The following is a 144,179-nucleotide window of genomic DNA, read 5'->3' as shown; positions in this document are numbered from 1 at the left end:
AAAAACTGTGTAATTTTATTACTAATTACACACACAAGCCAAATAAATAGACCACTGTTGCTGCATTGAATAGAAAATTCACACATTGCTGCTTACAGCAATGTGCTGGGGTTGCTTTCTGTATCAATAATTAAGGGATTTCTTTCTATGTGAAGTTGTTTGTCTTTTCTTGGATGCCAAAGTAGTTGTGTGGAATAGAATATACACACAATCTCATTGACTGGGGGAGTTATTTTCAGTGTCTGTTTCATTCAGTTACTCAAGAACTCAGCTATTTCTTGTTAAGAATAAAAGGGCTTTAGTTTAGCTGAATGTATTTAAAATACTTGATTCAGTGGTTCCAGAAGAATCACTGGTAACACCAATAAACGATTTCAAAGCTCAAAGACCCCAGATCTGTCCACCGTGGACTGGAGTCACAAGGGCATGCACGTGTGTAAATATAACACCAAGGTGCCTCTTTTGGCCACAAAACATTCATGCAGCTACTGGTTAAACCTGCAGAAGTTTCCCTCAGCTCATAGATTTCCTGAGACTTGAAGAAGTCTGCTGCCCCTCTCTCTGAAAGACACAGGGCACAAATGGAAAAACAAGAGATTCTCTCAAGCTTGTCAAGTGTTTTTGTGGTCTGTTACTCAACTACAGTTTATCGATCTTTATTTCATAAGTTTGCATGAATATTGCTATTTAGATCAGTATTCAATAAGCATCGAATAAGCATTATGATTTTGTTGCAGAATTTTCCCAGTAGTTTATACTGATTTCATCTCAGAAAATTACTTTTAGCATGCAGAAATGTTGATTGTTTTCAGAAAGGATTGTCAGTGTATTGGGAAAACCCATGCATTTATGAGAGAGTCTGTGGTGAATTAGAGAAATACATCATTTTGTTAGATGTTCAGTTCTTTAAGTAAAATCTCTGAGCATATTTTTAAATGAAAAGTATTAATTTAATAGTAAAACTTGCTGTAACTATGATGGTCTCTTGATAGAAATGAGTCTGGCTCTGTAGGGAGAAGTCATGGCTTCCAGATATGCATGACAAGTCATGCTACCAGAAAAAGTAGCAAAAACCTTTGTTTTTATATATATTTTTTTTCCGGACATACCCATTCCCCATAGAGAACTACATAATCTCATATTACAAATCTTAATAAGGAAAATATGAAAAGTATCAAAAGGCAGCTAAAGGAAGCAAGATTTTTTCTCATGTTCTCTGATCTGTGGTAAAAAAATTTTGAATATGGTTTGTTAGAGTTGGCAAAAGATGACGCCTCATTTGTTTTGTTTATTTCAGCAAACTTTGCAAGATTTGGCTTTCATCAAACTTCAGATTATCTTGAAAATCTAGTATTGCAGCATGGTTTAGCCTGATTGTACTGCTTTTGTGATGATTTTTGCTAGTTTGGTATCCCGGACTGAACTGCTATGAAATTCAATATGTTTCACACTCTTAAAAGAATTGATGTAGATGTAAAAGATTTAAAAAGCCTGTGATTGCTGGGCAGCTGATTCTGTTGAATCCTTGCCTTCATCAAAACCCTTTTCTTTATTTAAGTCAAATTCAGCTTTGAACCCTTTCCAGTGAAAGTTTTAGTCAGTGACATGTGGCAAGGTCAGTGATAAAAAACACAGAGCAGTCCTCAGAGGGACCAGAGCTTGGATTCATTTTTTTTCTCAAGTGAAGATGATTGTAAATTCTTCTGAGTTTTTTGCCATACAAAGGTTAAAGACTCAGGAGCTTCTTATGAGACTGTGAAGCCTCTACCCTCCTGGTCACAGTTCAAACAGTGCAGCCTGGAAGTGATAATTTTTAGTGGAGATGAGCTCACAGTGTTGCTTCAGATGACTGTATTGCAGAAAGGACCTTCTTCAGTGTCTCAGAAGAGATCAAAGACTAGCAGTCAAATACAAGAAGTTTGAAAACTTTGTTTACAAAAGTTTGACTTTTGTATTTGGAGAGGTGGGATTCACAGACAGAAAGGGTTTATTATTATGAATTAGTAGTTGTCAATGTTGCTCGTATGGAAGAGGTAGGAAGGGGAAAGTGTTGGAGTACCTTGAAGGTACTCCCCAATATGCTTTCTAAACCTGCTTCAGCATTTGCTTTTGCTGAAGATTAAGCTGTTGGGTTTTTTTGCTATAGATTAAGCTATAGGGAACCTTAACAATGAGAACAGTCATATGCTTTTAAATATATGGACTAAATTTGTATGATAGGTAGAATATATTTAGTCTTAAAAATAATTACTTCATATCTTTAAAAAAAAAGAAAAAAATCCCCCAAAAATAACAACAAAAAATCTTACTTTGGCATCATTGAAACTATGCCTTCCCCAATGGCATGGTCCTGCTTCTGTTTGTGACAACACTCCCACTGATTTTGTTGGCCTGGAATAAGACTTTTTATCCTTGACATGTTTGCTCAAAATGGTATTTTGCTTTGATATTGAAATCCTCCCCTAATATAGAAATCAGATGGATACCATGTAAGTTAAATATCTTCAAAGCAGTGCTGGAAAAAGAGAAGAGTGGGATATCTTATATGAGCCAATAATCAGTTACCAAATATACTGCAAACAGGTTCAGTTTATTACCAAATAAAGAAGTTTCCTTATGACACTTTTTCTGTATATTCAAATCACAGATAATGGATATTCTGTAGGGTAAAAAACCCAGTGCTCAGGTGAATCAAAACTATTAAGAACACGTTTCTCAAAAGTCAGAATAATGATAGCATGGGTATAAAGTAGCAAAGTGTACATTAACACTCATATATTGCTCATATTTTTCTGAGACTGAATGTAGTCTGATATCTCAAGTAGTGGTGAGGAAGCAATAGAAAATTCTGGCTGAAGAGCTATTTTGGTGAATATAAATCTAATAAATGACTAAATTACTTCAAGGAATTTGTGCTTTGTTGGGCCAAGCACTATTATCCATCAAAAAGCCCTGCCAAGTTTAGGTTGTATTTTGTGAATCAAGGACCATTTTTTATTTCATTTACATTCTTGCAAGCTATGATTTCAGCCAGAAGAAATGATCATACTGGGGTTGTACAGATATAAAGGTGAAGTTTTGACCTAAAGAGTAAAATATTTAAGTTCAATTTAAAAATGCCCCTGATGACCAGTACCTAATTCTGATACTGAGTGTCTCAGGCTCTCTCAACAGCTTTTATGATTATATTACTTAGCTTTAAGGAATAAAATTATTGTAAGTACTGCAGGATGTAGACATTAACAGATGTGACTCTTCTTTAATACAGATGTGCAAAAAAACCAGAAAGTTTACTGGACTAACTTTTTAAATGTAAACTGTAAACAGGGACAGTTTTTGTCTTCAATTTCACTTTGGATTTGCTGACTGAAATAAATATTACATGATTCTGAGGTCTTTCAAGCATAAAAAAAGATGCGCTACTAAAAACTTTTCAGGATCTTACAAGAATTAAATTAAATAGTCATAGAATCATAGAATGCTTAAGTTGGAAGGGACCTCTAGAGGTCCTCTAATCCAAACCACCTGCACACGCAGGGTCACCTACAGCACATGGCACAGGACTGCGTCCAAGCGGGTTTTGAAGATCTCCAGAGAAGGAGACTCCACAACCTCTCTGGGCAGCCTGTTCCAGTGCTCTGTCACTCTCACTGTTAAGAAATTTTTCCTCAAGTTCCTGTGGAACTTCTGGTGCTTCAGTTTGTGGCCATTACCTCTAGTTCTGCCGTGGCCACCAGCGAAAAGAGGCCAGCACCATCCTCCTCAGTGCCTCCCTTGAGGTACTTATAGACACTGATCAGATCCCCTCTCAGCCTTCTCTTCTCCAGGCTGAACAGGCCCAGCTCCCTCAGCCTCTCCTCATAGGGCAGATGTTCCAGGCCCCTGATCATCCTTGTGGCCCTGCGCTGGACTCTCCCCAGCAGCTCCACATCCCTCTTGTACTGTGGAGCCCAGAACTGGACACAATACTCCAGATGTGGCCTCATCAGGGCTGAGTAGAGGGGCAGGATCACCTCCCTCGACCTGCTGGAGACGCTCTTCTTAATGCACCCCAGGATCCCATTGGCCTTCTTGGCCAGGAGGGCACACTGCTGCCTCATGGTCAACTTGTTGTCCACCATGACGCCCAGGTCCCTCTCTGCAGAGCTGCTCTCCAGAAGGTCGGTCCCCAGCCTGTCCTGGTGTCTGGGGTTATTCCTCCCCAGGTGCAGAACCTTGCACTTGCCCTTGTTGAATTGCATGAGGTTTTTCACTGCCCAGTTGTCCAGTCTGTCCAGGTCCCTCTGGATGGCAGCACAGCCCTCTGGGGTATCAGCTACTCCTCCCAGTTTGGTATCATCAGCAAACTTGCTGAGGGAGCACTCTGTGCCTTCACCCAGGGCATGTAGTAGTTTCTTCCTTTGGAAAAACATGGAGCAAGAAACAGGTCTCGCTACATAAATGCTACTATAAATGCACTGTATATGTGCCCAAGAATGACTATAAGTTCTCAAAATATTGCACGCACAAAGATATTTTGATAAATGAAAAACTGTAGGAAGTGATTTTTTTCACGGGATATGTGATTTTTTCTTTAATCATGTATCACATCTAAGCAAATTCATCCACAAATGTATACTATCAAAGGGAAAATGAATAGATGCTGAAAACTGAGGTATGTTTTAAATCTTGCATTCCATTTCATTCCAGTGGTTTTATTTTCTAAGAGACATGTTCGTGCAACTGGTTGGAGTAGAGAGTTTAGGCTGAAAAGACACCTCTTGAATCCCTCGTGACTGAGGTAAGGAAAAGCAGGACACACTTTAAAAACATACTGAATAGATTAACCATATGATTTGGTGCATTTCATTCATTTTTACAGAGAGAAAACACAGAACGCCTTTTACAATCCAACACTCAGATCAGGTATTTGGAGACCTTACGTGTAGGAAATACCAAGACACGAGAGAATAATGATTATGTGAGCTGGGTAGAATAATCTAAACATGCCAATTCACTATAGTACACCTGGTATTTAGACTTATTATTCATTTCCCTTCCCTGATCTTTAATATAATAACTGCTTGCCAAGATATTGTCCTCTGTACCTGTTTTGTGCATTTAGCAATGCTACAGTAGGATGGTGACTCTTTCAACAAAATCTTCTATTGTTTTTAAAATCCCAAAAAAGGTATAAAGTTCTGAAAGGTATTTTGTAATGCCTTTAGAATGTTGAAACATTAAAAATAATTCTTCTTAATGTGGTCAAAAGCTCATGTTTGGTTAATTTATGATCCAAGTATGAATGTTATGAATGACCTTTGGCTTTCACAAAGTCCTAGGGAAAGAGTATGGTGAGTGGAAAGACAGCAATATGACTGGACAGCAAGTTCCTAAAGTACGATTATCTTGAAACTCAAAGGGGGCCAAGCACTATGTTGAGCAGAAAATGGGTGCTTTATACTCTGAGTATCTTCTTATACTCTGCCCCATTCCTATTATTTATGACTCTTGTTATATTGGTTGTTGCATCTTATGTAAAATTTTGCTGCAAACTGGTCTTGAATCTATCTTCCAGTGCGTTTTCTCAATTAAAATACTCAGTATAAATAAATTATGTATACAGAAGAATAGCATAAAGCTATATAGGAAAGGCCAAAATGAAATAGTGAAGCTACCCCTTGTCGAATTCTAGACAGGTTCTCCTTCAAACCTGGATGTAAACCCCATGATTCACAGCTTGGTCAGTGGGGTCAGCTGGTGGTAGCCAGTGATCTAAAAGAGTGGTAATTAAAAGGTACAGAAAGAATCATCCTAGGAAAACCTGTATGTCAACCGCACTGCCGCTGCCTTCTCCCCTTGCTATGGGAAAGAGAAGGTGCTGAAGATGTGGTTTCCTCATTGCTCTGTGATCAAAGGCATCCTGTCCGTCTTCCCTAAGCCTGTCTTGATGTTTTAGATTTACTATTTTGGATTAAGAATGCCAAGTGATAAGGTTTTTGGAAAAGTCTGCATAGTTTTTGATGAATGCCAAAAAATATTTGAAAAAAACTTTCTAAAATTAATCCCAATACTAACACCAGCTACTACCTCTTGGAAGCCAAACCCCATCCAGCATCATGGGGCTCTCTGTGAATTAAAGGTTTGGAAGAACAACACACTGGTCAAGGTGGTGCTAAAACTGCAATCTGAATTTAGTCTGTGGCTTTCAATTGAGTCCCTGAACCCTGGGAACATTATTTTCCTTATAAAAGTGACGGAAAATGGGAAGGGGAAGGCCAAGGGAGGTGTGTGGGGGGTTGCTATAGTTTAACTTATCTTGAGGAGATGTTGCACCCCCAAGCAGTTAGAGGCCCAACACAACAGCATGCATTGGAGATTTGCTAGGAATTCAGAAAGAACTTCCTCCTGAACATCGTAGGCAGAAGTCTATTTGGGGCAACACATTTAGCACTATTGTCATTTCAACTGTTTAGTAACCTGCTACACTGCAAGGAAATTTTTATTTTTTTCCTAATACATACAGGCATCCTTATTATTATTATGTTCAAAAGGATCTGTTAAAATTACCAATAGCTGGGGCATTCAAGGAAGGAATTAGGTGGAAAAGGAGCTGCAGTCCTATCTTTAGATTATGCCTACTTTAAGTTTTGAATTCTGGTGATTCTTTCAAATCTTCTGATTTAATAACATGATTTGAATAATTTGTAATGTGCTATAATAAGTGCCATTTTTATACTACCTCTGAAGAGTCTGCAATTTTCCTGAGCAAAGACATCAAATATATTTTTGGATTAACACCTAATTTTAGCTTGTTGACAAATAACTCAGTGATTGCATTTGATACTAAAAATTCAGACTGTTTTGATTATTTAAATAATGAAGTTAGGCAAGTATTAGATTCTGTCTGCAGATGTTAGCAAAATGTTCCCATTGTTGTCTTCTAAATTTCTCTCTTCTCTATGATCTGAATAGGACTTAAACAGTGGGAGTAGCAGTTAGTTTGGAATATTTTACCCTCATAAAACCAAGACTTCTAGATTTTTTTTTAGTAAAAATTCAATAATCTAGTGAACTAAACCTCCTTCTCCTTACAAAAATGTCAAGTTACATAAAAACGTTGATCAAGGTTCCAGTGTTTGTTGTTCAACAAAGCATCAAACCATACATTTCGTAGACCTCCCCTGATAATTTATAATCAGTATCAGATTTAGCTGAAATACCATTCATTTTTGTTTAAAGAAATGCATGAGCTGCTTGCTAAAAAGTTGTGGGTGGTTTGTAAATTTCTTTATTTAAACAAATCCATGAAATGATTGCTCAACCAATGAATATTGCTGGAAGTCTCACAATGCACTTCATGCAGACCCCTTCTGTGTGAGGGGTTCTCTTTAGGTGACAGTGCTCGGGGAAGTACCATAAGAGAAGCAGAAGGCTCCCCTACTCATCTCTAATGCTTGTGGCTGCAGACGCTGCTGGGTGAGAGGCCTTAAAATGGTATGAGACACAGTGTGGCAGTTGTGTGTTTTTTTATGTAAGACTGTTTATTTTCAAAGCCTAAGGAAAGGAGGTACAGATTTCCTGTATTCCATAAATACAGCTAGGTCACTGGATAGTATAACATTGTGGTTGTCAAAGAGGAAATTCCACATAAGTTTATGTGATTATTAGGTTCTGTCTGTCAGCTTGTTTCCATCATCTCCTGAAAGGCTGTAAGGAGCAAAGTGAAAGGTTAAAGAGAAATTAGGGCTCAGTTCTGGGAGATGCTGAGTGCTTCACAAGTTGTCCTACCTGCAAATAAGCTGCTGGAAGATAAAGTTCAGGTTTGTAGCAGGCACTTTGCATCTCAGAAGATCATGCATGTTCCAGTCAAGAACCTTTTACTACTCTCCTTGCAGTCTTCGTGAAATGAAGTTAAGAGACAGTGTCACTATCAGTCAAATAGTTCATCAGGGGAGGTCCATCAAGAAATAGATGAAAGATCTCTATTAAACACAAAGGGGCTGAAAGAAATTGTTTTGGTGATTCAACATGAAGTGCTCTTTCCTCTAAACAAATCAAAGTCAATATCCCAGCAGAACATTTCAGGATAAGGATCTACAAGCAGGACTGCATTCTAAATAACTCTATCAGTAAATACTCTTGTCAATGGGAATGGATGAAGACCTTGTGGCCATTTTTGAAAGTAAATGAGTATTAGCTCCAATACATTCCTTGAAAGCTAATCTAGGTTAATGTCATTCTGTGTTCATAAACTCTCTCTCCAGTTTTCTTTGGAATAGACACAGCATTCCTCATGTCTGACCATAACTGGTGCTGCAGTATTTAGCTTGTTAGATTTTTTTCGATAGCTGCTTTCATGACACTACTTTTTGATCATGTTGAGATATTGGGGGAAAGCCAGGGGGAGTTCCACCATTAAAAAATAGTGTGGGTGTTTATAACAAAATCAAATTTTTTGTAGTGTTTAGCATTATGTTTTTCTCAAAATCATAAACTAACCATCATACGTTACGAAGGGTGTAAGCAGTGCAATTATGTTCCAATGAAATATGTAGATAAACGTTGTCTATAAGTAATGAATTTGAATTGACCAAATGCTCAGTGCCTAGACCCTATTCGTATTGCTAACATTTCTGATAATGTCAACATTGCAATTCATTTAAGCTCAGAATGTTTCAGCAAAGCTGCATTGCCACCAATACTATTTTCAGGGTATGCTGAAGAATGAAAGGGTTTCTGCCACTTCTTTTAGCTTCAAAATACCAAGTTAAGTCTTCTCAGCCACTCTGATGGAAGATCTATATCAATAGGCTCACTATTATTTCTCAGAAATGCAGTGATTTTACCAGGATGATAGCACCATCAGTATAGGTGAAAATGAAAAAGGTTAATCAACTTTAGAATTTTTTTTTTTTTCATATTAAGGGGTGTATCCCATTCCTTGCTTATATTGATCTTAGGCTCAGTGTATGGGGGGATAAACATCAAAATGTTGGGTTATAGACTCTCATTTAGTCCATTAAGCTCTGTACTTTGTATTTTGTTAATGGTACCAAAAATCTTTCAAAGACCAGAAAATGCAGGATGGGCCAATGGTTAAGATGAGAATAACTTGACATTTTACAAGTGAATAATTGGAAATATTAAAAAAAAAAACTCAAAACAAAGAATTGTAAACAAGGGATTTTAAGAACTACATTCTAAACAACAGCCTAAATTCAGAGAAGACCCAGTAGCTGAGGAATTGACTACTATATGCTATTAAACATAGAAAACAATTTCTGCTTGTTTGTTTTGGTTTCATAACATTAGCCCTAAACAGCCTAATGATTTACTAAACACAAATGAAAAGTAAGATGTTGACCAAATATGAAAGGCCAAAACCAATGGTAAAAAAGTCTTTGCTTTCAAGCCGAAAATAGCCTTTACTGAAAATACATTTAAATTATATACTAAATGAACATTGAGCTGGGTTTTCACTTCAAAAATTTATCTCTACAGAGAATGTTGTGCTTAGGAAAGTGAATTGAAATAAATGTGCTATGGTTGCCATTAAATGCTCCTGTTTGCCAAGAGTTACCACATGAGGCATTTGAGATCACAACTGTTTCCCCTACAATTAGAATAGGATATATATTTGTGGTAATTTTGAGGTAGCCAATAAGAAGATTCTTTGTGTGTGACTTCCACAGTACTTGGATGCATAAACCATAAGTAACAAAACAAAATAAGAACTGCATTTGAAATTGGATTGAAATTAAAAATATCACCAGAAAAGAAGTAGTAAGTACAGTTAGACGATGTCTAACAAAGAGATGGAGAGAAAGCAGCTTTCTTCCTTTAGAAATCAGTTTGTCCAAACAATGCAAAACCATGACACAAATTATGAACAACATTTGTGTAAAAGTTGTGCTTCCTGTAACCCCATGAAGTCAACTATCCAGGCACCCTATGCAATGTGATAAAAATCCTCTCATTTGTAGAAGTGTGTTGGGTAAATCTTGTTATGAAATACTCAGGGTCTATAATGTAGATCTCTTCCTACACCTCCAATAGTGAAGAGACTCTGTCCCCTCATATTTAACCATGTTATTTGTAAGCTGACAGCAAAGATGTGCATTTTTAGGAGCTGCATGCATCAAGAGAGAAATCTCTTCTGTCTGCATACATTTCTAAATATTGCTTTAGGCAAAGGGTTCCTCTTTCCAGGTTAGAGTCTCATAAGGAAATGAAAAACAGCTCACGTTGTAATGAGAACAGATTTCTGATGTTTTCATCTGCTGGTGTCCCAGAAATACCAAGAAATCAACTGCTTTAAAGTAATTACCAAAAAAAAAAAAAAAAATCATAGAGTAAAAGGTTAGTCCAAGGCGTGAGTAAAAGTTCATTTTATCTCAAACAATTTAATAGTTCTTTAGTCTTTCTTTCTATCTCACATGCTTTAATACTGCCTTCAGATCATACACCAAGATTTTTTCCCCATCAGTACAAAACATAACAGATGTGTTGTGACAAGTTCCCTATCTGAGTCATTGTTATTACAGATACGGGAAATCCTTTTCATTTGCATTTTTGCTCTGACTTGAACCTAAGTATCAAATGAAAAATATAAAGAAAAAACAACTTGATCACCACAAAATTTGTATTATGGTTCTGAACATTTCCTTTTTTTTTTTTTTTTTAAATAAATACAGCCATTTCCTTCCATTGCACAAAAAGGGGTCATTTGGGTAAATGGCTAGACTAACTCTCTATACTTAGTTGGATGCTCTGCTAAATTTGGCCCTTTACAGGCTGTGACACAATAAAATAATAAATATGATGTTAGTCACATTGGATGCTATTATTATTACTGTCAGGTATGTTTTGAAGAGTCATCATGTTTCTGCTGGGGTATAAGAAGGTGAGGAGTTACAGCTGAATGGAGTATTAATACTTCCAGTGATGCACTTTGGTTAGTGATGCTGTGTTGTACTGACTCATTCAGTCATATTTCTAAGCTCTCACTACAGGATTTTTAAAAAGTGTGTGTCATTTCAGGGAGGCTTTATGGCTGGAATAACTTTGAAAGAACTCTGGCAGTTTCACTTGCCTACCTTTTGAAATGTTGGTTCTGTCTAGTTCAGTTATTTTGGGTTAGAACTGGTGAACAAACTTTATGAAGGACAAATACCAAGCTATGACTACATCCTAGTGATTTCTTTTTAATATTTCAGAGATAACCTCCAGAGTTTCTTACCCTAGCTGGTTAATGAATATTATATGAACATAAAAGAAAATAGCCTGCAAGCCATATGGGGTAAGTTTCATGATTCATGTTATTTGGCAAGTCTCTGCTGGATGTAAGACCTCCAGCTCTTGTTCAAACCAATAACAAAAGTATAACTCCCATAAAATATCAGATTTATTTTCACCAATAGATTTATTAGTCTTGCATGTTAAAGTTTCTATTTTTCTGCCAGTGGGACAAAATACATAGGAATGAAATAATCACTCCCCTACTTTTAGTGTGAAGGAATATAATGTATATGTTCAACAAAGTGGCACCCTACCTCTTTACAGGACTGCTGAATTATTTTACAGTTTTCATTGCCTTTAGTAAAATTAACCACATGAGTATCGCTAATACTGTATAGTTTTAAGGAAAGAGTCTCACTCATACATACTGTTAATCATGATTTGTACTACTTTTAGAAAGTTCAACATGAAGAGGAAATCTTTGTTTTTAAAGTCCAGCTTTATTCTTAAAAATATCTGTAAAGACAACATTGTGTGATCTGAATCTGCATATCAATACTTTGCTCATGATGTTTTTTCGGTGTATTTGTCATCATTCCTGAGGCAAACTGGATATAGCTAAATTTTCTTCTGGGGATTGGCAGCAGGCCATATTCTACATCAGACTCCTTGCATACATTAAATTTACAGTAGACCAAGTATATGTAATCGTGTCTTTGAATACATTTGAAATAGCATGAAATTATCCTCCTCTACAGTGTTGTTGAACGACACATATTTTTAGATGTCACATTTTTGTGATACCAAACTTTTGATCTAAGTGTCTCTGTCTTTAAATTGCACTGTAAAACACCTCCATGCTATTTGGCACATCTATGTCTTTTAAGCATTTTTTTTTGCTGGAAATTTCAGACAAGGTACAAGAAACATTAAAAATGAAGGTAGTTTCTCAGAGTTGTAAACAAAATCATATATGAATATATCTGCTCTTAGAATAACATATGGACCCTGCCTGATTTTCCAGACTACAGTAGCAGCTATGAGCTCTCCAATGAGGCAAATCCATGCAACAAAAATATAAAAGGATACAAAGTGCTCCACTGATTATTCAAGATAATATTGTATTGGTTTATTCATTTCTGTGGGCATGACTCAGAAATTTAACAAAAAAAAAATTCAAAATCTTGACCTGAGCTAATGCATAGCTTAATGGTGGAAAAGACACATTTTTAAAAAAAAAAAACGTGACTGCTAAGTATGTGCTTCCTAGGAAAACAGTTTGGGGATGTGAGTAGAATATGAGAGTATGTTAAAAGCATGGACAGGCCTCTTAAGTACTTATCTAGATCAGTGCAATGATGTACAAGAAGATTATAGTTAAAGAAATACTTAGTGCTCTGTAACAGCATCTTAATTTTCTCTCTCTATATTTTTTTTTAAATCAAGTAATGTCTTGAATGTGAATGATCAAGACTTGGCACTTAGCCCGGACAGTGGGCTGCAAAGTTCAAAATACTTCTGGGACTTGGTAAAGACTGTTTACAATAGCATGAGATTTCTCTCTCTGGACAGTTTACTGCATCAGAGACCCATGCTATCAAGGGAACCTCACACGCGTGCCTGAAGTTTCCATATTTTCTTGCTGTAGTCAGAGACAAATGATTATAAGTTTCCACTGCAGTCCCACTAAAGCAGAATGTTGTGCATACTTTTTGGCTAGACGTTTCAGAGATCTGCTTTCTGGCAGGGAGCCCTCAGTAGAATGTGTAGGAGCAAAACAATCTTCTAATGGGTTGCATTCCAACTTAATGTTGTATTCTTTGCATTTTGTGGACATCTAAGAAAATTGCTCTACCAGCTGATCATCTTTCATAAAGTGGGTTTTGAATTACGTTTTACATAGCCTTTGTAAAATGGTAGTTTGAAGAGAATTCAAATATACCTTCCAAAAGTTAAATGTTATAATCAAAACCTTTAATAAATTGTATTATTATCTATTTTCTTCTTTTAGACTTAATTTAAACCATTACTACCACTGTTTATTCATCAAAAATAGCTAACTGCAAGCCTATCTTTTTATTTTCAAGGAAGTCTGATTTTATACAAAGATGATAAACGTACATCTGGGCCTTCGCTTATGAGTAATTTAATGTAACCAGAATGACTGCTGCCCTGAGAGACAGTCTGAGAAAGACATTGTGTCAAAACTTGTGGTTTGCCTTATGAAGAATACATTACCTTCATGTTTAAATCCAAAGCCGCATTTTCAGTCCTTTTCTGTTTGTGTTTTCTGCCTGGTACGATAGGATTTCTGTTAAGTGTCTTAAAGCAGTATGGTTAGGTTGGTGTGAGGCTAAGCTCAGTATTTGCAGACTCTGCAATTGTACTTGGTGTAACCTGACAAATGTATTTGGAATTGTCACCTCCCTTCCCTTCTTTTGCTCTTCAAGGAAAATTTCTGGCTTCAGTCACGCTCTTTACTTTGTCGCACATTATCATGAGCTCAGGGAAGATTCTCCTTCCTCTTCTTCTGGTCCTTTGTAAGTGCTCAGCCTGGCTCGTGCAGCCTCTGTGGAGGATACTGAGCTTCCTTTTGGATACTCTGGGCTCTTACTGCTGTAATGCTAGTGGTTATGTTGTTAAATGTTGTTGACCTTCATGGGCAAAGAATGTCAGCCCAGCCAGGTTTGTAGAAGAAGGTAGGATATTTATTACACCAACTGGTATACCTGGGTGAAACAAACAGACTTGCAAGCAGAAAACAAGGCTCTTCAGTTTAGAGATAAGTTTATCCATCTTTTCCAGCTTGCTGTCAAAAGAGATTTTCTTTTTACTTGAAAATGTTATGATCCGGGAGCTGGAGCACTTGTGAAGATTTCACAGGCAACACACTTGGGATCTTGTTGTTAATGAGCTGCCTTAAAATCACACTGAACTCAAGTCAAGTTAGGTAGAAGGTGAATAAAAGCAGTTTTTTATAATGTATAAAACAAAATGCGGTTGTGAATTTCAGTAAAACCTTTGTTTATTCAGAGGTGAATAAAGGTAAACAGAGGAGAAAACACATGAATAAAGTAAAACTGCATTTGCTTATATGACATTATTATTTAATTATTCCTTCCTCCTTCACTGCCTTCATTGCAAGACATTAGACTTGCTGTCTTTTTGCATGCTTTACTTGAGGGAGCATTCTCAACAGAGACTATCTTCAGATAGAGCATGCTCCAACTATTGATTTTAAATCTCTGTTAAATTAGCTAGAGAGATATAAGGTTTTCCTGATACTTCCTTTCTACTTCTCAGATTAACTTATTCCAAAATAATCATCTCATTCCTGTAGCTAGGATAAGCACTGTCTCATTTCCTGGTTGGTGATGCAAATGTGTGGAGATGAGGTGCCATATCCTTGGCTTGGAGCTCCTGCATTTAGTGGAAATTAAGTCTCACCTGCTTGTCCCCGCCATTAGTGATTTACTGTGCACCTCTCAACTTACATTTAGCTAGCGACCCAGTATTAAATTTAGCTGCACATTTAGTGCATTAATGAATGCACTTAACACAAACATCTGAATACTATGAATATGTATAGATTATTATTGGCTTTTGATCAAAATATTGTGGGTGACCCACAACTTTCTTCTTTAACATAATATGGCACTTTGTAAAATAGCTGTCAAACCAGACTTTGACTGTTTTTCTTAGATCTGTTTTAGTCCAAAGATTTGGCAACAGAAAGTCAGCTTACAAAATTTATAGAATTGATCAGAGTGATCATAAATTATTGATGATTGAATCCTGATAAAATGTCATCTGCAAAGTTACAGTAAAACCCTCAGAGAATGAAATCAGCTTGCCACTGTTGCCAAGTCATAATCTTCAAAACCCGCTTGGACGCAGTCCTGTGCCACATGCTCTAGGTGACCCTGCGTATGCAGGGGGGTTGGACTAGATGATCTCTAGAGGTCCCTTCCAACCCTAAGCATTCTATGATTCTATGACTCTGGCCAATATATTTCCCGCAACTTCCTCACTGGCTGATCTTTTTGGTCCAATCCGTTGGTCAAACATGGAAACCATCATGAGGTGACTTTTATAATGTGGTGAAGGAAGAAAAACAAACAAACAATCAAAACAAGAACCCCAAGTAAAGCAGAATGCACAAGGCTGCAGGGAAAGGAAAATGACCTACTTCTTTTATTCTTTCCCTAAGCCATAGGACGTATAAATGTTAAAGAAAAGATCCTACATTACTTAAGTGCCTGGCCCCTCCTAATTTTTAAGTTGTAAGGCCACTTTTAAGTTCTTGAATTATTCTTGATCCCACATATGCTAGTCTGTGCAACACAGAGCAGATTGGCAGGTACATGTGCAGTGAAAGAATTGTCACTGGCAATTACTTCAATGTGACAGGGGGATTTAATTTCAATTTCATTCATCTATTGGATGAATAATATATTTGTATGAAATGGGAATACTTTCTGTGTATTGCAACTATAAAGACCCTTTCCCCTTTCCAAGCCCTAAACACCACTGCTTGGTAAACAAAGTTATTTCTAATCACAGTTCAGCCTCCAATGTCTGTCTAATACTGCTGAATATAGTCAGACCCAGCTCAGCCTGAAATATCCCAACCCAGTTCAGCCTGAAATTTCCCCAGACTGGGTGATTTCAAACCTGATTTTTTGTCAGGCTTATCCGTAATTTTATTCTCACATACCTGAATTTTAAACATTTTGTAGCGTAGCAAACTAGCCATGTATCTTGAGAGCTACTTAACAGGCTATTCCAGAAAATACAAATTACACTGTTCATTTGTTCTGTGTTAAGTAGTGTAAAACTTTAATTAGAGACTAAGACACTGTCTTAGACACTTTAAATACTTGCTGATTACATATAGTCCTTGTAAATGTTTTTGTAAATAGAAGTTTATTAGGTAGTTCTATGCATGTCATGGCAGGCATTCTTGTCAGTTAATATGGCAGAAGTAGGAGGGACAGAACAGGGTGTCCTTGTTCCAAATGACAATAACAGCTCAGATTTGAGGACTGTGGACGTCATTCTGAGAAGTCCTGAGAATTGTTCTAACCAAAAATGTATCTCGAATCCATGGCTAATCATCACTTATTACCATGGAGTCAGTTGCAAGCAGCAATTACTCCTAAAGTTTTTGCTTTTGCTCAAGTGAAAAGTCCAGTGTCACCATAACAAGTTAGTACAGCTGCGTATCCATAAATAGATGCTAATTACTTGCTCTGTGGCTTGATTTAACTGAAGAATGTGATCTCATTGGACCCCAACAGTAGTGTCTATGCTAAAACTTCTTTCTTTAAAGGTAACAAAAGCTCTCAGTGGAACTAGGCATTTTAGGGGCTGAAATGCTTCAACAGTGTAGGCCGTAATGCAATAGAAATATTTGTTTTGCCTTCTTTTTCTTACCAGTTGCATTTTGGACCTTATAGTTGTAGGTTTCACTAATGCATTGACTGCATCCACATGTGTGGGCATTTTGGAGAGTTCAAATTGTTTTACACAGCTGTCATTTAAAAATCATTTAAAATGTTAGTTTCCCGCAGAGGACTGCATCTTAAAAACAGATTTAAAACAAGAAAAATAATATCACCTCATAGCAATAATTCATGTTTTAAAATACAACCCATTTCTAGTCATCGAGCACACAAGAAAATTATAATCTTTAACTGTTTTAACTAGTCATTCCTTCCTGCCTTCTTTCCTTCCTTTCTCATACTTTGGAAACCAACTAGCATTCCTCCTAAAAAAATTACCTAAAAACTGTTCCTGGCTAGCTGTTGTGTGCGGCGAGGTTTTGATACTAGGAGTATGTTAATGGCCAAATTATAAACCCTTGAGAATTAGAATTCAGAAGACAAACATTAACAGACCCTTAACTGCAGTAGCACAAACCAAGATGCTATAAATTATGGAGTGGCGGTGTTAAAAGCGTTGGCTTCCTGGTATCTGGCACCCAAAACCTTCTCATTTGGGTATATATTGGCCTGCACAGAGGTTGCCACTTGCCTCTTGGCCAAAATTCATCTGGCAGGGCTGTTTGCTTAGAGTTCAGGCCAATTGACGGCTCAGGCCTGCAACCGAATATTTTGTTGTTAAGCCATGAGAAATATTTACCCTTCTCTGTTTTCTTTTTCTTTCCTACCTTCAGTCACTCCCCTACCTAGGGCTTCTATGTGAGATGACATTTGCAAAGTTTTGCAGCTATGCATATGAACAATTCTGGCAAATTATTCTAATGAGCTGATCTTCATTGTTACACTGTGCAGGCACTCGGGATAGCTGCAGGGATGTCTCGTGGATGTCAGGCTCGTGTTTGTGGGTCTGCCTTGTGGCAGGCTGTTCTTCACATGAGCACGTGCTTGATGCCACTGTTAAAAAGAAGCTCTGAACACAGGCTTCTTGTTGAGCTGAAAGCAGCAGCAGGAACAGTCTATTGCCCCCTTGCAGACCGGTAACTACAGTGTGTTGGTGCCTTGTAGAACTGTGCCATGCCCTAGGAAGTTCAGGTTCTGGCTGCGGGAGCAGCACAAGCTTCTGGATTGAGTCAGCCAAGCACCTGGCTTTTAGCATGTGTTTTCTGAAATAGAAAACTGGGGGCCCATGTTCTATTCATAGCTCTGCCTCAAGTGAACTTATGAAAGCTCATGAGAAGCTCACTTGTAAGATGGAGGAAAAAGGCCATGGGCTCTGGCCCATATACAGATCTACAGTGAGTAGCTGACCCAGTCAGAAAACCTTTAGGTAGGGAATGCTAGAAGAGTCATAAACAATTGTTATTGAACTTATTTATTCCTTACGTTGTACCCAAAGTGCAAGAAAGCAGTTGCGAAATGTTTTGCTTCTTTCTGGTGAAGGAATTGAGTCAAATGAATGTTATTTCTAGAGGACCTCCGTTTTCTAAAGAAACGTCTCATGTCTTCCAAGGTGGGGTTGGCAGGTGCTGTTGTGCCTCCTGAGAGCTGGATCTGCCACCAGAGCAGAGATCCTGTCTACGAGGGTAAGATGCTCCCTACATAAGGATTAAGGATGCTTTAATAGGAGTTCCAGCAGTTCCCCAGGGACAAGAGTTAAATGGGGTTTGTTATGTGTAAAGTGTGAAGTGTTGCAGTGTATCAGCACATCCTTCTTTGGCTCTGTCTTCTGTTGCCCTGTTGGTTGCTGGTTGTGACTCTGAAGCCCCCTGTAAAAAAGAAACCGAGTGTGGCCAATGCAAAATGATGTCTCTTTTCAGAAGACTTCAGAGGAGTCTTAAGTCTCAAGGGAGTCTTAAGGGAGAAAAAGCTTTTTACTCTGCATCTGACTACAGACCCTCACACACTCCTTTTTGTTTACAAGTATGCTGGGAATAGCAAAATGGCTTGGAGTACCTGCTTTTTCAGAGATCGGGATTTACTGTTTCACTGCACTATTAAGGTACCGATTTAACTAGCTTAAGGGACCATGACTATCTCAGTGAAAACTAGACCAGGTTACACTGTGCTTGCTTGGCTTTATACATGCTCAGACAGTTGCACATTTCCCACCTGGAAGAATAAGAATGTTTACCTTAGAATTAACACAGAAAATGGCTATACATAGTCAAATGATATGCTGAATGATTATTCTGCAGAGTACTATTTTTTATTTGACAGAGAGGTATGAGGTATAAATTATCCTATAATTAACAAATCTTAATAATCAAGAACACTAAACCCTGGGTCATTCGTGGTTTAAACGCAGGATACCACTCTGGTAAGACATGTTGCTTGCCCAAAATAGAGGAGAATTTGTTTGGGATCTACTGTTTTGTACATAAAAAACTTCTTCCAGCTAAAGTTTTATTTTCTTATTTACAAAATCATCTGTCGCTCTGCTACTAGGCATAGTCAGATGTGTTATGTCAGATAAGAGTGCTTTAAAGCATAGAAAATGATTAAAAGGTCAGTTACTGGGAGGGCAACAATTTGCAAGCATTGAGCTGTCCAGGACAGTATCCTTTTAAGCGGCTTGCATGTAGTCTACTGGAGCAGATCTGGACTGCACCAATATAAACAGTAGTTTGATAAAAAGCCTTTTTCCAGGAATAGTCTGTCTCCTTAATTCCAAGTCTAGTAATGGCCACAGGGAATTAAGTGAGATAAGCAGTTGCAAGCTAGACAGCCCCATGGGAAGCTATTAGCAGTCGCGGGCCACATCTATTTCCTGCCTCCAACACATGTTAAATTGCTTCCTACTGGTTTCAGGGTTAGTGGGATGCAGAAGTAAATCCTTTGTCTTTCATTAGGAGAAACTTTAAATCTGTATATAGCTATACTGTGGAAATATATGCAATAGCCATACGAGTAAGGAAAATCAGCTCCTACTCTGTTGTAGTATGTGGTATTCCTAGTATGTGGACAGGAAACATGCAGTAAGAGAGGAGAAGTATTAACATTTATTGCTGATCCTTGTACATGATATATTCATGCGTATATTTATGGGGCAAGTAACTAGTGCTACTTGATGAAGTAAAGCAAAACAAATTTGGACTGCCTCTAAGGAAAACATTACTTAATTGTAGCGGTGTATTAGATTATGGACTAGCTTCCCAAGGGGAGATTATTGTTTCAGGCAGCCAAAGACAGCTTGCATAAAGGCTTGGAAAATGTAGTGTAGGAACAATAATGTCTTGGCAGAAGATGGAGCATATTGCTTAATATGACTTCCTGCTCTCTAATATCTATGCTTTATTAATTTTCAGTCAGGTTCTAAAACTGCATGCTAGCATCCTAAATGGCAAAGGCCTCTACATTTGATATCAGTCTAATTCCATTTTAGAACTGAACTCAAATCAGGAAAACTAGCAATAGAGCAGGGTGCATCTTTTTCAGGCGAACTAAAAGCCAAAGTTATGTTTTAATTTGAAAAATGGATCAGGTTCTTCTCTAACATGGCTACAATTTGCAAACATTAAACAAGTCAAAAGTGAGTTTGGGATGAATTTGGAGTGGAACTTGGGACAATTTATGAATTTAGTTGGAAAATATGCAAAACTCGGATATAGCCTGATTTAACATTACTGGCTGAATTTCATTTCAAGCCTTTTATTTGCTGAAAGGTCAAGCCAAGGAGGTAAAAATACACATGATCCACAACTTGAACATACCTACAAAATCTTGAAAAGAAAACTTACCATATTTGTTTAGATGTAGCCAATACTTAGTCCATTTTTACGTAAACAGTGACACAGTTACTTTTTCCCAGTAATTACAAACATAGCAATAAAAATATAATAAAAAAGCAAATATCCAAAGAACTGAAATACAACCCAAAACCCAAGCAGAGGTCATAAAAGCCATTACAGTTTGGTTATTTTTAATTCTTATAAGATTTTCATTCACCTCCTTATTCCTGGTAATATAAATGTAAAAAGAACTAACCAAAATAACTGTCACTGGTTAAAACTGAAAATTTCAGAAATCTCAGAAAGGTCTTGTTTCCATAAAATTTACAGATCAAATTTTAGAAAAACAGAATTATTCAGTGCTGATTATTGTTACAGGACTGCAAAGTATTCTGGAAATTTCAGCAGTGAGCTAAAAATATGTCTTCTTCCAAAGGGTTACATTCTAATTTAAGATTTTAATTGAAGGAAAGTCTAGAGAAAAAAATAAGGGTAGGGATAAGACAGAAGACATTTACGAGAAAAACATGTTTGTCTCATTCCTCGTGATGGACTGGGTATATAAGATGATTTCCTTTTAACTCTTCAGGCATTACATAGGCATAATTATAGAATGGTTTTTCATTATTGCTCAGCTAAAGCTATGTAAAAAAAAAACAATTAAAATCTGTGGAAATGTCTTCACTGGAGGATAGGTGCATTTCAAACTACAGAAATTTTTTGTTTATCTTCATTCATTTGTATCGAGATACATAAAATGGACTAATTGGATGACTACACTATTGCTATAAAAAACAGGCATTTTACTATGAATATCAAAACCATTTTGGTATAAAGCGGTCAACATATGAAAGGAGTAGACATCCTCTAGGGAAAACAAGAAAAAAATGAGTAAACAGAATTCTTTTCTAGTATTCTTCCTTAATTTACACTTGGAAATAATGAACAGGCCATGTCAAAATGGAACTTTTAACATGCATTTCATGTTGTTGACAATTCTTGTGTAACATAGAGACTAAAATTTCAGGAAATCTCAAGTTAAGACGCTGCTTCCTTTTTTGATCCATAATATTTCTGCCAATTTGCTCACATTCAAGTAACAGCTATTCAAAATAAAAGTGAGTGAAAGCAAAATACAAAAAGGATCTTTGAACAGAAGGCAGGAACATACGCAGCTATGGAGAGAACAGTTGAAAAGCTAAGCAGAACCTTATTGGAATAAGAATGAAAACAAATGCTTTCAACAACTTTTCCTGGGCAGGGCTGTCTTTTATGCACAGATTTCTTTAATTTCCCCTTTGCTGCTGGATTTCCTTTTACGGCAGCTTACCTAATAATAATAAGACAAATACTAGCCTTTAAGAAAATATCATCACCTGCTTCTGTATGGCTGTATATGAATTCTCAAAATCCAACTCTGCCCTTCAGTTGCATGCAAGTAAGTGATGCATTACTTTTCTTTGCTCAGCTGCTCTAGGAAACTGGTTTATCAGCTCTGCCCTTCTTCTTACATGCACCCTAGAGTCCTGGCGTCAATCTACTAGCCTTGCAGCTACACTGATGAGCTAGAAATCAACTCGACTTTCAGTCTGTGATGCTAGTTTTAAACAAAATTAATCATTGCTCCTGATATGGCAAACCATAATCAAAGACTTGGAGCACTAGATAACCTGTTTCTGTTTAAATATTAATAACGATTGGCTGATGTGGTGGCTGGCAGCCAGGACTGCCTCTCCTTTGGTTTTGGGCAGGGAGGTTTGAGCCGTGGCATTAGGGGAGTCCAAGAGAATGTGCATTAAACATTTAGACAGCATGTGAAGCATGGAAGTTCACCAGGCAGTAAAACTGTCTTTCTGCATGGGAATAACTCTGCTGCAAGTGCTTTGTCATGGCTCCTTCAGATCTTCAAAAGTCTCACTACTGATAATAGTGTACTTCCAAATTTAATCCAAATCAGGATTAAAGGGAGCCTAAATACTGAAAAGATTGACGAAATATTTCTGAACCCTGGAGGCAAAAACCACCATTTGGAATAGATGAGGGTATGAGTCACTGGCAGAGAGTTTTCAGAATGGATTCACCAAGTTCATACATGGAATACTGCAGCCCAGCTGTTGTCTTTACTGGACCTATTTTGTTAGCATATCTATGAAAATCAGCACCATGGATGCTAATAATTATGATGATCTCTAATTTTAGAGCACTAACAATGTTTTAAAATCTTCATAGATGTGTTTAGGAAAAACTTACAACCATCAGAAATTCATATCAACGAGCTTATTTTCTACTGGCTGGATCAGACATTTTATTACATTAGACGGTACTCAGAAAGCAAAACATTTTTCTTTAATCGTGGGGCTTAAGCACCTAGATACCTCTAAGCCTCACTTACAGCTAGCCACGTCTTTGGGTACTCTGCTGAACAGTGGTGCTTAAGTACTTTACTGAAGTAGGCTTTCAGGTTCAATCCATATTTGGGTTCATACCTTGTGGTCATTGCAAAAGTAATTAAAGGAGGAATCTGAATTAGGAGAATATGATGGTTTAGGGATGAGATTTTGAACTGCAAATTAAAATACTTTGACAGCACTGTGGAACTCTCAGAAATCTGGATTTCAAAGCAATCTATTTAAGCTTAAAAATACATTTTATTAAGATATTTAAAATAAACATCCCTAGAGCTTAGGCTGCATATAGAAATTATATTTAAAATGCATACATATTTATGTGTATGATTTGTGTTTGGAAGGAGAGCAGGCATTAGGAAGAGTATGTACTTACAGCCAAAAATCAAGTCTGTTAGAGCAATCATTTGGTCCACCAGAAATGCTCTCTGGCAAACAGGGCTACTTTGTACCTTGGGCAAGGAAGTGGCCATATTGAAAAAAGCAGCAACTACTGAACAGTCTCTTCTCTGTTAGTCGCTTTTGCCTAAATAAGACAAATACCCAACAACATCTGCAACAGGCTTTGGAGAAAACCAACAGGGACATAGTCCAAACCTGATATAAAAAGGGACAGTCCATTTCTAACATGTTACTGCTAGATGAGCAGGATAGACTGACAGATGTAGTGATTACTTTGCAATATTGAGTATCTTAAACTCTGATCAATTACATGTTGGAAGCAAATAGGTGGCCTATTAAGGTATTGCATAGGAAGCGACCAGCGAGTAAGCATATGTGGAGTGTGACAGTTATTTATGCACTGTGGCAAGGAAGCTGCCGCCTCCCACGTTAGGTCCAGTTCCTGCTCTGCATGGCCCCAGTGTGAGACGAAGAGTTTACACTCAAGCAAGAAGATCAGGGATGACCAGCGAATGCAGACGGAGCAGAAAAATGTGGTGAGTCCGTGTGCAGAATGGCAACATGGCAAAAGCAGCAATCATGTCCAGCAGCTAGGCCCCTGTCTTTTTAAAGGACAGTTTGAAGGAGTGTTAAAGAGAGTTTGAACTTTGATGGATGGTTTAGGGTGTTCCTCTAAAGCTCAAGAGGATAAAACATGAAGATGCTTGCTTAAAAGTTTGAACAACTGCCCAGTGGAAGATGGCATCTGAGGCTCAGCTGAGGTAGGAATGGAGAGTCTGTGATAAATGAGAGTCAGGGAGGAGAGAGACCATCAGAAGGCCTCCATGTGAAAGCAGGTGACTAATGTTTGATGCCTAGAAAGGAGGGAATCCATGGAAAAATAAAATTGCCTTTTCTTACTATTAACAATTAAGGAAGCAAATCAGAAAAATTAACAGTAACTCTGTTAAATCCAATCTCTGAACTGTCCTTTAGCATATACAATCACAGTGCAATTAGTCCATGAAACATCAGGCAGAAACACATTATCCCCCAAATACTCTCTCCTTAGGAGCACTAATGTCTCAAATGACCTTGCTACTTGTACAAATCCTGGTGACAGACTGTGCTTCCAGACCTACCTGAGAGCTCTTCAAATACCCCTCCATCTTCCAGTTACTGCTCAGACCTATTCTTGAATGTTTTGATGGCTGAAAGTGTCTAAAAAGGGAGTTATTTTTAAAAAATGAATCCGGAAAGAGAGAAGACTAAATGTTTAAATCTTTCCCTAATCAATTCCCGCATCTTTCAAATAGTTAACAGGCACGAAAGAAGCATTTTTCAAACCTGACCTTTTCAGATATATTTATAATGCCAGTGTTATGAAAAGTGTAGGGTTTGGAAAGCCATGTGAAAAGAAAAACCCCTACGCTATAGCTGCTGTGCTGTAGCACCGACTCCGTAACGCAGCAGTATGTTCCTCCTGCAGAGCAGCCAGCTAGGCACCTTGCTGCCAGCTCTCTGTGACCTCCCCGGGTGACACGGCAGTCGTCAAAGAGTTCAGAGCCCTCCAGGCTAATAAGGAGCCACAGAGCACACAGGGAGGGCAGATCCACAGAATTCACCTGCGGAGGAAAATGGGGGAGTTTCGGGGCCCTCCAGCTTGCAGAGCAGAGCTACTAAACTGACTCTTTGTTTGGTCTTGACGTGGTGCCTACTAACCTAGCAGTTCGGCCTAGAGGAATGTTTTTGCTATCACATGCATAAAAGCATCCAACCAAAAATATAATGAATGCCTGTAATTTATATATAATTCACACATTTGTATATATATGAAGGTATATCCTATTTTTGTGACCAATTCACAGGCATGAATGCTTACATGTGTGCATGCATATATATAGTTTCCATTTTCTGTTTATGAAAAAGGCACTGTGGGAAAATTTTATTAACAGATACTAAAATGTGAGCTTCTCACCTGCTTTACATAACTGTTTCAGTACATTTGTACTCAATGAGACATTCAGAATATAGGAATCTAAATATCTCTTCACTGTATTTTACCTTAATATGTTGAGCTCTCAAGGCTAGTATTCCCTTTCTTATTTGAAAATCTAATTTTGCCTACTGATTTGGTTCAGTTTAGTGTCACAAAATTATGTGACAATTATCAGAAGCTCTGAAACTTAGGATTTCTCTACTTCTAGCATCCATTAAAAATTGCCTTGTTTCCATCAGTTTCCCTAAGTTTAAATTTGAGTCATTCAGCTGCAGGAAGCAGAAGGGAAACTGGTAGCAGCCTGATCAAGATTTTCTGAACAATTTCCTCTGTGATTCAGAGTGAATATGAGCAATAATTGAGAGCCAGCACCAAGGTAAACAAGGGCCACTCCTGAAATTTAAGATACAGAAGATGATGTTAGGATGCTGGATGTTATGGGATTGTTTCTGTTAATTCCCATATTTGACCTTAGGGCTTGTTCTTCTCACTGACTTAGAAATGAGGACTAAAAGCTTAAGCTGTCATTCAAAGCTCATTGATAACGGCATAAGTAGTCTGGGTATAACCACGTTAGACAGAAAGCAACATTTTCATTTGTGAGCCAGTGTGACTGCTAAGCTTCTTTGAACAATGTAGACCCCAAATCCCAGGCCATGAGAAAGGGATGACAGTTGGTAATATAAAATCATCATTTAACAATCAGGCAATGCAGCAGAGAAAAGAGCATCATGCTTTGCAATAATGGGAGAAGACATTTCTCATACTCACCCATACTGGCTGATGGGCACAGGTTTTCTTGGCTACACAATCCATATAACTTACAGATCCCATCTCACGGTGTAAATTCTAGAACCTTTATAATTTTCAATTGCAAAATATGGGATTCCATAATATTATTAGAAGTTGCAATATTCTGACTTAAGAGTGTTTGACTTTTCTTAAACTTAACAGCAAGTGAAAAATTGTGGAATGTTTTTGCCCCATAATGCCCCATAATCATGCAGCATTCTTCCATTTTTGCAGGTGTGAAGGAAGTCACATAAATCAAAATTAATAAGTCAGACTCTGTTCTCTAGAATGGAAGGCCTAACTCAAGCTGCAAAAACCCTGAGTTGCAAATAGAGCAGATGAATTGCAGGAAACACATGATGGGTCTGAAAGAGTGTGACAAACTAGGCAGAGTGACCATTGGCAGTGATGGAGAGGAGACATCCAGAGACCTCGGCATTGTGAAGGATAAAAGGCTGACAAATAAGGTGAGAAACAAAGAATTGCTATCTTTTATAGCTGAAAAAAGTAGATAGGCTTTAATGTTCTCCTAGTCTTACATGGAAGCAACAAGTTCCCTTGCAACCATTGTCCAGTCAAAGAGAGGAAATAAAAAAAAACCTCAGTCTGTCCCTTGTGGCTTTAAAGGAATGCAAGGAATGTTTAGTCATAGCAGAGTGTTCAATCCTTATTTGCCCTATAAATTCCAGTTCTGGTCATTACATTTAGTCTACCAAAATTGCTTAAATATTTTCAATTGGATAAAATTATTCTTTATTTCCTTCTCTTAAATTAAATAATTTCTCTGTTGTAGGGAGCATACTTGGAGGATTTTGTTTTGTGCCAAAATGGCTGTATTTGATGTGAAAGTGAATTACTTTGCTTCAAAACACTTTTAAATCTTTGTGGATGACAGGTGGACACAAGCATGATAATAATAGTAAAATAGACCAATTTAAAACATTAATGTTGATTGTATTTTAAGTTCTCAAAACATCTAGTCTCCGATTCGGCTGCCCTTTTATTATCTAACAGTTTCTGAGGAACCTATTATATCTTTGGTTCCAATATTTGGCTGTTTTTTTCATTAGGTTCATTGCTGCTACTGCCTCTCAATCATATACAGTAACCTCAGGATTTTTCTGTGGTTTTCCTTCCTTCCTTCCTCTTGTGCAGTTTCAGAGCCAGATTGCCAGCTGTTTCCATGATTGCCATACCTCAGGGATCAATATGAAGCTTCGTGCTCCGACTCTGCTGGAATGGCATTTATAAATTGCCATGTGTAATCTGGAAAATGCGCACGCTGATACAGTCTCTTTAGTGACACAAAACCCTGTCTGAATCCCAAGGAGACCTTATTCAAGTAGGGATGTGCAGGTGGTTTGGAAGGAATCCTAAATCACCCCAATGGTCATCTCTTAGTCAGCTGCCCTACAATCAGCTAGTTTTTAGTTAAATTTTGGCACAAATGGGATTAGAACACATTCTCATGGCAGTCCGCCAGTTCACTCCTAACTTTTGCATTATTGATTTTGCAATGTAAAAATTTGTCAACATTTTGTGAATTTTTTTTTGATGTTTATTTTTGAAGTAGGTATTGGAACATCCAGAAACCTCTTTTTGGTATCCTGTTGGTGTTGTATTAACTGTTCCATTCATTAGTGTCAGAATAGCTATTTTAGATATACCAAGTAGACCTCTACCACCCAAATTAATAAGAAATATCTCAGTAAATTAGCAGACTACCATTGTATCTATTCAGTAGGTTTTCTAGGCATGAATTTCACAGCTATGTGAAAGCTGAAATATTTAGGAGAACTGAAATATAGTTAGGTATACCAATTTTGGATTCACTTGCCATGTTTTAGAAAGTGAATAAGTAGGTCCAAACCCTTCTTCCTCCTATGTCCTGGTTTCTCTACAAGGCTGCATCCCACCTTCATCTTCTCTCTCTCTTGCTTGCTGTCCTATTCCCTCCTGCCTTCATCCTTCTCAGTTTCCATTTGCTTTTTCCATTTTGATTCTTATCTCCCCCATCACTGCAGCCCAGCCCTGGGCCATCAGCTGTCACTGCCCTCGGTGCTGCAGCAGTGTCAAGTCCAGGCCCACCATGGCTAGGAGTGCCCAATGCTGGGGCTGTCCCCAGTGCCTCCAGCCTGCCCAGCTGCCTCAAGATGAGGAGATGGGTCCACCAGCAGGGCTTATTGCTGCCTTGGTTCCCCCAGAAAGCAGCTGGAAGCCACAGAGGATAAGACTTGCTCAGCCCGGGGCTAGTGTATGGTCTGTGGGGGCAGAGCCTTGCAGAAATACGTGCAAATCAGTAGACCTCTATTAACCATAAAGAGGCTGTGAATTCTTAAATGTTTGTTATTTGGGCAAGTTACTGTGGATTTTGCAAAGATAGCAACAGGATTGTGTGCACCAAAGCACAGGGACACTTTAGCATCCTAAAGGGCAAAGAAATTTATCGCTGTGGACATAACAACATCTTCCCCCTGCCTCCTTTTTTTTTCCATGCCTGCCCTCAGAAATTGCTGAGCTGTTTTGACTGAAAATTTCCCAAATCGCTCAACCTGCTGAAGATAACTACATGGAAAAATTCAGTTCAAAAAGCTGAAAATTGGCAAGATCGTAATGAATTGCAACCAACTGGACAGGGTCAAAGCAACTTTAAGAAAATAGGTGGTGCTCCCTGCCACACCTATAATTCGTGCAGCTTATTTTTCTTAGGCTAAATTCATCCATTGACAAATTTATGAGCTGCTGAGTGTTGTGTTGTGTCTAGGATTCAGAATGCTTTGAATTAATACATGAAAGCCTCTTTTACAGTGAGCATTAGACATATTGGAAATGTTGGTTAAAACACCCTTTCCAGAAATTGTTTAAAACAGTATAGCCCCATAAACACTGGTTGACCAAGCTTAGACCTTCCTAATTCCTTTTTATTGAAAGCGTCTCAAATATTTAGCTATTGTAACTTTATAACATACCTATGATGTTTGGTAGTAGAGAAAATTATTTTTTTCTCTACTGGAAAAAAAAGCAGCGTTTTGGGGCCTGAAACTGTAGCTTTTCTGAGAATTATTTATGCTTGGGTGATTCATTTCAGTCACAAAATCAGTAGTATGGAAATTAATGCTGCTTGGCTGCCTTGATTTCCTCTCTTATTGCTGGGCACTATGACTCTAGTCTTCCCTGTCTTCTCTCACGTATGGACTCCTCGCCCCCTGAAAGCTTCTCGTACGATCCCTTTTTTTTCTGAGAATCAGCGTAGTTTGAATTTTGGTAGACTGATCGTCCCCATCTTCTGTGAATACCATTACACGTCTCTCTAGAATAGGTGGAGGAGAAAATTCTTGCTTAAGGCCAATCAGCCCAAATGAATTATGCCCACACTGCTGAGAGGATGCATGTATGAACAGGTTGGCCACAGCTATATTGTGAGACTCTTTAGGCAGCAGGACATTTATCTGTTCCAAAATGACACAGAGTCCCCAAATTCTATCCTAATCTGTCTCAAGCTCATTCCAAAACTGAACATATGCCCAACAGCTGTTTTTTTCCACAGGATCTGGCATCTGTGTACTAAAGTCTGGTACAGAAGGAGAAATGCTAAGGGATTGTTGTGCCATGAACTGATTTTAAAAGGCACATAGAAAATAAGAATGGTCACGGGTTCGTGTTTTTAGCCACAAGATTTGCACTTTTGTACATCCTTCTCTGCATAGTGATTCACCCAAATTTTGCAGTTTCTCATTTGCCTCAATTCACTCTGCTTAAAAAAAAAAAAAAAAAAACCTTGTGCTGCTGGTGGCATCCAGAATCTGGCCCATTATGCCTAAATGACTGAGACCTGTAAACACTGAAAGCAGAAGCGACTGCTGAGTGAAAGGCTAAGAAAGCAGTGTGAGAAGGTGTTATGGTCTTCCACAAACACGGAGCAACAGAAGAGGCAATGGAAGGGATTAGTTTGTGCAGCGGAGCAGTTTTGCCTGAGGTTTGCCAGATGTTGGAACAGCAGCAGAGGACAAAGAGCAACATTCAGTGCTTGCTGGGTTACTTAGAGTATCCTCCAGGATTTGCTGTCTCCTGTCATACTTTGTGGACTGGCGAGAGCAAATCTCATGACTAATGTATTCAGTACTATCCTCAATATACCTTAAAGTAGTGTACGCTTTTTTTGCTATTATTTAAGCATAAAATCCTTCCTCTAGGGAATAGTGTAATGTTTGTTTTTCCTAGGAAGAAAGCTATTGGTCATTGTTGCGGAAGTGCTTTAATGCAGTAATCTGTGTACAAAAAAACTGAATATCCCCAAAGTCTTGACTTTGGTGGTCTTAGTGCTATGTCTGTCCTCAACAAATTTGACAAATTATATTTTCATTGCCTTCATTAGGAGTATGTCATACGCATCAATATGTACCATAGCATGGATTTGAGCAAGACCTTCAGAAAACTTGTTTGAATGGGCCAAACTCTTCTCGGTGGTGTCGTGACAGGACGAGAGGTAGCAGGTGTAAGTTGAAACACAGGAAGTTCCACCTCCATGTGAGGAAGAACTTCTTTCCTGTGAGGGTGACAGAGCCCTGGAACAGGCTGCCCAGAGAGGTTGTGGAGTCTCCTTCTCTGGAGATCTTTCAAATCCGCCTGGATACCACCCTGTGCCACGTGCTCTAGGTGTCCCTGCTGGAGCAGGGTGGGGGTTGGACTAGGTGATCTCTAGAGGTCCCTTCCAACCTCAACCATTCTGTGATTCTATGAATGCACAGCTGACAAAAATGAATAAAGACCTGGGCTCCTGGTGAAAAAAATAACGATTACCTTTTCAGATGAGCTCAGAAATACTGCTTTAGACAAGTTCTCTTTCACTATAAATAGAAATAAGCTTGCTACAGTATCTTGAGATTATGAGGCTACTTCACAAAACAGAAATTCCAGAAAGCCAAATCCACAAATGAACACGTGCTTCGCTCTTCAGTTGTCATTCAAGTTGTGCCTTTAAAAGTGGATTGGTAAACACCACCGGGAAAAAAAAGGACAATGTGCTTTTGCACATCTGTTGCATAAAACAGATTAAAGCAGGTGAATCTCTTAACTATCCTTAAAAGGCCAAAACTAACTCTGCTTTCAACTGGAAGTATTCGTAATGAACTGAGTGATATTCAGAAGAATTTCTATTTGTATCTTAGGAATGCATAACTGGAAATATCATGAACAATTCCTTGACAGTTCGTTTTCCGTTTAGAAAATATGTTAATAATTTGTAATCTTTTAAACCTGTCTCTTTATAAAATATTTCTGGATGCTTCAAGCAGAAATGCATTCAGGAACCAATTATTTGTTCTGCCCTATTGGTCATGCAGACTGGTTTTCCTGTCGTCATTTTATTCATGAGTTCTGTGTTGCTGACTCTTTTATTATTTTAGTCCAAAATTTTTGAAGCACCTGCTTGGATAAAGACAAAGAGTTTAAAAACTTTTCATGTGGATATCAGCATTCATTTCCTGCCTGGAAATGACTTCCTTTTACGTATTTATTCTCTAATGTCTCTAGCCATTATGAATTCATTATAAATAAAATTAAAAGCACCAGGTAGGTCTGCCATGTATTTTCATTAAGAAGGAAGATGTAGATAGTCATTTTTCTAAATTGGGCAAATTTCCAACATTTCTCTTAAATTCTGTCTTCTAGCTCACCTAATAGCTCACCTGCAACCTTATCTCATTCTTTTGCCAGAAGAATGGAGGGATGTCTCTGCACCGAGCTCTGACTTCCTTGAGATCCAGCCTATCCACGCTGGGACTAATTAGAAGCCTGTTCTCAAATGCCTGATATATACTTCATGTGCAGAACTTAGCCTGCAAACCATTTCCCAGCAGCAATATAGCTACTTCAGTTTTGGTTCAGCCTCATTATCTGACACAGAAAAGGATCTTATTCTAATTCTCAAAGAATTGTGCTCAGAGAGAAGGCATGCTGCAATACCCGATACACGTAAAGTATATAACTTGTACTGCATCATGGTGTGACCTTCTTTTTTCATATCCATGATCAGAAATGGTTTCAAATACGATTTAAAAATCCCGACTTGACTTGCTTCATTAGCCCTCAGAAGCACATGAAGTAACTGCAGTTTTTCCAGGCAGAAGGATTGTAGGGATGTTATTGTTACACTCATCATTTAGAAATTACTACTTCTAACTGACTAATGAGGGCATTTCCAGAGTCCTCACCAAGGACTTGCCAAATGAAAATGTGTTATTTTTAATTTCTCCTTCTGTCAAATCAAAGACTATTTCCAGAAAAACTACTAGTGTTCATTTCCCCTCTGACATCAGTCTTTGACTATTTTTAGCTATGTTATCAGCATTCTCTCCCCTCATCTAAGTAAAAGCAAATGGAAATGACGTAACCATGAAATGCACACAGCTATCTCCTCTTCACAATAGCCTTCACTAAAAACAAGCAAATATTCCTTTTCATTATCTCCTCAGGTAGGCTCACAGAAAGGGAGGGCAAAAGGGAGGCAGCTGGCTAATATGACTGTGGCAGCAATTCCATGTAAATCTTTTTTTAACATTATCTAGCTTAAGAATAAGATGATTTAGGGGAACTACAATGTATTCTAGTTCAAGTTATGACAGACTATCATGATACTGATATTGTGCCGCTATCTTCAGTGAAAGTGATATCAGCTGGTAATTTTATACTGGTTCTGGCAGAAGTATACTGGGACAATGTGATCGCCAACGATGCCCCACCAATTTCTGTGCATAAAGAAATTCTCAAACAGCAAAACAAAGGACCAACATATTGATCCTGGTCTTTAAAATCTTAGGATCTTTAAAACTTTTAAAAGCTCATGTGTGTCCTAGAATATAAGGTAGCTTGGGAGTAGGAGAAGGACAAGATCAGTCATAATGGCAGGAGGAAGTTTGACTACAGATTTGCAGAAAGCAAAAGCAAGCACAAAACTGGGAATGGAAAAGCTGTGACTAAGAGGACAACTAATGGACACAGGAATCCTAAACATCTTAGCTCCATTTTAGACTAAATATATCTCTGGAATGGTGGGAAAACTGTTGCAGATTTAAGCACATGGATGTGGTCATCAGTTTCAGTCAGTGTTCTCTCTCTCGTTTCAGTGTCTTGTGCAAAGTTGCAAAATAAAATGTCTGGGAAGCTAAATGTGTCTGGTAAGCCTGCTCACAAAGGTTTGCAGACTGTATCTGTACTCCAAACTTATGCTCAGACGTCCCTGTCAGGGGCCTGTAGGTAGATGTTCTTCAAGCTCTGCAGGGTTTAATGATCCTGTGAATAGCTGTCAGATACCTGTATGATTTAAAAGAGCTTGGCCAAATTCTTGAATTACAATACCCCGAACAACCTGAGGCCATTTGCTGATAAATAATATAGCTGAAATATAGCTGAAGGGAGAAGCAGTTTTGTGGTCAGTAACAGCACTGGATTAACAAGTAGGCATATGCTAAAGTAAAATGGTGAGACAGACAGCCTTACCAAAAAAAGTGTTCCTTCTGAACAAAGTCAGGGACAACCATTTTCCTTACATGAACTGTAAGATAACCTAGAAGTCCATCCTTTCTGAACTTAGTTTTTTCAGCCTCAATCTAGATCTGACTCAGTGGCTGAGTCAGGCTGTGGCTGGCAGGCATTTACTGCAGTTCACAGTGAGTAGAAGGTCAGCTTCAGTACTCTAGACCCCTGAGAAATTCTGACATATGTAAATCTACATCTACAGTTTAATGCACTAGAATATAAAATGGTCCCCAGACAGAGTCAGGCAGAAAACCGTCTGTCTTTTCCATTTTCCATGCAGTCAGGCACAGGAGAGCTTTGTATTACGCAGTGAATGATCTGGCAGGAGTTGTAGATATGACTCCTACTGTAATGCATCTTGGTCTATGCAGCTGAGCCAAACTGAGCTTCATCTGTCCTAATCTTCAGTAGCATTTCAGTAAATGGTGTTTTTCAATAGTTACTGAGACTGTGCCAGCTATTCTGATGCAGATTGACTCAAGTCACATGTAAAAGGCACATTGGTTGGATCCACTCTGGATTTCTATGGCATGGAACAGTTCCACTCATGGCTAAATCTGACTGTAGCTATTTGTCTGGCCCTACAAGGGAATGTGAAACCCTCTCATACACATAACTAAAGGCTACATTTTATGCTTTGTGTCTCAAAAGTAGGAAGCTTCCTTGGGAGTGGAATTAAAGGATAGAGGGAATCTGGTTTGGATCAGAAGAAAGAAAAAATAGAGGGATTTTTTTAAATTGTCATTTTTTGGAACTTTTGAGGGTTTTGTTACAGGGATATCTATTTCTAGGTAATAAATCTAATTTTCAAAATGAAATCCTGTGGTTTGATTGATCTTGATTAAATAATAATGAATAGTAAAGGATGTATGATGTTGTATTTATCATACCTGTGGCATTCAAAGCATTGTTTGGAAGTCTGAGCAGTCTGTTCATGGACAGAGAATATATATGCCCAGATGTGTTCCTAATGAAGTGGTGCATAACCTACATTTTGTGTTTTGACCATAATCAGCAAAATAATGTTCAAATATCTGGACAAGTAATTCTGATTTTTTTCTAGGTGTGGTATTATGTTTTTATCATCTGGCTGTATATGGTGAAGGTCTTTTTCCTCTGGCCTTTTGCTGATGCATTGAACTTTTCTATAGGGTCAGTTGAATAAAATATATTGTTCTTGATTTCACAGGTACTGTAAAATCCCAGCCATTCTTCTGACTTCGCTGGAAATGAGCAAAAATTGTTGGTATTGCCAGGAAATACATTGTTGGTGTGCTAAATCTGATCTCTAGTAACCTCTCTAAGGATTAGCTAGTCTTTTTATAAGTGTATAATATGTCAGTGTTTCTCTTGTCTTAGGAAGGCGTTTGAAGATCAGTTAGCATTAAGCAGAAGCAATTGTTTTGCTGAAGCAGTTTTGGAAAAGTTATGCCATATTAGAGTTGTTGCAAGTATATTTCTTGTTGCTTAAAATCTAGATGTCCCAAGACAATTTCATCACATGAATAAACTGGACTTGCAGAAGGAGGAGCATCTGTGTATGAACGAATTTTTTTTAGCACTTTTTTAATTGAAGACTTGTGCCATCAGATTTTGAAATTTCTTGGGTGGTGTGAGACATGCAACACACTTCATTTTACATCCTACTCTTGAAAGTCATCTGTTATCTGCAGGTAAGAAACTATGACTTTTTGTTTGTTTGTTTTCTGCATACTGTTTATGTAAATGTAAGCACTTTTGAAAGGTTAGATTTAATGTTTCAGTCTCTTTGTTTGCAGAATTGCCATAGCTGATCACAAGAAGAATGCAACAATTTTTTTTTTCCTGTTCAGGATTTCTTTTTTATTGTAGCTTTCTGCTGTCTAATAATAAAATACCATTTAAGACTTAAAGGACTTAAGGTTTTGTTTTTGTACACACACATTTATAGAACAAGTAAGGTAACATACCACATCAAAAGAACAGATGCTATGTCTTTACATTGCTAAAATAAAAGCCACATCATGGTGTAACACCTAGCTTTGAAAACCAATCCCTTGATAACAGTCAGAAAAACTTTATGCGGGAACTAGCAAAGAAGCTGCATAATCTTTGACCTTTTTGTGGTGTGTGACAATTATAGAGTATATTGCCAAAGAAGCTCCACTGTAGCATAGGCTTTCAAATTATCGCTCTACATCTGCATCCTGTCAGGCAAGAATACTAGGCTTTAATCTAAAAGATAATTAGATGATACAAGTTAACAGGTGGTCTTGCAATCAAATCTAATAATCCATGCATTTTAGAGAACATGAAATGGGGCCTATTAAGTGATCTTAATAGTAATACTATTGGATACAGCTCATACAAAACAGCTGAAAGATGTTCACAAAAATTTGTCTGTGTTGTCCAAGGCTGAATGTTTATTTATTCATTCAGTGGACTAGTTCTTGTCTTTAGTTCTTTGCTAAGTCTGCTAGACCACACTGTTTCCCACTCACTGATCCCTGCAAGGACGTTATTGTGAAGGCACTTGAATAGAAATAAGCTACTCGCTGCCTGTTTTGCAGGTGGGACACAGGACTCTGACACGTAACTGCCATGATGATATGTATTATATAAAAAATATCTAATAGGACCAATTAATAAAATAAATAGAAGTCACTCATCTATTCTTAAACCAGCAGCACAATTTTGGAAGTAGCTTCTGTGGTAAGAGCCCAAGCCAACATCTTAAGCATAATGTTAAGGCAGAAGTTGCCATAAGACACCAAATAAGCTGAAATATGTCTTACATTCTCTGTCTTGATTGCATGCATAAACCTGCTGACGAACTAGAAGGAGAACCTGTAGATCTTGTAGCATCTTTGCAGGGTGTTTCTGAACTAAGAGAGACAACACAATGTAAAGCTGAGCTGGCCTTATCCTGTTAGCTAATGCTTGCTCCTTATATGTCCTTACTTGGGAGAAAGGCATTAAGGAGTTTTGAGCTTCTTCAGGCAAAAGGTTAGAATTTGACACTCCTTGTTGCCCAAAAATAAAAAGGAAAAATAAAAGAGAAAAAGAGATTTATTATGTTTTGAATTGGCTACTGGGAGTATTATTGCCGTTTTTGCTGTTTTTCTTTTTCTTTTTTTTTTCCAATCAAGGTCCAAGGGAATTTTATTTTTTTGTGGCTCACCACAAAAAGTAATATTTTTTATTTTCTTTACTGAGTGGGAACACAAAAGTAATTCACTTTTAGAAAGTTTTTGGTCAAAAATAGATATGTCTCAAACCTTTTTCTCTTCATGGTATGTGAAGTCTGGTCAAAGTATAATATTTTTGCCTACTGTTAGTTAGATTAAATTTCCCAGGGCAGACAGAGTGTTAGATGCCAGAAAACGAATATCCTCCTACTACTTCATAAACAATATCACACCTAGCTGAGAAAGACAGAGTTTTATAGGCATCCTGCTTTCAATGGCGTGTCCTTATTTCCCCCCGTTGTATTGCTTTCAGTATTCCTATTACTGAAAAGTTACATGGGCGTGTAGGGTGATCATCACAGAATCACGGAATGGTTGAGGTTGGAAGGGATCTTTAGAGATCATCTAGTCCAACACCCCTCCTCCAGCAGGGACATCTAGAGCACGTGGAACAGGGTGGCATCCAGGTGGGTTTTGAAGATCTCCAGAGAGGGATACCACATAACCCCTCTGGGCAGCCTGTTCCAGGGCTTTGTTACCCTCACAATCATATTGTAATGCAGATATGGGCCTTGTGCGTATGCATTAGAATATCGGACATACAAGGAGGAGAGAGAAAGAATTAATGTAAGATAAAAAGCAACTCAGAGGTTTGACCTTGGGAGCAAACTAAGCAGCTACCTCTAATGACAGAATGATCCAGCCTTTGCCTGGGTTGAGAAAGGAAAAAATGCAGACTTCCTGGGTCTTTTGACGTCTTTCTTTCAAAGACCAGCTGAAACTGCAGTTCCTCAGTGTCATAGCAGTGCCCTGCTGCTTTTGCCCAGCACAGAAGGCAGCTTGAAGAGGTGGGATCTCATCAACTCTGTCCTTGGGGTTGGTCCCCAAAGGACATGGGTAGCCCTGCAGCTAGTTTAAGAGGAAACACACACAGAATGTATATTTCTTTGTGCACAGTAACATTCAGAAGATGTGGTAAGAAACTGTATCTAACATCTCTCTTATGTTGACTTATGTCTGAATAGCAGTATCTGACCCAGTACTGTACAAATTGCTGATACTTCTATATTAGCAACTGGCATTTCCACAATAATCCTTGTGTTTGAAAATATTTTTTCTTGTCCTTTTACAAATAATTGCTACTTTATGGAGAGCCTGATGTAGTCATATTATCAAATATGCGGGACCTTACGAAGTTAAAGACTGCAATTCATTTCTGAAATATTTTTTGTGAATTTACTGAATGTGATGAACTTCCGCCCTTGCCATGTCTAGCAGATGAAGAAATTGCAAGGCAAGAGGGACGGCTGTGGCTCTAAGCTTCCATTGATCAAATAAACAAAAGAACTACCCTAGCTAATCCTCACTTGAGTTGCTGCATGTGTTTTAGAAACAAGCAGATAAACATTTGCAGCAGTGGTAAATCCGCTCGAACCTTACGTAATCGGTTAGGTACTTCCCTCATTGCTTCATGAAGCAACCCTATTTCTATCTTCTGATCTTCAAGAATTAATCTCATTTCTAATGTAATGTTTCAAGTCAGTGAATAGCTCCTATATCATTATTAGCTATCCTGAAGGACCTGCAATAGCAATTTTACTTGAAATGCAGATAATCACACTAAGTCCCTGTTTCATAAGATACCCCAGTTTTCCTCCTGGAGTTTTCGTCTGTTTCTCTTTGCCATTTTTTAATTGTTTCCCTGTCCTTTAATTTTCTTGTAACTCTTTTTGGAGAGGGAAATTACTCATTTATCTCATTTCATGCATAAATCTCGTATAGTCTTGTTTGAGATGTTCTTAGAAATTTTTAAATAGACAAAAATCATAGAATCATAGAATCATAGAATGCTTAGGGTTGGAAGGGACCTCTAGAGGTCATCTAGTCCAACCCCCCTGCACACGCAGGGTCACCTAGAGCACGTGGCACAGGACTGCGTCCAAGCGGGTTTTGAAATCTCCAGAGAAGGAGACTCCACAACCTCTCTGGGCAGCCTGTTCCAGTGCTCTGTCACCCTCACTGTTAAGAAATTTTTCCTTAAGTTCCTATGGAATTTTTGATGTTTCAGTTTCCGGCCATTTCCTCTAGTCCTATCAGTGGCCACCACTGAAAAGAGACCATCCCCGTCCTCTGCACTCCCTCCCTTGAGGTATTTATATACACTGATTAGATCCCCTCTCAGCCTTCTCTTCTCCAGGCTGAACAGGCCCAGCTCCCTCAGCCTCTCCTCATAGGGCAGATGTTCCAGGCCCCTGATCATCCTTGTGGCCCTGCGCCAAAATAAAACAGCAGACCCTGCAGCTCCCCACAAAACAGCCAGAATAACAAGCTACAGCAAAAAAGAGCAACAGAGAAGACATTTATGAACATTAAGTCTTAGCATCAGAGCTTTCCTATGCCATTAGAGCTAAGGAAATTGTGCAAAGGACTTGCAAGTTCTTTGTATACAACATTATGCAGTCATCTCAGTCTTTTTTTTCTCTGAGAGAATTTCTTACTAAAATGTAGCAGCTGTAGCCTCAGGGCTCACCTGTTAAAACATGCCCATACAGGTAGAAGAATGATGCTCAAGCAATTATTCAATTAAAGCAAAAAGAGGATCAAATGCAGATTTCCACATGCAGATGAATAGGCAAAGCTCTGAGTTATTTCTCTTGGTGACATGAAATAGTATCTGAGCAATATCTCAGACTGGGCTCAGACATCTATCTTTTCTGCACATTAACCATTTGTGATTTTCTAATTATGGAACAGATGACATTTTAGGGTGTTAATAAACAAATGTAAGGCCACTAATTAGTCTAAGAAACTCAGTTTCTAGTTCTGTTTTTTTTTTTTTTTTTTTTTTTAACCATTATATCTAACTGTTCATGTCTTGCATGCAGACTGTAAAATGAACATAAAAGTTCTTATGGCTGGTCTATAAAACTCTTTTGCTACATATAGATGAACATCAAAAGAATAAGGGCATGCTTTCATGTAAATTTTGCCTGTTTATTTTGATCGGATGCTGATAGAACTTGGCAAAAAAGCAGATGCATTGGAGCTGACCTTGCCATGTACTTCAGCAGAATTCTAGAAGCAAAATATTTAATTTAAAGCAGTTTTGAACTGAATTAGATCTTGACTTCACTAGAGCTGCTCTGATGTAAATCCATCTCTGCTAGCCTGACCACTCTGTGGCAGGGGGGTAGATTAGCACAGGGTGCATGGCACTAATCCTCTAGGGTATTAATCAGAATTCTTGTGTTCCCAGTAACGACAGAGCTTCTCTGACAGTATTTTGGGAAGGAATACATTGAGTTACTCCGTTTCATATAGATCAAAGAATCCTCCATTTAATCTGTTGGATGTGATGTCACAGGCAGCTGGGACTCAGCTCAAAGCTTTTATCAGCTTCGTCCTTAACCGTGACTGTTTTATTCTCCAGTGCTTTGCACCATGCAGGGGCGAGCACTTCTTCCTGGCTTAAGGAAACCCAGCCTGGCTCACCTCTCAGCTCCTGCAGCTGAGCAGCATCACCTTAACTGCAAAATGACTTTCTGAACCCATGGGAGGAATGAGATACAAGTACAAGCTGCTTTTCCTTGACTTGCTTGGGATGTGCCAAAGTGGCATAATTTTAAGATATATTATGTAGGTTCCTCCTATTCCCAACATATCAGTCCACTGAATGGGCCCTTTTCTCTAGAATGCTGTGATGGATATTGTTGTTTAGTGCAACTGAAAAGGAGCACAGATGTTCTGCATTTGATTGAAAGCTTTTTCCAGCAAGTCACAGAAAGTTTTGTGCTGAGCTGAATTCCAGGCTTAATAAACAAGTTAAATAAAACCTCCTAGAAGCTCCTTCCTATCTTGATGCACTCTCACTTGTCTCCAAGTATTTTCCCTAAACACACTCTGCTCAAAACAAAACAAAAACAAAATTATGGTTTTGTTTATAAGAGCTGTCTGAGCTTGGAATTGCTCAGCAGTCAGTGAAAGCACATTAGCTGTGATCTTTGAGGTAGTGGCACCTGCAAAAAACAATACTATTTGTGTGACTATTGCTTATTGAAAGCTTTGGCACATGAGAAATTTATGGCTAGGAACAGTAGGCAGCTGTCTGCTTGTTTGCATAGACTGATTCCACAGTAAATATGAAAGACTTTGCTCATCAGTGAGAGAGAGAGAAATAACAAAAATTACCTCATGTTTATCCTTCAGTGTCACATGGGGAAAAAGGGTCGAGAATGTTACCATGCTTTATCTGTTCTGGGGTAACTTGTTTTTGTGTCAGTGCACTGAGATAAGAAGTCTATCAAAATTGTGGCCAATAACCTTTTATTTTTGAACAGTTCGGAATAGTAATTGCACAACAAGGTTTCTGGCTTTTGGTCTTCTTTTATTTATGTCAGTTCACTTGGAATTTTGCCTTCCTCTTCACAAACCAAGTTGCCATTAAGTACCTCTGTGTCATAAATGAAAGCCTCAATAACCCCTGCCTGCTTGAAGGAGATATTTCCTTTTAAAAAGATACACGTATTCTCTAGACTTCGTGCAAATTGGTATGCCCCTCCAGCAGGAAATGCCAGCATTTATTTCCTTGATTTCAGTCCCCATGAAATTGAATAAGTAACCATTTTTAAAATTATTTTTGCTTGTGATGAGACATTCCATAATGGGTATGCAAAAATAATCTCATCTAATAACCACATTTCATCATATTTTTCTTTTATTGAAATTAAATATTTCAATATTGCAGAATTACAGTGTATTGGTTTGGTTTGCTGAACTGACCAGAAAAAAGGGTCTTCTGTATGGAATGATGGTTTCCTAGTGAGGTAAATTTCCTTCTGGGTACAAAAATAATCTCCTGAGAATGGGGATGTTCCTATACTGCCTTCTGAGATGGCTTTTCTTCCTAAATGAAATCTCCCATGATGCATTAATCCACTATGTCAAACAATTAGGCAAAGCCTGAGTCAGAGGCCTGTTTTATTAGGTATCTAATAAGGTGTCTGAACCTGAACTTTCAGGGACAGGGTCATGATATGCTGGAGTCACACCCTCAAACTTTTTAAGTTTCCCTTCTGTTTTTTTTTTTTTTTTTCAGTTAATGTTATCTATAAATTTAAAAATATTTCCTAAGGGATTTTTCCTCTGATTTTTTTGTTGTTTTTGTTTTGGTTGTTATAATATAATTTAAGGACTGCATATAATTTAAGGACTGTCAGTGAAGATGACTATTTGGCTGCGTTTTTTGCTTACCAGATGTTTGTGCTGTTAAAATTCTCACTGAGTTTGGCATTCCTTAATAATATATTGTGACAACTGTTTCAGCAGAATTGTTTCACTGCAAAAAGGGCATTGTCAGCCGTGACCTGTCCAGGATAGCCTGCTCTTTCAGTCCTGTGACATACTTCAGTATGTATCCTGTTAGCATGGGCATATGGTGCAGGGATTATCATGGATTCTTCCCCCAGGATTTGCCTCTCCCTTTTGCTGTGTCCACACGTCTGTGCCCATATTTCACTGAACTCTGTAGTTATTTTACTGATGTGCAGCACTGTTTTATTTCCTGCAGTTGTGATGGTTGCATATTATGTGAAGCTCAAAGTTGGTAACTTTCTGTTACCAGAGCACAGGCTATTAATGAACAGCTCTGCAGTAACTGTCAGATTTATTAGATTCTGCTATGCACATTTATAATATGGTTAAGACATACAAGCATATTTGGGATTTAGAAACCACACAGATGCAGAACATTTTACAGAAAGTATTTGAGGCAGTTTAGAATTACGGCTAAAATGTTCTAACACGTGGAAAAAGACAGATTGTCTAATTTTGAACAACATTTATAAATAAAGTCATGCAGAATTGAGTTACATACACTGAAGAAAATCTTAGCAGTGGTCTCTGAAGGACTAGTCACAACTGAAATCTGATTAAATCTGTGAGGGCTTTTATATGAGAGTGTACTAGGGAACTTGTCAACTAATGTCCATTGTATTAAGCATTAGTTCAGTGATGAAAGGTTTTTTTTTTTTAAGACTCTCTCAGCTGTGTGGTATGATTAAGAATCATAATTATTTTGTCATAAAGCAATCCAAGGGGAAGACTTTTATACAGAAGCATACAGATAGGGATATGGTGGCCCACAGGCTAATCCCTTTTTTACCATTTCATTTTTGGAGACTAGGTTATTTTCTCATGCTTCTTTCATTGCTTAAAAAGCCTTATTAGGTATTTTTATTGCCAATGTCAAATATTCTAGTTAGTAAATCTGATGTCTTCTTTTATGGTAAAGAAGTAGAGCATATTGCACTGCAAGAAAAAGTATAGTGATGAGGAGTTGGAGAAACTGCCGTGTAAGCCTACTTTAAAACACAAACAAAACATTATCCAAATATTGAAGCCAAAGGAGAAATTAAACAGATGACAGAGCTCAATTCAGCTATCACAAGAGGAGGAAATGCTCTTTCAGATGGCTGGTTTAACAATCAGATGGAGAATTTAGCTGGGCTTTGTTTTTCTAATTATTAAACTAAGAAGCTCAAAATATCAGGTCATTGTCACAAATAGAGCCGGGCAGGCTTTTTAACTGAAAAATGTATTTAACAAACATAGCCTTGGTATGATGTGAGTGACCCTGTTGACTGCTCTGTTGCCTTCTGGTGGATTTCAGAAAGGGAGGCAGCAGTAAGGAACCAGTAGAAGCTGTCTGGGGCTCTCACTCTTTCAGACCTAGTCATCAGCACCAAAGAAAGAATTGAAAAGGGCCATTTCAAAACCTCGTCAGGGCAACCTGAGGCCACAAACACAGATGGAGAGATGAAAGTAGCAATGGGTCAAACCTCTCCAATGAAGAACTTTGTTCCAAAGGAAGCCCTGGAGAAAAGCTGCTAAAAGTGTGATGAATAGCAGAGTAAGTGAAATCTGCAGGAACTGAGAAGGTACGAGTCAGTTATTCCAGTGGATGACCTGTAAAATGGGGAAGTGGATTTAAAGGGCAAAGGCCTATAAAGTTGCCAGAGTCTGACAAACTTTGCTCTGGAAAAAGGCACCATAAATCTTCAGCGTGTCTTTATGCACATACAACTGGCGCACTTGCACCAAGGGCTGTCCTGCTACCGGCCCTTTGCCTGGTCAAGTCCATTTAGCAAGCTCCAAATGACCTCTTTAATTTGCAGCAGAGAAGCTGGACAAGAGTCCCGTTTGCAGAGTGTTGTCTTTTGTGGCTGTGGTCATGATCCTACCTGCTGTCTAGCCAGACCGCTTGCCTGACTCCTCAGCCAACATCACGCAGTTGTTTGGTCCTTTAGTGCAATAGTTAAGATATTGTAAGGTGAACTCCCATATCTTGAGACTCGTAGGATTTGCCAGGTTTAACACCAGGGAAACAATCGACTAGCAGACACTACATGTAATTAATGTAGAAAAGAAATCCTAGCTTCCAGTCTGCTGCCTCACTAACTTTTTGAAGTGCAGCTGGACCATTTGATTATCTCCTCTGCTCTTCTATATAAAATAGACTGTGGCATGCTTCCTAGTCACAAGAAAAGCAACACAGTCACCTGCTTCATAAAGGTGCACATTTCTGTACATAGAAGTGAATATTTGTATTTATTATAAACCCACCCTATAATAACTGTGGATATGGAGCTAATTGATTTTCTTGAAGCACACCTTGACAGTTTATGTCACATTTTATAGTGAACCTTGAGAATACACAGGCTGAGAAAAGACTGGCTTAAAAAAAAAAAGGGGGGGACAATTTCTTGTGAGATTTGAGGCATGAAAAATGAGGTTTTTAAATTTTTAAATCTCTTTTGAATAGAAAAAAAGCAGAGGGGAAATGAAAACAAAAGAAACCCAGCTTGTGGAGACAATCAGTGGGAAGTATGTGATTTTAATTTCAATAATGTTTGTTTATGTATATCCAGAAAACTGCATTTCTTTTGCCCAAAGGAGAGAGGGAGAGAGAAAAAAAAAACAAAGTTATCATAAAACTTGAAAGTGGCTGCCCTAGAAAAAAAAGTATTAATTTTGAAGAATATTTGAGTTGTCATAATATTGTGACATTCTTTTTCAATTTGAATGTGGTGACGCTTTAGGCCATGGATGGATTGCTCCACAAGTTGCTGGGACCTGAATCTGAGCCTGTCCTGGAAGGACTCAGCGGCAGTACAGAGGAGATGTCGGGGGATGTAGCCTGTGTGTGTTCTTTAACCTCTGCTGTGCAAAATGCAGAATCTGAGCTGAGCCTGTCAAGGATGATGAGCCTAAGATAAGCTCTCGGAGTCCACAGAGAAGCAGGTAAGTAAGGCTTACTGCTTCTACTCCTGCTCTGGTGAGAGGACAATATCCTCCACCAGCAGAACAGGCAGCTGGAAGAACTGCTGGAGGAGCAGATTTATCAGACGTGCTCTGATTTTAGAGGATATCTGACTGGCTTTTACAGCCCCACGTGCTGTTGCAGTATTTGGAGACCATTTTAGATAATGAAATTCTGGACAGACCTTTGAATTTTTTCCCTTTTCTAAAGAAATGCAGACTATGATTTGTGAGAGCTCCACACAGATCTTTCAAAATCCTATTCTATTTGGGAATTTATCTTCAAAAGATGAAGAATGTCGTAATCTCTAAGCTGAAGAGTAAGGTAATAACTGTTAAATAAAACAGGTATTCTGGAGAGTCTGTGTGGAGGCTCTGAGGGCACCACCAGGCCTCCTTGTCCCTGCCCAGGCCCTGTCCCTGCATTTCAACCCAGCCTGGAGCTGTCATGCCCCTTGATGACCAGCTCCGTCCTTGCCAGGACCTTGCACTGCCTGGCTTTGGTCGTCCTTGATGCTGGTCCTAACCCCAAAGTTGGCCTAGGAATTGATTTCCCAGCTTGACCTTGTCACCTTGTCATGGACCTGCTGGTGATCACCCATCCTGAGCCTAACCCTGACCTGTGGCTTGACTTCCTGGCAGGACCTTGTCCCCACTACCTCACCATCAGTTGTCTTATGGTCTGGACTCTCTATTGGTCCTGGCACCACCTCAGGGCCTGCTCTGCTCACCTTCCTCAGGTGTGATGGGACTGCCCTGGCTGCCCTGTAATCCCCTTGCCTCCTTGCGTGCCTTTCTTTCGGGACTGTCTGGCTCTTGCTGCTCCCTGACAGCCCCATTGAACTGGGAGGAAAATACTTGTAGTTTAGAATTGGGAGGTTTCTTTCCCATGGTAAGGATTGTTCTGCTGCTCACCGTTGTTCAGCATTGTCATCCTGGAAAGCACTTTTGCAGGAATACCAGTTACCACAGCCACAGTACCACCGTCCCGACAGCAAAGGTTGTGAACCCCCTGCGGGCCCCTTCCCCACCTCACAGTCTGGGGCTAAGTTCTTATAACAACCTGATCTACACAATAACCTGAGAGCTCTCTTTTGCAATGCTACCCTCATGACCCCACAGTCTTGGGCAGAAAAAAATCCCAGACATGGTCCTAGAAATCCCTGTGCTATGTTGTGGCCTTTGCCATCCCTTACTACCTTCATTTCCATCCTGGAAGGAAAGTAATTCCCATTCTGCTAACCCAGTGTCAGTCTTTGGGAGCTCAGAGCTTCTTGCTTGCAGGCCTCTTTACAGTGCTGAATGTAAAACATAACGAACATGTATTTTCTGTGTAAGAACATTATTTCAGATGACTGTCTGGCAGAGAAAATGTTTCTGGATTGGAAAAAACAGACTAGCTCATAAATGCTGCCAAAAGCACTGAATCTTTTTTGAGGGCAGAGACTTTGGATGCTTCAGCTGGCAGAAAAATCACTGAGGGATATTTTTCAAAATATAAAATACTGTCCTTTTGAAAATGACCAGTTCTTTAGAAGAATGTAAAGTATATTCACAGGATACTGGAGACCAGCCACCTGACACTGCTAGAGTAGGAACAGTTCTTCCAGATCAAAACTGGATTTTGTCTTTTAATAGTACTAGTAAAATGAACCAAAGGAAACTTGCATTAGAGCAGAGGTTTATTTTTAGGTAACACAGTGGCTGAAAATAGAATTTCCTATACATAGGAACCACATTTTGTCTCTGGTGTGGGTGTTTGTGTCTGGGCCGGCTTGAATTTCACTGCTGTTGACAGCTGAATTATCAATTCTGTGCTGATGGCAAGCTACCCTTGCACTACTTTCGAAGCCAGATGATGAACGAGTGGAATGAAGAACCCAAGTCATAGACATATGCTCAGAGAAAATGAATTTCTCTGTTATGGGCTCCAGTTTTGCAGGCATCCTCTTGAACTGCATTTGCAATGCAGTGTCCTCGCTCACTGTTACCACTTGGGGTTTTAGGGTAGTTGTTGAATTAATTATACAAATGTCTGCTTTTTTTTCCCCTTTGTTCTGTATTTTTGTTCATGCTCTTCCTTTCATTGCACATCTTTGTGAGAAATGTTCAAATAGACTAGGGTGAAAGAGGAGGGGCAGCAGAGGCCATTAGCTTAGTGGACCAGAACAGTGAAGATCACGTTAAGTATTGTCTGCCTGCTTCTGTCAAGCTGACCTATAAATTATCATTACACAACTTTGTAACATGAGCTATAAAAATAAGTATTGAGAAATGAATAGGTCAGAGAATGAGAGTGAGTTCATTCTGTTGTGATTTCAAAACCACAATGGTTTCCCCCTTTCCTCTTCTCCCCCCCAGAAAAAGAAATTACGTCATTTAACCTAATTTTGGCCGTCAGTTTTTCCATAATTTACTTGTAGATTCAGTAGCTCAGAACTCACTCCTATTTATTTTTAACTGATTTTATTATTTTTCCTTTTCTATTTAATATTAATTGAAATTCAGCAATTTACATTATATTAGATTCTAGGTGGGTTTTTTCAAATTGTAATGATATGGATTTCTTTTCAGAATATGCCTTTGAAAGATGCTGCCTTGACAGCTTTCTGAACTGTAGTATAACCAAATAGAAGCTCTAGTATATACATATTAGCATCAGTACTGCTATACTGGCATTAACAGTTTCTCACTATCTGGATCTACTGCTACTTAGAAAGTGGTGTATTCAGAACTCACATGTAAAGTATTACTTGTTAGAAGTGCTAACTATTGAAAAATTTGATATGTAAAGTAATGATACTTAAGAAGATGGAAATAAGAAAAATTACTGAATTCATGAATGGAAAAAGAAAAAAAGTTTCTCAGATTTGGAGATCTGAAGGACTGTAGAAGGGTCTCTTCTAGAAACCAAAGTATGTGGGTTAGCCCTTCTGATACATTCAGAGCACTAAAAATATGGAGTGTTCAATACATTTTTTAGTACAGCCTTTGAAAATGAAAATACAGCAAGACAAAGCATACTTCTTATGCAGGTGTAGACAACATCTTCACTTAAAGCTAGGTGGTGCAGTCTTAGAGATCCCTAAGCTACTTCCAGCTATCGAGTTTACACATGAAATGATGCAGTTTAAGTCTTGGCACTGTACGGGCATATCCTGCATGGTTACTGTGGGTACAACTGTAGTGATTCTGCTTTTCAATTCAGCTCCTATGGCACTAGTCGAGAAATTGAAATCCCCAGGTTCAAGGTTACAAAACTGGGAGGAGAGGAAGAGGTATCATTGCCTAGAAAAAGTGATTCTGAACCAAAAAGAATCCAGATTATTTCATCCATGTCTTAAATGCATCTGATAGCTGCTGAAATGGAAGACTTCATCTCAGTATGACATGTATAAATGACATGCAGCAATTCTAGTATTTACATTTTCCTTGATGCTGGGTCATGCTGTGAGTTAGGAACATGAATATGCATATCAAAGACAGACCTAACATAGTACATCCGTGGGCAGGTCCTAGGATGATTTAGCTATACTAAGTCACAGTTTAGTATGGTCATCAACTGCAGACTTCTACCTTAGGAGGAAGTTTTCTAAAATGATGTTCATGTCAGAAACTTGCTCCAGCAGAAGCTCAATTCTTCGCTCTTGTGGATGAGTTGCATACTAACAAAGCTGGAGAATGATGTTTCCTTTTGCTTTACTCCTGCTTTCCTTTACTGTTTCTGGTCTCTTGATTCCTGCCTGCATAGTTACAGTTATCCAGGCTTGGATGGATCTCTCTGGGTCAGATATTTCAAATCAAGTCCATTTGTATCAACCATGAAGGTGTAGCTCAGGTCCAGAATAGTGTCACATTTATTGCCTTGATGCCCCATCTTAGAGAGCCACTGGCTCCTTCCATGCTCAGGACAATGTTGACCAGCAGAGACAACCTGGGTGACCAGGACACCCAAGGCCAGATTCAGGTCTGAAGATGCCTGTACAATGTCCTTGGCCAGCTGGGCTTCAGCAGGGCCAGTGGAGGCTCAGTTCCCTAGGACTGCAGAGGCCAGGTAATTTGGTGACTCTCTTTATGCCCTCAGGAAACAGCAGGAAGAGACAGGCTCCTCCAGAGTGTGATTATAGGACTAAATCTCTAATGCTCTGACTCATCTTAGGAGCCTATCGGTCTCCATTTACTATTTTGGGAGTCTGGCAATATACTTACCCCAGCTAAATCTCTTTACTGAATGACTAAGGAGCCACGTTCCCAACTGGCACTCTGAGTCATCTTGCCAGGGCCAAGCACCTAACTTTTTAGTTCTTGAAACATCTGAGTTGGAGATGTCTTGCGCCAATCTCCGATAAAATCAGGAATCAAACCCAGGAATCCTAGTTCACAGATTTTTTTTTCCTGTAACCATTAGAAAACACATTGTACTTTTCTACCTCTAGGTATTTTATTTTCCATTATTTCAGCTGTACTTCTGACATTGAGACATATAACTGCCTGAAAGACTGAACTTTCAGTCACACAGCAGAAATCCTGACATTAATAGAACCAAATAGAGATTGTCATTCTTTTTTTTTTCTTCTCTCTCTCTTTCTCTTTTTTTTATTTCATAAGCTTTAGATTTTAATGAATTAAGAAAAGGTGTTATTATTTCTTTGATTTTGTGTTTTGGCATCTGTAAGCTATTCACTTGCTGCAGTCCTCAAAGAATTTTCTTTGTTTATCAAATCAGATCCAGATTTTTTAAAGGCCACCTCAAATGTGCACATCCCTGAACAGTTATATCATCATTCTGGCCAATACGTTTTTTTTTTAGAGACAATTATAAAGTGCACATTTGTTATAATGGAACGTCTGGATTCAGTGAAAGGCTGTTTTCCACTTGAGATACTTAGACACTTTGAGCCATTTCAGGAAGGCCATGTGTTATACTGGGAGCTGTGCTAGGGACTCTGCCTTCAGGTTGTTTGCTGGAGAATCGCAGGGCAAAAGGAGGACACTTATATGGTTACAACTCTGAAGTGACATAGCGCACTGATTTCTCCTGTCAACTTTTTATGATTTCTTTCTTTGTGTTTAGCCCTTCTACGGTAACTGGAAGATACAGATCTTTTCTAGCCTTGGCTAGACTGAGAAATGGTGGTTTCATCTGGAAATGAGCTCTCATTAGAGAAGCAATCCTTCAGGATGTTTATACTTATTTTTTCTTTTCCCAATCCTGATCTTCGTTTGGTGAGGCATTGGTTTCTTAGGAAGCTTCTGGACTATTACTTACAATGTTGTCTTGGGACTTTTTGTGGTCAACCTACAGGCATCATCTTCACTGCCTCTGTTGGATCCTATTTTTCCAGCTTTTGCCAGGGAGCTCAGTGATTGACCTCAGAGATTAGTTAGATGAAGTGGTTCAGGTGCCACAAGAAAAGTAGTTTGCAAGCTGTTTTCTTTTTGTGGAATACCAAACTCATTGTTTCTGCCAGATAACGCTCTAGCTTTCTCTAGCTACCCAGGCTTCCTGTCCCTGACAGTCTTCATGTGTGCCCTTGATGTTTATGGATGTTTCTCAGTTTAACCACTACCTTCTGTTACAACTGTTAATGGATGTAAGTCTTGCAGACATGACTAGTAATGGGCTACAGTATGGAGGAGATGAGAGAGAGGTTCTCCTGTAATGTAAACCTGTCATCCTGGTGTTGCTGCTTCCGTGGGAGAAAAAGATTTTAAAAAGCACCTGCTGTGCAGATGCTCTTGTATGTTGACACATTTAACAATAACTCGGTTTGTTCCTCTTCCATTCTTCATGGTATGATATTGCAAGCTTGTATCTAGTTTAATACCCTTCTTTAGTTTGTGGTTGCCTGCTTAGTTTTTAGAATTGTTTTCAATTTCCCCATGAATTCCAAATGACAACTTGACTGTGTGCTGCTATGTGCCTGGCTCACAGGAGACGCTCATGGTTTGATTTATGCAAACTCTCATTATATGCCTGTCCTTTGGTGTCTTCAGCTCTTGCTCTAAGAAGAAATGACGATAGATGGGATAGACCCAAAGGGAGAGGAACAGAGGAGTGCTTTATCTAACAGTACGTGACCGGTGCTAACTGTAACCTAAAAACCACCCAGAATTGTAGCAATATATTTAGGGTTAGTTTCTGTGTGTATTTTCCAACAGCATCATTTAATTCCTCTTTTGGCAGAAAAGACATTTGACAAGGCAAGGCCTTCTTTCAGTGATTAGAGAGAAAATGGTGAATTATTTGGAAGAAATCTTAGGGTGCAAGATGTACTAGCCTTGGAAGCAACTTCTGGAGAACTGGCCAAGGCTACAGTGCCTTGGCCCAGCTGAGAACTGCAGCGAGGTGTGAGGTCCTTCTGCTTTCACTGTACGTGTGTGTGTAATGTGTACACGGGCAAAATCCAAACTGTCACTGTCTGGAAGCACGGTATATAAGAGGTAAGGTTTCGTACGTATTTCCAAAGAATTCAATTTGAAGAGATGTTAAGGGGTCCATAATATGTTTTTCCGGGCAGTTCAGGTACTGCACAGAAATGAAAAAGCCAACCTAAAACCTCAGAGGAAAAACGAAGGCTTCTTGAGGCTCAGTCTCCTCTTAGCTGGCTCCCTTTCCAGTTGTCCTGGGCTGTTTGCACTGGAACCGTATGCGCTTGTCACTGCTCTGTCGGTGTTTTTTCAGATTTCCTCTGCCCCGTGCAGCTCGCTTGCTTCTCCTTGCCCCCACTGCTGAGGGGCTTTGGGTTTCATGGGGCTGCCCACCCAAGCTGCTCTACTTACTTGCACTGCACTTGTTACGGTGGGAATCATCATCTGCAGAGCAGCCGTTTCTCAAGGAAAAGAGAAACTAGTCAGTCTGATACCTTCCTGGAATGATTTTGGTGGTGTGTTTGCAGAAAGCTAGCCAAAGTCAAGCCTTGTAAAACCATCCTAATTCAGGCCCTGAATAGTGTTAAATAGATATGTTTATTAATATTGAAAATGAGGATGTTAGTTTGAGGACATCTGGTATATGTGTTAGTATCTGTGCATTTTTTCTTGTACTGTCTGTGAATGTAATTAGAAAGCTAATAAATATCTGTACTGAACTGAAGCATTTGTTCATTTTAAGAAAACCCATGTAAACCTTTTCAGTCATTTTGTAGCTGCAATAATGGCTTTTATGCTTGACTTTCAGCACTCAAGTTTAATGAAAAGAAACATTATTAGATAAGGCATATAAATTTAAATGATTATATGGTTAATTGACTGGAACGCACACGCTATATCACTCTCTTCTCTCAGGAAACAGACTTCTACAATAAAAGGCTCTTCCTCTGGGTTTTCAATATGCCGCTTTGGTACACCATTCCCTTGGTGTGTATGGATACTATGGGCCATATGCACTTTGTGCTCTTCTGTTTGGAACACTAATCCCTGTCTTCTTTTTTCCTGTTTTTCTTCTTTTTTTCTTATATGTGATATTTTCATTGTGAATTGATCACCTTTTCTTTCATCACTCCGATTCCTTTTACCAACTCTAAAAAATTAAAAATAAAAGGGTTACAATTCAGCTTCCATATATCTAACCATAGGTTTTATCAGCTAACATGTGAGAGGTCTGGGAAAAAAATAAAGTCTTTTTCCTGATAATTAAAGATGCACTTTCTGTAACTAATGCCAATTATTACTTAAATAACTTTGAAAAAAAAAAGAAGCAAGGTTAACTTTGCCATGAATATTAAAATTCTGCCAATGTATTTAAGGAGGTCAAATGACCTGACAATGTGCCTGAACCCTCATCTGGTAAAACAATAAAAAGGCACAAGAATTCCTGTATAGCTTTCCAGTTTAGCTAAGGGGTCTCTTAAAAAGTGTTGTGTATGACGGTGAAAAAGTGTAAGCATATAAAAAGGCAACAGTTAAATGTTTTTCTTTGTGCCTTCTAAAATGAACAGCTGTGTTATATTACTTCATATTGTCCTCAATTATATTTTTTCTTGGCATGGATAAATTTCAGTTTAACTGAAGGCTGATTAAAGAGATTTTCCATCTTCTGCTTCTCCTAGCTACAGTTTTTATACTGTCATGCTGTTCTGTCAGTTCTTAAGGATAGAGACATTCTGTGAAGAAGCGCTGTGATATTTAAGGAATTGATTAAGAAAAAGGCAACCTAGCTAGTTTTGAAAATGCCCTGTGTAAAGATAATGATAACATTTTTGAGACCTTCACAAGAGGCCTTATCCTGTGAGGTCAGTGCAAGACTCTCCACTGACATCAGTTGGCAGAGGGTGAGGGCTCATTCATGTGCCACTTCTAGGTGTGTTTTCTGCATTCTTTCATTCTGCTCTGTTTTCATGCTAAGATTTGTTAAAGCTGACAGAGAAAATGCTTGCATTTTTTTTTTTAATTCTACGTGGGAGATAAATCTGGTACTTATCAGCATTTTTTTTCAGTGAATTTTACCAGTTGTTTAAAGATCAGTTAAACTATATTTGTGCTGAGAAGACACACACGTACAGGGGCAACTGTGTAGGAGCAGTTTTGCTCAAAGACCCTCAAAACCCAGAAACTTCTAATGTAAAATTTGTCATGGGACTTCAAAGTTTCTGTTTCAGTTTATCTGTGCAGAAAATTTCTATCTTCAGAGTACCCTCCCCTTGCCCTAAGGAGTTAGTATTAACCCTAATTTGTACTGTTTGATTTGATTGTTGCCAAGCTGGTCCCACAAAAACACAAAAAAAGAGTGAAAAAATGCACTTAAAGATTTTTAATTCATAGAAAAGGAAAAAATCTTGTATAACCTCAGTGCAAATCAGTGTTCTGCCCTTTTTTTTCAATTGGAATTGCTGACAGCTGGCCAAAGCCACTTATTTTAGCATTCTATTCTGGAGCAGTATTGGATTTAAGTAAGGAAAAACCCAGTGGCTGACAGTTACTTGAACGGGAGGATGGTTGGGTTGTTTCTCTGGAGGACAAGTAGGACAAGAAATGGTGGCAGTGGAGAAAGGAGGCTAAAGGAGGGGGCAATGGTACCCCTCCATCCCACATCTCCCCTCACCCCCTCCAGGGGAGGAGATGTGGGACAATTGGGCCACTGGACTGGCATCCAGAGAGGATGAGCCAGCCTTCCCCTGCTAAATTTGCAAACACCTCAGCAGTTCAGTCATCAGGAAAGTAACAGCGTCAGGAGTGACAGAAGGAGGAATTGAGACATGCCGAGTCTGTTCCCGTAACTGTGATAGGACCATAGTGAGCAAAGGTTGGTCTTCTGGCGAACAACAGCAGCTTTTTTCATACTGAGAAGTTGTTGTGCATCCCTATAAATATATATATATATATGTCCCTATAAATATATATATATATATTTACCCTATCAATTCTTCATCAGAGTACAGTAATGAAATGCTCATTTGCAGATACAGCAAAACTCATTCCAGTTTTGCTCAATTATTGTCTGTCTCCTCTTTAGCAGATGGCTGGACGATGACATCTGCAGTAATAAAAATATTCAAAACAGAAACTGCCAACTGACTTGGAAAATTGACTAATTTCTATTTTTACAATGTGGTACATGAAGGCATTATTTATGAAGCCAGTAGTGGCTAGATTTGGTAGTGCGAACATTTAGTGTTAAGATGAAGTACTACTAGATTGCTCCATCCCTTGTCTTCTGGAAAGAGAGGGAAGCTCACAGTATTTCCAGAAAAGTCAGGAAAAATCTGGCCAGGGGCAGCCATAGACCGCCTCTGGAGGTCACTCAAAAGAGCAGAGCTAGGCATAATGCTCAGTCTGGTAGTAGCAAGAGACTTTCTTGCACAAAGGCAACTTTAATAGACAAGCATTGCCTCCATGTTCACAGAGAGGCTGATTGCATTGAAGGAACTCAGGCCTTTGAAAGAGTATGGCCTTCAGTAGTATCCAGAGGGCTCCCCTTGTTCCTTGGTGCTTTTGTTCTAGCTGTGGGGCATGGTAGCATAGTGCCAAATGTAAGCATAGTGCCAAATGTAAGCACTTTCATCTACTCCATGTCTAATATTCTCCATTATACGGAAAGGTACACCAAGCAAGGTATGGCCTGAGAGAACTTATTCCATAAAATTCTCCAGTTTCCCTTCATCTCATTTAAGTTTTTAGCATCCATAGCATCTTGTGGCATGTACTTCCATACCCTAGTGGCTCGTTGGGCAAAGAAGTACCTCCTGTTGATAGTTTAGAACCTGCTACCTGTTAGCTACATTTTATGGTCTGTTATTCATTATTTAAGAAGAGAGAATGACCAGTTAATCCCAGCTCACATTTCATTTGCTTCTTGTGATTTTGTAAAGCTTTGTCATATTTCTACCCCATGTGTGTCTTTTCAAGGCACAAGAACTTTTGCTGCTCGGCTGACCCTTGCAGGATAACCCTTCCAGGCCATGATGCCTCTGTCTTTATTGATGCCCCTCTCTAACCATTTTCCAACTCCATTGAGCTGGTTAGCATCATTTTGAGCTGGAGGACTCAGGGCTGCATGTCATGTTCAAGATGCAGGATGGATTTATGCCATGACAAAACTCTGTGCTTTATTCTGATCTCTCTTCCCTACCTGATAGTTCCTAAGTTTTAATTAGCTTTTTCAAATGATGCAGAGGAGTAGACTGATATTTTCTCAGTTCTTAGCACTGTTGTAACTTTTGGTCATTTCTTAGACTGGAATTGGTCAGCCCAGAGACTCATTTCATGTATTTAGACTTTTTAGACACTTATGATGAACTCTTAGCTATTTTGTGTCCACCACCTGCTACTTTCTTCTGAGATTCTCTGTTTCAAGGATTTGAAAAATATGAAGACCTATATCTCAAAAAAGTTCCATTTATTAGATGATCTTTTCTTCTAATGCTTTGCTTCAGAAGCTATTCAAACTAGTAAATTCCACAATGATCTTATAGTCAAACTGTGAATAACTTTCAGAAAACTTAGTATATTTTTAAAGTCAGTTCAATAACATTTTTATACAGGTCCTAAAAATGGTAGGAGATAATCCTGTAAGCAAGTTGTCTCTATGTTCCAGAATGGAATCACTCAAACAGGTATAAGGTAGTGTACATGCTGCTGTATCCTCTACATGAGCAGATCTGAGGTGAAAAGATTTGTTTATAAGCTTTAAAGGATTGGATGGAATGCTGCTGAGAAAGAAATTTCCCCCAAACATAGCTGGGCCTGGCACAGAGCCACGTTGAACATCTGGTTACACAAATGTTAGAATTTCTAGTTTTCAAGTAATTTTTACTCTGTAGGAGTAATTTTATTCATTATTTTGCCTTTATTTTAGTTTTGTGGAAGTGAAGCATTAGAATGTAGGCACAAAAGCTTCTTCTCTTTCCCATGTGTCTAAGACCACCTCAAAATGGTTATATTTTGTAAAATTCAGTTTAACCCTTGATACTAATTTTTCCTTTCTCAATTGCCATGCATTTTTACATGATTAATTACAGCAGATTGCATTCATTAGCTGCAGTCATTCCCTAAAATGAAAGGAACTAAACAGGCAATTTCTTATTCATTATAGGATGCTGATTACAGAGTTTTTCAGTATCATACTGGATAATGCATGATCTTTTTCGTTCTTATATTAAATCAAGGATGCATGCATCAACTAGATTGATGCATGCTTCCTATACTACCTCTGAGGGGAGCCATTATCCAACAGTTCTGATTAATGCCAAGGAAACTGTATATCCTTATAATCTTGCAACATTTCATGGGCCTGATTCTACTCTTGCTTAACTGCTGTTAATCAGAAATAGGTCTGCAGAAGATCATGGCGCATTTCAACAAAACATCTGTGAAGTAACATGAAAGTCTTTACAGTATTTCTGTGGCTCTCAGTATGGTAAAAGGATGGAAAATGAAAAATGAATCTTCAGAGAGGAAATAGCATTTTTAAAAATTTATTTTTGGTTGCAAGAGATTTGGCAAAGGTTATTTAGGAGAGAAGACACTCTCTGCTGCTCTGACATTTGATCATTGTATAACTATATAATTTTAAAATATTGTAAGTGATATCAGCATCTCTTTTAATTGTACTTTTTCCATTTATCTGAATTTGAGGACACACTGTGTGACTTGAAATTTAATTTTCATCTGAAACCATAAATGACAAGGATCATTTTTAAGACCATAATTTCAGTTGGAAAGATGGAGAGATATGAGGAGGTGGAAGAGGAGAGATGAAACAATTCAATGAACAGATGGGGAAAGAAAATAGAAGCATTTTTGGTAAGTTATGCCTGTTGTTGGCAAAGACACTATCTAATGACTTCATGCATTTTGCATTACTCTCTAGCCCACTGGAGTTTGGTTCAGAAGTGTTTTTAATTGCTGAATTGTACAGATATTCTTTTAGAAATATATATATATATTTTGATGAGTCCAGCTGGAATAGGACAGAGAAGATGTCATTCTTAGTAGTTAATTATAGAGGTCTGTAAGGTTTTTAATAAAATACATGGGGTGGACAAATGGTGTAGTTCAAGGTTTTGCACAAGTCCCAAACCGTATTGTGGGCGAGAGCTTTGTGAAAGCTTTTCCTGTGCTTCGAATAGGTTATGTTCCTTGGGACATTTAGTTTAGACACACACTCAACATGTTTCACTGGATGCAATGATGACTAAGCTGCTTAAAAGATAAAAGATGTCCTTGAAACCGGATAACTTTACATTTTGGAAGTACACTAGTGTTTTTCATGGTAATCTCTACTTTCTCTCTTTTGTTGATATTTTTGTCTTATGTCTCCTGCAATTGAGTAGAAAGCTAAATTTGAACAAACTTTTAGGCAAATACTCTTTAACTAATTCTAAAATAAGTCAAAGAAAGCTGTCTCATCTTTGCAGGGTAGATTCCAATGACTCTTATGAGCCTCCATGACAGTGTGACATTGCCAAGAAGTGTTTTCTGAGATGCCACTGTCATCTTTAGTTTATGCTAAAATTAAGAAAAAAATCAGGGTGAGGAAAAAAATCTGAATGGAGTAGCTGGTGCTTCTTTTCTTTTTTCTTTTTTTTATTACCTGCAGTGTATTTCTTCTTTTAATGCAGTCAAGAGGGCAAAGGTAATGGTGCCATGTCCCTCCCTCCACCTTATTTCAGGTGCACAGTGAAGACCCTTAGCAGACTTGAGGTTGTAGCTCTTGTCTTCTAATCAGAGACTCCTAGCAAGGGTGCAAGTTGTGTTTTTTTTTGAGGAACAGAGGCACTTCTGGATTGGACTTTGAACTGAAGCTGCTAGATCATTTCACAGAGATTTCCAAAAAAATAAAATTCCCAAAACTCAATCATATGATAACTTCTGGCTGAACTCCTGCCCAATTTGAAGTGGATTCAAACCATATTTTAAATAAACTAAATCTCCGTAGGTTCTGGCTTTCAAATGAAACAGTTGTTATTTTTGTTTTGTTTTTGCTATTAAATGAACAAAGCTCCCTGGGATCTGCTTAAATCTCCTTGCATTGATTCACTCTAAAGTGAATGACTTAGACAAATGACCTGAGTTACTGATTTCATGGACGGAGAGAGTGAGTAAGAAGTGCTCTCTGTCCCTTGGCTGTCATACACCATTTTACCATATCCCCATTAACATCCTAGCAAACACGTTGATTATTACTCTGGATTCTCCATTTAATAAACTGTATGAAACTCTCTCTGGAAAAACAAATGAGTGGTTTGGCTTATCTGTTATTATCTTGGCACAATAAGCATCTTTTTTTTTTCAATCAGCTGATTTAAAGAGAAGTTTGCCATTTTGAAATGAAGGACAAGTTTCATTTGAATTGCATTGAACGGCCTCCTGCTTACAACTATACAGCTCTTCACTGACAGCTCATGCACTCAGAATTTGGGCAAGATTTGCATGGCCCCATACCAAAATAACATATTACAGTAGTTTTCTTGAATGCTTAAAAGGCATGGCGATGACCTAAGAACAGCTTTTGATCCAAACCTAAAGATCTGTTCCAATATATTCCAGTCAATCCTTATCTTGGGATTTAGGACTAAAGGCAGGCGTTCAAAATCTGCTTTTATTTATGAACATAAGGCAGGAGTCCTGCAGAGTTTAGAGCAGAATAATTTACCAGGCTATAGGGATAAATATGCCAGGCCATTGGGTTCTGGTGGAATCCTGATGGTTTTCTCAGATGGCTGCCTTTATGCCCCCAAATGCATATGTTTTGTTACAGCTGCCAAGAGTCATGACAAAGGGAGAAGATAAAAATATCAAGAGACCTTGATATTTAACCTTAATAAAATAGGTATATGTCAATGTCAAATTGCAGCCAAAATACATTGGCGTTTACCAGAGTTCGGAGATTAAGACAGTAGACTTCAGATGGCAAATAATTTTTTTCTGGAGTGATGAAGATTTTACTGTAATTGCAAGTAACATGCTTGCAAGTTGCCTAACAAAGCTTTTATTATTCGTTTCCCATTTTTTTTCATAGCATGGAAACTGATTGAGATGCTCTTTCAATTCTTAAATGTTGGGGTAGTTAATGGTTTGACCTGAATTCCGAGTGGGACAGGTGGTATGGATTTATTCTGTTCTTATTGAAGAGTGGTTCCGGCAGCTGCTGAAGTAGGAAGCAAACAAATGAAGCTTGAAATGTAGGAATAATGTAAACCCAAATTTAGAACCATTACACTTTTCGTTTCTTTTCTTTGCTAATGCAAAGGTAGATCTTGCCAACTTCTCAAAACTATTACTCAAATGCATGAAAACACACATTTACAAATTCAGGTCATAAATTGTAAACACCCAAACCCATGAATCCAAAGAACTTTGTCAAGTGTTGCCTAATGAAGGACTGCTACATTTTTAGAAGAGTAACAGGAGGAGACCAAGATCTACAGCAGGCTGAAGGGACTTTTCTTGAGCAAGCCAAGTAGTTTTATGTTGAATTGGGCAGATGTAAACTATATTGCATATTGCTGCGCTCCACCTACTGGCACAATACTTATTGCTTGAGCATATGTACACAAAGGGACTTCTATTAAACTAACCTGCTAAAAGTGATACAAAGCTTCAGGTATTGTTTCCTCTCTCTCATTCTGTCTTGTTCTTTATCTTCATTCTCTTTTATCTGATCATTAAAATAAAGGAGGAGAAATGAAATAGCAAGAGAAAATAGGAAGAGGAAGAAAGGAATGAAGGTGACAAGGGGAAAACGCACTAAATGTTAAACCAAAACTTAAAAAATATTTGATTTCAATACTTTCTTTTTTTTTTTTATTTCTCATTGAGATGTTAAAAAATGTAGAGTAAACATGAAGTTTTTTTTTTTTTTTTGAATCATACTTGCCATTTTTCACCCAGCACTGCTGCCAACTTTCTGACTATGTAGCACAACCAGCTTTTCAGCTACTCCTACAATGGTGCATTCAGAAAAAGATACATGTGCTAATGGCACCTGCACAGCCGCTCATTTATGGCAGCAAAGGATCAAGTGAACATGCCAATCAGATTATATATGCAAGCTGAATAACTTGGTGCCTAGCTACCTGCCTGTGTGGGGTGGTATGGCTAATGTGAAGGTACTGGCATGACATGGAGACACATATGTCCTCCAAGGTCAATGCATTTTCTCCACAGCAAGGAGCTGTTGGTGAATTAGTAATGAATAAATTCTTACTCAGTATAGCATAAAATAGTTATCTTCTGAAATGCAGTTTATCAGCACATAAATTTCAGTAATATAATTTTGGAGGAGAAAAAAATACTCAAAACCCAGCATTTAGCTGACATTTAACACTCAATGTACATATATAGACATCTGCCTCCATTACAGAAATATTTTATATGTATTAATGTGTGTATATATGTGTGTGTGGCAACCATTTTTTTCATGAACTCAGATTATAAAGAGAATGTTCATTTCTGATACTGAAAATATTAAGGCCTAGGGGACACTGGCTAGACACATTATTAGAACCATGAAATAATGCCTGCCACCAGTTTTTTTTTAATGAAGAACATCTGTAAATAACTTTATTTTTGATTCCAAAGAAGAATTCAAATAGTTTTTAATCCAGTTGAACTTTTGAGGGATTAGTTATGTTCTCATTACTTTTTTTTCACTGACAAAGGACTTTCAGGGGCAATTTTATCATTAAAACAGTTCACCCAGCAGAATATTCTATTTCTTAAATGAAAACACAAAACTTCTACTTCACTGCAACTTCAGCTTTGAATTGCTTGATTTTATTGAATGTACAGGTTTTTTCTAGTAAAAATAATTTACATATCTTAGGGCTTCCGGATAACATATTTTCTCACTTTTTTTCACACTCATCTGAACAAAAATTTTGCTGGGATTTCTGATTGATTCACTATTACCTTTCAGAATTTGCCTCATGGTTCTTACATCAGTCTTTTTTTGGCTGCGGAAAAATTTAAGTAAAATTAGGAAATGAGTTTAAGATGCACACAGAAAGAACAACAAAGTAGGTATGTGTTTTCATTCAGACTTTAGAGAAACAGCTTACTCTTTGACTAAAGGTTTTTTTTTTATTTGCAGAACTGTATTCTTTACTGAAGATTATATCTTTGTATTGACTGACTGTAAGCAAAGGAAAAGTGGCATTGCAGCAGTGCATGTGAAAGACGAGTATCAGCTGACAGCACATTGAGTTTTGTTGTGTGGCTAGCCCCCCGTGTTCTCAGTTCTGTGTCATGCAAATAGGTAATATAGGAATATTTACTCAGGGCTTCTTTGTTCAATCTGTGCCATTTTCATGCAGGAGGTCTGAATAAGTGATTATTATAGTTCTTTTCGGATTAACATCCAGAAATTGTAGTTGCCAGCTCTTAAGTATTATTTATAGTCTTACAGTGGGTTTCTAATTCACTCAACATTAAAATAAGTACATAAACCAGCCTTGATATTTTTATATGTAGGGCTATGTTGTTATGTGATGGAAAACAGAATAGCCCACCAAAGTCAAAACGGAGTTACAATGTTTTACATGAGCTGAAGATCTAGCTTGAATTTTTTCTACAGTATTCAATATAAAAATCACTATTTATATTACTCCTTGATAGATTGATCCTGGTAGCTTGATCCTGTTTTTGGTGTAGCTTGCAGACTCAAAGATCATCTCTGTAATTTTCCAGGGTGTCAATTCTGCATGGTCCCTCTCTTCTTCACTCAGACAGAGGCTTCTAATAACAGTTCTGCTTGACTCACCTGCATCTCTCGTGCTATATTACTCACATGCAGTCCTATAGAAAGCGTTTTTCCATGCACAGATATTGCCCAATATCTCTAGGCAGTATGAGGAGAGAGAATTTGTCCCCACACCAAACCTTGGATCTTGAAAACTTTTCTTCTTCTGCTCTCCTGTTTGTTCCTATCTATGGCTATCTATGGCAGGACAACTAGGATCTGCTGTTAGGGCAGAGTAGTCCTCAAACATCAGTGAAAAGTCAGAGATGAGGGGGACATAAAGAGGAATATATATGTGTATATATATATATTTTTGTATTTAAGACTAAAGAAGATGCCCACAGTGGCACTGGAGCTTCACTGTGGGCTTAGGGATGCCCTGATTCCTTTATAGCTCTGCCCAGGTGAAAAACAAGTGTGGGAGCCATGTTCTGGTGGGACAGTTACGTGCTGCGCCCTCCTGAGCATGAGGGATGCTTGTCATAGCATTTTTGAACTGTATGTGAGAGCATGAAAATTGTTGGGCACAGTAGTGCAGGATCTATCTCCCCTTCCTGGGGATCATCCACACTGGTGAGCATATAGAAAAAGAGGTTTCCTGCCTGCATTTTCAGCCAGAGCACGGTACTGCATGCAGAAAGGACCGGACGCTGTGTGCATTGTCAGAGAATTTGGCCTCAGGGGAGCTAATAGGGATGCTGTGACAGGACACTGCAGACACAATGACCTATATTTCCAATCAGGATTAATAATTGTTCAGGCCATCAAACATAAATAGCTGGTGTTTAGACAAATGAATTTTATATCAAGCTTTCAGTCGTATGTATTCATGCACTGCCACATCAATTGAAAGTAGGATGAGAGCCATCAAAGGAGCACTAGGTTATGGGCCATCTGACTTGATAGGTCCTGGGAAAAGTATAGGTTTCAGTGCTGAGTACACAGATCAGTGGGGCTAAGCCTGCCTGGGAAAGGAGTGACCAGAATGTGTTTGTTGCTCATTAGTATGGCATGAGAGGAGTCCGTGTAAAGTGTGTGCACACACACACACACAGCCACACACGTTCCCATCTCTGCTTTGGCTGTGACTTTTTCACTGGCATGTTTAACGGCTGAATTAACAACACTCCTTCAGAATATCTGATTCCGTGGCTATCACTGAACCAGCAGTACCTAGATGCAGAATTTTGTTTCTGTGGGGATGACAGATGCCATGAGGAGAGCAATTGCAGATCCGCAGGCATTGCAGAGGCAACGGAGAGCTCCCAGGCTCCCGAGCACTCCTGAGCTCTGACATTAATTTTCCTTTCCATGCTTCTGAGTCACAAAGATTCTTTCTCTCTGTGATTAGGTGGGAAGCACACTAACACTTTTACAGGTGGCACCTCTTATTTCATTTTGTTCATATTCATACTGTCTGTAGAAGAACAGTTGCCAAAGGCTACCACACATTTACCTCAATAAAAAGAATTGGAGGCAAAATCTGGGTATAAGATATCCTAAAATGTTTATGTTCAGAGATGTGTCCAAACAGAAACCCAGCATCCAGGTCATTCATGCAAATGAGTTAAACTCAGAGTAAGGCCTGGAGACAAGAAAATAAAGTTTCAACTGATCTCTCTACTTGGTACTTTGAGGTCAACCTTTGGTTCCCAGATGCATCTCTAGACATTCTGAAAGAAGGGATTTTCAAAGATGTTTGCAAAGATGTGTTTGCAAACAAGCATCTCGTGTCACAATAGCATAGCAGTGCCCTAGCTCACAGGTACAAAACTAGCTGGTGGATACGCATGTGAAGTTATCAGAGTTGTGTGTACAACAAATAACGAATGTGAATATTTGGCTTAAACATGTACCTCACGTCTACCATGTAGAATGCTATGGAATTCAACTCCAGAACATTTCAGTACTTCTTTAAATGACACAAAACTTACCATTTTTATTAGTCTCAGTTCTAAATTAATTTACAACTGGTTGTGATGAGGCTTTCAAACTTATGTTTTTTAGACTAAAATGAGCAGCATCAAAAGTGGATTGCCCCTCTGTGCTCTGTCCTGTTTCATACAAACTGTACGAGAGCTAAAAGGGATGCAACCGAGATCACCAGTGCTGAACACTTCCCAACATGTGGCCACCACGTGTGAGCCATCAGCACCCACCTGCCTTGCAGGGGAAGCAGAAAGTAGTGCTGCATACTATTCCTTTGACTTAATAGCATACGAGCTGAGGGTTCTTCTGGTAAATGCATAGTTGAGATGACCATCTTATTAGCCCCGACAGAAATGCCACTGCAGACAACCAGATATGGCATCAGGTTATTCACCAAGGAGTTACCATACTGAAATGTCTAGTGTTTGTTTTTCACTTATGGTTGTATATACTCACTAATGGCTAAAAGAAGGCTACATTTCTTATTGATCTTTAAATGTCTAGATGATTTTGTTGTTGTTGTTCAAGGAACATTAACAACAGTTTAAAAGTTCTCTTTCAACCATTTGAATTAAGAAGTTTTTGTTTCTTTCATTTTTGCAATTTTGAAATCTTAGCAAACTTAGACACAAAATGATTAAAGAGAGATCAGCATTGTAAAAAGATGTTACAAAATTATTGAAATGAAATGTTTCAGCTGACCTCAGCTCACACATTTTTTCAGATTTTCAATTTGTGGAAATTGTTGAGATTTTTGACTTTCATCCTGATCAGAGAGGAAAAAACTGCTAGCAGTTAGAACTGTCTGCAGTAGCAAAAGGCTTTGTCCCATTCTGCTTCAGTCCCATTTAGTTGGCCTCTGCTACAAAGTTATTTGCTAAAGGCCACTTATTCCTGTAATCTGTAATGGCCATGGAAGAGATGGAATGAAACAATGGAAGTGGCAAAGTATTTCCTGAGTGTGAAGATCAAAGCAGTTCATAATTTCTGCTGCCCTTTACTTTCTGCTCTGCTCACTCCCCACATTGGCATTATTTCTTCGTTTTTTATTGGGCAGAGAAAAGAAAAGCACCTTGTTAATACAGAAGACTTAGTCACACTCATAGTCTTAACTAAGGACTGGTTAAAGTTCCTGCAGGTTTCAAAACTTAAGGATTCAGAGGTAGGTTTCAAAAACATAAGGATATTTTTAAATACAATTAAAAATCTTAATATATTTCCCAAATCCAGAATACAGAAAATGCTTTTTTGGCTACTTGGGAATAATGGAGGAAATTCTGACCACAATGTCTCTTGAAGCTATCCCTAGAGACAAACTGGAATTTTTATTGCTGCATAGCCTTTTTAGTGGCACCACTTTTTAGCACTTTTAGTTCTAAAAGTAAAGACTAAATATATGAGCAAAAGTTTCTGAAGCAGTTAGAAGCAGCTTGTTTATAAACTACAGGCCACTTGGGCTCTTGCAAATCTTTTCATAGCTAAGGTTTCCAGGATGTTGTTCAATCCTGTGCTAGGCAATATATTATCAAGTAATTTTTCACCTTGCGGCTAAAGTCAGCCTGCCATTCCGTGCTACGTAGAATTCAACCATGTTTCTGTGTAAGGGCCTCTGGCAGTGACTGCAGTCACATAAGTGTAACGACAGAGGTGGAACTGGTCCAAACGAAAGTTGCGGTCAGCCAAAAACACATCGTAGCTCAGACACCACAAACTTAGTTCATCAGCAAAGGAATTCAGATAAGATAAGATTCATTTAGTAACAATTTGCTTCTGTTGATGTGTAAATGCCTGACTCAGATATTACTTTGTAGGACCTCCAAATTGAGGTTCAACCATAATGTACCGGAAAAATCAGATTCAGCATCCCCCTCGCTCTTCCACGGAAGGGTCTAGGAAAATTCTCAGTTTTCCATTAGATTATTTCACTGAAGATGACTTATGAAGCCGTTAGTATCTGTAGTGTCAGCGTATCCACAGCAGAGCTCCTCACGCACCGTTCCCTGCCCGGTCCTGAACGCGGTTTGTAGGATTCTCCAGTCTAGTAGGATAGCTAAAAGAGAATGAGGAATGGTGAAAGGCCACCATAAGTAACCTGCGAGGTCATGGCTCATCTAAGGAGAGGGATCAGGTCTCCTTGGTCGCAACCCAGATGTTATACCACATAACATCTCTAAACAACTAGCCGTGTGTGCATACTTTTCAGTTGTTGCTCCTGAAATAAAGTCTTTTCTGCATTATCTAATCATACAGTTATGGTTATAGATTCTAAGACTTGCAAGACTCATGAAATTCTACTGTCATTGAAATGTCTCCTTAAAGTCTATGGGTTTATCTGCTGAAAAAAATGATTTAAAATATAGCTATCTGGTTTTGATCACAGATACAGAAATAATAGAAAACAAAAAAATATAAAATATATAAATATATATTTTATATATACACAACATATATATATAATATATATATATATATATGGTTAGTTAATGCCATTAAATCTACAAACATTGACATTTCTGACTGGGAGTAAAATATTAACTGCTAACCCCTCCCTCTTCCTGCTCCTCATAAATCTGAATTGAAAGGATATTACTATATCTTGTAAGTGAGCATGCCTAGACTGTAAGAAGAAATGGGACATAAACTTCATATTGAGAGTTCTCTTCATAAAATATCCCGTTCCCATATTAAAGCCTAAAATGTCCATCAAAAAAAACATATCAGCCGATTCCACCTTTACTTCAACAAGTACGCTATCAGGTTATCAGTATCTAAACATGCTATTTCAGACTTTGGATGAGCATTTTGCAAACACCAAACGATCCCAATAAAAAGGGCACTTACTTCCAGGGAAGTCAGAGATGACTAACCTCCATTTCAGAATTGCATGTGCTTGCCTTATCATTAACACACTAACTGCAAGCTAATTTCCTATGGAAAGCATACCTGTGTTCCTCACCAGTTATTATTATCTGCAGGGCTGTTTCTGCAATCCTGACCTCTCTGAAAGCAAACCCATGTCCAGTTTACTGTAGCAGTCACCATTTTGGCTAGTGGATCATGTGTTATGAGGGGGATAAATCTGGTGGCTTGCCAGTAATTTCAGCCCTGGTTTGGCATATATATTTAGGCTTTAATGCTTTGAGTTACCCTTTCCAAATGGCAGTTTCTGGGTGGTATTTTAAAGTGATGTTGCCTATTTCTGTTTTCTTGGACACACCGCTACGACATGTCTGTTTTATTGGAGCCGCCTTTATGAATACTGCACACTTACCGATCTTTTCTTATGACCTCTTCTTCCCAGAAGTGGAAATGACAACAAATGAGCTCACACCCGAGGACACGAGAACCTTCAGGTATCTCGGATCAGAGCCAGGCCTGGAGGGAAGTGAACGGGAGCAGCGTCCGGGAGGGAAGAGAGAACCCTTGACCTCTCTAAAGTCTAGCCTTGTGGCTGGTTTATTGTTAAAAGCTTCAGCAGCTGCACTGGGCTGCACAGCTCAGTGCTTTTTCAGGAAAACGTTCTGTTTCTCTTGTGTTTGCTCCTGGGACAGCACAGGGGACACTGCCACCCACCCACCTGCTGGACCATCTGTAGCGCAGTGCCCACGGCAGGGAGCAGCAACATCTTTTAAAGAAAACCCTGGATATATTCAGCATTTCACAGCAACAGGTTTTTTTCTCCTATAAAAACTACAATGAAACTAAAATAAGTTTAGAAACTAAACGATAAAGAAACCTCCATCTTCTAGTCAGGTCAGCATTAAATAACAGGATATTTTCATGTTTGGGGTCACTGAAATCTGAGCAGCTACATTCTAGCAGTAAATTGATAATCCGCATTTAGACTTTCAAAAAGTACAAATAAATGCTATTTGCTAAGACTGGATGCTGTCCCTGGTCCAGCTCATGTGCCTTTTTATGCTTCAATTTGCAAGTACTTGCAGCTAGAGAAATGGGAAAGAAATCCTACATATTTCGATGAAAATTCACCACATTTCCAGCAAAATATATGTAGGATCCGGCAATTGGAAATCCTCAAGAAACCCTGGGGAAGATCTTTTCCCCATTTCTGTTGCCACTGACGAGCAACTCAGTATTCCTTTACAAAGTTCATTCCTCACTCTGCCAAGAGACTGCTGGCAGGCATTTTTTACATGAAACAGACAGTCTGTAATTAAACACTTGTAGATGGCTGAACTTAGTGAGTTATGAATGCTTTGGGACATATAAACAATCCTACACAAGAATTGCTTCAATAAGTTGAGTCAACAAAGTGAATGGGTTCTAAGTGCAACTTAATAAAATCTGTAGGACAACATAGCTACGCTTCGCTCACATTAAACTGGTGTTATGAGAACACTGTGCTTTCATGACTTTTTTTTAATTGGGGAAGTCAGCAAGAAAGAAACGTTCTTCATGTTTCACTCAAGGTAAAAAAGAATGAATGCACCCCACAGCACAGCTAAGGCAAGAGAACAAACAAGAAACCTGTAGAAAATACCAATAATTCCCCTGGAGACAAGAACTGAATATTTCTTTTTTTTTTTTTTTTCTCCCCCCAAATAATATCATCCCTCATTCCTTGAAGCTCTTGAGAGATCATTTCACTCCCACTCTTCAGTTCAGTAAATGTTGTAACAACTTGGATCAGTAGGTTTATGGTAAGGCTGACAAGCTGTTAACTTTTTGACTGTAATTTTAACTCATGCAACAGATAAAACATGCAGGGAATTTTTACATTGGTTGAGAGATAGAGTGAAGCATTTGTGCGTTCAGTATCATGTTAACATGGCTAAGCTGCTTTTGCAAGCTGATGCTCTCTTCGCATTGGGAAGGAAGATCTACACACACTTTGTGATTCTGGACCATTTTTTTCTGTCAGTCCTTAGTGTATTTAGCACGGAACTGCACTGCACAAGAGAAAGCCCCAAACTGATTCTGAGTGGCTTTTCCTAAGCCCAAAATCTGACAGGACACTATAGGCATAAATGTAAGCATAAAACACCTCATGTGCTCTCCCTAGGAAAGCAGCATAGCTCCAGCTCAATAACACGCGCCAACTCATGTGGGAGCAAACTTAAAACGGTTTGGGAAATGTTGAATATTTGGTTTTGACTGAAAACAAAATATTTTGACATTTCTGAACTGATTTTTTTTTCCTAAACATTCTGGTCTCCGAAAATGCCAAATTGGGATAAAAATAGCTTAAAGAAAATCAGCTCTTTCCCTGCAAGGAAATTTCATCTGTCAACTAGTTGTACCATCCAAAACAAGTCAAGGGCAGAAATAAGGAGAAAACACATGTCCTAAGTAGGTGCTCAGCTGTCTATTGCTGAGCCCAAGGAGCAGAGTTCAAATGGGAATCATTTGGATTAAATGGCCTGCCTTTTCCTTATGGCCTAATTTTATAGCAGTAGCCATGACTATCAAAACAACCAAAACAAAGAAAAACATGAAGTTGAATTTAGACCGGGTACCTTCTGTCTGCCTGAGAGGGAGACATCCAAACCAAATCTGTATTCCCAAACACACCCTGAATTCTCAGGACATATATCTGGGGATCTAACGCGTATTCATTTCTGCTCCCTGTAGTTATACCAAGTAACTTTTGACAAACCATCTCTAGGTTTCCATATTGCTCTAAAGGGTTTAGGTTTTACTGCAACCTGAAGTTAGACAGTTAAAAAGAGAGACAAAGTGGCTTTAGGCCACCCTCTATGTCCTTATGATCTTGGCATTGCCAGTGGTTGATGAATTATTTTGTGGCTAAGCCCAGCAGGTCATACTTCTCTGGTTTCCGACCTCCCTTCCCTCAGTTTCTGGCAGTGGTTTGGTCAGAAGGAGCCTGGATTGCCCTGTCAGCCCTGTGGCAGTGGGCTCCACTGGGGCTCTCCCTCCATCACACTCACATTGCTAATGACAGTACTGTGTCCTACGTGTGTTTCTCTGTCCGAAGCTCTGCTCAGTGACCATGGCAGAGGACTTAAGCATGGATGTTCCCCGTGGGTCTCACCCATGGCCTGCTCTCATTCCTTCCTCCTGGTCCTCTCTATCTGGTAGACTCTGTTCTCTTTCAGGTTTGCTTCATGTTCTCTTTGCTGGCCCTAGATTCTCTCTACCTCCATCCTTCAACTGTATTGAGCCACTTAGTATTTCAGATGGGATAGAAAAGCAAAGTGTCTCAGACTATGACATTCTTGTTTTACAGTAGGGTTAGTGTCTGGACTGGGGAAATAATTTAGGTGCAAAATTTTTGTTAACAATCCTTATTTTTTGAAAAGTAGGCTGTTTCTTGGCAGCAGCATCTGTGAGAAATGGGATCCTCCCAAACATTTGGGAAAAATCTGTATTGCCAGCTCCCACACATCACATTATTTTTTCTTTTGTGTTGTGTAGTCTCTGAAGCCAATGACTAAACATGAAGGAAGATGTAAAAACTAATGGAGTCAACTATAAACCTTGCTCCTGTGCTCACTGCCCTGGGTGTGAGGGCCACAGTGGCCAGAAGGCCAGAAAGGGGGCTCATGTGTGTCTCCCTAAGGGGTGGCAGAAGCCCTGGGTTTCCCCAGTACAGGGCCCATGGGCTCTCATGATATCACATGGGTATGTAATAGCTTTGTCTTGCTAGACTAGCCCCATTTGTGAAAAGCTGAGGGAAGAGGATTTACTACATGTGCGAAGAGTGGTGTTTCAGGTAACAAATCTCTCCATCAGGGCTGAGAATGTTTCCAACAGGGAGCAAAATGCCAGATGAAAAGAGCTGTATCCCTGCCATCAGTTATGTTCACCCTGTAGGACAACAGAGTGCTCTCCTAAATTAACCTTTAAAGAAAAGGCAAAATAGCATTGTTTTGGACATTCCGTTAGGTGATGTTTTCTTCTGTTCCACTCATAAGTTCCTTCTTTATCTCCAGGCAGCAAACGGAAGTAAGCAACGGATTTCTGAAGGCTGAAACAGCAGGTGGACAGTGTGTATGAGAGAGAGAGATTGATGGGTTCAGCCATAGCACAGCCTGTTTTCCCTGTTCCAGCTTAAAAACAGCTCAGAAAAAAAAAATGAAGAGCAAAGAAATTCAAAGTGCATGAGGTGCTAGGGAGTGCGAAGACCCATTTTTCATTGAATCTGCCTTCTTACAAAAACCTTGATGCAAAAATGTCAAATGAGATATTTAAACGAAGGGCACGCTCTTTTCAGCTCTCCTGGGAAATAGAAAGAAAAGGAACTTGAACTTCTTGCTTGGAAGTGTATCTTCTATGAGGGATCAGAGAAAATTCTAAGGGACAAATTGAAGCCATGAAGGATGATTTGTGGTTGTGACTTTTCAGTGGAAAGGAGAAAAGGATGTTTTCAATTTCAAGTTCATGGAAAAATCTGATAAAAGAAGGAAGAGAGTGGTAAACATGAACATGAATATGACTCAGGGGATTTAAAATATAATGCAAAGCCTAAAAATGTGGCTAGTGACAAGCAGGCAGTCAAACTATAAATATAAGTAGTCACGAGAATCTGGCCTGATATAAATTGCCTTAGGAATTTGAGGGGGAAAAGTACATTACATACGAGATGCTGAACCCACGTCCTAAATAAATGTTAGATACACTCACTAGGTTGCATATTTCCATTACTATTTTTATAAATTTCCTAGTCAGAAGAGTCTGTTCTGGACATCAAATCTGACCTCCTTCATAACTTAGACCATGGAGCGTCCTCCAGTAATTCTTGCAGTAAACCAGCAAAGCCATGGTTGAGTTAGAGCTTATCTTATACCAGGCCAGGCCTGCTTGCATTGAAGACGCTGGCTGACAGTTATCAGATCTCTGACCGTTTGTGTTTGGTGTTAAAAACCATCATCTTATTTCCAGGTTGAACTCTGCAGCTTTCAGCTGCCAGCCATGGAACTTTCATACGCCTTTTAAATTTAGTTGATCCTTAGTCTTGGTTATAGTACATATTGACCTGTCTTTTTGATGCATTGACATTGTCCCTTTACATTGGATCCAAGGAGTAAAAGTGCCAGTGGTGACTGAGTTACAGGAGGAGACAAATTCCTCTGTTCATGCTTGGCACTCACAATATCTGGCTCAATAGACAGATAAAAGAGGCAGCAGCAGAAGATGCTATAAACAAGGGAACGAATGGAAATATTCTTGGAATACTTGGAAGTATTCCCCCTATTTAACAGAGACCACCAGGCAAATCAGTAGCATCTCTGGAACAAGAAATACCTTTCCTATATGTTTACTGTATATGGAACATGGTTGGTTTTAATTTTTTAAAATCAGGAAATTTTATGCCTTTGCAAAGCTCTGCTATACACTTGTGCATATTTGCATACACTAAGGGCATATTTTCAGAAAACAAATTTTACAAACAGGTAGAGGAAGTTTCATATGATCTAAGGTTTTGTTATGAAAGCTGCTTCAACTTTGGGACTAACTACATAGAAGATATGATTATAGTTTCAGCCACTCATATTTCAGATTTGCTATCAGGATTTTCCCTCTGAACAGCACTATATTTCTCCTGTCTATATTGCAAATCTAAAAACCTGTGCCTTTTTTTTTCCCCAGGATTCTGCTAGAAAGACAAATCACATCTGAAAGGATTATTTTGGTCTTGGTCTGTAGAAATGTCTGTTTTTAGTATATGATAGTTACCATGAGCCATTAGTGCGTCTGGCTCAAGAGCACGCCAGACACTATGTCCGGACGGATGCCTAATGGCACGCAGTCACTGTTCCTGACAGACTTGTATACAGCAACAAAGGAAAAAAGTGAAGTGCTGAATTCCTGTAAATGGTTAGAGAGAAAAATTAAAAATAGTATGCTAAGGCGACATAAGGTGTATATTAAAAACATTATCATCTTCACTGTGGAGTAGCAAATATTCTCTGGAGCTATGAGGCAGATTCTGTGAAGCAGCTTACACTCTTTGAAGGAAAGTATCTTTGAAGTTTCTCATCACTAAAGAGGATTTCCGCTCTATGGATTTCGTTATTGGGAGATGCCTCCTCAGGAGCTTTGCATTATTTACCCCTTATAAGATCTTCCCCTCAGCAGGTTTCCTATTGTCAGATTTTTCAGAGCGCCACAGGGGAAGAGGAGCCGTTCTCTGCTGCAGGTAACCTGCCCACATTCTGCACCAGTACAGCCCTTCTGAACTGAGGGCAAATTGCACTTACGGAGGATATGAAATGAAAGAACTGTTTCGGACAAATATGGTGATAAAATATTTAATATACATTTGTTTTTTATTCATTTATATCTCTCCTTTCTCATCTTCTCTCAGTCCTGTTTCCATTTTTCAGATAGCTGGAGAGCTTATAAACTCATTGTTTGCCTTCTTTGGTGCTTTGGTTGAATTGCTACAGAAAAGAAGATATAGGAGAAGAATAACCCCTTTAGCATCCCTAGCTTACTGACCTTTTATTTTGGCCACAGTAGAGGTGAAATATTGTCATGTTTCTGTAAAGTATTATCTGCTTGCTTGCCAGTTGTACGTAGTTTCTCCTTACGTAGTCACTTAGTCCAAAGGAAAACATAAGAAAACTATTCAGAGACTACAGCTAAATTTTAAAAAGTCAAATTTCATGGGAATCACATAGGATTTCTTTCAACAAAATATTTTTGTGTCAAGATTACAGCTTTTAGAGCAGTGATTTTTTTCATATCTAGCATCAGCAGCCCTCAGAGTTACACTGGTAGTGTCCAAGTCCCTCTCCTCTGTCCAGGTGAGCTCAGCACTAGGAAGCACAGGCCATAATGCGTCTCATTTGGTTCATTCTGCATGGGAATCCTAGCAAGCAGTGGGTCATTTGCTTTCCACTTTCTAGCCAGATGGTGCATGTGGGCAAGCAAAAGATATTGCATCAAAACCTTGTCCAGATTTCTCCTTTTTTTTTCTTTCTCCACTCACATGGCTCTCAACATGTGCTGCAGCTCAGCAGAAGGGAGATGGGGCTGTCAGAAATAAGCCATCACTGTTTATTATGAATTAATCTCCTTTGCTATTTAGCAAATCACTTCTTATGACCTGATCTTGATTTCTTCACGTTTTCAACATTTATGAGTATTTGCCTGGATAATTTGCCAGGAGAATTTCCAATACGCTGTTGTTCATCCTGATGGCTCACAAGTCATCTCTTGTGTTCTTTAGTTTCATGAGAGATCATTTATGGTGTCTGAATAAAATAGCAGATTTAGTCTGGATAGGAATTTTCAAATGAGTAAACATGTGAGGTAAAATTCAAGGAACTTGCAGGATTAAGAAACATTTTTGGGAACTGCGTAGTTATTTTAATACTCACAAATCTCAGTGTGACACCATAAGTAAAAGCAAATGGTGCAGCAGCCTTTTATTAATGGAAATATTAACAAATAGGAACAAGGAAGAATTTTTCTATTGTAATTGTCTAAGTTCTAGCCAAAGTATTATTTTTTCGCTGCCACCCTGGATACTTCTGGGATGAGTGTGCTGAAGAACAGACGTGTGGTTTACAATCAAACAATATATAATAAAGAAAGGGAATGGGCTTCTAAGCTCTCTGAAGAAATAGTGCTGGTTCCTTCTTGGACTTTCTTTGTGGGATTGTGATTTTTTTTTTTTTTGGGCTGTCTCACAGCCTCAGAGTTGTGGAATGGACAAAAGTTTTGACTTCACCATTTTTCAGGCAGAGTTAGAATCAAATCAACTACATTTCTTACAATTGGTTGCTTCTTTCCCTGGTTTATTTTCCACTAGGAAGGCCAGAAGTCCTTAGCTTTTTTAACCATGAATACCTTTTCACTGCAGTGCTCATGTCCCCACAAATACTAATGATGTTCCTTGTGCTCTGTCTTCTTTGTGATGCAAATACCACTATATATTTTACCTGGTTTTTATTTGTAATTTAAATTACAGAGCCTAAATAATTCCGCTTATAACAGAAAGCTAGATTTTACAAATCAAAGTTTCTTCAAAGACATTTCAATTACTCTTTGCTATTTACTCTGTGAAACTTCCATCTGCTTGTTACAGGATCTTTTAAATATGCTTACTATATTTCTGCTATGTTCCTCATGAAAACAAATAAACTTCTTTATGAGCCATTTATAAGGATCATATAAAAATAAATGGATTACGTTGCTGGTATATTTTTATAGCTCTTTTATAAAAGTTTTCTGTGTTCTTTAAACCCCCTGCATTTCTTTCAGCTAAGCTGCAGAGAAGGCTGGCCGCTTCTGCATATAAGCAGTGGTAGTGCCAGAATACGCCCGTGAGGCTATGGTATTCGTAGCATCCCTTTTAACTTGGAAGTTAAAAGGGAAGTTGTTAGGTCCTCGCTGGAATACTTCTTTTCTGCACTTGACCTTCAGATTAGGTTTGCCCGAAGCAGTAAAACATTACTCTGTATTAGTATTAGTCCATATTTGGGGTCCTTCAGCCAGCTGCTGACCGTTCCTCCTGTGCAGCATGGTTCAAGGTCCAGGGCGGCCATGGGGGTGTCCGCTGGAGGTTTAAATATATCCTGAGGCCTGACTGTCATTGGTAGCTGTCCTTGAAGATGCTTGTAAGAAGCAGATAAATCCCTGTGTGGGAGCAGGTAGAGGGACCGTCAGCGACCTCTAACCCAAGCACAGGTGACACAGCATGGGGAATGCATGTAAATACCAAGCTAGCCCTCCTACGTGAACTGAGGCTCTGGGATGGCTGGAGGTGCCAAGGGCTCTTCGGAAGGGGGACTTTGGCTGTGCGAAACTCTAGTTATGTGAATCCTTCTGTGATGGGCTCCTTTCTTCCAGAGCAACCAGACCCCTTGGGACGGGATACCCCTGGTAGTTCTGCGTCCCGAAGGAAGCTTATCAGTGACTCTTCAAATGGACGCGCTCTGTTTCTAAGCCGAAAGAAGTCATAAAGGCGTCTTCATGGCCATTCAGGCCTTCAGAGAAAGGCAATGGGTTCCCACAGAGATGTGAATACCCTGGCGTCAAATCTGGGCTTACTTTTTCTTTCTGATTACATTTATTTTGTTATAGTGATGAAGCATTCAGAAAATCCCGAAGTTAGTAAACAGCAAGAATTATTATTTTAAAAATATTTCATGGAAAATGTATTATTTGATGTGGAAATAGTTGTACTGTGGACCCATGACTCTTTTTAAAAGGCTTTGAAAGATACTAAAACGCTGAAATTCTTGGAATAAATTCGACCTTGATATTACATAATTTCCATTTCATTTAAAAAAAAAAAAAAGAAGAAAAAAAAAATCCAGTCTCCCCTAGCTACCAAATTTAAGCGCTGGGTACGTCAGATGACATCACTAGGGAGACATAAGATGCAATGCAAGTGGCTCTGGCTGCGGCCGGCGCTCGGCAGGGAACCGGGCTGCGCTGCCGTATATGGCTGGCGATCCCACGGCTGCAGCGCGTCACAGCCCCGGCCTGCGGCCCACACAGCTCCCTGCTCCGGCAGCAGCGCAGCCTCCTGCGCCCGCCGCCTTCCCCAGGAATGTCAGGAATGCCCTCGGCATCCACCCGGGGAAGCTGCTGGCTACAGGCGTGCAGCAGCACTGGGACGTGGTGCTCCCATAGAGAAACGCCGGTCCCTTCGAAGCCCCTGGACTGTTGCTTAGTTATCTGAGGAGAGGAACATTTGTTTTCAATGATACTAAATCCTGTTTAATGAGAAATCTGCTTCCTTAATATCTGCCTGTATTGTTTGTTACTTGTATACAAGCTGACGTTGTCCTTTCCTCCCCAAAGTGTCTGATATTTAGTTCTTAAATAACTTTAATATATTTGAAGCTAACAATAGTGCCAATGAAGAATTATTCCTTTTTAGGATCATCTCTGGGAACGGTAGATGAGAATAATAATAAAGTGACCGAAGAACAATTTTGGTACTGGATTGCTGTTAAAAGACATCGAGGGAATGGGTGATATACGTATAAGGACAGCATTGGACAGTCAGTGGTGAGGAGGAGCGGGCCTTGCCTTCCGTGGCATTAATGACACGTGTCACCCTCAGCAAGGCCCGGGATGCTGCGAGCTCTTGTCCCCTTGCAAGTTCATGCATTGCAGCAGGCACCATACAAACTGTGGCGCACATGAGCCGTCCGGGACTCTCAGTGAGAACCGGATACATTGTTGGCTGAAAAATGGCTTTTGGTCAGTAGCAGCACATGGCAATATAATATACATAAACACATGCACATGTATGTATACGGAGATTATTTTGCTTTTGGCAAGAGAGCTCTACTTTAGCATCTTGTCCCAATTTTTGTGCCACAAGCGATTTGAGGAAATTGATTCTCAGTGCTGGTATGAAGCCATATAACTCATTTTTCATTGTCTCCAGATTTGTTTCTCACCAAGTTAAAAACTGACGAAACTGTCTTTCCTCTGAGACAGCACGACATAAATGTTTGAAATTTTACTAACTAACTGGATTGTGGCGTAGTGACACGCTTCTTTATTGTTAGCCTCAAATATATTTGTACAAATATATTGTTTGACAGATTGAAAAGATGTATTAGGGAAATGTTATTTTTCTTTACTAAAATAAATGTCAGCCTGCATAACCTTTCCCCTCTCTCTTTCCACTGGTGGAGATCCACGTGTTTCATCATTTGTTAACAGACTGGTGAAGAGTTAACACAACATTCTTTCATAGTGGAAGAGCCCCACGTGTTTTTCATTTACGGGTTTGGAAACTCGCAGAAAGGTTACTGCTGGCATGTTATTAAAAAGACTGATATGTCTTTGAAGTACAGCCTCTGTCATTGTCTTTTACCAAATAACAATACAAATCCTCATTAAACACTTCTCGTTATTTATTTATTTTTCTTTTAATAGGCTTCTCTTTTAGAGCAGCAAAAAGGAATGCAAGGTAACAATTTGAAAAGGTATCACAAAATACCACACGCTGCTTTGTAGGAACTGTATGGTAACTATAAGGGAACATGCTAACTCTGCAGGAGACAAAAGTAACTGGGCAGTAAATCATGTCATCACTCTTGAGGCATGATCTCTTGATAATCTATCTATCTCTTGATAAATGCAGAAGCATAGTATTGCAAAAAAATCTTGCAACATATTTCCTTTTTATTGAATAAAGTGAAATAGGAACAAGAATTACTGTTCTGTTTTGCATCTTCTTGCGATAGCAAATTACTAGGTTATATGTTCACTCTTGCAAATCTAGCCATCTGCTTAACATTTGGAAATAGAAAGACATGTTTATTCTGTCTTTGTATGTATATGCACTGACATGCCAATATATCAAATATAATATCCTTCTCACATTCTTTCTTAATCTGCTGCTCATGGGCGTTGTTAAGATACAGGATATAGATTCTATATATTGGTAAGGGGGTGTCTGTCTGCTTGATCATATTTAAAGGCGTGTGCGGAGGAAAAGAGAGCACAGCTGCATCCACGTGTGTGCTAGCAGTGTGCTGGTGCAAGGTCCCAGGATCTTTGTGGGCTTCCTTGGGAACATGTCCGTTCTGCCAACTCTCCCCCAAAATACTGGCTTGGCTGCTGTGACAACCCAGCAGAAAGGAGGTAGGAGTGTGAGCTCCAGGGGCACAGCTTCAGGACTGCTCCATTTCTCACTGACCTCGAGGAGCAAGGCAAGTGTCATTACAGGAACCATAAAACCTGCTGCAGAGCACTGCTTTCACACTCGCTGTAGGGCAAACCACACCTACATGCTTGTGCATGTAGCAGCAAAATGAATACATGAAGGAAGCACCATGTAGGCTGGAAAGGACCTGAGGAGGTCTTGTAGTTCAGAGGCCTGCTCAAAGAAGGTCTCTGCTTTGTCCTTTCTGGCAGCATCAGCAAAACATCTCCCCTTAAACCTACAGACCGAAACCACAGGCCTACAGAGCGCTTCCATGTCACACTGCTTATAGAAAGAATACTAAACAGTAAATCTTTTCTGCATAGTCAGGGGGTCCTGAAAACACAAGAACATTATTAAAGTGTTATAATAATGATGAGGTGTATAACAGCTGAGAGATTGCTACTGCTCTTATGATGCTTCTGAGCATGATTTAATAAAAATGATGGCTTGTGCCTGGGAAAAGGGACAGAAGCCAACTGTAAAAATCTAGAAGCTGTTCCTGGTTGTTAGAGGGCAAACCAGGAGGCAGAGCACATAACTGCGCACTGGATGAAACACAAGTTCTGACAACTTTAATAAAACAAGGGCTGCTTCAGTCCATTCTTCAACACAGACTGTTTTTATACCAGCTGACAGCACTAAAATAATCTACATTGAATTTGGATAGCACAGTAATGTTTTCTATTGTTTAGAAATGTTTGAGATGCTCTAATAATGGGAAAACTTCAGATGATCTTAGGCAGTGGCATGGAATAGTAGTTTGTTATAGGACTTTTATAGATTTGGCTGCTTCTCTTTGTGTAGTAAAAGACAAAAACAAAAAGATCTGGAACGCATATCTGTATAATGGATATTGCCTTTAACTTCTGGGTACAACTATGGGAAAATAATAAAAAGCTGTACAACATCTGCTCTTATACCAGGTATTGCTCCAGAAATTGTCAGAGTTACCCAGTTTAGTTGAAAACATAGTCATACTTTTTCCTTCTACCTGCTCAAAGACTCAAAATATGAATAGAATTTCAGGAATAGAGGGAAGCCAAGAAAGTTTTGTCCTGAATTTTCCATACATTTGTCCTTTACTTCTTGGAAATTCAGGTGATCTCACTATAAATGTATGGTAAACAGCATCTAATAAAAACACTTTCAGAACTCCATATGGTTTCAATAATAATATTTCGTTTATATAACATCCACTGACTATTATTCAATGGAGGATAATTACTATACTGAAATAATATTAAAATGTTATTTTTGAGGATTAAGAAATAGAAATGTATTTTTTAAAATTAGAGTCAGCTATTCTGAGTAATTCTGGAAGAGCTGTGGACCCCATTCATTCCTTATATTTACTGCATGCTGAAGGGCAGAAATACAAGCAGCAGTCCCCTGGTCATCCGAACTCGGAAGCAACATTTTGCCAATCTGACTGTACAAGGAAATCCCCAAACCAGATGCTACTTTGGTTTGACTTATTTTGTTTTATTTTATTATACAACAAACTATGCACAGCAAGAACCATCTGCTGTTGTTAGTGACTGTGCTGCCTGGCACAGCGACAGAGCAGAGCAGGGTCCTGCATGTTGCCTATCTCCTGGTTTATCTCTATTTCCTTTCCTAATTTTCATCACCAAATGATACACTGTGTGTTGCCCACCTAACAAATTTTTGCAGCACCTTTGTCCTACTAGAAGTTTCAACACGGGATGTGAAATAAAAAAGCAGAACTGAGCTCTTCTAGAAGTTTGTAATGCAAGAAAAAAATCCTTTGCTGTGGTTTGTTGAAGCCTGTTTTCTTTCATGCTTTATAATAATCCATGGCATTTAATGATGTCTTCAATAAATATCACTAACATTTTCTTCCTTTTAGATGTCAGTGATTAATGTTCTCTATGTATTCAAAGAATTCATTTTATGCCACAACCACAACTACGGCTTCCTGCAAAAACAACTTCTAGTTAATCCCTCTACTAATACTCTAGTATTTAGGCAACTACCAAAAGTTGTTTATTGTCTTGCAAGCAATAAAGTGAGTGTTTTCATCAATTAATGGACCTATTTAGATACTTTTCTTTAGAAGTTTATTCCTTTCCTTTAGTCAGGAAGGGAAAAAGAGACTCTTAAATACACCCCAGCAATAGAAGCTGAAAACAGTTTCTTCGGATGACATTTTTAGGTACAACGAGCCAGCACGCAAGGGCAGGGCAGCCAGCGCTCACTGAAGGCCTTGCTGTTGTTTTCTCTGCTAGTGAGCAGTGGTCCCCAGGGTTGACCAAGGCAAGGACAACTTGTAGGGCCATTTCCAGAACAAATGATATTGCACTAATGTGATACTCAAACGTGGTGTGATTCGTCACGTTAGGCAGGTGATGTGTTTAGGAGCACAAAGTGTCACTCTTATTCATTGAATCCTTGACCTTCTCAGCCAGCCTTTCTATAGAGATTATGTCACAGGCTAAAGGCGTCTTCCCACCTGACATCACTACTTCTGTGGCTCTTGCAGAGGGAATTTCTTTGCAGTAAGTGTGCTCCCCTTTGTTCCAGTAAATCCTGCAAAGGCAGGAATGAGCCCTCCCCGGCCTGGTTTCCTAGATGCATAAGTGCAGAGGGAGGAATTTAAACACAAAACAGACCTGTTGACAATTCATCAGGGAAATATTTTATATACACAGTTAGGATTCCTTTACCAAGCTTGTGCATTAGGCTATTCAGTTTGTGATGTGCAGCACTCACTTCCCAAATATTACACAACTCACTTCCCTGATCCCTTTCTTCTCTTGGGATGAAACAGAAGAGTGAATCCCACTCATTTCTCAACCCATGGCAGTGTTGAGAAACCCATAAGCCCTTGACTAACCAAGCAGCCTCTGACTTCATGTGAATTACCATATTAGATAACAAAAGTATCTAATATGTGTTAGAAAGGTTTCTTCAGTCTCCAAGAAAGAATAGGGTCCCCAAACATACTCTATGGCTATTCATAATAAGACTGTGCAAAATGTGTAAACAGGCGCAAAGCCAGTCTGGGGCTCTGACCTGTTGGGTAGGAGACTCTTGGCCAGAGGAAACCTCTGCTGGCTTTGGTGCACCAAAGAGGGTATGTGCAGTGCCCATCCCCAACCTCAGCTGCACCAGCTCGTAATCCTTAAATTGTATTTCTTTGGGCTGCTGCTGGCAATGCAGCTGATTTCAAGGAACAGCTACCCATATTTCAGGCTTACAATTTCAGAAAGTTCCAACAACAGTATTTTAGAGGAATGATGAGGCTCAAAGAGAAGAGCAAAAGAGTTAACAAATTTTCCATGCACTGCCATCAGGCTCCACAGGGTGTAGGAGGAGAGGAGAATGACTCTCTAAAGGACGGAGGTGGCACCTGCTCCTTTCTTTGCCTGCCTCCAGCTCATACTCTACAAATAAGACCATGGAAAATGTTAGAAATGTTTCAATTGATTCTGATCTTCCTTGCAAATCAGGGATTTACTTCACTGACATAAAAAAAAAGCTGAGCATTATTCAAGCTCTTCAATCATAACCAGTGCACTACATTTATATCAGCCTGAGCAGTCTCTCACAAGTTTAATTTTTTAATTCAGCAGCATTCAAATTTTTCATTCCTTTGGAGGACTTCTTTGTTTCCCAAAAACTTCTGCAAGGACATTTGGGAAGGCACAGGGTAGAAGGAACTAGTATTGAAACACAAATTAAAACAACTCAAAGGACTTTCTCCAGCTTCTGCTCATTTCTGTGATTTATGACTTAAAATAAAAATGAGTAGCTGAAAATATGTTACAACAAAACACGGTGACATTGTATATTCCCAGTCTTTGTTGTTTTGCTTGGAGGCTGGGTACAGGGAATTTTATCTATAAATCAAGCTCTTGGAAATCCACTTGCTGAAATCATTGTCAGACTCAAACATTTACGTGATGATTTTTGTAAGCAGTTCCTTGAATACGTTGTCATCAGCTGGATTCTCAAGAAAACGTCCTAGGCGCTTTCTATTCCACTTGGAAAAATATGAATCAGCACAAGCAGGGTACACCTGACAAAACAGCAACCCGGGCAGGCTGGCACAGGAGACCCTTCACGGCGCTGCCCAGTATTCCAAACTCCCACAGTGCACTCGTGTTCTGGTGGTGCATCCCACAGCCAACACCTGGGCACCTCCTTACACCTCTCCTCTGCCTCCCCTTGACCCTGGTGCTCCCATCTGCTCCCTTTCCCCATGCGTCACCTAAGCTTCATCTTAACCACCTGTTTTCTCCCAGCAGCACAAATCCGCATGGCAGATCTGAATCCTCCTCTGTCATCCTCTCCTCACCTTGTCCTCACGCTTCTCCCTCCATCCTGCTGCTGCTGTTCCCACCTCCTTCCCTGCTGCTCAGTCTCCTGTGGTTCAGGGTACTCAGAGAGACACCTGTATCCTGGCCACAGGTTTTCCTAAGCACACAGGCAGGTCAGGGGGGTAGCGGGGTCTTGGTACTGCCTATCAGTTTGGTGAGGACCAAGAAGATTGTAAAGATCTTTTGAAAAAAGAGGTGTTATGTGAATGTAAATCATTAAGCACTGTTGATCAGTAATAATAATAATAATCTCAATTTTTCTCACTGTACATGTTTCCAAAGAGGGAACAGCTACTAGCTTCTCTTTGACTCTTCATATTTATGTATAACTCCTCCATTTAACACCTTGTTCCTAAAAACCAAAACCAAAAACCAAAAATGACCGTTTCAGAAAAAAAAAAAATCAATGCCCATCTTTAGCCGCTTCTTTATTTTTAGATTATAGGCATACAAAGTTAAAAAGCTTGGAAAATTGATATACTTGAGGCGCAGACAGCTGTATCACAGTTAGTCCCATGGTGTTCCCAGTGAATGTTTCTGAATGTTATTCCTTTGGCACTTAAAAGCTTTCTGATTTCCAGCCTCAAATCATGCTTTATTCTTTATGTTATATGTTTCCTTGCTCACTGATGCTTATTTAGGCTGCACTTCAAGAAAACAAAAAGAGCTTTACGTGCCCTTTCTATATTTGTTTCACTCAGTTCAATAAATTGAGCAATTTTGATCCAGTTCTCTGGATTTCCTTGAACATGGGAGACATGGACTGTACACAATTTTCATTGTGGATGAAGTATTGTGTATAAAAGCATTAATATATTCCTATATCTACTGCAAATGCCTCTACTAGTACCTCCCAAAATCACCTAGACATTTGACTTTTTCCTGAAAATTTACAGTCATCAAGTGATTGATTACTGCAAATAACATTTTCTCCCCGTTATTTGCCTGGACTTTATTCCAACACACTTGATTATGCTTTTCAGCACAGGCCACAGCACTTCAGCTCAGCTCTATCTATTTTTAACTGGTAGGCCTTGTATGGGAAAGCTGAGGGCTGCTTACTGTCTATTAGTCATGAGCCCCCTGTGGATTTTATTAATAAATTGTTTGTTGTTGCCATCAAAAACAAATCACTGCCGCTATAAATCACTAATTCCTCTCACCACTTCTTGACTGTCAGTAGCCTAAGTAGTAATTCTGCCTGTAAGTAGTTGAACTAACAGTGGTTTTGTAACTTCAACGACATTTTACTGAGAGCAAAGTAACTCATGGGATTCTGCTAATCAAATAGGTTTCCTTGAAGAGCTCCTATGAACTCAGCCAAGTCAAAGCCTGGTAAAAAATCTTTCATTTTTTTCCCTAGCAAATCTTATGACTACTAATGTGTCAATGACACATGGGATTTTTCACACAGACAAGGCAAACCAATTTCATATGCTTGAAGGATCCAAAAGGAGCCTCTTAAATTGCATTAATCTGGAATATGCAGGAAACAATCTTATTAGGCCCATGTTATTTTTCATAAAGAATGAGAAATAGTTCATAAAACTATAAAATAAATTTCTGGTCTGCTAAGATCTAGAGTCCAATTAAATTTAGTGACTTCATAGATATAAATGATAATATAAAAATTAATCACAAGAGGAATCCTAGTAAACATCTGTTGTAGTTTGGACTTGAAGTCCGAACAACAAAGACATCAACACAGCTGTAAAATGTCACTTACTAGCAGGCTCATGGATTCCTTTCAACTGAGTCAATAAATAGGTAATGTTTGCATGTTTAATCACAGGTTGAGAAGATGTGTCTGGCAAACAAGACCAGTTGCATAAGGGAAGAAAAATCCTACATTACTGGAGGTGGTAAAAATACACTCTGAATGTTCTCTTATTCCCCAGTGCAAAAGTCACTAACTTTCTAGCAGGGAAAGCTGAATCATCTCGGTCTAAGTGTACTAAACGCTGTTCTGAGAAATGTGTGTCCTGTCATTGTTTGTCTTTTCGTTTGTCAGCGGATGGTTGTACAGCTGGGCTGGCACGAGAGCAGGCAGTGTGGAGTCAGAGGATGAACCTGTGGCACTTGCGACTCAGTAAGTGAAGGAATAAAAATAATCATCTTCCTCATGCCAGATTTCTGATCTTGCCACTAAAACAAAGAAGTTCAAAAGCATTCAGGTGACATTCAACTGGTGTACGCAAAACCTTTTGAGGTGCTTGCCTAAAAATACAAATTCTATGCAACAGTATAATCATGTTTGATGAAATTGTCAGAGTTAAAAGTACAGCCCATTGTTCCTGAAATTAGAATAACCATACGCAAGGTATAAAGTTACAAAGCTGCAATAGAGAAGAGGGTGCCATAGTAATTATTTAAGAGAAGGCTCTAAGGTAAGCTCTAAGCTCCAGCTTCATAGGCTTACATGCACAGTTCCAGTAACTGCCATTAAAAACTTTTACATAACCAAAACAATCTCCACATTATCCAATATTGTCCAAGACATCACCATGGGCAACTATTCAAATCAGCATCGATCAAAACTGTCCTTATAACTGTGTAAATTGCAACACATATTTGTTCCACATGCTCTAGGCGTCCCTGCTGGAGCAGGGAGATTGAACTAGATGATCTCTAGAGGTCCCTTCCAACCTCAACCATTCTGTGATTCTGTAATGTGAATATCAAGTAATGTGTAGAAAAACGTTGGCTTTAAAATTGAAGTGGCATTTGCAAAACTCTCAGCAATTTCTTGAGATGCTTGATTATTTTTCCAAGTCTTAGCACTTTTTTCCTATATGTTCCCAAAGCAATATTTATAGCCTACCCTCCGGAGTTCTTCATTTAGGTTCAAACAGAAAAATAGAGAAAAATAAAAGTTAAAATGCATACACATTACAAGTGCTGGTGTTCAGGACATTTGGAATTCTCATCTCACATTTTTAAAACAGAGCACTTAATATGACAGTAAACCTTATGCTCTTTCTTAAAAAGTGCTATTCCATAGTACACAACATAAATGAAGCCCACACTAGAAAAATATACACCTAAATCAAGGTACAAAAGGGTAGAGATTATTGTCATCTCTGTAAACCATTTTGTTTGTTTCTTAAGCATATTCTCATAGAGAAAGCGCTCAATGAAAGACCAAAATCATTTAGGGCCAAATATAGTCCCTCAACTGCACTACCTCAGGTTGGTAGGAGGCAAGTTTTCATTGCTGTTGCCTTGTGCTCTACCCATTAGATCCAAAGAGGATATCTAACAGCTTTCTGCCATGTTTCAGAAGCACTATATTCAGTTTAGAACAAAAAAAGGATGTTAAAATGGAAAGTTAATTTGTCCTGTGTGGACAGGACTAGTTTTACAGCGCATTTTTTTCCTTGTAGAGGGAGGATCCCTTGTGTTTGGGTTTAAATGCACCTGCCTTAGAGGAAGATAAAAATTAAAAGGAATAAATGTATGTAATGACAAAGACCTCCAAGGTCACAGCTTTTCCACAGATAATCTCCTGGTCTCTCTTTCTCTCTCTCTTTTTTTCTTTCTTTCTTTTTTTTTTTTATAATCTACCAGAGTTATCATCAAATTATTCCTGGCATTCATGCAGAACAAGGAGTGTGTATGTCTTAGAATAGGGCAAGAGAAATAGAGACCCTTTTGCCTTCCACTGTCTGGATTCAACCACTTGAGGGCTGGGCAAATGAAATGACTGCAGAGCAACTCAGCAGGTGAGAAAACTGAAAGACAGCTCTTCCAGGGAAGCTGCTTTTTATCATTTTGTGTCTTTAAGTAGCTAATAAACACAACCCTCCCTGAGGCGGCAGGAAACGGCACGTCAGGCGCCGTTCCCGCCGGGAAGTGGAGCTGTGGCCGAGGCCTGCGCACGCGGAGGGCGCGCTGCCAGGAGCAGCTGCGCAGGACAGGCCCGGGATGTCCCGCACGGAGCGAGGCCGGTGGCAGAACCTCCGTGGGCTTGGGGAGCGCGAGGGTCTCCAGCGGCAACAGAAATATGAAAGCCTCATTCAGTGACACACGCAACAACAACAATAAAAATTAAAACTCGGTCATGCAACCAGGAAACATGAAAATAGCAAAATTACTATGTAACAATGTCACTATTTATTCAGCCTAGAAACACAAGCTCCACGTGCCTTCAGTGTGTGCTTCCTCAAGGCTTCATTTCTGATAGGTGACTCTGATGGGGGCCTCAAATGGCGCTTCAGAACTTGTTAGGATAAGGTTTAGAGTTCTGATCCTTCTGTAACACAACATGACAGCATATTCCTATGAAAGAATATAACATAATATTCCAACATCCTTCTTGGCTGGAATTAGAGCTTTTCGGAAGTGCCACCACACTGCATGAACTTCTAGTGCTCGCTGGGCTCAGTACAAGGGATCAGTGAATTTAATCGCTGTAACACGGGCACCGTCTACCTCTCAGATATCTAAAAACAACTTCTTTGCTAATGCTCTGTTCTGCTCCTTTGAAATGCAGTAAGAAAACCTGCATTCCAGCACAGAGGTATCCTCAGAAAAAGAACTGAACATTCGGTGACAAGTAACAGGATAAAGACAAATACAGCAGCTCTGGTCCTTAACTCTATCATACACACCTTGTTTCAAAGGGAAATGAGGCAATGACTGTGAGGTCCTGAACCTCAAGGAGGCCTGAAGGTTTCTGTGCAGCTGAGTTCCCAACTGAGCTGCAAGCGAACTGCCAAAAATTCAGGAGCTGTCACCATAATCTACTACAGTTTATATACAGATAATCTAATTGCATACAGCAAAGCATCTCTCCATCCAGAGAATGCTAGGAAAAGTGATATATCACAGTTTAAGTGTACGGCAGCTCCATTAAATTAGAAAGAAAATACAGTTGTTCGCCTTATCATATTCCCATGAGCATTGCCAGTAAGAATCTGCAGAGGTATCATAGAGGCAGCACAGGACTTAACAGGATAGAGTCATGTGTGTGGTGTTTTTCAAATATAGACTAGATAAACCCAGGAAGAAAACTTGTTTGGAAACTGAAGGTCAGGTTGTTTAATCTAACCATCTGCAGGGTGAAGCAAAAGAGTGTGCAGATGAGGCAGCCTCATGCAGCCCCATGGGAACATCATAAGTGGAGCTGCAGTGGCATAACTTGACCTGGACATTGAGAAACACAAGTTGGATGAATTGGATTCATGTCAGTGAAATTATACACTAATAATGCTTTTTACACTGCCAGTTGGAGGGTGATAAAAGTCACCCTGAAAATGTAAAAAATATTTGCTAGTGAAAATTCACTACCCCTTTGTCACAGAATGTTTATAACAAGATTCTTTTAAGGAGAAACAAGAATATCTTAGGAGAAGCAAATTCAGATATGGAGAGTGTTGAAAAATGTCTCTCTCTGTGTTCCACAGATGATGATTATTTTCTACAGGCTGAAGTGACTATCATGCTTGCAACCCAACCCCATCTCAGAACATTTAAGGCAAGAAAATTCTAAGTTATAACATCAAATGCCATCTAATATCTACTACTAAATGCCATCTTTGTGTATTCTTTCTAGCACCAGAGGCTGTGCAGCTTTGCAGTTCCAGATATCCTGAACCTCTGACAGGTAAGGAAAAACACCATACACAGGACTCTGAGCTCCCAAGTGTCGAACCCGACATCAGCAGTGCCGCCAGATATTCAGCACGGACATCTCGGTGCCGGCGCTCTACGTGGGAAGCAGGCGCTCGTGGTTTCAGCTTTGCGACAAGAACTAATTAACTTTCACACAGGATTTTGGTATTTCGAAATCTGGGTCTATTCCAGCTTCGGCCGAGAGCCAAGCGTTTCGTAATTATCTGTGGGAGGCAATCGGGCTCCAGCATGAGAGCAGGTCATCTCCCGGGCTTCCCCAGGGCAGGGGGAGCTCCGGGCACTCCCGCCACGAGCTTGGAGGTCTCCCTGGAGCGGGGGCGGCTGGAGCGGCTGCCCTGGAGCTGCTGCATTGCCCTCGCCCTGCTGCATTGCCTAGTTCTTTTCCAGCCCAACTTCGAAACATAATACACCCAATAAATGGGCACTTGGTTCAAAATTTCTTTCCATACCTTAAGTGAAGGTAAATATTGCCTATAACTTTTTCCGCCTTGGCACAGGGCGAGAAGCCCCATGCAGCTGACTGCATCCGTGTGCAGCAGGAGCAGCACGAGAAGGACACAGCCCTCAGCAGGCCGTGAGCGGCTGAGCACTGCCGAACACTGGACCATTTGTATAACATAAGAAATAGAAGCATTTCTCTACCGGTGACAAAGTAGAACTGTGTCAATGTATCAAAAATAATTAACGAAGGGCTTTGTGAAGCTAATTCTAATAACTGTAAAAAAACCTATATATATATATATATGGTCTCTCAGTTTATCAGCTTTTACTACTACAGCAGTAACTCTGAAAACTCAAATGTTTTCCTCTTTGCAAGCTACAAAACTGGCATGGCCTAGCAGGAGGCAGAATGAAAACCATGCAGAAATGGCAAGACAGTCTCAGCCTTCGGGGCCCAGTCGTGTCTCCACCAGGTGCTTTTTACCCTTCTTTGGCAGCAGCTTCATGTGAGCAGCAGCCTCAAGGCTGACGCTCACCATCTAACCCGGGATGACACTCACCTAACACGCAGGACTAGTACTTAAGTTTAAGGTCACCAGCAGAGCAGCCTCACTGAAGCCTGAGGGCAAGCAAGGCTGCTTCCTTCCAGCGCAAGGCGTTCGCTTCCCACGAGTGAGATGCTACCTCACAGCATTCCCGACCGGCAGGGGCCAGGGGACACGGGGTGACATAAGTGAGCAAAAGCAGTCATCCTTATACGACCAGTGACGCCTTACTATGAGTCATGTTGCTGAGACAAGAGGTTTTCCTCTGTGCCAGCTAATGGAAGAAGGGCAAGTGTATTTCTCTGTGCCCTGAGATCATCAGGGCTGGGATGTAAATCCTACCTGGAGCGAGCTGACACAGGCTGGAGCAGCTCCTGCAAAGTGCTCTCTGTCCAGACTGCTTTCCCAGCAAGTGAATGGTGCTAAGGAGGAAATATGGTAGAAAAAGCATTGAGTGCAATGTCTATGCGCAGTTAAAATGACAAGATGCAATAGTCTCCGCTCGGCCCAGCCTGCATAGTGTCAGTGACAACAAAAATGCAATGGAGGTGACATCGGGCTAGCGCTGGAGCAAGCTGGTTCTCAGGCTGTGATAACATGCGCGGGGAATCCGGAGCAGCGGTGAGTCACGCGCCGATACAAAGCAGGGAGGAGAACACTGACTAAAGGGAAACTTTCTTCATAATTTGTTAGCAGTTTGGACTGGAGGAAAAAAATCCTCCCCTCAGGATGGACCAATGTAGACTCTAAAATGGAAAAGAAATGTGTATTTAGTGAGACTTTTTCAGAAGAATTCCAGCTTGGTACACCTCTCCCCTCCAGACCCCCTCTCTATAGGAGAAGAGCACTTGTCTTATGAAATATTGTTATGTGGGCAAAAAGTATAGGAAAACATTGAATAGGGAACATAAAGTACCACATACTTAAACCATTTTGAATTTGTTCCAAGAAAAAGTTTTTTGGCTTCGCACTTGGAGGCCCATATAAAGTAATGAAATCCTCCCCATCCTCTAAAAAATAATTATTTGGGGAGGGCTAGGTGACCCTACACAGCTTTAAAATAACTGCAGTTTTGTTTAATCAGTCTCTTATTACTTAGCATAATAGCATTTGTTAAGCTATCAAGGAAATTAATGTTTAGAAAAATACATGCTGTTGATTCTGGCTATAAATGCTCCCATGAAAATGCAGGTATAGACCCACATTTACACAAGGCTGGTATCAGGCTGCTTTACCTAGAATTGAAATATGAATATAGCAAGACATGCAGATATCATGAATACCTTTTTGACTGCATTAGACCATCCCTTTGCAAAGCATCCCCTTGCCTTGCGCTTAATTTTTTATAGCTATTTCTTTCAAAATTAGATAAGCAAAATCAGCATTAGCCAGCATGCTTGAGATTAGGGCTTCACTGTCAGTGTACTGTACCATTAATATATTTTCTGTGACTTGGAGATTTTCTTCCTAATGGGTGTAAGCACAAAGATTTCCTGACAGGAAGTTGTACTAGTGATGAACAACTGTGATAAAAGTGTTCAAAGATTTCTACTGATGTGATAGAATCAAATTATCCTGATCATGAATGTGCATTGCAATAGAAAATGCAGCTAGATTTCTTGGAATTTATTATTTGGGATACCAACATACTCATACAAGCAAAGGAGTCTAAAACCAGTAAGTATCTAAATTGCTGGAGACGATTTAAGCAAGTGCTTGCTGAATTTGCAAATGCTGAATGTGTAACGCACTTCGGTGTTTTGCCTTAAAACCAATTCAAGGTCTCTGTCTGCAAAAGAAAAATAACTACAGACTAAACCATTTCTGAAGAATTTCAGAGACTAGGAGAATCTAAAATATATCAACAAGGCAGAAAGAAGAGTTTATCTGAGTTGTATGGAAATTAAGCACCTGCAGCTTAATGCTGTGTGAAATACAAAGATGTTCTGATGAAGCCTTTTATTTTGCTTGGCCTGTTGGCTGTGATCAATCTGAAATGCCTGAATGGCGGCTCTGTTCCCGTCCTAGCAATGCCTGCATGCTTTCGGAAAGGTTAACATTTTAAAGGTCACGCAGGATGTATAGGTTCATGATTCCCTTTGTAAAGGAGGGTGTTTGTTTAAACATGTATACAGCTTTGGGAATCTCAGCTGGGACAATATTGTTGCTGCTCTCTCCTACGGGCATATGCTGTTCTACTTCATTTGATTATCTTCTGTTGAGTAAAACTCCTTTTGTCTTCTGCACCTAAGACATGAAATTTGCAGCTGAAATTACACTAAAATTTTAGTAATCCTTTTTTCTTTTCTATATTCCCACATGGAGTCAGCCTACTGCACTTAGCAAAAAGCAAAGGCTGAGCAAAGCAATGTCAAGCATCTGTACAGGTCTTCAGGGATTATATTCTCCTCCAAATTAATTCTCACTCCTCATCTTGCATTTTACATCTGTTGAAATATGGTTTCTATTATGGTTTTGGAAGATTTCCATTTACTGTAAGTTTCAGACAGTATTGATGAGGTCACTGTTTACTTTGAATAGCTCTTTGATAGAAAAAAAAAGGAGAGCACAATAGGAGGTTCAAGAAGCTCTGCATGAAATATGGTATTAAATTAGTCACAGAAGAGCTCTATAGCGAGGTAACCTTGGGCACTGCCTAAAGGGACAGCTGCCCCACCGTCCCACGAGAGCGGGCTCTCACACAGCGCTAAGCACTGAGGTCATCTAGCGACAGCCACAGCCCTGGGAATCCTGCCTTCCGAAGCTGCTGTGCATGGCTGCATACATCAACTCAACAGACTCAAGAAAAACATGCCATGGGCAAGGTATGCTATCCCACGCACACCTTTCTCCAGGATATTGCTGCACCTAATGCCTGGGTGATGGGGTATGCATTCCTCAGATTAACTGGAAGTGGTTGAAACTCACACAAGAGCCAGGGCTCCTTCAAAGACTCCAGGTTGGATACACTCATTGGTTTCTCTAAAAACTGTTCCTTTCTTTTGTGATTACTGTTTAGCATAAATGATTGACTTAAGAATTTTTTTTTTTTTTTTTTTTGAGAACATCACCTGTATAGGAGCAGAGCCTCAAAGTCATTATCTGGTAGCTATATCTCATGTAGTCAATGGAAACATCTGGAGTGTGAAGTACTGCTGGACTCAAGTAGTGATACAAAAGCATATTCACGCAGCAAGCATATTCTACACAACTTCAAATACTGTGAAGTGCACAGCAAAAATCCCCTTATCTTCCAGGGCTTAATAAGATCTTATCTGAAGAATGTCCTCTTATTTTTTCTTATAGCCTGACAAGTAGCTAATGAAATGGTCTCACTTGATAGGAAAACAATCACAAACAAAAATCTCTTTCCTTCATAAGAAAAGTGATTTGACTGAAGTGAATTAGCAAGAATCCTATAACACAAAGACTTTTGCATTATGTGTAAATAAGCACATCATGAAAAAAAAAAGAAAAAGTAATTAAATCTCTTTTCTCTACAGCTTACTCTTGAGTAATTGTTAAGGCAGTTCCAGGAAAAAAAAATGGTTTACTAAAATATATTTTATAGAAAATAAAGGTTTAATTTGCCACTTTTGCATACCATAAACATGGCCTGCACCTGTTAAATCCTCTAACACTCCTTAAATTTTCCAACACTTCTATGAAAACTATGTAAAGATCATTCTGTGTTATCATTCCTCTTCTACATGCCAAAGTATTTCCTTCAGCATATAAAGCATGCATATATATGTACATCTCAGAAAGGTTTCTAGTGATAGCTTTCACAGGAAATGGGATTATTTTTAAAATTTAAAATTTTCACATTTCACATTTCAAAAAGTGAGATAGTGTCCAAGAAAAAAAAAAGTTTAATTTTCTCTAAATATGAAATCCTGATGATATGCATATACAATTGGAGGCAGGGAATGCTATCCCACAGGTCTTCAGGGTTAATATTCATTATACATGCCCAGATATAAGTGGAACTTATGAGCTTAAGTCTGAAGAGGCACCAGAAAAAAAAATAAGATAGTACACTTGATAAAAAAAAAATATATAAAAGCCAGTGCATTTCAGGTGGAATAAATTCAGTTTTCAATCCTGGGAAAGCAATCAGTACCTTAGCAAAAATAGAAGCACACAGTTTCCTTCAAAAACCCATTCTGATTAATTAAAAATGCATGAAAACATAGCTTCCTTCAAAAATTCATTTTGATTAATTAAAAAAATGCATGAAATCTAACTGTTTCTTGCTACGAGGCTCTCCCTGATGTACTCATAGGAGGGGAAGAAATCTGGCATGCCTGAATGTAAATTTGGCTGGATGAGTAGGAAATCTACGGTAGTCATAAATGGAAAGTATTCAAACTAAAATGTCAGTAGTAGAGGATGACAAGAGTCAGTGTTAGAGGTCCAGATTTGAAATATTTACACAAATATAACTTAAACAGCAATGTGGAAAGCAAAAGATTTCCAAGTGTGCAGATAGCACTTAATTAGCAAGCACTGTAAACAAGGAAGGAATGCGCAGTCCGAAATCGGAGTGGGCTGAAGCGAGGAAAGCCCTGAGCCGTCAGGTGAGAGGAGCTGCAGTTACCACAGAGCGTTCAAAGGGAAACATACAGAGTATTTTAATGCTAAACCTTTGTGAAAGACTTAACCTTTAAAATTTCAGTACATTGTATTTATATAGTTGTTGCTGTTGCTTGTTTTACTGCTTTTTCCTCAGAGGACTCAGCCTTCATACTCCAAAGCGTGAGTCACAGGACTAAGGTCATTTTGCTGCCCACTGCAGGAGCTTTGGTCCAGAGACACCGAAGCTCTTAGGCATCCATGGAGATTTTTCACAAAACCAAGGCCAAAATCTCTATCCAACTGTTCCACAAGGAGCTCTTACCAATAAAGCTCTCGGAAGGTCTGCTTCCCTGCTCGCCCAGAGCAGCCTTTGCTCCAGCCATGTGTCTGTCTAGGTAGCTGCTTTCACCAGGGCTGATGGGGAACCAGGTAGGCTAGTGGATGCCACTTTCCTTTCATACCACAACTCAGTGAGGCTGGGCACTCACCCAAGAGATGTGAAGGAAGGAGTTCTTTCCTTCTTTCCTGCCTTCCTTCCTTCTTTCTTTCTTTCTTTCTTATTTATTTATTTTTATTTATTTATTCCTTAAGCCACAGAGATGCTGACTATTCCCACCTCCCTCTCAGGCAGAACTGAGCTTAGGTTGGTTGTGGTGTTGTTTAGTCAAACCTTGAAAGCCTCCAGGGATGGTGATTCCCACCTCTCCAAGTACCTGCTCTTGTGCTGCACCAGTCACCCAACTAAGAGGTTTCCTCTTATAGTCAGTCTGAGCCTCTCCAGCTGCAATTTGTGACTGCTTCCTCTTCTGATCCTGGCAGGAACTACTGAGGACTTTGACATTTTCCTAACTCCTTTCAGGTGGTTGAAGGCTGCATTTAGAGCCCTTTTGCTGAGGGGATAAGAAGCCCCTGGCCTTAGCCAAGCAGGCCTCTTGCTGAAATTCCTAGTCTTCCTGCACAACAGGATGGTTTGTTCCTCAGCTCTCAGAGAGTTTTCTTTAAAAACCTGCCAGCTCTCCTGGGCACTTTTTCTGCTCATGGCATCTGCCCAGGAGAGTGTGCCCAGCAATTCCCTGAATAACTAAGGGCTGCTCTCCTAGCCTGGAGTCCTAGCACTGTTGCTTTCCTTCTCAGCCTTCCACCAGGATAAAGAAGGACTTTGGGGAAGACGTGAAATCTGCCAGACAGGTCACAGAGGTCTAGCCTCTGCTCACCTAGGATTTTGTTTCTTGCTGCTCTCCTCAGCCACATGTCTTCTGGCCCTCAGGGAACTTTGGCTCTTGCAGGAATCTCAGCAAAGATCCTGTCTCTTCCTGATGCACAGGAACAAGGGACAAAGCCACAGCAAAGAAATCCAGCAAGGGTCACAAAACACACATAAGCCACCTGTGACTAAGGTTGTCCCTGAGCGGCAAATACTAGGCACTGGGTGAATACTCAGGAGAAATACCAGATATGTTTGCCACTTTCTTACACTTTCCTGTAGTCATCTGCTTTGGCCACTGTCAGAGATAACAGACTAGCTGGACCTTGCATTCTTGTATTTATATTTTGTTTGTGTGAATGGCAAATTATGATATATGTGGGGAAAGGTAAGGTGGCTCACACCTGATCTGACTGTGGCCAGTTGTCAGGTCAGTTGTAAATATCAGTATAGAAGTACTCTTAATGGTGTGGGTAATGCGGTCCCCTCATTGGAGAAATATGGCTCATGTTTTAGCTACTAGTAAAATGTATGAATATTTTTTGGAGGAACACCTCAATGCACTTATATTTTTGCACATGCCCTGAAGCACTGAAATCTGACAGCAACCTATTCTCAGCAGAAATGGGAACCTGTGCAAGTTTACTGGATACTGCCCAGCATCCTGTTTTCCAGTAATGCTAATTCTGAGACACATGAGCTTGATACACAGGGAAACAATCCTTTCCATGTACAATATGGTGACACAAGCAAGCCTCAGATTAAGCAAGAGGCTTATGTTGAAAATCTAAATAAGACATTCTTCCTAAAAATAAGAAAATATTTGAATCATAAAATAGTGATATTTCCACTATAGAAAATGGAACAAAATGAAAAAAAATCCCATTTATAGCAAATTGCCACCAGTGTCAATTAGATTTGTTCAGGAGAACAGAATACATATTAACTTGCTTTTAATCATTGAAGTACATGTTAGTGTACAACACAGAAGTGAATTTTCAACCCTATTAAAGTCAAACACCGTCTCTAAACAACCCAGGTTCTCACCCTTAAAGTTGGATAGCTCTTAAGTTATCTGATTTTCTTCAGTCAATAAGTTTAAGACTAAGCTAGCACATCCACTAGAAATTAAAAAGCGTATGTTAAATCTTCATGGAAAGCTTGGCAAGATAGCTTACAATGAAGACAGGGAATTCTGTGACTCTGGGAGTTTGTGGACACAATCAAAATATTATTTTTTCCTAAACAATTGAGTAGGCCTGCTTAGTGCAAAGGAAATATTAACTTTATAGACCATAAAAAATTGTATCCCTAACTTAACATACCTTCATCTGTGTCTGGTTTATAAAATCCTTAAATTCAGTTTAATGTTTAATCAAAAATGTAAAATGTTCCTATCAGCAGTATATCATAGATAAGTGCTGCAAATAATATTCATGCTTGAGAGCTCCTTCAGATAAAATATTAATCTTAAGCTATGGAATCTCTTTCCCAAGATTGTTATAGAAAGTTTGCTTTGGAGGGCTAATACTAAAATAAACAAGACAATACACACTATCAAAAGTTCAATTTTTGCTTATGGTTTTAAATTGAAGCAAGAGCCTGGGTAGGTCAAAGCATTCCTGAACATGGCCTGTAATTACTGCACTGTTGTATCTGTGCTCTGGATGCAGAGGCCTGGTCAGAGGATGGTGTATGAGGAGGAGGGTGTAGGGGGACTCCACTCAAAGCAATGTATACCGTTCTCTTTCTGCTGCTATGAAGCCAGGTAACTTTTCCCACAGAAATCAGACTGCAGCTCAAAATTCAGAGCAGTACAGGCAGCCAGCGGAACGTAGCAATTGCATCCTAGTAGCTGAGAAATTATTCCAAAGAGAACCGCTTTTATACTGTCTGGCACTAACAGCTTGCAGACTAGTTAACATCCCTGCTCCTTGAAAGCATGTGAATATCATAGCAGCATTTATGCTACATGTCCTCCTATTTCTTTGGAATCTGTACACCTCATGGGCAGTTCGAGGACTGCCCAGGGATTTTTGATTATCAGCAAATGGACAAACAAAAAATTAGTAGCAGGCAGTGAAAGATGAGATCATCCTGTTCTTATCGCACTCTAGACCCAATGATTTTGCAACTGTACAGTGGAAAGCAAGCTATAGCATTGGCTAAACATACACCAAGTCTGTGGCAAATTAATGAACTTGAACTTCTGAGCTTTGGCTGCATCTGTGCTGTCATCTTAGCTTGAGCATTAATCTTATAGTTGAGCCCAAATGCTTTAATCATCAAATCTGCCAGAAGGCTGGCTTTTGTTTGCTCTCCAGCTAAGAAAGTTAAGAGAGTTTCTGAGCTGTATGTTTTCTTTTGGGCTTGTTTGTTTCATATTTTTTTAGTATCTAGCATGACAAGTTCATGACCAGGCCTTAATGAATACACAATATGCATTAAGAAGTCTTACGTGTGTGTGTGTGTGAGAGAGATTAGTGATTTTGTGACAATTTTGCTTTGGGTCATGGATCACTGCAGAATTTGAAATATTTGCACTGCCCTGGGATGCTGGAAACAGCAACATGTCTCTGAGGTTGCACTCTGCCTTTGAAAATTACTGCTCACACAAGCACCAAGGGATGCAGATGTGAAAATGCATTTCCTTTTGAGGATGAAAATGGTCTTTTAGGTTGTCATTTGCAGCAATACTAGGAGTCTTCGTTTTAGGGTAGTAAGGCATGTGTTAGAGGCAAACCCATTCACCTAAAGAAGGTGCTTCTTGTGGAGCACCCAGTGTCTCCTCCCCACTCGGCACCCCCTGCTCCATTCTTTCCCAAGCCAGGAAGACAAACAGACGTGCAGATGTCAAGCAGCCAAGTGAACCCAGTCCAGCAAAGGAACATGCAAAACGAACTCACATCCAACACTAGGAATGAATTTTGGCCGTAGCTTGAGATTTGCAAGAGTTGTTGTTAATTCCCACCCTGGAAACTCTATTTCTGCAAGCCCAAACAGGAGATTTTGCTGGGTGAGAGCCTAAGGGTCAAGCCCCCGCCTCAGAGAAGGTTTTATTAGTCGTACAAAATGAACTCGTCTCAGCTGGAGAGCCTCAGGGAGGCCTCCCCAGGGCAGAGGAACCCTTCCTAGCAAGGACTGCCTTTCCAGGCACTGCTCCTAGGATGCCAGGGTGGCATTAGCTGAAGGTTGGCCAGTCATCCCTTTTTTGGGAGGTTTCCTTCCACTCTTCCACCTGGACATGGGGCTAAGAGCATGCTTAAAAGCTTCATAATGCTTCAGGCCAAAAATCTGATTCTCAATCTTCTCTGGTTAAAGGCACCTATCTTCAAAAATAAAAAAGAAAAAAGAAAAAAGAGAAAAAGAAAGAAGGAAAAAAGAAAAAAAAATAACTCTAGGAATTAAGTCAATTTCTATACCTTGATCACTCAGGGAGAAAAATAGGAAACACTTCTAGTCTACTACTTACATTAGTACCCAGCAGCAGATACATGGTTTCTCTTCCCTCATGCTGCCTGAGTGAATACTTTTGATCTAAAAACGTGTTCTTGGCTTTTACTTAGAGATCAATAAAACAAATGAGAGACAACGGTGGCTTGCTGTGCACTTTGAATGACAGTTAAAAGCAATCTGAAATTCAGAAAGTCAATTTGACCTTTGAGCAGTAAATCCAGTAAAAGAGAAAGAGGGTCAAACTGCAGCCAGCTAAGGCTCATCTTGAAGTTGATCAGTGTGAATAATATTTTCCTTAGTAATAGTAACTATTTGCCTGTTGATGGAACAATATTATTTTCATTTGTGTGTCTGATTATTGGTTGAAATGATTTAGACTGATGCCTGCTCCAAAAATGACAGCTTTGCACATGTTTTCAGATTGGTAAACAGAAAAAGAAACAAGAAAAGGGATGAAAATGGCCATATGTCTGTATGATCAATAGACTAGTTAGGAAATGCTTGTTTTGAGGCTCCTTGCCCTTAGGTATAGATAAGCTGGAGCTGTTTTAAAAATACTCCCTGGAAGTCACAAGTGGAAACAAAATGACTATTGGTGTCAGTCTGTCTCTGATGGGATGTTTATAACGGAACAGAAGAGCACAGAATTTGACCTGAATTTGTTCAACAAAATGCTTACCTTTTTTTTTTTACCTGATGGATTAAATAAATTGATACTTATGCTTACAGACTCTATACATCCTGTAAACTAAATGCACTGTCTGCCTTTCACAAACAGATGCAGGTCTGATTAGGCTAGCTGATGACTTGAATAAAATGAATATTTAAGTAAGACCTATCCTGGGTAAGGAGGCTACTCATGAAAACCACTGCCATGGTATGGACCAATACAAAATCAAAAGAAATGAAAATGTAAAATACACCTTAAACAAATCCAAAAGAAAAAACTAATATGAATAATTCTTTTCCCCCCGTACATGTCAAATGTTAGCATTTGGTAAACAGTTTGGAATTAAAAATTGTCAATATGCAATTGCAAAGCAATACTCATTTGAGCATTGAGTGTTAATAGCCTAAGAAAATGTTTATCATCTCTTCAGCCTTCTTTTATTTGGTCCCCTGGGCAACGGAACTAGAAATTCTGAACATGAATTAATTGGCAGCCTATTGCTTTCACAGGAAGGATCTATCTTTCATAGAAGGATCTATGAAAGGCTGAAAACCTGCTAAAAACCTAAAAAATGGAATCTTATGTAGATAGCCTTACAATAATGGCAAAACTTTCAACTCAGTGCAGGCAATCAGCAATGTATTATTGATGTCAACAAGAATTTCTTGGTACTGTAGAGTAAGAAACATCTCATGGTCTACAGGACGGTCATTACATTTCTCCACTCTGAAGAATTTCATCTCTAAGATATCCCTTCCTATTCTCAACCATTTACTAACTCTTCCTGTCACGTGCATTCTTAATCTTTTTTTCTGCAGACAATACTTTGATGAAGACCAATGGCTTTTATGGACCAAGTTTTAAGACCTTTTTAGCGAGAACTACATGTATACATAATTTGGGACACTAAAAATAGCTATCTAAAAATAAAGGCCATGGTCTCAGCTACTCATCTGTGCTCACTTGGTGGGGACCAACAGAAACTCTCAGAGGTTAAGGACTTGCTCTTTGGAGGCGACATTGTCTCTCTCTTGACTGCAGTGAGCGCTAAAAGGATTATCTTGGACTAAATGGATGCATTTCAGACATGTAAAACTAGGTGACATTAATCCCATCACAGCAGCCTAACATCCATGTGGGATGCTCAAATTCCCTGCTGGTGATGCAGCAATATCTCCTGCAGCTTCAGGCTTCTACTTGATGAAGTGCAAGCAGAAGAGGATTCCTTCAGAGCCATTGCTGCCCAAAACGCAACCATCGTTCAAAGCAGGGGCCACTTGGCTTTGTTAGCATATGGCCAATAGAAGAGTTAGTGGGGGAAACTTTCAGGTTTATTTCTGTTTTCCAGAGTGTTATCTGATGTTTTACAAAAGCATGATTAGCATGAAGTCAGCCTGGTTTTAAGTTGCCCTATCATTTTTACTAAGTGGACCAATAGGTCAGTCATATCAGAAATGTGCTTATTAAGCACCATGACCAGCTAAATGTTTTTGAAAGCTCCTATACGGTGATGTTTATATTCTGCTAGTTGATCCTTTACATACTGCTGTAAACATTTGCATTAAAATAAATTTAAATATTAGTAAAGGATTTTTAAGCTGAGCAAAGGTATTTTCATGATGTGAGCAGACTGCTGACATGATCAACATCTCACAGACAGGGCTTGTGTCTGTTAAACAACTTTCTCTCAGATGTTGTTTTGTGTTAGCTTAGAGGACTGAGCTCTTCTCTTGATTTATATTCGTGTAACTGTGTAGAAGCCTGTATGGTCAAACGGGTGCTGCTTAAAGCAGTAGATCTTTCTGTCTATATTGCCCCTTTTGCCTCCCTGACAATATGATGAGGTCAAACATTTAACCCCACAGTTCAGAGATCACTAAAAGCTGCCCTCATTTGACCCATGCGAACAATAACAAGACTCCATTTCCAAAAGTCTTTCCACTAACCAACTCAGCTACACTGACAATTAACTTGGCAAGGCTTAAAGCTGCTCTGAAAACTGCTCAGTGCCTGAAGAATGTTAATAGCAGAACAGCTGCTTTCAAGAATTTCACACTTTGTGTTTCTTCTATTAAGAATTTTACTAATTCATCCCTCATTGTTTGTGCTCATATGACATAAGATATAAACAGATCTACTGACCTCAAAAAATGTGTTTTTCTTGCAGAGGGAGAAATTTCTTTAAGAAAAAAAAATATTTGGTTAAAATGTCTAAAAGAGTTTAGTTTTGTTTTCTGCCCAAGTCTATAATTTGGCTTCTTCAGTTTCTATTCAAAGCAGGAGTTTGGACCAGATGGCTTCCAAACTCCTCTTCAACCTAAAATATTCTATGACTCCCTAAGTGTCAGTTATTGACATAAAAGTTGCTTTAGATTCTCTCCTGCTCTGGGCTTCTCAGTGTGGCACAGATTGTGAAGGAAACAATTTCAGCAGCTGAATCCTACTGGCCTTACAATAGTTTCCCATAAACAGTGCAGTTTTAATCTGCAACACAAGGAAATGGTCTATAAATCATGTATCTCAGCACTTCTCACTACAAACAAGCAACAAGAGTCATAGAATCATAGAATGCTTAGGGTTGGAAGGGACCTCTAGAGATCATCTAGTCCAACCCCCCTGCACACACAGGGTCACCTAGAGCACGTGGCACAGGACTGCGTCCAAGCGGGTTTTGAAGATCTCCAGAGAAGGAGACTCCACAGCCTCTCTGGGCAGCCTGTTCCAGTGCTCTGTCACCCTCACTGTTAAAATTTTTTTCCTTAAGTTCCTGTGGAACTTTTGGTGCTTCAGTTTGTGGCCATTACCTCTAGTTCTGTCAGTGGCCACCACTGAAAAGAGGCCAGCACCATCCTCTGCACTCCCTCCCTTGAGGTACTGATTAGATCCCCTCTCAGCCTTCTCTTCTCCAAGCTGAACAGGCCCAGCTCCCTCAGCCTCTCCTCATAGGGCAGATGTTCCAGGCCCCTGATCATCCTTGTAGCCCTGCGCTGGACTCTCTCCAGCAGCTCCACATCCCTCTTGTACTGTGGGGCCCAGAACTGGACACAAGACTCCAGATGCGGCCTTGATGAGTCCTTTCCACACTAACGAAGTCCTCCCTTCACCAGAGCAAGAGCAGTCTAGCCCATATATTTACCCCAACAATTTCCAGCCAATCCAAAGAAACTACACTAGAAAATTACATATGCTATATAGACAAATGTCTGTTTTGAATGCCCAGCATTTTAAGGATAAAAGAATGAAAACAGGTTATTTATTTATTTATTTAATAAGTTTTGACTTTGGAGACAAGATTAATCTTCAATTTCAAGGTGAGCTCTGCACTTTCAAAGATGAGAGAAAAGATAAAAACTGATGATGACTTATCATAGGTTTTGATGGGACCATTATACAATTGGAAAAGAAATATCCACACTTTCCCTCTTTCCCCCCATATTTTATATTTCAGTCTTCCCACAGCCCCCTTTTCTTATATCATAGTTCCTGTGATCAACGTTCCCCTCCTTACAGATTCTTCAAGTCTCAGATCTGTCCCCTCAGGCTCACTGTCCCAACACACTTGTCCCAGTTTCGTAGGAACAGCACATACCAGACACCTCACTCATCCCTGCCAAATTTTATGTTTCTGTTTCAAAACATTAGAATTTCAGGCAAAAAGGTCACCACAACATTTTCTTACGGACAGAATGTTGTACTTTTCCCTAGTTTTATTCAAGGAAAGCTGCACTAGTGAAAGCACTAGTAGAATGCTAGTATTATTTAATTTTGTATACTTTTGAAGATGCTACTGTGACTCTTCACATTGCTTTAAGGCCTATTCATGTCATAACGTCTCAAGATTATTAGCATTAGTTTTGAAATTACAATTTCAAGGCAGAGATACTTGTGTATGTACACATACCCACCAAATAGAGCGCAGGGTACTCTGCCTTCAGACTCATGTATGAATATGTAGGGAAAATTCAAGAGCACATTTTTATAAGATCACTATTCAGCCTTCGGAAAAGCTGAGTTTGTTCAGGCCTAAAACAAATTCTTCATGATGCTGAAATGGAATTTTCTTGATTAATTTTTTACCTTAGTGCTTAATTTAATATGAACAGTAGGGCTTTCAGCTCTCGTCAGCAAAACAGCCGGCTGATACTTCAACTTTCAGATCATGTCGAAATCTTTAAATTGTGCAATATAACATTGAGCTTGCTTATATAAATCTTGTTTAAGTTCTGGAAAAGGAAATCCACTGTTTATGAGCAAGGCCAATGGTCCGATACCTGCTATACCACTTGTGAGCTTCCATTATGTTCAAGAAGAACCAACAATATTGATAAGATAATTTCCTGACCACATCCATAAATTTCTTGTCCCTTCTGCCATGGTATCAATCCCACTGATGAACACTAGTGAACAGCAACTGAACTGAGAAATTCAGTTTGGTTTTCACAGATTAGTTGGCCATGAGACAAAGAAAGCTTTCAGTTATTGAAAGCAAGTAGAGTCAGACTGAAGGTGAATTTATTCAGTATTACACTAATGGTCCCTGAAGATATTCAGTACTCTATAAGAAGTTATTTTATGCATTATTCTTGACACTTTAAAATAATTAGAATTATAAAGTGGCTGAAGTTTTATCAGTATCTAGTGAGAAGGAATTCAGATCTTTTGGGTTATTATTTGTTAAACAAGAGATTAATACAGGTGTCAGAAGTTACAGTCTGGCATTTTTTTTTTTTACTGTTTCCTAAACTGTAAACAACTAAAATACAAAATACATACTAAAACCTGTCCTTAGCTTGTCCTTGCCTGCCAGGAGCCCTTCGCCTTCCAGAGCTGGGACTTAAGAGCGGGAGGAACCTGCGAGGATGTCCAGCACCAGCGCACCCACCTAAGCCACACTGCCACCGGCAAGGCTTGAGTTGACGCTGCATGCTTTAGAAAAGAGACAAGTCTGCAAACTGGAAGTTCCACTGAGAATCAATCTAGGTTCACAGCAAATGTTTGAACTTGGCCGTGTATCCCACAGAAAGAACATGCTGTAAACTTTTTTTTATGCTGAGATGCCCATGCTAGGTCAACAAGAATCAGGAAAAAGTGAGATGCTGTGAAATTGGGCTGACTTGCCTGTGGAAAAAATGAAGAGTGGGCTCATGAACATCACCCGGGGAGCGTTTTGCTGCTTGCATCTCCTGTTGCCATCTCCTGTTTCAGCAGATGAGAAAAGCAGCCTGTTTAGACAAAAGACCAGAAGGAGCCGTAGATGTGGAAGGATTAATAATGCATGACCTTACTTGTCCCCCGCTCACAGGAGCCAGCTCGCTGACACGAATACGTCGGCGAGGGCGGCTGGTGCAGTGTGCGGGTTCAGAGGTGCTGGTGGACGGTGCACGTACACGCGTGGCGCCGCTTCCAGCAGAGAGCAGCGCGTGTGCCGAAAGCGCCAGGCAGCAGCCCGGCCCGCGCACGCTGTGCTTAATCCCACAAATTAACAGAGCTTAATCCCACAAATTAACAGAGCAATTAGTCCTGCAGAGGGGGCAGAGAGAGGCCCGCAGTAGCATTACAGGGCTGTGACACCTTTCCTGCTCCTTCCAAGAAGATGAACCTTCACAACTGCACATTTGTAATCCTGATTTGATGAGCTAAGATTCAGTGCCGCTGGAGTTTTACTCATATTAACCTTCAAGGACACGTAAGCACCCAAGTGCCTAGAATAATTTGCAAATGGGGATTAGGGTGCACTTGCATGTCCAGAAATAGCACGGTGTTTGGGATATCCACACTAGCTACAAGCACTGCCAGCTCCTGTCCCAGAAGCAAGGCAGCGGTGGTGCCTTGCTTGGACTCCAAGCCCCACTTGTTCTCTGTAGCCCGTGTCTAGCCCCGGGAGTTGCAGGCCACTACTCTAATTGTCCAGTGCTGAAAGGTGCCTCTCAGTGCCCTTGCAAAACTGTCTAAAAAAAAAACAAAACAAGACAAAAAACTGTTCTCTCACTACTGATTCAGTGGTGTATTAATTAGCAAAATTTACATTAAGAAAGTAATAAAGAACAATTCTGGTGGGATATTGTAGAATTGGTACAAACCAATGAGGCCAGTGCAAGGCAAGTCAGGAAAATCCAGGCAGGAAGAGATGTGAACTTGGGTGAGTGATTTATTGCTGTCATATGTGTGAGAAACACACTCAAGGAGAGGAACACGAATGGACTCCAACCAGTCATGTTGAAAGAATATGTCTTAATTTAGAGTAAGCAGAGCTACATTTCCAAAAAAGCCATACCTGTCTCTGTGACCTGGAGGCCTAATTCCCGTGGAAGCAGAACGTTTGGAAGTTTTCAATTTCACTTGTCAACAGTGTCTGTGTTTCTGGGGATACGCTGAGAGCTATGTGATCTCGGGAGGGCTGCCAGCAGGCAGGGTCTCACCTTGCAAGAGAAAGTCTCCTGGGCTGGCACCCGGCAGGGTGAGAGCCCCAGAGATGCCACTGGTGCCATCCCTCCCTGAGCACCACAGCAGAATTCCTGCTTATCGTTTTCCTTTCCACATGGATCTCAAAAGCTTCTCTACCCCCAGCACTATACATCCAATATCAGAGGCAAGGTAAGGTATTTGCTTAGAGAGTGTAGAAATAGAAACACAAAAAGGAGCAGTTTCCAACGGCTGAAGTCTAAAAATTGACATTTTCCTCTTCTTTCGAAACAGGTCTCCGTGCAGGAACATGTCCTCTGAATATTCACTAGAAGAAAGCAAACTGTCCTCTGCCCTACTTTCTAAAATGATTATCCCTCAATGACTTCTGTTTTTAAGTATCTAAATTAATTAATCTCATTTAATATAAGCAGCCCTGTTGGGGCAAGGGAAGTTAACCCACTAATGGTGTGCTTTCTGAAAAATCGATTCCACTGTGTCTCAGTCAGTGCAAGCCTAATGAAAGGGCTGTTTGTACAGGAGCTAACTTATCATCCCTGCAGAAGTCTGCACCAGCAAACTTCCTGAGCCACCACAAGTTCTTGGCAGCTGTATATTCTTTCAAAAGTGCTAAACATCATGAACTTAGCCACATGGTTCAGTTTGTTAATATTTGCATGAGAAATGAAAAATGAATCTACATCTGAATATAGCGAGTGCCTTTCTGAGACATCGAGAGGGAGAACACACAGGAAAGGATAAGCTCAGGACTAAGATTTTTGCTCTCGGTGTAATGGAAAATGCTATTCCCCAGGCACCTCCTTGACTCCTGCTTATTACACAATGGTCTCTTCCTTTCCCGCTCAGCCCATGCAGGCTTTCATGTTTCTACTGAACAATTTCTTAGATATTTCAGGCCAAAGAAATTAGATCTGCTTTTTCTAATATGTAGCCAAGTCTAGGCCAGACACTCAGCTGAATAAAACCACAAACTCTCAGTGGAGACTGCATCCCAGAAATTGCACTGTCTCTGTCTACCTACTGACCAGTAAACTGCCACTGCATCTTTTGCCTTGTTTATCATCTCCTCTATTTTATTTTCTAACCATAAAACATTCTGGAAATCCATTTCCATAGACTTTATTCTTCAACAGTGAATTCTCATAAACCTTGATTTGCCAATGCTCGCTCAATGCCATCCTTTCTCAAGCTACATCATTCCTGGGCAAAACTGAAATGATTTTTCCAGGCTGGCTGAGCACATTCAGTAAATCTTAGGGTGGCCATCAGTAGGAATAACAGGGGAGAGGGACTTCAAGATTTGTTCACACAATGTGCCACATCACTAATACTCTGCAGATTATGAGCTGAAACACGACCCTTTCTTGAAATTTCAAAAAGCCCCCAAAGTTATGATTATAAGGTTTAGGCTAACTGACTTTTACTATTTTTAATCCAGTTGTTGTTATACTACATTTTCTGTGCACCGCAGAGGGAAATTATTTCCAAAATATTTATCTTGGATTAGGGCATATTTTTGTAGGACTGGAGTTAGCAGTATAGTGACCTTCTACTGCCCAGGACTGATCCTCGGTTTAAGAATCTGCTCCGAGTGTTTGTCGTTTGTGCTGCAGAAAGACCCAGTTTTATAAGCCCAAGTAATTCCACACGGAAGAAAGAGCAAGATCCATAGTAGCAGCAAAGATGTGAATGGCTGGAGTTTCTTGGTGCAGTGCAGAACAAGGGGAGATGAAAAGAAGTTTACATCCTCCATACAGGGATACCTTTACATTTATTATAAAACCAGGAAGACCAGAATTGCCATTAACTAGAAATCATGCATAACACCAGCATAGTAGGATTCTTATTTTTAAGTAAGCTCAGGGAGAGAATTACCTTAGCCTTAAGCCTTAGTCTACGTGACTTCTGTGCATGTGTCTGTGGGTGTTTCTCTGTGTGCACAAGTTTACGAGTGCATCCATCTGTGTTTAAAGGTAATCTCTCTTTTTTTTATTTAATTTGGTAATGCTTAAGTCCTTTTTTTGTGCCTTCTTGCTTAATACTTCACCAGCATAGTCAGTTTGGCTGAGTTTTTGAAGCAACAGGAAGACATATAATACACAATAAGATGACTATTAAAACTAATTTGGGAAGAACTAATGCACAAGTTTTGATTGCAGACAGTAGGAATCCAATGCTTATAGTGTAATGGTATTTCTTAGCTTGCTTCTTTCTGATTTTAACCTGGTGATTTTGAAGGAGCGCAGCTGGCTTAGTTTTCCTAGGGTAGGAACAGGGTCATTTAGCGCTCTCTCCCTTGCTCTCTCTCACTCTTTCTCTCTCTGTTTCTTATTCCTTCCTCTCGTTCTTCTTTCTTCCTCTGAGGCAAACACTTTTTTTCAGCGGCTTTAAGGAAAGCTGTTATCTGCAGCAATGCACATCTCACATCTATTCCTTTCAACTATTGATTGGGTATTTTGACAAGTATGGAGCATAAAGTTTCACCTAACACCAGGTCAAAATATTTGCGTACCACGTATGGAAAATTGGAAGCCAGGTATTTTTACCTCTAGGGTCTCTGATATGATAATAGCAATAGCAGTACAAATAGTAGAAAGTTCTAAAATGTAGCATCAATATTATCAAATCAGTGAAAAACTAGCCAATGTACAGGTATACATTCTTTGCTATAGTCAGCAATAAGAATAATAACCTACAAAAGTCTCTCCAGTCATTTCTTACTAGATTAGAGCAAAATCTCTTGCATTGTAGACCTATATATATATATACTTATATATATATATATTTGGCTAATGCATCTGTTTTAAACCACAAGCATTAAACTAGTGCCATCCACTCACTCCAGGAAGGAAGTTGGTAGAGTAGGAGCAGCCCGAGGAACCGATAGCAAAATACTGCCTTCTCAGAAGCTAGTGAGAAGATCCTTCAGTGGGAACAGGATTTCTGTCAGAAATTACAGTAATTTGATTCATATAGGGGAATGTCTCTGTTATTACACTTCTTTGGAGACTTACATGCCATTGTTCTAGAGCTCACAAACAGTTTAGACAGCTCACAAACAGTTATCCTGTCGACTGAGACCGCAGTACGTTGACGGTCTCTAAAGCAAAACCATTCCAATCTTCAGCTAAACTAATATTTCAATGTAGCTCAGATTGTTGTCAAAGCGACATATGAATCTTGTTTCCTATGCAAATGCTTTTCACCGGTTTCAGACTCCCTCTACCTGAAACAGTAAGCTGGCTCAGCTACAACAGAATTGGATTTTATTCTTTGCTTGGGCACAATGGGACTAGGAAAAAGTATAATATGGGTCATAAAATCTAATTTGAAGTCATCAGCACATTTGTCTAGGTTATTGCTGCTTTTATAGGCAAAAAGCTGTAATAATATCCTCTATAATTCGCAATCTTCAGCTCCCCATCTTAATGAAACACCTCTTTTTCTACGTACCAAAAAATTAACATGTCATCATCTGCATGAACTGATATTTTGAATCCTTAAAAAAACACTTTATATTGTCTTTATTATCCATCACAATAAAGACAGATAAAGGAAATGGCAACATGAATGTGACATTCTCTCTTGTTGGGTTTAGAGTTGGCTCTACAAAGACTAAGGGTGCAGGCAAAGATTTCCTCTGCTGTAGGAATACGGAGTGCCAACGTCTGCTTAGAATGGAAATGCCTGGGGATGTCTCTCAAAGCCTGAGTACAACCTTCTTTGCTGTACTCAAAAAGCAGCATCTTTCCCAGCCTAATTGCCTATAGCATATATACCATGAAGGCACATCCAGCTAGCAGATATATGTTACTTTTCAGCCACATCTAGAAGACAGAAACTTTCCCTCCATCTACTACACCAGAGCAGCAAATGGAAAGATTTCGGTCTACATGGTTAGCTGCCATGCACTCTGCATTCTGTACAAAACACAACCCATAAAGAGGACATTGTCTACGGTCTGACAGTATTTTCCATTGAAGTTAAGGTTTCATTTCTGTCAAATTTAAGTTGAACAGGAAAAAAAGGAAATGTTTGGAAAGCAAAACAAACCTACTGCTTGGTTTATTTTCCCATTCCTTGGAAAGGACTTCTGCTAGTTCTAGTGGTGAAGACCTCTAAGAGAGAGAAGCACGGACAAAAGAAACATTTTTGTGACCTGCATTTCACATTTTGGATAAATACATATGTATACCAGATTAAACAAACATTAATGAAATTTGCTGTGACTCTATTGTCTATGCTTGACTATTCCTTTTAAAGTAAAAAAAAAAAAAAAGCACAAAAAAAAAAACAAAAAAATATGAAAAACTTTCTGTTGAAACAATGGAATCTATTTCCGTGTGATTGGCACAAATTCTGCAGGACTGTATTGCACAATTTTTGCTTTTAGTTTTGCTGTAGCTTGAAAAGAACCAGAAATAGATATTTACTGCATATATATTTCACATTGCTTTAGATTTTTTTTAGATAAAAAAATATATATTAATCCATTCACCTGCATCTGAAAACCCTATGTATGCAAGCAGATCATGATTTAGGAAACTACTGTAGCTCTATAATGACTTCAGCTCACCTAAAGCCTAGCAGGAATGGGAAAGACAGTCCAGTAAACAATCTTCTTCTGACGAAATTTATTAATCAAACTTGAAAATGTTAAAACTATGTTAACTGTTAGTATATAAAACTAGTATTCTTTTTTTCAGCAAGCAGAAACGTTTTTTTCACTTTAATTTCAGGAGATGATTTTGAAGGTGGGATGTGGGACCTCACTGCCCAGCACACACTGATATCCTAAAAGGAATTAGATTCTACAAACACCTAAGGACTCTAGCAGAATCCACCTGTAACCCATCTACAGCTCATCTCTTTGTCCTTGGAGGGAAGAAATTTTACATCTCATACATGTGAACCATAGAGAAGAGCATGGATGGTCATTACTGAAGTGACCTATATGACTGCTACAGAATATTTACTGCTTCTCCTAGTCAATCCTCTAGATTTGATTAAATGCCCTCAGTTTACTGCAAAAGGGTTAGAATGAGCAGGCAGTAAGATAGGACATGTAGCACACTCCTTAACAGAAACACAGAATTATATCTTTCTGATTACACAGGAAACTCACTGAGAGCCAGCTCTCTTCATCTCCTATGAATGAAACTTTCATTAAGGCTGATAAAAATGTTGAATCCACATAAAAGAGCCCCCAACCTGAGAAACAAACACTTCTGTATTTCGCTGTTAGTAGACCTAGGAGGATATTGGCCTATGAGCTCATCAAAGAAGAACTCTGAAAACAGAAGGTCAACAGACTCGCAGGCTTTCCCGTTTCCTGCCTCAGAGCTCTCCTACTGGGGCTAACGATTGCCCCTAGCTGATTTCCTGACTTGCCATAACCTAATCTCCCCACTCACTCAAGCTGTCACACAAGCTGATGGAGAAGGTCTCCCCCTGGAGTTCTCCTACATTTGGTTCTGCAGGTCTTTGCCAAACTAAACTTTCTTCCAGACTTCCCAAATTTCTCCTACCACTCTCAGTGTTTAGTGAGATGATGGTTGGCTGAGCCACCACTAACTCAACCCCAATCACATTAATTAATATGTTGACTTGACAAATTAATGACAAGTGCAATATTCACCAGCTCTTTACCTGTTTTTGTATTTCAAAAGGTTGCCAAATGGCAGCAGCAGAGATGTTGATTTCTTCATCAACAGTCCCTGCGTTTTCACTCTTTATTGAGTTAAGTAAATTCATAAGATGATTAAGCTGTTAGGAGTTGTGTTCAGAAATGTTCCCAGCCAACAGAAGACAATTTCAACCCTCAAATGGGCATATATTATCCCTTGTACAAAGATCACTCAGTCTCCAGTGTTGCCATATACAACAGAGAGGCCAAGCAGTGTGCGTGGGCTGTTTTCAAGGTAGGCTTAGCTTGTCACGGTAGTGTAAGAATGCTGTGCTTTAAGTCTCTATTTTGTAGGCTTTGAAAGAGAATTTCCAGTTTCTGGATTGCTATTGAAATATCCTTGACTTGCACGTGTTCAGTATGGTCATGCAGTTCTTGCAGTTTTTGATGTGACTTTCTCCTCAGTGATATTTGATCTAAGTTTGTAATATGAAACAATTATACAGTTACAATGTATCAAATTTTAATATGAAAATCATTCCTGTTCTGTGTCCCAGAATCTTATTCTAAAGAATAAAGGGGATGGTTATGTCAAGGAGAAAGAGATATGCAGGTACTTCCTCGAAGCTAAAAAAACCTCTGTCTTTTTATCATCTTTCTCCTTTTTCCCCTTGCACTATCAGCCATTTTTTCCAAAGATTGGCTCATTGCTATATATTTAGTGGAACCCTGTGCTCAACTTGTATTTAGTTTCAGAGTCTGCTACTTCTATTTAGACCTGAAGAAGGCCTAACTGTCTAATCAAAATACAGCACTTATATTCCCACACTATTTTTACTGCTTATTCAGTGTTCCCAGTGACACAAAACTTGTGCATTAAGTGTATCTCATCTATGAGACACGACTGTATAAAAATAGCAGCTTCTTACTCAGCAGAACTGTTCTGTCTGCGTTCAGCAACCAAGCTGCTTAGTTCCCAGACAAATATAGTATCTGACTACACTTAGTTTCTATTACCACTACAGAGATAACACAGAGATGACTAACTGAAATGAGGGTTCCTTTCCTGTTTGTCCTTGGCAAAATTGTTTATTAAGCTCTATTTTAAATCACAATTGCTGAAAGCAATAGGATTGCAGAGCTGTTACCTCAAGCATGTATATTTGTCAGAATTAGCCATAGTACTGTGCCACAGAAAACAGATTTTAATTTGGATAGAGAAAAGTATCCCCAGGCTAAGGCTAATTCAGCACAATTGATCTAGGGATTCAGGAGAAAATGTGAACATACACTGCCTCTCAATGCCATTCTTGGCTAATATACAGAGTAGAACTATGGTACCAAATGAAATATATGATCCCAGGAAAACTTCTGCGTCTTCATTTACTGTTTCAAAGGAGGTGCTTAGTCTTAGATCCACACAGAGGCTTCAGTGCCTGAAGTGGGTTTTCTATAGAACTGAGGCACTGAGGCTAAGAATGAGTATATCAGATTCTTATCTAGACCCACAAGTGCCCATGGTCTACACATGTCCAGGTGTTTTGCCAGGCAAGACCTGTAAGTGCTTATCATTCTGTTTTGTTATTTGTCTATAACTTAAGATATTAGTACAGAACTTAGCATCTGTTTGATGATTCTCAGTTTTTGCACATAAATGATTGCCATACCATACTGTCTACTATGGTTTTTAAAAAACAGAGATGGTAGGGAAATTAAGAAGCTGAATACAGTTCCGCTCACATCTTTAGAGACTTGTGTGGGGGACAGGATGAAGAATATATGTGTAAGGGGGAGAAGTGGACATCCACAGGTCATGGGAATGACTTTCAGGAGGTAGGGAATGAATCAGTTCCAAGTTTGACCCCACAGAAAAGTGTTAGCATGCTACTGAGACATGCAAGTCTGCAGGCATTTTAATCCAGGAGACTGTTTCAGGCTGTGAGCCTCAATCTGACATAAATGTTTGCATGCAATTTAGCCACTCATATACCACAAAGAAGGAATGAGGCCAGGAAGGGTGACATTGTGGAGGAACTGGAAAAAGCTTTCTATAAACACAGAAGAAACCTCATGGTGGCAAATCCTGGTTCCCACGAGGAAATTCATCCACCATGACATTTGTTGAAAAGGCAATACTGGAAGGCACAAGCAATACAGGAAATTTGTGCAGTGCACTAAGGGAAATTTTGTGGACTAGCCAGCATCAGGGGATGGGAAGGTGCTCCTGCTCACAAACAGGAAAGAACTGATGTGAAGATGCATGGCTGACATGGCTGCTGTAACTATGAGTGGAGATTAAGATCCTAAGGGAAATGAAGACAGAAGGTAGCAAAATGATGATCCAGGATTCCAGATAAGCTTATTTCAGTTAACTAAAGCAAGGTAAGACTGCCCTGAAGAGCAAAGGGGGCTAGAAAAGTTGTTTGGCTTACAAGGCCTACCTCCGGAAAGCAGAATAGTGATTCATGCCGGTGTGCAAGAAATCAGGAAGGCAGGGCAGATGGCAATGAGCACTCTGTTGTTTGTATAGCCAAGGTGAAAGATTCTAGCAAGGATTTCAATACGGTCCATCTCCCACAATTCCTCTATTGACAAATCAGAGAAATACACACTGGATAAGTAGACTACAAAGTGGATGGAAACCTGGACAGACCACCAACCTCAAAAACTAGCGAATAGTGCTTTAAAGTCCAAGTGGTAGCCAGATATTAGTTGCACTGTATAGGCATCAGTGCTGAGACCAACACTGTTTAACTCATTGTTAATAACTTGGATGATGGTCTCATTCCTTGCTCCTTGACAAGTTCTTGGGTGACACCAAGCTGAGTGTTAGGCTGCCAAAGGGTGAAATGGGCTGACAGAAACCTCATGAAACTCAAAGACAAATGTAAAATCCTATTTACAACTGACTAACCTTTTGCAACAGGGCAGACAGACTACATGGAAGACAGTTTTGCAGAAATGAAACTAGGCGTCCTGGTGAACAACAAACTGAACAAGAGCCAGTAGCATTCCCGACTATATTAGCAAGAGTGCAGTGTTCAAGTAAAGCAATTATCTGGCACTTGTGAAATGGTGTCTGAAGTATTATGTCCAGTTTGGGTCTCCTTAGTACATATTACAAGTCCAGTGGAAAGCCACCAAGAAGAAGAGGGGATCTAGGATCCTAGCTTTATCCTAGGAAGTCAAAGAGAAAGTGACAGAATTTTTCTTCAGCTTGAAAAAGAGAAGGCTAAGGAGGATCTTTTTTTTTTTAATATTTGTAGGGGAGGAAAGGGAGGAAGGGTTTACAGAAAAAAAAAATGAGCCAAATTCTTTTCAGAATTGTACAGCAAACTAATGTGATGCAATGAACACAAATTGTAGTGAGGGAAATTCTCTGCGGATACAACAAAAGCAGAATAGTGAAACGAACAACAAAGATGATAAAACACTCAAATAGGCTGCTTAGAAAAGTTGTGGAATCTCCATCCAGACCCACCAGGACCAAAATTCAACCAGACAAGGTCCTGAACAATCTGACCTAACGGGTTAGCCTGCTTTGAGCAGCAGGTTGGATTAGATGGCCTTGAGAGATAAATTCCTATGTAAATTATTCACTGATTCTAAGAGTTAAGATATACTTTTCTCTTGAGCATCTCCAGTTGACTGTAATAAGTTACTCCTACTAACATTGCCAGCTTCTCTCGACTCCAGTTTGGAGGAGGTGTCATAGCTCTTACTACTCTGCAGTCAGACCTCTAACTTTTAGAACACTGAAAACCTCAAAGAAACATTTCAGAATGCACCATAACCCTTGTATCCACAACCAAAATAATTATATCAGTACTATCATAGCCTGGATACATGGATTCACAACACAAAGCTTGCAGAATCACACCCTGCACTATGATTTAATTACTAGCATCGACACTGAGACTGGTCTGTTTGTTTATAGTCTTATACCCTAAGGATTTTGAGGACTGGAGTAGTCAGCACATGGAGATTTAAAGCAGCCACAGTGGTGAAAATGGGAAGAAAGAGAATACGCTTCAATTTAAAATCACAACTTGAGGATGACTCCTGTTAATTAAGTAACTGTTGCGGTTGCATCTGTGGTTTATCTTCTGTCTTTTGGTTACAGCATTTACTTGCTACAAAGTCTTGGCAACCACAGCAAGTCTGTAGTTATCTTTAAAACATGAAACATAAATGTAATGCATATAACTCAATTCTAGAAATTTTAGTTATCCTGAATAGAGACTGGATAGAAGAACTAGAATTAAAGTGTGCCTTGAAGATTCATCTATAGATCAATGTGAGTCAGAGTGGCATATTGAGACTCAAAGAGCTTTAGGGTGAACAAAATAAATCCCTGGCTCAGTAGCTTTACATTGCAAGCTGGCTAACTTTACCATAGCCTATCATATTATAGGGAACAAAAGCAACTTGTCTTTTGACTCAGGACTGCTACTTTTACCAAAATACTTACTTTTTTTTTTTTCCTAATTTCCCCCACTTATTTTCTGCATCTTTAGATTACAAGATGACAGAAGGGAATTACCCAGTTAAAGGGTACCCAGGTTACAGAAAAAGGTTACCTATCAAGAATTTACAGAACAAAAGAAAAACTGTTTGGGATTTTTTATGAGTATTTGTTGTTTCCCGTTCAGTTAATTACCTGAGAACATGAGTTTGTCTTTTGTGAGAACACATAAACCAAAATGCATCTAGCTGCTTACTTTGAAAAAATAACCATTCTACCTAACCTGTTTTTTTGCCTCAGCACTTTTAACTCTACTCTGAGGAGACTGTTGGCTGGGTGCCATTCAGACAAGTAAAGGCACTGAGGCTGTGAAATAAATAATCTTAATGATTTTATCGGGCATTTTATGTTGCAGCATGTTTAAACATACTGAAGGAAAGTAGATTAATGGGTCTTTTTATCTAGCTGTTTTTAAAATAATTGCAGCCTAAGCCAAGCAAAATGAAGGTTCCCTCTTAGAAACCTCTGCTAATTCAATCTACATTATATTCATTTATTCTGTTTTTCATTGTTCTTTATAGCACAATCAGTAGTGAGTCATAGTTAGTTTTTTTCCCTCAGAATAAGCAGTGATAAGCATGCAAAACTCTTGTAACCAACTGGAGATAGCAGCAGCAGTTTTTAAATTTTGGTCTGATTCCTTTGTGCTGCTCCAAAGTCAAGCTAACAAAGATAACAGTAGTTGAATCCAAAATCAGCCAACTTTAAAACCATACCGAACTTTGAGAATTAAATATGACTTCTACTGTGAATCCATTTTGCATCTTCATATAAAACTGGCCCATTACATATTAAGATCACAACATGGAAAATATATTTTGCTTAGGATATTGATTTGCAATGATATTGAATACTGATTGCTGTCTAAAGTACTGCATCTACATTGTTCTGAAAACTGTCCTAAGGGATGGTCCCCAGACCTAAATACATATCTGTATACGGGAAGTGCCTTGCTCATGGTAGGCTGTGCTCATATTCCAAAGATGATGGAGAAAAAACTGTTGCCTAGAAAACCCCCAAGGATGCATTAACTTGCAGGCCTGCCAATCTCAAGACTGTAAGCCATTTCATTAGATAACTTCAAGCAGAGAACTAACAACGGCTTTGTCTTGAAGGATATTCCCCCCAGGAGTCCATTATAGATGCTGGCATTACCTAAAATTTGGTCAATCTGAGCTAGAGTTAAATGCAAACTGGTTCTTCGAAAGACTCATGGATAGCATCAATCAATGATCAACCAGACACCATGGAATTCATATTTCAGCTATGGGGTAGATACAACGTTTGAGGCTATTTTTTGCAAAATTAAATGAACATCTTCTCAAAATTTGTATTTTAGAAGGTAGCAATAATGCACCATGTTGGATGTATTTTAAAGCATTTTTTATTTTTTGCTAATTAAAACTTTAATTTTCTGGAAAAGCTACAATATAGGTGATTAATACAAGATAGACATGGACTCTAAGAAGTCTCCTACTGTGCTTGGCAAATCTCAGAGTATAAAACTCCTAACTTGTTTTACACCTACAGTCTTAGAGCTTTGGCAGACATTTTACAATGGGGAGAGCTGAAGGTAGGTAAAATTTCTGGCATTGGACTAGAGTGCAGTGTTTAATGCTCAGATCCATCGGCAAGCTGAAACATGGTTTAGAGAAGGATAACTTTGTTGTTTTTTCTCACAATGTCCTATAGAGTGCATGCCAACACTTACAGAGCCAAATTCTGCAGTCAGCTATACCAAAGTAAATCCAAAGAACTTCAATGAAGTTCATTGAATTACATCAGATTCATGTTTATGTTGTTCAGATGAAAAATGCTCTTTAATTTCTAAGACAAGCTGGTCGCAAAGTGTTATGAACACACCATTCAAAGTGTGTTTTCACTGTCATTCAAAGCCTAGAGATTTATCAAAAATGTAGAGCGCTCTAAAAGTTCCTGGCCTGGACTGTAGATTATCAAGTTGCCATATGTGGGGTATGGCAGAGCAATTATCCCTGTTCAGAAGCCTAGCCAACCTTGACTGAAGGATTACGCATCTCAGTTTAAGCTTCTGCCATTTAGGCTCTGGCTTTGTAAGTGGCTGAAATCATTCACAGAGACAGATACCAACATGGACCACAGCTTAACATGTTCCAACTAATTATGTCATAGCAACTTTATCATGCCTCTGAGTCCTTAATTTTCTCTCTTTTTCAGAGATAAATCAGCAAGGAGTGCTGTAAAACCCCCACAATAAAATCTGTGAACACTAAGCTATAGAAGTTGTAGCTCTATCAATGTGTAGCTACACCAGCTTTAAAAAGGTGAGGCAGGGGAGATACTGTCAAGTTCATCACTCAGTGAAGGAAATAATGTTTTAGGAAAGTAATAAGCAATTGGTTTAGGTGGTGTCCTTGCTGAGACCTGGCCCTGCTACTGTTCACACCAGCTCTCACCACTGCTCATGTGGGCATCAGTGCTGACTTAGCTCTCCTCTCAGTGCCTGCAATTGACCGTCCTGTACACAACACATACATCCCACACAAAGTCCTCTTTTGAAGCACAGTTTATGTAATTCACTTTCATGGTAATTATCATGAAATTCTCTGACTAGCAAAAAAGAAAAGACGGAGAATCGTGGATAGATGAGAAGACAGGAGTGGCTAATTTGTGACAGAAGGAAGCAGACTGCTGTACTCCTCTTGTAAGAGATGCTTTGCATTGACTCCACTTTGGCCTAGATACCATTCACTAGCTTGCAACAACCAGGTGGCAAATACTGGAATCTTTTGCCCGAGGGGATCCAAGCCTACGCTACCTGGTAATGCACTAATCACCAGGGCTCTGTAGGCTGGGCTGGGACAGGCTGGGGAAGGCAGAACACTCTTAAAAACACTAATGAATTCATGCTTCCATGCTTGATAAATTCTCAATCCATTCCAGCCCACTAACAAGGATGGGAAGTTCAGTGTTTGGGTCTCAGAGGCTTCATCTGTACCTCAATATCCATATGTGCCAGCACACTAGTGAGTAGGAACCAGACCCCATGCCTCTCTCCTCAGTGAGTGGCCTAACCGCTCACCTACGGCAATACACTTCCTTTAGCACTTTTTTCCTCTCCATTTAGATTGCTTTCTACCCAATGGAAAAAACCTCAGCAGAAGGGGCAGAGACGATGTATTCATAGCTGAGCTCATAGCCTGATCAACAGGGCTTGCAGATTTGAGTTTCCTCTCTCTCCTGTGAGAATGAGCGATGGGTGCCAACAAAAAGCTGGGGTGAGGAAACGTTTGCTTCTGAGATATGTCTGGACGGAGAAATATGCTATCAAGTTTGATAACTATGTTTATAAATTATCAGGTGTGATTCCTCTGGAAAGGTGGTAGCACAGTAGAACACTTGACATTATCCAAATGTCCACAGGTCAATTGCCTTGTATGTTATTTAATATGAGAGTATGCATGGTTCCCCTACAAGGAACAACTTGGATGAGGCAGGAAGGAATTGGCTAAATAGGAGCAAAGGATTAGAAAATGCTTCTAAGTACCCAAGGTACATAGCTGTAAACAGAGCTGTTAAGGGCATTTTCATATGTTTCCAAAGACTAGACTTCAAAAGTCAGTGGAGGTGAAAGACATGAGTGAGTCACTGAGGCCACATTTGGATTGGATAATTCAGGCAGCCAGGCTGAGAATAAAAGAGACAGAGAGGAATTTCCTGAGAAAAAGGCATCTGCCAAATGCCATTAAATTCAGAACTCAGAGACAGGCTGCTACTGTGAACCTTGGGGCTCCTGTCATAAAGTTTGATACACATTTTAGGTAAGAACCAAGCAACTAGAAAAGCATGCAACCGGTGGTGCACAAAATGTGCTCACAGATGAGCCATTTTTTTATCTGGTTTACTTGCAGGTTGGTGTCTTAAATCTAATAACTAGAAGCCAAAATTCAAGTCTTTCTCAATAAGGCTCTGTTTTGTTGCTCCATTCAACTTGTGTGAGAGCTTAGGGCAAAGGTGAGCAAGACTGAAAGAAGTGGCCTGGGTTGCTTTGTCTGCTCAGACACAATGAACAGGCGCTCTGAAGGACTGGCTTCCCACAGCATGCTTAGCAGACTCAGGCTCTGTGAAGTATGTCCTCGCAGCCTGAAAAGGGCTACAGGCTTGGAGCTTGTATTGCCAAACCCTGAATGCTTGAGTTTCTTCAGTCACCACCTTCCTGCAAGAAATAAATGGCAGAGAGATATCCTCAAGAACCAGCAAGATCCAAAATAGCACAGGACTCAGATCTTGTATTTTCTGTAGTATACCAGCTACTGGGCTTTCAAACATAAGTGGTCACCATAATAACATATATGCATTGGGTCCAACAGCTTTTGGCAGTTCAGGCTTTTACTTGATTGGTCCTAAGAAACTCACTCATTAACAAAAAGCTGAGAATGATTAGGGCACGAAAAAGTGAGTTGAGAACGTAACCTTTATCATTCACTTTCAGAGATAGTCAACAAGAAATACTAATTATATGCTTTTGGCAAGAAATTAACAAAATAAGAAAAATACACATAGAAGAAAACTTGGAAAAAAATCTTCTACTGGCATATGTAAGAGATATATGTAAGATATATGTAAGAGATACATATTATGCCACTGGTGAGACAGAATAAATTAGAACTACAAAATCTTTGTTATTTTTTCACAAACTACATCATCAGCTTTTCTCTCCACAAGATTCAATTATGTAACAATTCACTTTTTTTTTCTTAGGTGAGGTATTCAAAGAAAGGGGAGATGATACTCAGTTTAGCTCACTGTTTGACTGACCACTGTCCTTGGCCAAACCAGAATTCTTGTGAACCTCTCAGTTCTGATGGATCCCCAGAAATACATTACTTACAGATTTATCATGCTGAGCTGTTTTCCCAGCACAGTTCATTGATAGAACTGCCAGTAACAGCAAGGAAGATTTCTGAAAGAAAACACAGGTTGCTATAGTAGAGGATGCTGTTTCATACCTTCTCCTTTGAGCCAAGGTGTTGAATTGGCCTAGAGGCTCCAAGCAGCGGTTAGAGATCCTGCCTTATTCCAAAGACAGGAGAAGCTGGGCAAGGAGATGCTTGCGTTAAAGGGCATTTGGACTCTAGTCCAAGAAAAACCCAGCCCACACAACTGCTATTAATGAACCCTGGCTGCAGTAGCCAGCTGAGCTCATCTAACACCCTCTCTCATGCAAAACACCCTAACCCTGAGGGTGAGCTCTGCTTCTTCCTCTCCTGGCTCCACCTCTGCCCATCTGCTTGTGCCTGCAGAGTCCTGTCCTATCCTTTGTGCCACCTCTGACTTATTGGTTCTGCCAGTTTGGCTCACCAAACTGGCAGAAAGAAGTGTTTTTTGTTGTTGTTGGCATTTTTTTTTTTTTTTTGGTGGTGGTGAGGTTTTCTGCTTGTTTTTTTGTTTGTTTTTGTCTGGATGAATTAGCTCACTTCTGGGGGCCCAGTGAAAGCCAGGGCTGGTGGAAGTGAGGAGGTGTCGCGCATGGCTGGGAGCAATTCAGTTAGGGGAATAGGACTAGCCACCTAGCAGCAACAAACCATTACTTTGGTTTAGCCTATCTGCTACTGAACACTTTGGGCAGATTTTGTTAGAGAAGTTATAGTTATGGTACTTGCTACTGTGGATTAACCACAGCATTTCAGGAAGATCTGCATTCAACTGACGCCTAAATTGAGAATATATTCAGAAAGAAAGAAAATAGTGCATTACCATCCTTCTGAATGAAAGATAAAATATAACAGAAAGGTATACTCAGCCCTCAACAAAGAAAGTCAAGCCAGAATCTGGAGCAAAGATGTTATGGGAAGATCTAATACAATGAACTTCAGTCATGTAAGGATTCATATCAATACAAGGCCTAAATGAATATGTATATACCTGATGCCTCAGGCCTTTTTCATCTTGCATTTATGGGAGACAAAATTCAAGAAAAAAACCCAACCTGTTCAAGATTAAAGTCACTTCTTACAGTTCAGTGTAGTTTTCTTGGCTGGATAAAGGAAATCCTATAAATTAGATAAGGACACATTTGCACTGTAAAAGCCTCTATTCAGTGTAAAAGAATGCAATGGCCAGTTTGTATCTGAGGCCAAAAAGCTAATGTGTAAAGCTTTTTGAATTCAGAGAGTTCTATGTTACAAACTGGATCTGAAAAATGCAGCTGACAAGTGTCTTAAATTCTTGAGTTATCCAAAAGATCATTCTGCGCAGCATCAATGAGAGCCTGTGCTCAGCTGAAAAGCCATCAGGATGACTCAGCACCCATGTCATTCTATATTAGATGTGCTATCTCCTGGAGAAGAGAAAATCTTTTCAGGTAAGCCAACCGGGGGTTGTCTCAAATAACCTCTTTTTTCTACCTTATTGTTACGTCTGTTGGAAACCTGACCTCAGCCTGCTTCTGAAAGAATAAAAGATCTCACAGAGCCGAGTGCAAATGTAGGGTTACACTTTAGGCATGGAAGTCACATAAAACTCTGTTGTGGATAGTCAAAAGACTGTAGTGGTCCAAAGACAATTTCGCAAAAGGAAAGTTTTGCATTGCTGCAAGTGGCTAGAAATGGAGATGCATCTCACCTGCATGACCTTGTCAGTGAGTGGATAGTTCAGGGACTTACTAAGCAGCATGCAACAAATTTTACTCTTGTCTCCTTCACAGAGGGGAATGCTCCCACTCAGCAACCTGGGCATCCTCTTTGACTCAGATCTCACTCCCATATCCACCCTGTGCCACCATTTCACAGATGTTTTTTGCAGAGTGTCTCTTAAGCCTTTCCACGTATTCTCCTCATTTTCTGTCCAGAACAGCAAAATATGCTTTTCTTTGTCCTCGGTACTTGCAGTAAGAGTCATCCTTTGGGATTTCCTCCATCCTGGAACAAGTACCCTTTATGTTTTCTTTGATTCTGCCTTGAAAGTTGTCCTGTACAAATCTGCAAAGCTAACTCACTATTGTCCCTCAAGATCCTCAGTTCTCTACTAGTGCTAAGCCTATGAGAACTTGACAAGATTTCATCTGTCAGTGCACTAAGGATTGCACATCCATGATATTTGGTTACCAACAGTGTCATTTTAGATATTATCGGCTTTCCAGTACTGCTCCAGAGAATGCCCCTAAGTGCTGTGTCAGCCCTGCCATCCCTGTGCAGCTGGTTTAGGAAGGCATCCCAAATAACACTGGACACCTACACTTGGGCAAAACAATCCTATCCACATTGTCTTGTTTCCATGTATTGCCTCCCTTGCAACCATAAGGAGAGTAAATGAGATTCGAGATAGAGTGAAATGTAATGAAACTATTCAAACAACCCATGACCACCAAAAGTCCTTGACATTCATGCATATGCAAAGAACCTGATGAAGGCTGCTAATTACAGGCTGGCGCTCAAGCAGGAGTGGGAGCTGTGTCTGGGACGTGATAACTGTAACAAGTGGAATATTCATCTCTACAAGGACAAGCCAAGCGTTGCAAGAGAGTCTGGAGTTTTTGTGCCCGTAATCAGCTGTCCTTCTGTTGATACTGTGTTTCCTCAATAAAACTGAGGCACGATCTGCATATTGACTGTTTGCTGCCTCTAGTGTATCGCTAGGAGTGCACCACAGGTCACACTGGCACAACTTAGCATAAATATTCATTAGGACTTTGATTCCAGACTGTGTTCGTTCTGTGTGCATCCTGATCATGACCATTTGACACAATCTTCTAACAAAGCTTTTTATGAGCAGGAGAAAACAAGCAGTTTAAAGTATATTTGAGCAGGTGTTTGCAGGAAACGGCCTCTGAGTGTATAAATGTGGATTCATAGTTAAAAATGATTTGCAAGAGTTGCAATAATTCATCATGAAATATACATATTTCACTTTTCCAATGAAAGAAACTGAAAATGCACACTAATAAGACTCAGTGAACTGAAATTTAGAAAATTTTCATATATTTGTAATCAAATTCTTTTTCAAGCATAATTGCTGCACATATGATACAGGCAATGATATTATTTAAATTGTATGTACCTGCAGCCCAAATATATCCATTATCACGAGTCTTTTTTTGGCTTCATAACCATTTTAACTACTTTTTCCACATTTATTGCTGGGAATATGCCCACAGAAGCAGTTTTGTTGTGGGGCTTTTTATTGGTCTGTTCTTGCTTCATGGACAAGCTGCTTAACTGAACTCTGTAGCACACAACGTGCATTCAGACTCTTCTGAAATGCAAGATTCATTTGAAATGGTATTCATATAGTGTCTGCACTGTAAAACACAGGTACTCACTGCTTGCTATTTAGAGCATTTAAATCATTCTAACTGAAGTAATTTGCTACTTTCTGTTATAAGTTGGTATAATTCCAGCATCAAGACAATTAGAGGATGAACCTTACTCTCCCAGGGAAACCGGTCTGCTGCTTTCACTGGTTTTCTCTACAAATAGTCAAGTTTTTGCCTCACTAACACTTCATTCATCTCAAAGAAGTATTTCATCTTTCCTTACCAGACCAAATGCACAGGGTTTTCCTGAAGACTAGCCAACGAGACAGACTGTGACACAGATTCCCAGTGTGCTGCAGGAAAATGTGTGAAATAGTAAAGTACCTTTTCTGAATTTTCCATGTTGCATTACAAACCAGATCACAGGCAAAATGTTTCTTTTAAGTGTACATGAAAGGCAATTCTTCAATTTAAGAGATCAATATATTATAGTTAAAAAAATGGGAAAGTAAAAAGAAAAAAAAATCCAACAGAATATAAATAAGGATTCCACTGAAAAAACATAAGATTACAAAATTAGAATTATGATGTTCGCAATGAGATGATTCTCTGTGAACATATCTTCTTATTTACATACAGATATGAACTGCACATTGATACCTGCAATCTGTATCTTTCCATGTTTCATATGTTGTTATTTTTTCACAGACAAAGTCAGAGGGGACTCACTGGAGGAGGAATGGTTTGTAAGCTTAGGGGTATAGAGTTTATGGAAAAATGGTGAAGGTGATTTTTCATGACTGGTAGTTTTTACTTAGAGGTTGTTTAGATTTGAAGAGAGGAGGTTCTGCTAATTTTAGCTGCATAGGTACAAAATTACTTATAAGCAAATACAATAATTTAGATGCAGTTTTACTCTGTGGTAAGGGCTATGTCAGCTTCTTGTAGCCTCTTTCCAAATTTCAGATTTTTTGCCGAATACAAGCGCACAGTTAGGAGTTTATAAATGAAATAGTCCCCTTGTCCTTTTCCCATAATCTTCCTGGACAAAAACAAAACCCAATAACAACAAGTCTTTGCATTGAGACATTGTTTTCTCCTGTGGTTCTTATACAACAGGACAGTCCTGCACACAAAGAAGTGCTCAGCAAATACACATCCATGCAAAGACACCGAACATATGAATTCTCCTTGCCTTATGCATGGTGTTGTTGCAGCTCAGCATGTATGATACCCAATGGCTGATGCTCTTTTTATTTTTTAAGAACCCACAAAAGCATTTGTGCCTAAACACTTTCCCTCAGACAGCAATAGCCAAGCATGCATATAATAACAACCAACAATATTAGGAATAAAAATATATGTAAGGCCCTTTAGTTTAAATTCATTTAAAACAGCTCAAAAGAAAGGCAGGGTTTTTTTGGTTTTTGTTTGTTTGTTTTTATTTTTTTGTTGTTGTTTTTTTACTGCCTTTTTGCAGGTGCAAGGCCAGGAACACAGGACTGTGAAACCAGCTGCCGTGGAGGAGCCAGCAGAGCTGGGAAGGGAACGCAGCGCTCTGCTCTGCCCCGGCATCGCACTGGCTGCACCACAAACATCTTTGCCTTTAAGGTAGACAAATTGGTGAGGTTTAATATGCTCCACAGTCCCTCCTTCTTCTTTTATATGCCACTGAAGCACCAACAGAGACAGATAATCTTTTGAACAGCAGCCATGAGGTGTAACCAGAGGAGCGTCTATGGCAAAGCCCTACTTTGAAGCGTTCCGGAGCTTTTAAGGGGAAATGTAAATTTGAACAGCCATTGAAGCCACATCTGCTTAGCAAAACCTCTTGAAAGGCATGGGCTTTCTGTTTGAAAAGCTATTTTGGGCTCCCTCTGACAGCTATGACTGACTTTCTCAAATAATTTTCTTGTATCAATTTAAAGCACGTGTGGTCTCATTCAAAGGAAACTGTGGCAAGTGTGGTGAGCTTCCTAGAAAGAGCATGATTCAGAAACGGCCGCGAGTGGCATGCAAGTCTTGCAACTGTGAGCTGGGGTATTTCTCTTTAGTGTGTGCACTTCTTTACAGGACAAAGACCTCTTTAAAAGTATATAAGACCAGTTATTGCTCCATCAGAATAAGTGGGTTGCTAGTTTGGGGTCCTTATTAGTTTTAGATACACAGCTAGTGAGGCTGGTGAGTCACTTCTATATAGGCAAAACATGCAGTGACATGATAAAATTGTGACATTGGGACTGCAGTCTGACCAAGCTAGAGTTACTTAAACACTTCAGCTAAAATCCCAAGACTATTAAAAATTTACAAGTAATCTAAGAAAAAGTATGCTGTAAAAATTTCAACTCCTGTCCTTGTTTAACAGCATTTCAATGTTTTGCAAATGATATAAAAAAAGGAAGATGCTAGACTGATGGGTCTTTAAAGACCTGAGAAAAAAGACGGAGATACAGTCCAAGTAAGTGATTTTTCTCTGATCTTTTTATTATAGAATGAATTATTTAAAACTAAATGAAATTTATTTTGGAAAAATCCCACTAAAACATTATATGCTTGTTTAATGCACGCTTTACGACTGAACAGGGAGAAAGGGAGGTGGTAAAAGATTATAATGCCTATTAATATTTAAATTGGCCTGACATTGGAGTAAATAATATATGCAAAATATGTTAAAATAACATACTTAATATTGTGAAATAAAAAATACTAAAAGAAAAACCTGGCTTTGCAAGTTTAATTTGCTCCCTTAGGTCACATGATTTTTTCCTTTCACATCTCCCAGCTGTAGAATAAATTTGCTAGGGGAGAGGGCAGTGCTTCAGAGTATCACAGAGGAAGCAGCCTGTCACATGCAGAGCCCTGGGCCTTTTCCTGCCTCAAGAAAACACACAGGGGAAGTGCCAGAGGGACCAGGCAGAAAATGATGGTCCCTCTAAACACGCTTCCCAGAAGAAGGGAGTGCTATCCCCATCTCTGTGAAAGCACTGCAAGGAGAGGCTTATTCCAAAGAGATTTAGATGTAGCTAAAATGCCCATATGCTGCACTTGGCTTTAGAAGAGAAAATATAAGTTAGCTCCTCATTTTCCCTCATGGTGAGTGGGGAACCTGAGGTACCTAGAAGTAAGTGTCATAGTGCCTGACATATGGAATGGAAATAAATCATTAGGAAACACTGAAGAGAGGGAGTCTGGCTGAAATCCTTTAACTTCTAGATGAAACAGCACCCTCAGGCCTCAATATTTTGACATCCATATTTTCTAGACTTTTCTCAGCATAGGATTATTCAAAATTAGATACTAATTTCTCAGAAGGTAAAAATAGCTTAATGTTGGATTATAAAATAGATGCAGATTTAACACCCATACCTGCCTAGCTTATCAACTATATCAATGACATTTCCCCACACACATCTCAGTTCTAACCTTAATTTGTTGTGTTCTCTTTCTCTTCTGCTTTATCCCAGTGTCTGTGTCCAGTCACTTCTAGGATCATGTTAGTTCATTCCTAAATTTCAGCCAAAAATTGAGAGGTCCAGACTTCTTGGCCAGCTAGTACCCAGAAATTATCTTCCCTCTGGAATATCGCCAGTCTCTGCGTGCAGTCTGTCTCTTCAGCTTATAAAAGACTTCTTCCAGCTCCATGTTGCTTGTGCCCAAGACACAAGGAGCAAAAAGAGACACTCTCTGGCTTCCAAAGATCAAATACTTTTCTCATTAGTAGCTTGATTTTTTTTTTTTTTTGGTAAGATTTTAAAACTATTTAATTTTCATCAGGCTGAAATTCCCTGTGGCTTTGAAGCATTTTTTTGAGCTTCTTTATGTATATTTTGGATCTGGAGGATTTGGGAGGAGGAAGGTGTGTTAGCATGGTCCCAGGACAAGTATTTTAATTATTTTGAGCACACAAGTGAATCAAAACCAGAAGCAAATAGAAAATAAATGCTACACTTCATACTGCATTTTTTTTCTAAAATAACTATGTCACAGTGAAGAAATTCCATGCATTCTGATCAGCTAGTTGTGTGTTCCTGTGCCTATGGTTTTGAATCCCGCCCGTGTAGTTATTGTCAAGTAATCATACAGTCAACATACAAACAAGGCATGCAGTGACAGCTTTAAGGGAAATGTATGTCTAGGAAAACTTATGTGGTTTGAATGTGGTTTGCATAAAGTAATTTTAGAGATTCACTGCACTTGAGATGGCTGAAACTATCCACTTCATTGTCATGAATACAGAGCATAAAGAATGAACTAGAGTAGGAAATTATGGTTGTCACGCACATTCATTCACTAAATTAAAGCGTCATGCATTGTGTTCCATATATTTTTCATAGTTCAAAATTCACGGTGGACAGTCCAGCTTTGTACAAAACATGTGAGCTCTAAGAAAAGGACCATGATGGTAAGGACAGGACATCGGTGTCTCAGACTAGCAAATCCCGCTGCATTTATTTTAACAAACACAGCCAGTCCTCTGCTATTTCACTTGTCAGACTGTGAGATAGGATCTGCCCAGTAAGAAACAGCATTTCTAGTAGCATGTTTTCCTTCTCCCTTCATCCTCGGTTGGAGTACAGTTTTGCTTCTGGATATCCATCTCTGATCCAGTTGCTAACGCTACACTATACATTACAAATGGTATTATAGGACATTTAAAGCACTTCTGCAGTATAACTTTAAGTGCTCTCAACCTGAGAATACATAATATGTTTTTAAAGATGGAATATGAACTTCATCTTATGATTAATTCACAGAATATTGGCATCACACACTGTACTGTTCAGTTATAAGTTATGGAAATTTCATCACTGAATTATGTTTACAAACATTGAAAATGCAGTTAGCCATCTAAAGGAAGAAACCAAATTCAATAATGTGAATAGGAAATTGGTTTCTAACAGATTTTTGGATTTATGAGTCGAAAGCACCTGCTTAAATATAAGTATCATAAATATACAAAGCAAACAACCTTAATCCTGTCCTTGAAAAAATATATTTTACTTTTATATATTTCAAATATATTTCAATATTCAAATATACTTGAAAAAATAGAGTAGCTATATATGAGCTCTAGAAAAACACACAGATTTCAGGCTGACTAACATTCTAGTTATCAAATGGCAAACCTATAATTAATATTCTAAAATAAGATTTTGTATTTTTACAAGAGGGTATAGAAAGCATAGTCCAATAACTCTTGTATGCTGTGGGTGATTATACATGAAATCAGTGCAAAATCAATTAAATCTCAGAATTAAAATTATCTTGTGGTTGCAGCAGCAAGAGTATCATATATGAGCATGTCAGTGAAACTGTCAATTTGGAGGGCAGAACAGGAATAATAAATATTACATCTAGTGTTTGGATCTACACAGAAACTCCAATCTAAGCCTTGCATATAATCATATAAAATCTTGAAGAATAGCTTAATCATAAGGTCTGGAACCAGATTTGCACACAGATGTGCAAACTACATATGAATGCTTTCTATTTAAGAAATAGAAGTTCTTTCATAAAACTTGGCTCTTAATCATTATTTATCTGACTTATATTACATTCTTTCTGGAAAGGAATAGGGAGAGAGAGTGCAAGAATGAGGGAGGGATTAATGATGAAAAAAAGGTATTCACACCCTGTAGAAGAGGTATATTGCATCCTTGCAGCAGTGGAACTGGCACCAAACATATTCCTCCTTATCCTGGCAACTTTATTGGATTGGGCTTGGAAAAAGACAACAGCAATTAAACTTTAAGGCACATCTTTGCAAGTCATTATGGTTTTATCAATGTTAACAAGGCTTCTAAAAAAAAAGATAAAAAATATCAGCTCAGCTATTTCTGGCAAAATATTTCCCAAAAAAAAAAAAAAAAAAAAGGTCCCAGTAAGGAATCTCTGTGGTAATGCTTGAACTTTGTTATATCATGCGGCCCAGCCGCAACTGTCGAGCGATGGCCAGACGCTACAGCAGACTCAATGATTTAGTGGACTTTCCCCATCCGGTGTTTAATCTCCCGGTGTGCCCTTCCTGCGCATGAACCGCTGCTGAGATTTAAACGAAGATTTTTGTGGTCTGAAAGCAGCCATGCTACCTGACACAAAAGAAATCGTCCTTCCTGATTGAATCAACAAGAGCTGTTTTAAGTGAGAGCTTGTCTCATCTGGCAGTTTCTCCTTGCATATCCTGCTGGTACCTCCCAGAAAACATAGAAATATTCTGGCAAAGAAATGGGACCGTAAAGAGGATTCTTTGTTCCCTGTTTTGCAGTACGGTTTGACAATGAAGATATAAAGATATCTGTAGGTCACTGAAGGTTCTTATTGCCTCTGGCATTACTAATTTGATAAGCAAATAGAAAACAAACACGCCAACCACACGCACAGAATGGCAGAATCATTGCAAATCCGGAAGCAGACAACGCTAATAAACGACGGTTTCATTTCAGCGGCATCCAAAACAGCATCCGACTGAGGATCTGGATCAAGACTTTCTCTGGAGATTTAAGTAGGACAAAGAGCTTTTATGTTCTTTCTTTGGGCACCTGATGCTAAATCCAGATGGCTGAAGCTTGGTATTGGACACAGTGGCTGCCCATTCATTTGTTGTGCAAATATTTTCCCTCAGCCATAAGTAAGCCAATTTTGGTATTATTGAGCACAGATCCAGGGAGCAAGTGGCCACATTACTTGATCACTTATTCATCTAAATGAGTAAGTTAAGAAAAAAAATCAAATATTCTTCGAACTAATCAACAGACAGGCAAGACTGTTAAATGCTTAAAAAAAAAAAAAAAGGAAAAAGAAGAGAGAGATTGAAGCTATCTATTCCTTACTAAATAACACTTTTTATACTCTCCTTGTTCTTCCTTTTTCTTTCTTTTTTTTCATTGCCTGCAGTATGTATAAAACGATTGGGAGGAGCTATTAAGCAAATCATCTAAAGCATGTAAAGCCCATCTCCTTTAGTTATAAAAATAAGAGCAATAGTGTTATGTTAGATCCATTCAACTTGAACTGAATTTATTGAACTGTAACTATAAGCAGGTATACTTATTAACTTGCTAAAAGTTATAACAAGGAAAGGAATAATGATTAGGGAGAGACATAAGTTCTTTCCCTACCCCAGAACTGCTTAGCCTATGCATGAGGGCCACCATCTAATCTTGTATCCCACAGATCCCTGGTTAATCCATTGAAATAGGCTGGAGAACAGCATGTAGAGCCAGGACACATGGGGAAGTGATGCTTACTCGGACGAAAAGGTGCTTTGGCTTCAGGGGTGCAAAGGGGGCATCTCTCTCTTTCACCACCCTCCCTGGCTCTGATTGTGAGTGAGAGAAGGAGCCGTTTCAGCAGCGCTCAGGACTGGGCTCACCTTTGCCAAGTGAGATGGCTCACCAGGACACGGGCAGACGCCAAATCAGAGGGACTCTGCATGTAGCCCAGAGGAGGAGTATAGCCTCTACATTCCCTGAATCAGAGCAAAACACTTTTGCTAACATCGTTCTCCTCCAGTTCCCCAGTGCAAGGTTAGGAGATGGGGCCAACCAGAATGAGAGCTACTACAAAGAGGTGCAATTGCCATGTACACCACAGCTCACTCATTCATCATATAAACTACGTTATTTTTAAATCATTTCTGCTTTTAACTGAGGCAAATCAGAGACAAATCAATGACAAATAACAGAGACTGAATACAGTAAATGAACAAATCCAAAAAAGCACCCCCCAAAAAACCAAAAAGTCAAAAACATAGTGCTACATCTTGAACTGAAAGCAGCTAGACAAAAGTTATTTAAAAAGTAAGACAAAACAAAACTGTTTACCATACTGCAACTGTTAAGCTAGAACAGAATGGGGAAAAACAATGAAACATATTTTCTCCTAAGCAAGCAAATTATTCATTTACTGCAACAAAACCAGTATCATAAAGTGGCTAAAAAAGAAAAACAATCTAGCAAAACTGCCTTTATCATAACCAGCATCACTGGGGAGCCACCTTTCTTCAACATGCAAGACTATCACCCTCATCCTCTCTGCCTCCAGCTACCAGAGACCCTTGAGCCCATGCTGGTCCTTATTCTGAGCAAGTCTCTTCACATGCCTGCCAGGCTCTCTCCTTTGCAAATCAGTGGATGGAGTCGATTCCTTTTGCAAACAGGAAGGGGAGATCTGAGCATGAGTACGATGCTGCTTTAGTAGCATTGAGTAGAGGACAATTCTGCTTTAAGTATCCTTTTCAACTCCTCCTTTATTCCCTCCTTATCTTGAAGTCCTTCCTATTGCTATCGCTACTTGGTCTCTCCTTATCTCCTACAGTATCCTCCTCTTCATTCTTCCTGTTCCCCTTGATGATTACCTTCACAATCTCTCTCTCATCGTATTCTCTTTCTTATTTGATTTTCCAACTTTGTCACTCCATATGTTCCTTTTCCAGCATTTTTTTTTTAAGAACTGCACACCTTCAGCCAGCTACCATTATTTGTTCAGAGTCAGGTTTTTACGACCTCTCTTCCTTTCATATCTCCCTTTGCTGCTCCTTTGATTTTTTTTTCCTGCCTCTATCTCTCTGTCATTTACTCTCTATCTTCAACATTTTTCTCACACAATTATGGATATCTGAATAGAGTTGGATTTGAAGTAGCTGCCCAGAATAGAGCGCCAGGAGTTCCTTCTAGAGGTCACTTTAGCAGGCATGGTATGCAGCTGCAGGAGATTTAAGAGCAGTGACAGTTGGTGACAACCCAGTGTTTCAGCCTGGCCAGCTGGTCACATAATCTGCCAAAGATATACATGTGCATACTCTCCCCGACTCCCCTGATGAATTTAAATCCAGAGAACAGAGCCACAGCTTTCAAATTAATTGGAGTGGAAAGGTGTAATGAGAGAAGTCAAAAACATAAGAGCATAAGAAATGCCCTATGGGATGAGGTCAATGATCCGTGTAGCCCTGTACTCCATGACCAACCGTGGCCAAGGGACAGGGTATGTAAGGACAGGATGTGATCCTGGATGTTTTGGGAATTTCACCTCCCTTTACTCTCTCGAAGTCCAGAAGGATAAAGCAGGGATGAACCATCCAGCATTGCTTTTGCTATTCTTTTTATGGACCTGCATTCATGGATTTGTCTAATCCTGTCTGAATCAGCAGATATCCTCTGTCTCCACAACTTCCTGTGGCAGCAATATCCAGAAGTTCACTACCTACTGCATAAAGTAGTATATCTTTTTACTTATTTTAAAAGTCTCTGCCAGTTCTGTTGTCTAGGTTTCTAGATAACAGAACACTATGAAACATCTTCACAAGTTTCATAATTCTGTAAACCTTTTTTTCTGATATCCTCTCTCAGCTTTCTCTTCCTCAAACTGACATCTCTTTTCACTTGCTCCATTAATAACAAATGCGCAGTGAGAAATCCTGAGGACAAACTCAGGTGGCAAAGCCATTGGTGTGCCTGAAGGGTCCTGGGAAAGGGAAGAGTTTTGAAAAAATCCCCAGTTATTTCCCTAAACAGTGCTTCTTTTCCAGATTAGTGAACAAATTTTCTTTCTTGAATTTATATGACATGTTAAGACTTTTCTGTTCCATAGACTTCTGTGCCGGCTTCAGCCACATCATGGCCCGGTCCCTGCCCCGTTTCCTCCTTGACTACTGGGCTTCAGAAATCACTAAAATGCATGTACTAAATGGAGCTAAGTACTGGCACTTCAAATCCTCTCTGCTATAGAATTCTTTATAGAGATTTTTTCTTTCCTCTTTAGACAATCTTCAGTATGCCTTAGACAATCTTCAGTATGCCTATATTTAAATATTTTTAATAGGGGTAAAACAAAGGGCTATTTATAGGGATGAAAAAGAAAATCCCTGTTATTGTTTAATATCTATGTGATGGAGAGAAGTGACTTTCATAATTGCCAATATCAGACATGAAAACAACTGGCCATCCAGTTGAAACTCTCTAAAAATGTTATTATTCACTGGCTTGAAGACTAAGTCAGGACATCCAGCACATTCAGAAGAGAATACCCATCCAAAAAACTCTGAATATTTTTGTGCTTTATTGTTATCAATGTTTTCATGGCATTCATGATGTTAGTTTTGTACCTATGTAACCAAAGCCATAATTTTAAGCTGTTACTCAGCCATTATAATCAAAAGAAATATGAAGCCTTGAAAATGAATCTCAAATGAATGGATTCATTCATTTGAAAATAAATCCAAGGCAAACATTCCAAATGTTTGAATCCTAAATACTTCCTGAGATACATGGTTTCTGGAAGCATTTGGAAGTCTTAATTAAAATGCTGTTTACAGAATGTACCCTGATTCTCAGAACTGCTGGCTACTGGGTAAAAGCTACCTGAACTGATGAGGCAAAACAGAAAATTAGAGAAATCATGAAGTTTTGGACTTGTTAGTCTTCCTGTAGAGAGCATGATTTTGCCATATTTGGAAATGTTATTTAAAATGACCAAGAAGGTTAATAAAATTAGTGCAAAATCAGGGCAAAACTAAATACATAAAAGGAATATCCAGTGGCAGCACACACCAAGAAATGCATCAGAAGGGCAGCTTAGTTACAGCCACTTCATACTCTTCAAAGTTTTTCCTCATAGATGCAAATGTAACAGTTTAGAGCTGTTTATTTATTTATTTATTTATTCATTGACTGAAAGCTTCATTTCTAAAATATCGACCTATACCAGAAGTCACCTGTGGGTCCCAAGTGGGTCTCTAGGATCAGTCCTGCCAGCACAACTTAATGGTTTCCCATTGCTGTCCTACAGCTTATGGTCCTGCCAGCAGGACCTAAGCAGAGCGGACGCTCAGCAGATGGCCTCTCCACCCAGCTCCCACCACCTCCAGGCCCAGGCTCCACTTTGTCCATTTGCAAGTCATCTCTTGGCAAACAGTTTATTTGAAAGAGTCCCATTCTCCTGCTTTGGATCCCTCTAGGATCCAAAAGCCTTCCCTCACCTTCCTTAATACAGATTTTTCTTCTCTCTGCTGGTTTTTGGGAGGCTGGGAAGCCCTCTCTTCGGCGGGCGTTGACCCAGCAGTAACACTACGCACTCACACTGCCTGTGTACAACATCACACCCTTGAGTTGCACCAATTTTGCAGACGTTTTACAGGAAACTATTGCACGAATTAGATCCAAGAAAGTAAAAAGGTATTATTCTGACCAGCATAGAACATTTTATTCAATAAGGCCACACATCTCATCTTTACCATTTCTTTCCTTCTTTAAAAGACTGCAGATTTAAATGGCAAGGCAAAACAAAACAGAACAAACAAACAAAAAAACTACCTGTCAAAACCTTGGGATTACCTGTTCTATTGAGGCTCAGTGTTTCATGTAGGTCTCCACCGCCATGCAGCAAGCAGGTGCTCAGAAAGTTGTTCAGTCCTTGCTAGGCCAGAGCTTTGCCAGAGGAAAGGAGTTTTTTTCTGTGACCGTAAGATTGGTCTATCTTTGGTTGACTTTGCTTTCCTTCCAAAGAAACTCTAAGTACCAGCAATATGAAATCCACATCATTTATGGTAAGGTAGTGAAACTTTTAAGTTTTCCAGCTTCTGAAATACCTTGCAACCCCTAGAAAACAAGGATGGGAGCTATCACAACAGGGAAGAAAAAGCATACACAACACATCATCGTGGGAACCAGATCCCCTTTCTGGGATCTTGGCATTAAAAAATGTATCTATTCCCTGGCTGGTAGGCCCATAGGCTGACTTGTTTCACACAGCGCGCTGCGAAGAGAGTCACGGCTCATGGATGCTGCCTCTCGCCCTGGCCTGGGACATGCTGCTCCCTCCCTAGCAGCCCTGTTTGGGCACATGATGGCCAGGAAGGCTTGCCATAAAGGAATTTTCATCCATGCATCTCAGAGATGCTGCTTGAAAATAGCATGTGTATTTACCTCTACAGTTCACTGACATCCTGACTACTTGTCCTACTTTTTTCAGCAGTTGCTAATGAAGCCGCTGTATCTTACTGGATTTCTTTTTTCAATTTTCCCCCTTCCCCAGCTCTATATTTCAGTAGAAAAAGCAGAAACCACATCAAGAAGCCTCATTTTTCCTTTTATAAACAAAATCAGACTGCCAATAGCTTGACAGTCTTGATGAGAAAGGCATAGTGAGTGGTCCAGCCATTTTTTTCTTGGGATACTGAACTCTGTAAGGTCACATTACTGGGGACCACAATCTGCTTCAATTTATGCACGAACGGTAGTTTTCAGTTTGACCAATTCTTCTTCAGGAGGCCAAGCTCACTGAAATAATATTTTGACAGTCTAAAAACAAATTCTGTTTCAGACAGTGTTCCAGCTCAGTTTGCTATTGACAGAGTGAACACATTTACTTTGGAAATCCCCCAGAGGTGACTTAACTAGGAACCTGGATCATTTTGTCTATACTGTAGGACCCATGCTTCCCAAATCTTGATCAGGGCTTGTACCCTGACTGTGTCCCCAGGCCATGTTGGTGCATGAGGCAGGAATCTGTACTATGGCATCCATGAAAGCCAAACCAGACACATACCATGATACACTGAAATCAGGTGAAAATTGAAAGGCTTTGAAGGTGCACAGGCACAAAACCATAGGTAGGCAGTTGCACTCTTTTGTAAGATCCACTTACGGTAATACCCAACAGAAGGTGATTTCAGACTTTGAAACATTAGCAACATTTTTACAATATTGAATGCATGCTTTTTTAAAAGTGTCCAGTAAAACAGAACCTTCATTCTTTTCTCCGCTTCTACACTGCTACTTTTCCTGGTGCAGTTATATAATGCATGGACCTGATCCAAATCTTTAGTCTAAAAGAAATTTTCTTGGTTAGTTACTTGGCTGTTAGAAAGAAAAACACAACAGAAAATGCCTTTCCTAAAAGGAACACATAAAATTTAAATGTAAAAATGATAAAAACTACTGATACATATTATTAAAGAGTTTTCTATATGCCTTTCACTGCTAAATTAATAATTTCAGCAATGATGTTCTAGCGATTCTGATATTATATGGAATAGTGAAAAAAATATAATTTCTAGAGTTCCCATTTGTTGTTTTCCAGTTTTGTGCTTTCAATTCTACAAAATGGAAAATACTTCTCTTCATCTCCTCCTCCCATTTTTAGAGCAGACTTAGCTCCTGTAAGTGTAAATAGGCTTTACTATTAGAAGAAGAAAGTAAAAATGAAGAAAGCTGAAAAACTCTGTTAATTCAGGAAGTTCTGCATCTGTGAGATATCTACTTAACTGGCACAAAAAAGGCAGTAAACAGCAGTGACACACTTTTAGTTACACAAAAACAAACAAACAAACTAAAAAAGGCCTGACAAAAAAACTCACGTTAAAAGCTCAAAGTACGATATGAAAAATCAGTCAAGTCAAAATCAGTCAAAATGAAGCCGTAGTCGATTTAAAAAAATAAATAAATAAACCAACAAACTTGTAACTGTCGTCCTGTAGTAGTTTCATCTTACATTATGAGTTGAACGCTTTTCTGTTGCACAGGTTACTTTTAGCTTTTCAGAAGTTTGCATTAAGTGTAAATTGTTTACTATAGCAGGAGACTCACTTGCAAACACAGAATGAGGAAACACAGAAGAGTCACGGTGGGAAGGGACCTCTGGAGATCGTGGAGTCCAACCTCTGCTCCAGCAGGGTCAGTTAGAGCAGTTTGCCCAGGACCTGCTGTCCATTCCAGTTTTCAACATCTCCAAGTACGGAGACTCCACAGCCTCCCTGGGCAACCTGCTCCAGTGCTTGGCCTCTCTCACAGTGAAGTGTTTTCCTGCGTTCGAGTAGAACTTCCTGCATTTTGGTTTTGTCCATTGCCTCTCATTCTGCCCCTGGCCCCAGGTATGAGACTCCAGACAGTGTTTGAGAGCACAGACTTTGCCGTGATGGGCACGTGTCAGATGTGGCAGCCTGCTGCACTGTGTTTTCTAGGATGGTTCTGCTGAGCATGAGACCCAAGCAGGGTCCTACTCCATCTGCAGTACAGCACAGTGAAGAAAGAGTAAATAAGAAGTAATATTTACTCCTGTAAATAAGGAATGTATGGAGGTAAAGGAATTCCCTTTTGATAAGCTAGAATTCCCACGTAACAGATTGGTTAAAAATAGTAATGCTTGTAATCTGAAGTAGCCAAATTATTTCCCATGGGGAAAACCATCAGGATTCACCGGACCAATATCACTTTACAAATCTGCCAACAAATGGCTTATTAAACCAAAGTAGTTGACTGATTTCCTCGAGAAAGGTGGATTGTGTATAGCAGCATGACCTTCAGTCAGGTAAGTATTTTATAAGTTATTCTAATTTATGATTATTTAAAACCATACCTTAACATGGCTGACTGTGATTTCAATAAAGAACCTTGAAAATAGTCCAGTGTGTGAGAAGCAGGATGCACGTACAGAACACATGGGAGGATGCATGCACAGCTCACAGAGGTGCTAGAACTGGGGTCTGTAAAAGATCATTTTACTGATGTGTTCTGCAGAAAACCTCCAGCCCCAAGATGAACTACTCTGCACTGGAAGCCAACATCCTTTATGCACACCACAGCTCCTAAGTGAGAGCCTCTCCTGCATTCTCCAAGCCTGTGGAATGGGTCAGCCATTGCTTATGAACAGAACTTATTTTCATGACTAAAAAATAAACAAATGTATCCAGAAAAGAGAAAAGTCAAAGTCATGTATTTATCAAACCATGCTAAGCAATGCATTTTGAGCAAAACCACACTACAGCTTTGGAGGACAACTTTGCAGGATTTGTTGTCTCTTTTAACTCAGTGAACACTTTCTTTTAGAATTAAGCAGTGCTGTTCCAAGAAAAGCTGCTGACATCTCCCACTAAGCTGTCAGAAGGCTGGAAGCAGTTAAGCACTAGCGGGACTTCTCAGTGCAATTCTGTTACTACAAATCAGGTAACACACCCCTTCATAATTAAATAAAAAAGGAAGGAGGTGCACAGAAAGCTTTTTTGTGCCACAACCCAGCAAGAACTTAACCAAGACCCCAAGCAGGTGGCTGACACTGCGCTCCCAGGTCGCAATGCTGCATGTGCCACAGGACATACTGACTCTGAGACACATCTCAACGACTTTGAAACAAGTTCTGGTTATATTAATAAAGCCGTCAATAATACTCACTATGCATTGCTACCTAAGAGTGAATATAGAGACATTTTTATAACTCAGCCTCTCTTTCAGTTTAAAAAATCCTCACTCCATTATAAAGATTTAGAGATAGCAGCACTTAGAGTTGAAACTTATGTTAACATTTATAGTCTTCTTATCAATCACATTCAGAACATATTCTCTCACTTGCAGTACTAGACTTGGATGATAGCTAGAGCCATTATAGTATTTACCGAATTACAGTTTTGATCGTGCACATCAGCCTGAATTTTATTCCCTTTGAAGTGTGTGTCTGCTTCTCTGCCACTGCAGCTCTTAATTCAGTATACTCACACAAACAGAAAGCTTTGGGCATTCAGCTTAAGCTATAAAGAGGCTAAGGATAGTTGTTGTTACAGTCTCTGTTCTGCAGGCAGTGCAGTCAGTCTGAGGCAGGAGAACAGCCCTTTGGCAAAGGTGATCTCTTAAACTGTCTCCTATTCACTGCTAGGACTGGTGAGTTAAAGGCATAGGGAAAAGCACAAACTGACACATACAGCACCTCAGGAGGTTATCCTGGGAAGAGTTTGATTATGCTATTGTTCTGGAGGGGAAGACACTTAGCATGAGAGTTAAATTATGCTCATATTTACAAAACAACAGACATATCTGTAGTCTCATGCAGTGGAAGAGAATACTCAGCACATACCTGAGACAAATCAGTTGTTAAAAAAAAAGGAAAACACAAATTAAAACAAAAAAAAAAAACCAAAAAAAACAAAAAAACAAAACAACAAAAAAAAGGAACCTCCTTTCACACATCTCAGGGCCATTCCATGGCTTTGGAGGAATGAATTTGCACATTAGATATACAGAGAGATATGTTAATAATGAAAAATGAAAATATGTATTCTACATAAGTAGATCTTATTTTCTTTTATGTACTTATCTCTTTGTGCATTTATCTTTTATTTATTTACATTTTCATAGAAGGATTCCATAATAATCTAGATAAGTAACATTTTTCCTCTGCTTCAACAGTCATTTTCCTGTTGAAAATCCAATCTGAGAGATCTCCCAGGACACATTAGTGGATAATTGGAAAGGAATCAAATGGAAGTTAAGAATTATTAACACTTTTTCTCTGGTCTAATGAGAAGAGTACCCACTGACCAGATATATTCATCTACATTAATATGTATTTATTAATTTGTACTCCTTAATTTGAAGAGATTTGTTAATACATGAATTTTAAAATAACCATTAAATTATGTCAGACCTACTACACTCCACCCCCAATTTCCTGCTTACACACAGCAAATATCATAATCATCAGAAAACTTTATCCCTTTTAGGAATGTCTGAACATATTGGAATAAAAATAAAACATGGCTGGATGAAACCGTATAAAAGTGCAATGAGATCTCTTTCAGTGGGATCTGAGCTCTGGACAACTTTATAAATTCAATTGTTTGTGTTTTATTTTTCAAAGAAAATACTTCAATTCCCTTCCCTCTTCCATCTATGGCAGAGCATTGAAATTTTCACATTTTCATGAGAAATATTATTCTTGCAGATCCCTACATTCTCATCAAAAAGTTTAGCAAACTATGAATAGTTTTTAAAAAGGAAAGAAAAGAGTACCTCACTTATTCTGCAAACAAGTCCAAACCTCCCACTCAGAATGAACCTCTGCCAAATTACAGCACGAAATGGTCCCATGGTGAGAATCCTGAAAAGCGAAAGTAAAGTTTTAGTTTACACAAAAAAAGGAGTAAGAGAAAACTCCGGTGTATAATACCTGCTGAAAAAAAAGCAGCAACTTGCAAGACAAGACTCCTAAATGATAGCAATTATCAATTCCTATTCTAAATGTTACTTCATTAAGATTTGATTTAAAACTGCTTTACCTAAGAATGGAGCTTAATTGTCAGACTTGAATGCAAAAAAAAAAAAAATTGATTCAGATTCTGTGATTCAGAAATGTCTCTGTCTCACTGGTTCTCCAAATATGGAGTAGGCCATCAGGAAAGGATGAGAATTTGTACATTTTATGTGATGCTGAAAGGAAAGTGAACCCATAGAAATTCACCCTTCGCAACCTGTGTTTCCATACAAAATTCTGGATAAAGCTTTACTATATCCACAAAGCACTTCACATTTTATCTTTCTTAGTGAATGAAACACACTTAATTTTCTATTGTGCTGTACATAGGAAAAAGTATGAAACCAAACCCACGGAAAATTTGTCAAGGATATTCTGAATACAGCAGAAGTGATTAAGATACAAACTCTCTGATTTCCATGGACAATAATTTTTCTTCCTCTCTATACCACAAAGGAGGGCAACTTACATACTTAATAATATAATTCTGCCCACAATCCTAACCAGACTTTTTAAACTAATCACTACTGCAATTATATTAAATTCATAGCAATTTTTTCCTTCTTGTGCTTAATTTCAGGTCTACTTCGTTTCTCATGGTCCAGAAGACAGGCTGGCATGCTCTTAGTATTCTCATTTTTTTCTGCAATACAAGTGGTGACCTTGTCGCACCCATATCCCTATACAATGGCTACAATACTCCTGTTATGGTACCGTCCTTTTTAACATCTTGCTATATCTAGGCCTATGATTATCAGTTTGTGGCTGTGGATTATTACTGATAGCCTGTGAAAAGGCCATGCCACAGGAAAGCCTACTTTCAGGAGGCTTAAATTCTTAAATGCAGGGTCGACTTTTCCACTCAGTTATAAAAAGGCCAGAAACAGCAAGGATTAGCTAATGTTAGGCCATTAGCAACTGCAACCTCCTCCTTCAGATAATCTGTGTCAAATTTCAGTTCGTCTGTGACAAACAGCCCTTAGAGCTGAAACCTCCCCTCACACTTGCTAATTATCCTCCCACATGATAGGAGTTTCACCTGAACACGTGCACACACACACACAGAGGCATGCATGCACGCAGAAAGAGAAATCTGCCACAGGTAACAGCAAGGGTGGAAGGCACCAGCACAAAAGATTACTGATTTGCTGGAAATGTAACTCTCTGGAGAGCCTCAGGAATTCCATAATGTCAGACACAGATCTCTGAGCAAGCCGTCAAGGAGAGAAGCAGACAGGGCATGGACACCAAGCACAAAACAGTGCGATAACTTAAGCACCTGGGAGTACGACTGAGCATGCCGCAGAGCTGGTCTTTGCAAGGGGGTTGGATACATGCTTGCTGTGAACTTGATTTATTTTCAGTATTGCCAGCAGAGCAAAGAATTTCATATTTATTTTGGAACATAACAAGTTCCATTCTTTCATTCACTGAAGTTGGCTAAGCAAACCTCTTAATACTGATAGCATTATGATATTTTAGCAAAGGAATTACTCAGAAGCCATTGAGGAGCACGGCCTGCTAGTATACAAAAAGTGTGCCCAAGCAAGAGAGCAGATGGTCCTGTCCCTGAAGACAGGCTGCTTTGAATTCCATACTCCTTATCTGCTGTAGTCTTTTTTGCTACTGGTGAATTAAAGCCAGAATTTATATCCTCATTCCTGAAGTGGTCAAAGGAAAAAAAAAAAGAAAAAAAAACACGGTCACTACTATATTCTTTAGGACACATTTAAAGAACAGTGATTAGCATACTCTGTCAAATCTTCATGTCATTTCTCATCCTTTCTACTGTCTTCTGCAGAAGTACAAACAGAAAACTGCCAAAGCCTCCTATGTATGTCTCTCCTTTCTTCTGCTTAGACGAGGGAGCAGTACACTCTGGATTTGGCATAAATTAATCTTTTCTGCATGGTAAAATGTAGTTTTTGACATTAATTCTGAAGCCTCAAGGTCCTCTCTGCTGCCTCTTACTGTCTTGGGCAGAAGGACTAGCTGACGAGTGCAGAGTGCTGGAGGTCACCACTGAGCAGAAGCACTGGGTGCAACTTCCTTTTCCCTGGGGAATATCAGTAGAATCAGCCCCAATTAACTCCAGCATGAAGGCACTGTTCATTAACAACTATTTTGGCCCCTATGCTATCCTAGGGCTGCTGTACATCATGGTGTGCACATTTATCACAAGTCAGGGCTCTGTTTTCTAACTTGACCCAGAAGATGGCTGGAGCTAGGGCAGTTTGAGTCCTCATTCTTATTCATTCACACATCGCTTCTGTTGATTTTGGCTTTCCCTGACATATTTAAACATTCAGATTAACTTTGAACAGAGTTGGTTCCTCTGTCCTATTCCAAAATCTAGGAGCCTTGAAACTGCTGCTGATATAATTTTATAGCCATGTTAGGTTCTCTTCTCAGTGAACATGGTAAAGGCAGCCTTAATGTCAGTAGGAATCAAGTCAGCTAACCCTGGAGTAAGCAGGGCAGCCCAAATCTGTAAAAATTAAAGTGATGTATAAAATGGATGAAAGCAATAGGTAAGAAAAATAAAGCAGATGCTTCAAAAGTGTCTTGCTTTCCGGCAGCAGTGGTATAAAACACACACACACACAGCAGACATGGCATATAGTCCAAAGCAAAAGTCTTTGGCATGAATTCTCTGCAACTTTAACGAAGTTGCAGAAATTACTCATAAACCACAGAGCTGATGTAGAATACTTCAGGAGAACAAAAAATATTGCTCATCTATTAAAAACTCTAAGCAATTAAAAAGAAATATAAAAC

At 39.3% G+C, this 144,179-nt stretch overlaps 1 long non-coding RNA gene across 1 annotated transcript; it reads right to left on the bottom strand.

The window, feature by feature from the left end:
* Positions 1 to 95,485: 95,485 nt before the first annotated feature.
* LOC148591898 (uncharacterized) lies at positions 95,486 to 141,325 on the bottom strand. The gene is made up of 3 exons (XR_015913999.1): positions 141,161 to 141,325; positions 110,055 to 110,117; positions 95,486 to 95,561 (listed from the first exon to the last, which is right to left on the bottom strand). It is a non-coding gene; the product is annotated as an uncharacterized LOC148591898 (long non-coding RNA).
* Between the last annotated feature and the right edge of the window lie 2,854 nt (positions 141,326 to 144,179).

The sequence above is a fragment of the Tinamus guttatus genome, unplaced genomic scaffold (genome assembly GCF_059628265.1).
Source record: "Tinamus guttatus ecotype Peru unplaced genomic scaffold, ASM5962826v1 Tinamus_guttatus_pri_ptg000676l, whole genome shotgun sequence".
NCBI classification, from domain to species: Eukaryota; Metazoa; Chordata; class Aves; order Tinamiformes; family Tinamidae; genus Tinamus; species Tinamus guttatus.
Note: the sequence above shows the minus strand (reverse complement) of the source record. Positions and strands in the feature narration are given on the sequence as shown.